This window comes from Tenrec ecaudatus, chromosome 1, assembly GCF_050624435.1.
Source record: "Tenrec ecaudatus isolate mTenEca1 chromosome 1, mTenEca1.hap1, whole genome shotgun sequence".
Classification (NCBI taxonomy): domain Eukaryota; kingdom Metazoa; phylum Chordata; class Mammalia; order Afrosoricida; family Tenrecidae; genus Tenrec; species Tenrec ecaudatus.
The window spans coordinates 24,673,534-24,802,244 of NC_134530.1; the positions used below are offsets into that span (position 1 = coordinate 24,673,534).

A 128,711-nucleotide genomic window follows, 5' to 3' on the forward strand; every position below is an offset into this window, starting at 1 on the left:
CAGGAGGACAGTTGGCACGCTCCTTAGGAAGAGAGCGGCCAGGCGAGCCTGCCTCACACACTTGGCGACAGTCCCCTAGGGAAGAGGAAGGCCTTGAACAAGACCGACTGACACAGTGGCTGCAACCACATGCTCCATCACAGCAACGATGGCGAGGCTGGCCCGGGGCTGGGAGTGCTTCCTTCTGCTGTAGGTCTCACCGAGTTACAACGGCCTCAACCGCCAGATGGCAGCACACACTAAAGTGGGACACCAGCTGCCCACTAGCCCCAGGGGCAGAAAACAAGAGGTGGGCACTATCTGTCCCAGGAGCCACAAAAACACTAAAATTCACGTGGGGGGGGACAGGGTGAGCGGACAGTAGGGGCTCTGCTATGGAGGATACTCACACCAGGTGGCAGGGACTCATGGTAACACGGGACTGCTAACAGGGTACAGAAAGGGCATGGGGATCTGTGATATGAAACTTCAGCTGCGATGGGTGCTAGGACATGGGTGAGTGTTAAAAAGATACACAGCGGGGGACCGTCACAGTGGAGTCCTGCACTCCCGGCAGGGGTTTTACGTCGGAAGATGGAGGGAGAGGGGTGCCCCACTCTGTGCGGGGCTTTGGGAGCTCACCACCCTGGCAACACATCAAATCAAAGTCAGTCAAACTTTAATGGGACAAGTGTGACAGAGGCCTAGAGCAAACAATTCACTGTCTTACTAGAAAGTTGGTATTTTAGAAAAATGAACAAAATTGGGCAAGGAAACCAGCTTCACGTAGCTGACAGGACAGAGGGCAGGCTGGCACTCTGGGCTGAGGCGGGCCGGCGGCCGGCCCTTAACAGCAGCCGGGGCTTGAGGCAATCAGTGGCACCTGGAGTGGGGACAGTGCCAGGAGGGGCTGCAACAGACGGCACGGGTGCTCTCCTTCTGTCCCCCAAACTTAACTGGACGCATCAGAGTGGGCACTTCCCAGGTCCCCAGCGGGTGACGTGATGGACAGTGGGGGGGTGGCTCCACGCCAGCTGCCCCTGAGCTGGAAAGAAATAATGGCAGTGACTTCAGACCTGCCCAGCCTTGTCCCCCTGTCCAGGCAGGACCTCTAGGAGGGAAGGGGACCAGGGCACTCAAGGCCTGGGCTCTCATCTACGTCTCAGTCTCTCCCAGCCAGCAGAGGGGCCTCCAACCACGGTCCTGTGGGGGCTATGCAGGGACCCAGGGGCAGCACTGTGGCTCCTGGGAGGGGCAGGTGTTAGGTCTGTGGCCTGCAGGGCTGAGGAGGGTCTGCTGGAGAAGGGCTCTGTGTGTCATGCTGTCCCCCAGGTCTGCAGGGACAGTGTGACTTAGGAAGTTTGTCCAGCACATCCAGGCTAGACCCGGTGCCAAAGGAGCAGACACCACTAGCCCACCCTACCCTACCCACCACGGTGGTTCTGAGGTTTGCAGCGCCCACTGGTGAGGTCCCACACCAGCACCATGTGGTGCCCAGAACCTAACAAGCCGGAAGCCCCAGGCCCAGCCCGATTCTGCATTGGTGAGGTGGCTGCGTGTCGCCGACACAGTCCTGCTGTGACCTCTGCATGGCAGGGTTGCAGGCATTGTCCCGGGGGTGGGCCACTGAGGAGATGGAAGGATGCTGAGCTTGGCTGGGTGTGGTTCTGGCCAGGGATGGGATGGGCCCTGGGGTGAGTAAGGCAGGGGAACGAGCCCTCCTACGGGGCCTGCGTCAGGGGTCCTGGTGCTGCCTGCTCTGAGGCTGCCGGAGGAAAGCTACTCTCATGCGCTCTGCCCCCGGCTTATCATGGGCAGTGGGGATTCTGCAGCAGCTGGACAGCGGGGGAAGCTGCCCTGGGCCAGTGGGGACATGCCACACCTGTGGCTTTGCCCATCTTCCAGAAAGCTCAAAAGGGGTCTCACCTGACTTCCCAATCATCACCTGAATCCCGCTCTCAGCCTTCCCTGCAGCCATGGCCAGGTTCCTGTGGCCTCTGCAGGGGACTCAAGAGCCCAGAGGACTGCAGGGGACATGGCTCCGTATCTGCCACAGCCTGCCGGGCCTGCTTGTTTGGCCCACCACTTCCTGAGGCCGAGTCATGAAAACAAGAGGCTCCCAGGGCTTCTCCCAGGAGCAGCAGGCGCGCCCTTCAGCCCTCCGAACTGGCTGGGCGGGGCTGGGGTGAGGGCCTTCCGGCTCAGAAGTGGCAGGCAGACCCTCACCTGGGAAGCTGGTGCCAAAATATGGCTTTTCCCTCCTGACCCCAACATGGCCCCAGAGGGCAGCGGTTCTCAACCTTCCTCACGCCTTTCATACAGTTCCTCATGCTGTGCCGACTCTCCGACCAGAACATTGTTTTTGTTGCTACTTCATCGCTGTCAATTTGCTACTGTGATGAATCGGGCGACCCCTGTGAAAGGTTCGTTCGACCCCCCCAAAGGGTCGCAACCTTGGAGGAAGAACAGCCTGTGCTCAACTAGCAGGGGGCCCTGTCCCAGCAGGAGGGAGAAGCAGCGTCTTCACCCCACAGACCTGCCCCGGGGGCAGTGGGCTGGTGTTTTGACTCACCTGAGACTGGGAGCCGGGCCCCATTTGGAAGGGCTGGTCAGAGGCCAGCGCCTGCAGGCTCACAGAGGCATCTTCAGGACAGGTCAGCGAGAAGGTGCTGGAGGAGCCTGCAGCAGTGCGGGGCGTCAGGATAGGGAAGGGGCAGGGCTGGGTTCCAGGCCCACCCCCCAATGCCGCCACTTCACTCCATGGGCCTTCCCTTCTCCCTCAGGGCAGACGCCCCCGTCCCCACATCTATGTGCTACCTCGGATTTGTCTCCACACCGAGGGGCAGAGCTGCTGTGGGGAGCGCAGGGGCTGTGCCAGTGTGGCCAGGGCTCCTCACTCACCAGAGCTGGGCGTCAGGGGGCAACTGGCTTGGTGGCCAGGGCCCCCAACTTTGGTGACGTCCACTGCCGTTTTAGACACGTAAACGCTAGCCTCCTCTTGAAACTTCCCCATGTTCTTTTTATACCGGATTCTTTTGTTGCCGAACCAGTTGGAGACCTGAGGGCACACGTAAGGGACTGGAAGCGCTGCGGTGGCTGGAGGCGCACGCATCACGGGCGCCCCACGTACCCGAGCGACGGGCTTTCACGGGTCATTGCGGACGCCCTGGGCTGGTGGGTCTGCTCTGTCCTGTCTCCAAGAGGAACCTGCTGGAACCTGGGTGGGGGTGGGGGGTTCAAAGCATCTGGGAGCATGACCGCCATCTGTGATCCGTCCGAGGAAATGACCGTCCCCTCCCTGCAGGGGGCCGGCAGCCAATGGGATTCTGGACCTGCTCCTAGGAGCCCCCTCGGAAACCCAGCGGAAGGAAGTGATAGGCCAATGCCGACGGAGCAGGTGTGACAAGAGGGCCTGCTGGAGGGTGGTTGGAAGGTGCTGGTCTTCCCTGGCCGTGGGTACCACCAGCTGTGGCTTCCCAGGTGATGGTCTGCAGCCTCGTCCTGGAAATCATGGACGCCCCACCCTGCAAATGTGTGTTCTTTCCCCTCTGGACCATCTCCTGTGGTAACCTCACAACCCAGACGGCCTCTGCACCCCAAATGGCAACTACTTGGGGTGTTCCAGCACCCTGGCGGTACATGGGAAAGGTTTGGCTGTTAACAGCAGAGGACCCTGCAGTCAGTGTCCCTAAGGAGAAGTGTGGGGGAATCCCCCTGGCACTCCTTCGCTCGCCCTCTAGGAGAGGGTGCACTGAACCAGGGGCTCCCGAGACGAATTCTACACAGGAGCGGGCAGCCCGCCATTCTCCCAGAAACCCTGCCGGGCAGCCCTATTCTGCCCTGTACGGCTGAGCAGAGTCAGAGTGGACGTGGTGGCTCGCCTTCCATGAAGAGAAGGTGGCGGTGGACACACGATCACCCATGCATCCCCTCCAGGGGTCTTCACACTCCCTGCACACACACACACACACACACACACACACACTGCCCCCTGGGGATGCACCCACCCTCACACGCACCCCCTTGGGGGGTCTCCCAAGCTCCACACCTGGAACACACATCACGTGGAGGCCCCTGCTCCATGCCTGCACTCCAGACGGGGGAGGAGAGCAGCCTAGTGGAGCCTGCAGAGCTTCAGCGCAGCGTGAGGGGTGTCTGAGCCCAGGCTGCTGTGACAGCAGGAGCGGGGCCCTCGGTTCCTGCCCCGTCAGTTCACACCCTGAGTGAGTCCCTATGGGGCCCCCCTTCCAGGGGGAGCCAGGGCAGGGCGGAATGTTCACCTGGGAGACGGTGATGCCGCCCTTCCTGGCCAGCTCTTCCTTGGCTTCTTCGCTGGGGTAAGGGTTGCTCAAGTGAGAATAGAAATACTCATTCAGCACTTCCGTGGCCTGCTTGCTGAAATTCCGCCGCTTACGCCTGCAAAGATGGGGCCCCCCACCAGGGTTAGTCCGCTGGCACCCTCCAACAGTGCCCCCGCCGCCCCCCACAGCACCCCGAGCAGCAAGCAACCCTTCCTTCCGGACGCCTCCCCAAGACATGGCGGGTCACCAGCCCAAAGAGTCTACCCCAGGCTGCGGCCAGAGCCCTGGCTGGCCTCCCGCGCTACCCCTCCACGTGGCAGGGTCTGACCTGGCGTCCAGGAAGCGGGAGCGCAGGGTCATCACGGCCTCGCAGGTGCTCTGCTTCAGCTGCATCTGAATGGCCCTGAACTTGCCCTGGATGACGCCGACCATGTGCTCCATCTCCTTGGGGGAGACGGGCCGCACCCTGCTCTGCTCCCGGAGGAGGTTGGTGACGTGTGTCGTGAACTCACGACAGGCCTGCGGCGGGGACACAGACAGCCCGCCCGTGACCACCACGCAGGGTGGCATGGGGCAGCAGCTCCACGCCAGAGCAGCCAGCTGCTGGCCCCCTGGGGGCTCACACACGGGCTGGGCGGGACATGGAGAGAGAGGGCTTGCCGGCAGCTGGGCCGCCTTTGGGGTGAGCCCCACTGCGAGGGCTCCTTGCTCTGTGCCACAAGAGAAGGCGGTTAGCCGGCCCACGGTGTGCTCGGACAGACGCGCATTCAATGATAGAAACTCTTCCATGCAGAAAGATCACCTGTTCATATTTCTCTAGCTCAGAGTGGTAAATCTGTCGGATCTGGGACAGCTTGGCCCTGTAGTCAGAGTGCTCAATGCTATTGTCATTTGGACAGCCACCTGGTGTCGCTGTGCCGGCCACCGCCGGTCCTCTTCTTCCCCTCCTCTCGGGCCGGGCGACGCCCTCAGCCAGCAGCATGTTATCTAGCCTCATGAGCTGAGCATCCGGCGGGTCCTCTTCCTGAACGCCACGGCTGCTTAAAGCTGGGGAAGAAAGAGGGCCACATCAGTCTGTGCCTGCCGGGGAGAAAACCCAACCCAGCCCAGCACTGGCCCTGGTGTCACATCTGACTACTTCCCAGGGCGAGGTTGACTTTCACTTATGACTGAATAACCCACTGCCACACTGGCCCAGGTGCTAGAGTCCAGAGCGACAGAGAGGCAAGGTCACAACTCAGGACAGCCGTGTGGGAGCCCCCCACCAGTGAAGGTGGGAAACCACCGTTGCAGGAACGGCAAGCATCATCAGGCAGGTCACGGAAAGGCAAGAAGCAGTCCAGGCGGGCTTGGTAGGGTAGATTATGGGTTGGGCCGCTAACCACAAGGTCAGCAGTTCAAAATCACCAGCCACACCTCAGAAGAGAGATGAGACTTCTACTCTGGTAAGGAGTCCCAGCTTCAGAAACCCACAGAGGCAGCGCTACTCCGTCCTCAAGGGTGGCTAGGAGTCCAAGTGGACTCGATGGCAGTGTTTTGGGGCAGCTGTCCGGAGAGCACCGTGAGCAGCTGCAGGGCTGGGTGGAGGAAAGCTGCCGAGGAAGCTCCCAGGGAAAGTGTCTGATGAGGGACAGGTGAACACTATGGAGGCTGGGAAGAAGGTGATGGTGCAGACAGGTGGTTTGCTCTCTCAATGCTTCAACTAGGCCCCCTGGTGGCGTCGTGGCTACGTGCCGCAATCTGCATGGTTGGCAGTTCAAAACCACCAGCAGCTCCGTGGAGGAAAGACTGGGGTGTTTACTCCTGTAAACAGTTACAGTCTCAGAAACCCACGGGGGTGGGGTGTCACTATGAGCCAGCATTGACTGGACAGTAGGGAATGTGAGTTTTTGAGAATGCTGCCCTATTTTTATGCAAATCGTGCATGGGTTATATGTTTTTCTTGTAATTTCCCGTGTGAATTCTATGTGTACTTTATTTGGGACAAAGACTGGACAGAACAGAATTACAGTCTAGGAAACTCACAGGGGCAGTGCTAGCCTGTCCTCTACAGTATCCGAGTCAGCACCGACTTGCTGGCAGTGAGTTTGCACATTATTTATGTGGGTGACCTCAAGGCCTAACTGTGGGAGTTACATAATCTGTCCTCAATCTGACACTTCAGAGGGAAGGGGTGGGGTTCAGCCTGTCAATCTGGTCGCAGTCTGATGACCTCATATGGAGGCGCTAAGGAGATACATAGCTTGCTGGGGGTGGGACACATGGTCAGTCCCTGGGAGACACTGCGGCTGACAAGACACATGGAGACTCCAGGCTGATGCAGCCAGAGCTTCGGAACTGGAGAAGCCACATTGAGGCCCCTGCCAGTGCTGAGATGCTTACATGGCCACCACCCACGGGCGTTCAGCATCATTGCATGGCTGAGGAGTCTAAGGCGGTATTGATGGACTAGTGTTGGACAGATGGGCTACTATCAGACTGATGGACTTGCTCTGGACTGGGCTGTTCTCAATTTACAGCTGCTCTTGTATAGAAAGCTCTTTCTCCTACACCTATGAGTGTCTATGAATTTGTTTCTCTAGTCTACCCGGACTAACACACTACGATTTCGGTTTCACCATGCTGTTGCTTCTGGGAGGTGCCACCTCGTCAGTTCAGATTCACAGTGACCCCTGGGGGCAACAAAATGAAACGCAGTCCTGCAGCATCCTCACAACTGGTGGGTTTGAGCCCATTTCTGTAGCCACTGTGTCTGTCAGTCCATCTCCTTGAGTCTTGTACTTTTGTCCCGGACCCTCGACTTTCCAGGGACGGGTCTCTCCCGATCACATGCCCAGAGGACATGAGACGCCATTTCTCCACTCTCCATTCTGTGGGGCGGTTTGTCTGTGCGTCTTCCACGGCGAGTTGTTTGTTCTGGTACTTCATGGCACGTTCCAGCAGCTCTGCCAACATCGCTATTCAAAGGCATGCATTCTACAGCTTTTTTTTATTTGTTATCCAACTTTCGCATGCACATGAGGTGATTAAAAATGCCACGGCATGTGATCCAAGGATCGCTAAATAATATCATCCAAACCTGGAGGAGGAAACGGGACCAGGGCTTAATTGTTTACAGAAGGCTATGGATGAGAGTGGAAGCCAAAAATCCATTTGCAGGTCCACACACAGATTAAGCCTCCAGTGAATTCCCTCTGACCGTAGTAGAGGAGCATGACTAGCCTTGTTATCAGACACACAGCATTGCAGAGACAAGGACAGTCGATACAGTCAGGTTAAAATGTCATATCTTATTCAATCTCCCTTTTGACCCATTTAGCAGTTGTTTCCATCTCAGAAGAAAAGGTGAAAGAGAAATGCATAGGGACGAAGCCTCTGGTGAACCCCCTCTGAACAAGACCAGGAATGTGACCAGCCTCGCTATTGCACAAAGTGCATTGAAAAGTGGATTATGGCAGATGTAGTTAGGTTAAAGTTTAACACATTATTTGCTCTCCCTTTGGACTCACTGTAAAGTTGTTCTGGTTTTTAATATTTTATGCTTTTTCAATTGAGTTTTTCCCTCTATTTTATTTTGTTGTTAGTTCTTTTGTTTTCTTAAAAAATTTTTTCTCGTATGCTTTTTGGTATATAAAATCCAGGAGGAGTGAATCTACACAGATAGTAACATGGTTTCTTAGGGGAGCGCCAGGCAGGTTGGGGGAATGGGGAGCTAATGGTGAGTCCATGAAAGAAGAGGATGTTTCAACATGGATTGTGGTAATGACTGTACAACTCTTCTTCATATTACCGAACTGTATGATATATGGATAATGAGCCAACAAAGCTATTTAAAATAATAAAATTATCATTCTATCTTAAAAAACAAAATACCATGGCTTGGGTCAGGCACGCCTTAGTGTTCAAAGTGAAATCCTTGCTCCTTAGCACTTTACAGAGTGGGGCAGCAGATGTGGCCAGTGCAATGAGTGCTTTCCTTCTTGTCTGCTGCTTCCGTGTGCACTGACGACCTGTCTTTTCTCGTGTCCCCGGTGTGCCCCTGCGGGCCAGTTGTGGGAGGATCTGGGTCATCTTTACCTGGCGTTGGAATCCATCCTGAGGGCTGCACCCAAGGGTTCTCATCAGCAAGTGTTTCACCCCTTTCAAGAGCTAGTTTACCACATCACAAATATATTTACAGGTGTTACTCACTTGCCCCCTCCACAGAAATGCATCTTTTCTGCCCCAAATCCCTTAGTCTAAAGCAGTGGTTCTCAACCTTCCTCACGCCGCGACCCTTTCACACAGTTCCTCATGTGGTGGTGACTCCCAACCATGACATTATTTTCGTGGCTACTTCATCACTGTCATTTTGCTATTAGGAATCGGGCAACCCCTGTGAAAGGATCATTTGAGCCCCAAAGGGGTCGCGCCCCACAGGTTGAGAAGCGCTGGTCGAAAGGGAAGGCACTGGGGAGACCTCCTTGTAGGAACGTCCACCTATAGAACAGACAGCCCTTCCAATGGGTGACCTGGCCCCAAGCTGACACCTGACACAACAGACAGCTCCCTGACTTCCCCGTGATTTCACATGACACCAGCGAAGCTGGAAAAACCAATACCAACAACAGCGGGACACCACAGGGAGACCCTGCACACGTGTTCCCGCCTTCTGCAGAATGAGCTGGAAGGTCAGAGTAGACTCGGGCTGGGGGCTCGGGGCCCAGAGAGTAGGCAGAGCAATGGCAGCCACCCACCCCACCAACAGATGAAGTATGACAAGGAAGCTCCTTACAAGGCAAGGACGTCGAGACTTCGTCTCCGTGACTCTGGACCCCTTGGTAAAGTAGAGGGACAGCGAAAGAGAGGAAGGCCCTTGGCCTGCTACACGGATTCAATGGCTGCAAACGTGGACTCGAACCTAACCACGTCTGGGAGGAGGACGCAGTATCGGGCGGTGAGTCATTCTGTTGTAGGCAGGGACCCTCTGAGTCAGAGCGACTCAGCAGTCCCCAACAACACACAATCAACAACTACCAGAGGAATCACAGTACAGCCATGAATGACGCTATCAAACCACCAACCGTCATCCTCTGGGACTTTGAAAGGCATTCCCCGTAGGTGTTTCCATGACTTATGTCTACGCTAACCAATGACCACAGCTGATGGTTTAAAATAACCCATTTATTCTTTTAAAAAATATTTTATCACAATCCATCCATCCATTCATTCATTGTGTCAAGTACATTTGTACATTCGTTGCCATCATCACTCTCAAAACATTTGCTCTCCACTTAAGCCTCTGGCATCAGCTCATTTTCCCCCTCCCTGCCTGCTCCCCACTATAACCCACTTATTCTCTGACCCTTCCCGAGACAGGGGTCTTTCTAAGCTAACATCCACACGTCTGCGGGGGAACCTTTTCTTGGCCTTTTCCAGCTTCTAGAAGCTGCCTGCCTTCCTTGGTGTGCAGCTGTCTGTGATCTTCAGAGCCAGCAAGGGCAGGCCGAGCCCTCCTTCCATCACACCACCGACCTCCTGTCTCCCTCTTTCACGTGGAAGGATCCCCGGTGGCTACGTTGGCCCCTAGGTGATCCAGGGTAAACTCATTTGAAGGTGAGCTGATCAGCAACCTCATCCCCCTGCATGTAAGGCACCCAGTCACACCACCTAAGGGTTAGGGTGTGGCATCATGGGAAAAAACACACAAAAATAATCTCACAGCCCTGGAATCAATTGCTATTTGTTGGGCTGCTAACCTCAAGGTCAACAGGTTGAAACTACCAGTTGTTCCACAGGAGAGAGGAGGCCTCAGACAGATCCAGTCTCAAAACCCCACAGGGGCAGTCGACTCTGTCCTACAGGGTGGAGATTAGTGGGTTTCTTTGGGAGCATTTTGCTGATCATGATACAACACAAGGTGAATAAAGCCCATGAAAGAACTGTCTGTCAGCTCGGTCTACTGTTCCGTGAGCACACGTGGTGTGTATGTGTGCATGGAGGGTGCACGGGGGAGGGCGAGAAGCAGGAGAGGAACAGAAACCAGACAGACATTTGCCTAGAAAACAGACTGGAAAGAAACACAGGGAAACATATGCACCAAGTTCTTCCCTGGAAGGACCCACGAGAATGTTCCTGGGTACTTCCTGCATTTTCTAGATCCTGTACGGATGTGGACTGGCGACCTCTGGGCATACCTCTGTGAGAGGCCGAACTTCGCAGAGCACTCTCACCCATCATCCATTCATCATCGGCCCTTACTCTTCCTCAAACCAGGTCTGTCTGGCACAGTCCAGGGCACATATGCAACTGCTGGCTACTCTTGGGGTCAGCCTGTGTGGCCCCGGGATCACTTGGCCCTTGACCTCGGGGCTTCAGGAACCCTGGCCCAGCGCCCCAACACCTCAAGCCAGGGAGAGCTAGGGCTTCAGGTTCTCCTCTGCCCCTCATTGGTGGGTGGGATGGAGGAGTGCCCTTGATCAGGGAGCCGCTGGGGGCTGGTGTGGACCCCCCCCATTCCTTGGCTATTTGACTTCACCATAGCAGAGGCTCCCAGACTTATTTGGCTTACTGTCCTCTTTCCAAGGGGGAATAAAAAAGCCCATAATCCAGATGAAGTGTAGGCATCGGCTTCTGCAGCTTTTGGGTTGTTCCAGTGCCCGCCAGGGGGCAGTATTGCCCACTTTGGGAACACTGTTGCGCAGGAAGGACCAGCTGGAAATTGCAGCTTGCAACCACTGGTCACAGTGAGCCCGCACAAGGATGCTCCCTGCCTCTGAGCCCGGCAAAGGGCACCTGGGGCTACCCTGCCTTTGTTCCTGGTCAAGCCCCCCTTCTATCCTCAGGCTCCCAGACTTCCCTAGTGCAGTACGCAGTTCTTCCTTGTCCTGCCTCTACCCACTGAGGCAGCCTCCCTCCCACTCATCCCCCACTCCTCACGATCCCGCGAGAGGAAAACGCCGCTCTCCCCAATCTGTCTCGAGCTGGCCCTGGACTCAGAGCCCAGTCTTCCCTTCGAAGGCCTTTGCCTGTGCCAGCAGAGCTCTGCTCAGGGTTTCTGCTGTTTGAGCAGCACCTCCCTCCTGAGGGCCCCCAATCCCAGCGAGGCCAGCAGAGGGCCCGCAGGATGCCCAGGGTGCTGTCCTTTCCCAGGGGCCAGTCTGGAGACACCGCCGGAGAAACCCCCTCCGACCTTCTTCATGGGGTGAGCAGAATTGAAGGAGTGACTGAGAGTTTGACTGGTGGTTTTACAAAAGTATCTGTATCCACAAGTGTCTGAGTGACAACGTGTGCACGTCCGTGTGCAAGCACAGGCCTGTGTCTACAGGGTAGGTACGTGCGTGTGCCAGCAACCCCCCGAGCACATGGGGAGTCTTAGAGGACTCCTCGCAGGGCTGTGGCTGGTGACAAGAGTTCTGGTAGGTGGGTCTGGAAAGCCGCCTAACCTTGGGAAGGCCTAGCCTTGCCTGGCCACATCCTGCAGGAATTCTGACTTGGCCCAGAGCTGTGTTTGCTCTGGGTGCAGGCAGCAGGCAGGGCCAGCAGGCTCTCTACAGAGGCAAGGACCAAGGGCCTGCCCAGGCTGTTTCTCCAAGGTGGTCAGTGTTGACAATATGTGTGTGTCTGAGTAAACTAGCAGGACAAAAGTCACACAGGAAAAGCCCATTGTCACAGGCCACATGGAGGCTGCAAGGAACACACCTCTCCTGTCTGTCTGTCCTGTCACACTGCCCGTCCTCTCTAACTCGGCCCAACCCTGTTCCCCTTGCCTGCCCCCTGCCACCCCAGGAGCCTCCTGAGAAGTCAGCTATCACCAACCACATACTGCGCATCTCAACTCCGCTCAATGCCCCAGGGCTTTCGGTGGGCGGGTGGGCGGGTTGGGGGGCCCTGCAGACAGGTGCTCGCTCAAGACAGGGCTGGTTGGTCAGTTTGGCTCTGAGGAGTTGGGATCTAGAACTGCCTACACTTTCTTCTGTTTCCAATCTACTGCAAGTGATGAGGCCTTCGCAAGCCAAACAATGAAGTAAAGGAATCTTGTGTTGTCTCATGGCATGTCCTCCGAGTCCTTCCTACAGTTCTCCAGTCGGGACATACTTTCCTCAGCTGTGCTTGCAGACAGGACTTTCTGTCTCTGCGCTGCTTGGGCAATGTTTCAAAAATCGTTGCGCTCCGTGGATGAAGGCTCAGAAGGCACTCCACGTCACCAGAGTCTCAGCTTGAGTGCAAGGGAGTTTCCAGACGAAGGCCCCCTGCTCAGTCTTGCTCTGGGTGCCGGTGCCTCTGCTGCCACCGCTTCTCTGTCACACTTCTCTGTCTCCAGAACAAGGAGGTTCGGTGCACATGGACTTTGAGGTCCAAAGGACACAACTTCTTTATTTTTAACATCATTTTATTGGAGGACACAACTTCCTAATGGTAGTGAGAATCCCCATCTCTGCTTCTGAGATGGTTCATCTTAAGCCCAGTGAATGGTGAAACGGATGCATGTGTATAATCCCATTATATAAATGTAGGACTGTATTTGTAAAATAAATTCTTTCCTATATGGGTTCATGTCCTTTATTTACTGTTATTAGAAAACTGGTCGATCTCCTTGGTGGGCCGAGATCCCAGAGGCAGAGGGGTTTGAGTAGGAAGCATTGGAGTCTAGTGAAACACCATCTTTTATGATTGTTTCCTTGGAGAAAGGGAAACGAGGTTTCTGTGGGGGAGTGGCATTTCTTAACATAGGCCTTCTGTTCATGTCTCCAGGAGGCCTGGTGGTACAGTGGTGACATGTTGGGTTGTGATCCACATGGTCAGCAGTTCAAAAGCACCAGCAAGTCCACAGTACAAAGACTGGGTCTTACTAGCACAGTCGGTGTCAGAATAGGTGGGTGGAGGATGGAGGGTGGAGGCATGTCTGAGCCCTACCTCGTGGCAGTCTGCCTTGGGCTGGGGAGGAGACAGAGTCTCCTTCTCCCCTGGGCAGCCAGAGGAGGTCAGATGTGGCCCCCTGATGTTTCTTCGGTTTCTAACACCTTAGAAATGAACCATCTACCTTCTTTACTTTTGAGGCAGGGTCCCGAGGTTCGCTCGTGGACACCAGGGGATAGGGAAGTCCTTGTTCAAGTCACTGCACTTTCTCAGTCCCACATGACTCCTACCAAACTGTCCCTGTAACTTACCTCCACAGGGGCCGCCACACACCCGCTGTGTTCATCAGATGGAGGAGCTATCCTAGCATGCAAGTGACGTTCCCATTGCGTCTAACCAGGTAATCTTTAATGAAAACATATCACAATCTCAGGTGCTAAAACCTCAGCTGGGCATGCAAATGAAATGATTTCAATAGATTTGCGTGCACATGCGTCCTGTCATGAACTGGCGCTCCCTTTGAGCCTGATTAGGCTCGGCCTCCGGAGCAGCTTTCCTCACGCAAGGCAAAGGGCGAAGGAAGAGCTAGCAAACGCTACGTTTCCAAAGGTGGGCCGGCTGACCTGGTCTCAGCCGCCCTGGAGAGACAGGTGCCCTTGTGGACCGTTTCCGAATCCAATAAACATTTTTCTTTCCTCCAAAGAAATGTTCCCATTTCAACTGACCCGTAACCCCAAGGAAAGGCCTCTAGGGGCTCCGAGCGTGGGACCCTGCTGAGGAGCAGATGTTGCCACGTGGCAGGTCAGGAGGGGGGCATTAGATGCCCAGCAACCTGGAGCGGGGATGAGCATGCGCCTGGTGGCGATGGACGAGAATGTAACCAAGAATGACCCCGAGGTTTTCAACACGTACAAGAAGCATGCATGTCTGTGTGTATCCGTGTGAGCTCGCACATGTGCACACCTACACATGCTCTTCAGCTCCTGGGTCCCTGAGAGTGCCTAGGGGCAGCAACACCCCACGGGCTGGGGTCCTTTGACTCTGCGTGGCCCCAGGCTCCGTGGAGAAGGGGCTGGAAGAGGCGGCAGCGGCGTACAGGAGAGCTCAGAAGTTAGTGCGGAGCCGTCAGAGGGACGTGAGGCAGCCGGAGGGAGGTTCTACTGACCATGGCTCTGCCAACTGCGTGGCAGAATGTGACACCGTGGGACTCGGCGGGTCCACGTGGACACACAATGAGGAAACCAACTGAGAGCGTAGCAGGAATAGGATAGACAGCCACTTTGGAACTGACTGTGGCAGCAATTGGACAATAGTGCTCCATGCGACTGAACGATGGAACGATATGGCATCTGTCTTGGCTCCCAAAAATGGTTTGGGAGGGAAAAAAGAGATATCCAGGTGGCCACCAAATCTATGAAACACTGCTCTCCAGCCCTAGCCATCCGTGAGAGAAATGCAAACAACGATGCGATGCCACCGAACACTGGCACGGAACACAAAGTTCAATGAGAGCGGAAAACATCCGAGGCCAGAGGGGATTCTGGGAACGGGGAGCCCCCTCTTGCTGATGGGACTGTCAAAATACAGGGAGCCACTATGGAAAGCGGTTTGGCGTGCCCTCAACCAGCTGGGAATAGAAATGCCAGGTGACCCAGCAATGGCGCTACTTAGTATCTGCCCTCCAGAGTAAGGAGCGTGCACGCACACACACGCACACCCATGTTTGACATGGGGCTGCTCACAAGGGTAAGGATGGAAACCACCTAAGGGCCCATCAGTGGAGACTCAAAGAGGCTCGCTGCTTTCGGGTGGGCGCACTGACTCGCAGTAATCTGCGGGAACCGCCCCTGGGGGTTTTGAGAGTGTCACTCGTTACAGGAGCAGAAAGCCCCGATTTCCTCCCGAGGAGCAGCTGAGGGTTTCGAACAGCTGCCACTGTAGATCGCAGCCCAACACGCAATCACTGCGCCACCAGGGCTCCAGGGGAAAGATGGCTAATCACACTGGGTCTGAGGCCTCGTGGAAGACCCACGGTGAAACTGTGAAACGCTTCACGACGTGGACGGGTGGGGAGGGCAAGCTGAGTGAGTTAGTCCATCTCACTGTAGGAGAATCATCATCATCATCAAAGGGCTTCATGCTGGATGAAGCAGGTGTTGATGGTTCCCAGGGGCGGGAGCAGCAAGGCGGGAAGAAGAAGTCACAGGCTGGAGTGTGGTCAGGCACTGACTTAGGTGAAGGGATGGCAGCATCCTACAGACGGAGAGAGGTCTGGGAAACGGGAAGCCTTTGAGAGGGCGGAGAAGTTATTTACGCTGTTGAATGCAAAAATGATGATCTGAGATGTAAACTTGCACCCATTCACAACGTTTGTTTGTTTGTTTGAAAGGGGGAGTGGGATAATTATATCATCTCCAAGAGTTCCCTGTAGAACCAAAACACTGCCATCGAGTCGAAGCTGACCCACAGCAACCCTACAGGACAGGGTAGAACGGCCCCTGTGGGTGTCTGAGACTGCGACTGTTTATGGGAGTAGAAAGCCCTGTCTTGTTCCTAGAAAGGCTGGTGGTTTCGAACTATAGACCTTTCGGAGAGAAGCCCAACTTGTAACCACTGTGCCACCAGGCTTCCTCCTCCCTTCAGAATGCTTGTTATGAAGGAGAAACGAGCAACGTGAAAGAGGGGTAGGCCGGCAGATAGCATCTTCCCCAGGTGACTGGGGAAGGGGGACAAATGAAGGCATCCACCACCCGGTGAACCCAGGGCAGCTTGGCCTGGGAGATGGTGATGCCTTCAGCAGAGTGGTGGCAGCTAATTCACATTTGCTTCACATTGTGACTAACCGTAGCCATGTAATCAAGGTGACACTCACTGTGGAAAGTGGCATGATGCTTCCTCAGTCATAGGGCACAAGACAGAAGGGGCCCCCAAACACTGCATGAGGAGGATGCAATGCATGTGTGAGATTCCCTCCAAGAGACACTCCTGTAGTCTAGTCATGAAGAAACACAGGGAAACCCACGCCAAGGGCCAGCTACATGACACAAGCGCATGCTGCCCGACCAGGCAGTTCTCACCAATAGCACCTGTATCAGGGAAGATCAGGAAAGACTGAAGGGCGGCTGCAGGTCACAGAGACTAAGGGTGGTTGGTGGTTAGGTGGACATGGGACCGGAGACGGGACTCTGGACAGCCAGTGACAGCCACTGGGGAGAAACTGCTAAGGTCCAGATACAGGCTGGAGTTCAGTTACATAACGTGGGGCCAATGCTAAGTTCCTAGTTTTGATCATCACACTATGGTTATCTGAGTGGTTAACACATCGGAGCAGCGGTTCTCAGCCTGTGGGTCGTGATCCTTTCACAGGGGTCGCCTACGGCCATCAGAAAACACATTATTTCCGGTGGTCTTAGGAACTGAGACCCTGCTCCTTTATCTGTCTCCAGGCGGGTCTGCCACATGCAGCTACGCCCACAGGCGAGTACCTGGTGTGAATACCCATGTTACACGGTGCTTCATGACAAAATTTAATTTATTTGTCATTAGAAATAAATATTTCACAATATAGAATTACATATTGTTCTTATGATTCATCACTTTGCTTTAATGATGTTCAATTTATAACAATGAAAACACATGCTGCATGTCAGATATTTACATTACGGTTCCTAACAGTAGCAAAATGACAGTGATGAAGTAGCAACGAAAACAATGTTATGGTTGGGGGGGGTCACCACATGAGGAACTGTATTAAAGGGTCACGGCATCAGGAAGGTTGAGAACCACTGCTTTAGAGGATGCTAGGAGAAAGGTAGAAAAGAGCTTAGTGGTCTAGTCATGATGTGTTAGGCTGCTAACAGCAAGGTCAGCAGTTTGATACTACCAGCTACTCCTGGAGAGAGAAACGAGTTAACAGTTTCAGAAACCCCCAGGGGCAGGTCTGCACTGCCCTATGGGGCCACTGTGAGTCAGAATGGACTCAAAGCTGCTTTGTTCAACTTCGCTATAAAGCCTACAATGAATTTTTAAAAATGCATCTTTAAATCCACGATGACGACACCTTGGATGCTGTGATAGTTGGGTTTATTGTGCCAACCTGGCCAACAGGAACATGTGGGATTAATTAGGTCACATTTTGATTGGAGGGCAAAGGGACAAATGACTCTGCATGGGCCGACCCTGTCTCTCTTGCTCTCTGGTGAATGGACCAGCGTGCTGCTGCTGTAGCTAGTTCTCTGCCTCAACCTGTGAGCTACACTACCTGTGGGCCAAGCCAACCTGTGCATCGGATCGTGTGGCTAGAGCTTGAGACCTGCTTTGCCCCACTGCTGGTGGGTATATGTATACAGCACTTGAGCTTGAAGCTGGTGGATCCTGTTGCCTTGCATTGTTTGCATTTGATATCCCACCCAGGCCTACTTCATTAAGCTCCCGAGCTAATGACTATTGCTGACCCGCCTGCCCTGCTGTTTGCTGTCTGTGGGCAGACTTCACTTGCCTTGCCCGAGGGAGGACTCTGCTGTCTGCTTCCTCCTTGGGTCCAGCAGCCCACATGAGTTGAAGGCCTTCCAGTATATTAACTGTTCCACGGAAGTGAGTTGAACTGAGCCCTCAGCACTGCTGTGTGGACTAACTGACTGTTACATTCCTTCTCGCTGTATAAACCTATCTATCTATCTATCTATCTATCTATCTATCTATCTATATATATATATAAATAAAATCACAAGTGTCTGGTTTTGTTTCTCTAGAGAACCCTGCCTAACACAGATGCTTAAACATACAAGTGCAGAACGGTGATACCTTTTCCGAGTCTGTGATCTGTCCCTTTTCCAGAGTCACTGAGGACCACAGAAACTCTAGGCCTTGTGTCAAGCAAGAGTGCATCTAGTTGCTACGTACTTGAAAGAGAATTTCTCCCGTTGTAAACAGTAATAAGACAGAAGTGCATGTGTGTGTGGGGGTGGTGGGGGGGGTGGCGGGAGACAGAGGTGAACTTTCCACTTCCAGACAAAGAGGGGACCGTCAAAATAAGCCCCAACCACAACCACGTGGGTGGGTTGAGTTGTGACTCGAGCCAAGGGGGCCTTTGCTGGCGGCCTACCTGTCTTTTCCTTGACCTCACAGAGCACACTGAAGAGAGCAGGCTTCATCCGATGACAGTTCAGGGCGTGCTTTCTGCAAGAGAGGCGACAGAGAGAGAGGGGTCATCTTGTCCACAAGTGAAGACTCAGTATGAGAAATAAAAACCAAACTCAGTCTGCAAGTTCCAGCACAGTGCATCTGCTGTGAGTTAGATTTGTGCAAATTTAAAAGAAAGCACGACGAAGACATTCGAACCACACCCATGTACACCTGCACTAATGCAAACAGTGCAAACGGAAATCCTGCAAATCGCTCAGCCAAGGGGCTGGAAAGTCAAGCTCACTCTGAGGTCACAAGTAGGACCTTGAGTGGCCCTTTCCCAAGCATGTCTCAACACTCTAGGGTCACAGGAGATACACGTGTCCACAGGCACACGTGACTCGTGTCCAAGTGGTGCGTGCACTGCACACACCCACACTCACACAAATACCTCTCTGTGTGGCCCTGCTTTGCAGTGTGAATTGGGGTCACATCAGCGGAAAGGCTGGAAGGCTTTGGGGAGCTTGCCTTGTCTCTCGAGGGTCATGAAAGCCCGGATTGTTCCGACACGGAGAGAGCGGACAGGAGGCGGCTTTGCGCAGAGGAGAGCAGCGCCAGCCCTCTGAGGGAGACAGGGAGGCTGCGGTGAAGGCGCGCGGCAAGGTCAAGAGGGGAGTCTGTGAGTCGGGTTTGTTCCAGGTGATAGGAACTGGGGTAGGCAGAGTAATACCCCTTCAAATGCCCATGTCCTGTGGCATGGATCCTGTGACTGTGCTCTGTTCTAAGGCAGAACCGGCTGAGGACCCCACTGAGTTGCGGGGCTATGAGACTACCATGACCCTGACCATCCGATGAACCCAATCTAATCTCAGGCGTCCTTAGAAGGGAAGAGCCTTCCCAGGCTCCAGAGACGCCAGAGCTGCAGCGCCAGGACTCCCCCGCCGCTGCCTTTGAGGATGAGGGGCCACAGCAGCCGAGAAAACCCACTGCCGCCAAGTTGATTCCCTGCGGGACAGAGCTAAATTGCTCCAGAGGATTTCTGAAGTTGTGTGATCTGTGAGAGCACACGGCCCACAGCTTCCCAAATCTATGTGGCCCACCAATCCCTTTTCAGGGAAAAAATAAATTACTCAGCGCCCCCCCCGCCCCGAAAAACTTCTGTCCTACAGGCCACAATTCAGGATACCAAACCAGAACTCACTGCCTCCAGCCAACCCTGACTCATAGCACCCTCCTCAGGCAGGGCAGAACTACCCCCGAGGGCTCTGAGATGGGAACTCTTTTTTCTTTTTAATCATTTTATTAGGGACTCATACAACTTTTATCATAATCCATATAAACATCAGTCGTATAAAGCACATTTGTACTTTATATTTTTTAAATCATTTTATTGGGGGCTCGTACAATTCTTATCACAATCCATACATCCATCGTGTCAAGAACATATGTACATTTGTTGCCATCATCATTCTCAAATCATTTGCCTTCTACTTGAGTCCTTGATATCTGCTGCTCATTTTCTTCCTCCCTCCCCACTCCCCCTACCTCATGAACCCTTCATTATTCATAAATTATGATTATTTTGTCATATATTACACTGTCCGACGTCTCCCCCCACCTTCTTCTCTGCTGTCCCTCCCCCAGGAAGGAGGCTATACGTAGATTCCTGTAATCAGTTCCCCCTTTCTACCCCACATTCCCTCCACCCTCCAGGAATCGCCACTCTCACCACTGGTTCTGGAGGAGTCATCTGTCCTGGATTCCCTGTGTTTCCAGTTGTTATCTGTACCAATGTACATCCTCTGGACTAGCCAGACTTGCAAGGTAGAATTGGGACCACGATAGTGGTGGGGAGGAAGCATTCAAGAACTAGAGGAAAGTTATATGTTTCATCGTTGCTACCCTGCACCCTGCCTGGTTCATCTCCTCCCCACAACCCTTCAGCAAGGGGTGTCTGGTTGGCTACCCTTGGGCTTTGAGTCTCCACCCTGCACTAACCTACATTTTCAATGATAGGATTTTATGTTCCTTGATGCTTGATACCTGATCCCTTCGACAGCTCATGGTCACACAGGCTGGTGTGTTTCTTCCATGTGGGGAGACAGTAAGTCTTTACGGAAGTAGAAAAGTCTAATTTTTCTTCTGCGGAGTTGCTGTTGATTTCAAACTGCCGACCTTGAGGGTAGCAGCCCAACACGTGGAATCCACTCCAGGATAAAGTGTAGGTATTTGCTTCTGCAGCCCCTCTGGATTGGCTCAGTGTCCCTTAGGAGGCAGTATTGCCCATTTTGGGAAACATTGAGATAGACTCATTCTTTACTGATCCAGAGGCTGGTAGGTTCGAACTGCTGACCTTGAAGTTAGCAGCCTAATACTGAATCCACTGTACCACTAAGACTTTTTCAGATAGCCCCTAAAACCTGGAAGAGACAAAGAGACAAATTCTCCCCAGAGCTCTCAGAAGGGACACAGCCCTACAAAACCTTGATTTTGACCCAGGGAGACACCCATGTCTCAAGAACTGTGTGAGAATAAGGGCATGTTGTTTTAAGCCACCAAGTGTATGGTAATTTGTTAGCGCATCAATAGCAAACCCAATCTGAAAGATGTTCCAAATAGTGGTAGTCACATGACATGAAAAGCATTTTTAAGTGCTCTAAAAAATTTGATACAATTCATATACTGTAAAATTCACTTTCACTCTTTAAATGTGCAGACCAATGAGATTTAGTATATTCCAAAAAATTACACAACATTGCCGCTATCTAATTCCAGAACATTCTCATCAACTCCCAAAAGAAACCTGAGCCCATTGGCTGTTACTCCCCATTCCCTTCCGCCACTCCTGGGGCAAACACAAATCTGTTCTCTGTCTGTAAGGATTTGCCAGTCAGAGATATTTCATCCAAAGGGGGGTCACAGAGTAAACGCACGTTCTGGTAACCCATTAGTCAGCGGGAAGGCACCAGGTAGGGCTATCATGAAGAATAGCTTGATGTCCAATGCTCTGTGATGGGCTGGTACGTACGGGCTCTAAGGAAGCCCAGGTAATACAACCATTATTCAGACTTATACACCAGCTACCAGAGCCGTGACTGCTGTTGTCAGGTGGCCACCGACTCTCTGTGGCCCTAAGTACAACAGAAAACTGCCTCGTCCTGTGCCATCCTTAGACCCACTAGTATGTCAGAGCCCACTGCTGCAACCTCTGTGCCAAGCCATCTCTCCTCGGGGCCTTCCTCTTTTTCGATGACCCTCTACAGCTAATGAAGTAGAAATCGAGGAAGTCTACCAACTTCTTCAGCTGAAATGGATCAAATGAAGCAATCGAAATACATTGATAATTACCAGTGATTGGAACGTAAAAGTTGGAAGCAAAGACGTAAGGACAGTAATTGGAAAATGTAGGGACAGCAGTTGGAAAATAGGGAGTGAGTGGCAGAAACAAAGCTGGAGATGGTATGACAGCATTCTGAAAGTGTGGGATATAAAAAGACTTTTCCCCAGCTTTGTCTCCCCCCAAAGACATGCCAAACATTAGAGGCTGTTTGCCAGCACATGGTGGGAGGTCAGATGCTTAGAGATATTCTCCCTGAAGGCATCTGGTCACTGTAGGTGGGGCTCACGTCCTACAGATAATGGTTATTGTCACATGTGTGCTCCCAATCCCTCCCCTTCCTATTGCCTTTATAGCCCTAGATCCTCCTCCTCTCATTACTGTATTACCTATAGCACAACCCTTTCCTGTGAAACATGTCTTTACCTGTAATTAGGGGCTTGCACATCCCCCAAAGATATATAAGCTTTGGTTAGAAATAAAGAGCTCTCTCCTTGTCCTCTCTCCCTTGGTCCCCGGTCCCTCTCTCCCAAGCACTCTTCCCCGCCCCTCCACACCATCCTCTCTCCCCTGCCCCCTCTCCCCATGTCCTCCCTCTCCTGTCCTCACTATGCGTGGACCTGGCTGTCCAAGTGAGCATGCTACCATGAAACGTGTCTGATTCCTCTATTTCAATCTCTCTTCTATCTCTACTTATTCTCTATGGCTTTATTATAATCTTATCTCAACCGTACAATTGTGCCTAACGAACCCACGATTAGTTGTGGGGGGCTGGCCTTCGCCCACATGAAAGGCCAAGGACTTCTTCATCGCAAATACCTTTCCAACATGACTGTGCCCATGGCCCTCACCGGATGGCACATACAGGCAGCAAATCACTACATCTGCAGGGAGAGGCAACAGAGAAGCTCAGTATCAGCAGCCCAAACGAGGCCTGTGCCGACTATGCAACAGCCTCAGCTGCTTGTCTGTCATGTTCAGGCTGCAGTTGAAGAAAACTAAAGCAAGCCCATAAGAGCCAAACTGTGACCTTGCTTAGTTTATCACCTGAATGTCCAGAAGAGAGCTGTGAGAAAACACCAAGATCATCACATTAAAGAGAGCAAACGGTCAGCAGAAAGACACGCGAGAAGAAAATACCGACGTGAACTTCAGGAGAGACTCTGAAACCCGCTCCTGAGCGGAGAGTAGTTAAAGCAAATGGGGGAAAAAACCACCAAGGAACAGAGCTGAACTGAGAATCTCAAAGAGCAGATGGAGAAAGCAAAGTCAAGTGCTATAATGAAATATGCAAAGACCTGGAGTTAGGAAGCGAAAAGAGAATAGGCCCAGCTATCTCCAGCCCAAAGAAAGAAAGGATTCAGAAGAAAACATCTGAGCTGTGATACTGAAGGATTCAATGGGTACGGTACTGACTGATGCAGGAAGCATCGGAAGAAGATGGAAGGCACACACAGTCAACATCCAGCCATTTCAAGAGGCAGCAGATGATCAAGAACCCAAGATATTAAAGGAAGAAGTCCAAGCTACACTGTGGACTTTAGCAAAACACAAGGCTCCAGGAATTGACAGACTACAAATTCCAAGCAGCTAATGAACTACCTAGGCAGCTGAGAGAAAACCACAATGACATGGGGAGGCCAGGCCTGACCTCTTCTGGCTACAAAGGTGCATGGGAGAGGCCAACTGTACCTGAAGGTCGTGAAGTGGTGGTTTAGACCTGGTTCCGCCTTCCAGCCTTCTTTGACCTCTTCTGAGACCAACTGCTCCTGCCAGAGCACCTCTGCTGGGTTTGACAATTCCTTGCTATGGCCACACAGAGCTCACAGACAATCCAATTAAGGAGGTTTATTAGAGAAGTTAATCTATTACCATAAGTCAGCCAGTAAGTAGCCAAGTGTCTCTCCAGCCCTCAGCCATGTGGGGCCTTGGTCTCTGCCGCCATGGGCCAGGAAGCCAGCTTCATGTTCTGCCTCCCAGTCTCGTGTGCTTAGTGCTGCTCCATCCGCCTGTCTCCTGGTCTTCTTGCTTCAGCTGCTGGTCTTGGTCTGGATCATTTGCCCTTTCCTCATGGTTTCTGTGCTGCAGCCTCCACTCTCAGTCTCTGTCACCTCAGGCAGAGGTCTTCAAAGTGGTTCCCTGGTGGCTTTTCTTCTGATGTCCTGACAGCTTTCTCTGTGCTCCAGCTTCTCAGATGGCTCTTCCACACAGAGGAATGTCTTTGATGGAAGCATGAGCTTGATTCACATCATCTACTGAGGTGCAGACTTAATCCCACTTTAATCCTGTCCATTAGCATAGCAGAGAACTCTCTCCAAAATGGGATTATAGACACAGGCATAGAGGCTAGACTTACAATACATCACCAAGGCCTGATGGTTAGAAGGGCCGGCCAGATTAAGTACTTGACTACATCTCACCAACAAACTGGAAAAGATCCATATGTGGGCCTGTTCTAAAGGAAAGTGACCAAACAGGATGTGGAAATTATTGAACAATCTCAATATCATATGCAAGTAAAATTTTGCTGACAATAATTCAACAACAATGAACAAGCAAATCAACAGGGAGTTGCCGAAAATTCAAACTGGATTCAGAGGAGGACATGGCATGAGGGGATATCACTGCCGATGCCACAGGGACCTGGGCTGAAAACGTAATGGCATTGAGTACGTAATGGCATTGGGCTGTGTGGATCATGACAGACTATGGACAATGATGAGAAGAATGGGAATGCCAGGATTGTACTCACATGGATCAGGATGTAGTTATTGCCAGAAAACAAGAGAATGTTGCCTGGTTTAAAATCAGGAGAGGTGTGCATCAGAGTTGTACATGCTCACCATATTTATTCACTCTCTGTGCTGAACAAATACCCCAGAAGCTGGACTGTAAGAACCAACCAGCATCAGAACTGAAGGAAGCCTTAACATGCAGATAAGCAAACATGCTTGCTGAGAGTGAGGAGGACGTGAAGGTCAAAGCATATAGCCTTCAGTCGGGATTACAACTGAATGTGGGGGAAAAAAAAACCAAATCCTCACAATTATCAGTCACAGGAAAGACGGAGAAAAGATTAAAGATGATCATTTTACATACTTGGATCCACAATCAATGTTCATGTGAGCAGTAATGAAGGAATCAAATGGCACACTGCCCTGGGCAAATCTGCTGCACAGGACCCCTTTTCAAATGTTGAAGAGGCAGGATGTGACCCCGAGGGCTAGGGTGCACCTGACCCAAACCATGGCATTGTTGATTGCCTGTGTGCCTACGAAAGGTGGACCATGATTCAGGAAGACTTTGAATTACGGTGTTGGAGGAGAACTTTGAAAAGACCGTGGGTTTCCAGACGAACAAACAAATCTGTCTTGGATGAACTGCAGCCAGAAGGCCCCTTGGATGTCAAGAGGGTGAGACGTCATCTCATACTCTGGACATGTTATCAGGAGAGGCCAGTTCCTACAAAAGGACATCATGCTTGGTTCAAATGGAGGGTCATCTGCAAGGTTGAAGCCCCTCGAGGAAATGGACTGGCACAGTGACCAATGGTGTCAACAGCACAAAGATTTGGAGGATGGTGCAGAACTGGGTTGTGGTTTGTATGACTGCCATAAGCTGAAACCAATGATGCATAATATTGCTGGAACATGGTCGGGAGGTGCTTCAGTATGGGTGTGTGTCTGTTTGTCTTGGGGTGGAACTGCTGGGTCATATGGTAGCTCTGTGTTTACTGCCAGCCTGTGATTCACAGCTGTGGCACCATTTCTATTTCCACCAGCAACGCACAGCCTAGCTCACACTTGTCTTTGTCTGCTTTTCTCATGGCAGCTAGCCTAGAGAGGAGCCCTGGTGGCTAGTCACAAGGTCAGCCATTCAAAACCCCCAGCTGCTTCCGAGGGAGAAAAACGAAGCTTTCTACTCCTGTAAAGAGTTTCAGTCTTGTTTTGAGAATGATGATGGCAACAAATGTACATATGTTCTTGACACAATGGATGGATGTATGGATTGTGATAAGAATTGTACGAGCCCCCAATAAAATGATTTAAAAAAGAGTTTCCGTCTTGGAAACCCACAGGGGCAGTTCTACCCTGTTCTATAGGATCACAGTGAGTCAGAAACGACTAGATGCGAATGTGTGTGGTTAAGATAGAGTGGGGATAGAGCTCGTGGTGGTTTGGATTTGTATTTCCCCAACGACCAAAGCAGATGCTCTGGTGGCGCCATGGTAAAGTGTTTAGCTAGCAGCTAACCAGAAAGTTGGCAGTTCAAACCCCACAGCCACTCTGTAAGAGAAAGATGATAAACACCCGCCCTCCTGTTACAGCGGAAACCGGGATGGATTGATCTCCAGCTCCTGAACACATGTAAAATTTGTACAAAATATCTTCTATGAAAATGATTTGTAATCTGTTGAGTGAATACCTGGGAGATAATCTTGAGATGTAAAATGCCCATCCTTTGGGTTGTAGGGTTTTTGTTTTCTCCGAATAAATCTGATCTTGAAAGTAGGAGAAACTAAACCCACTGACATCCAGACAATTCCGACTCCCAGCGGCCTCTGGGGTAGAGCAGCAGCACTGTGTCTGAGGGCTTCCGAGTCTGCGGGCCTCTGTGGGAGGAGGCCACTGTATCTTTCTTCTACAGAGTGGCTGGGGGTTGAACCACCTTCCTTACGGCTAGCTGCTTAGTCCTCAGTGACACCAGGGCTCCTTTCCAGAAAGCCCTGGAAACCCTATGGGGAGGCTCTACTCAATCCTACAGGGCCACCGAGTCAAAATCGCAAGAATGACTAAGGATATTGAACTTCCCTTATGCTCATTAGGCTTTTAAATAGCTTCGCTGGAGAATTCTCTATTCAAGTCCTTTGCCCACTTCCTAATGAGGTTACTTGGCTTATTGTTGGGCTGTAAAAGGTCTTTATATTTTTGCGATATTGAACCCCTATCAGATATGCTTTCCCCCCTCCTTTTTCTGTGGGCTGTCTTCTTTTTCTTCAAAGCACAAGCTTTTAATGACAAATAATCCCAATTTATCTATATTTCCTTTAACTTGTTGTTGTTGTTGCAGTCCTAAGAAACCACCGGTGACCTCCTAAGAGTGTTACAACTTCAGCGCTTCAATTCACCGAGAGCTCATTTTTGTCTGTGGTCTAAGGCAGGGCCCACTTGTATTTTCTTTCTTTCTTTTATTTATTTGTTTGTTTGTTTGTTTATTTTTTAATATGGAACGCTTCACGAATTTGCGTGTCATCCTTGCGCAGGGGCCATGCTAATCTTCTCTGTATCGTTCCAATTTTAGTCCACGTGCTGCCGAAGCGAGCACCCACTTGTATTCTTTTGCATGTGGTTATCCAAGTTTTTCTGCACCATTTATGGAAGGGACTTGTCTTGGCACTCGTGTTGAAAATCCACTATCCATACATGCACGGGCTTATTCTGGACTCTCCCACTCATCTGGTGCGTATCTATCTGTGATGCGCATTTTAAAAGATCACGGGAGGCTCCTCTGTGGCAACCAGAATGCAGGAATGCAAGGGTGGAACCAGAAAGACCAGTCTGGAAGCTCCTTCAGTGTGAATGGGGCAGAAATGACAGTGGTTTGGCTTAGAGTCTCAACAAACAGACACCAAAGTAGGCTGAGCTGTGCTATCAGGGACGGACGGGATCACCAAAACCTCCCGATACACTGGGATAAAGTTTAGGAACATAAAACACTCTAGGTTGACTCTTTAATCGGTATAAGACATCTAATAGTCACACTTCCTTTTCTTGCACTTTGCAGATATGGTACTTAAAAAAACTCACGACACTCAAGCTTTGCACGGAGCACGTCTATAGACACGCGCGCCGAGCGTGGCAGCTCTAGATCACACTTTGATAATTCTCACCATGTCAGGCATTTGCATAATGCTGTCCTTAGCAGGCTACTGCATAGTGCAAATGTAACTTTTACACGCACTGGGACACAAAACATGATGTGGCCCGTGCTACTGCGACATTTGCTTATTGCAGTGGTCTGGGACCACCCTCCACTATCTGCCTGTGCTGACAGCTGGGTCTCATCAACCCGGTCGATGGGGAAACTGGAGGAGGAGCGAGTTTGGGGGAGTAGGTAAGGAATTCAAGTTTTGTTTTGGTCATGTTACACTGAGAGGCCTGAGAGCCACCTAAGAATTCTCCATGTGTTTGCCGGGCACTGGCTCTACACGGACGTGCACTATAAAGAGATCGAAACATTGGCACAGAGCCGGCCGGCATTGACAAGTTACAACACGATGAAGGCACCACAAGCGGGTCTGACTAGAAAAGGCGTCGACAAATGAGACGGAGGCTGAATTTTCAGTGAGGAGGAATCAAGAAACACACTGCGCCAGGAACGAGAATCTGTAAAACGTACGTACGAGAGAGGTCACGCAGATGCGCACCCAGAAGAGGGCCTTGGAGTTAGCAACATGGAGTCGGGGTTGACTCGGCAGAGGCGAAAGACTGGGACAGAAAGGGTGGCGAGGTAGTAGAGGCGGCAACCATGAATTCGCTGAGGTTTTATCACAAGGAGCAAAAGCCTGAGGCTGAAAGAAGCAGTCAAACAAGGGCGAGTCTGCCAACCTCAGTCCCAGGATCCTGAGTTCAGAAGACTGAGGTGGTTCAGGAGATCCGCTCGGCACCCCTTCACAATAAAACCTTCAATAAAAGGAGCGAATCCGGCCACCACTCCATACTGCTCTGAAACGGCTCACATTAGAAAGTCCAGGATGAAAGGGACAAAGATGTAAAGCAAAATCCAAAAGTATGAAGATCAGGTTTCCTGGTTGGATGGGGACCCTGACTAGGGTCTTTGGTTACCCTTGGGGGCTAGAGCTGAGCTCACCCTGTGGTTCAATTCTCAGTCAAGCACTAAATAGGTCCCTAAGGGAAATGACAGTGTCACTGTTGTGTGCACATTTTAGAATGACCGACCATTCGAGATTGGGGGCGGGACACATTAACCCAAGGAAGACAGTCAGAGGGCTAGAAAAGGGGGAGGAACAGAGCCGGGAAATGAGGGAGGAGGTGGAGTGGGCAATGTCACATGGAGGAGACTGCGAGATGGGTGAAATGAACCAGAACGTCCATGAACCACTGCCTATCAAAACTCTGACCCGTTCACAAGCAAACATTGTGAGATCAAACAGGAGCAAGTCAAGGGAGTGTCTGTCCATCTGCAAAGATAAAAGACTTGCATCTTCTATGTGTACAACAAGGAGGCAGCCCGGAGGGGGATTCTGGTAAATGCCTGGAAGAGAGAGAGGGTGACAGCTAGCCCAGCCCAGTGTGTGTACCAGACCTCCTGTAGACACACCAAGGGAGAACTCTGCTAAGATGCTTCACATTTCATTCCTACAATGACTGACGTCACTGACACCTTTGTGAGTAAGAGAGGCTGTCATACCCGGAGAACCAGCTTGAAAAATCTTGAAAAATCAGTAGCTTTACCAAGGATATCAGATGTGAACATGCTCTGAGGAAAACCCAACACCTGTCACATCACCTGATGCTCTTTCTAGGTCAGCGTCCTCGTGTCCCAGTTCACCTCATGCCCGCCATGGATGCCTTAGAGGCTAAACGGGCAGAGACGGGAAGTCCCGGGCAGAGGTGGCGTGGGCAGGGTTCCACTGAGGAGACTGTGATGCATGAGATGAAACAGAATGGGTATGACTCACGACATATAAACTAAAGATCTGCTCAGGGAGTGTGCAAGACTTAGACCCACGTCTCAGTCTGTCGTGGAAGATGACAACCGACCTCCAGTCAACCTCAAACCAACTTTATTCAGCCTGATAGCGTGTGCCCCAGTAGTCACAAAGACCCTGGAATTACCCTCCACCCCACCCCCAAGCTATGTACTTAGGTTTGTTTTTTTTTTTTTTTTTTTACAAAACAACCTCATCACTTCCCAAGCACTCTTCATTACACTTAATACGTCTGTCAAATCTCTGATTCCACTCTTGGAAACATTTTTCAAACTCATCTGTTTGGATGGTTGACAGCACCTCCTCATTTTTTTCCCTTCACCTCTCCTAGGGCAGAAACAGAAAAGTCGCAAGTAGAGAGATCGGGTGTGTAGGGTTCGAGGGGACAAGACAGGCATGCTGATTTTTGCCCAAAACTGGCACACTGAGATGGCTGTGTGAGGATATGCATTGTTGTGGTTGCAAAACCAGTCCCGTCTGCCACAAATCAGGTCTTTTTGTCACACACTGTTAGGCGATCTTTTCGGAACCTCTAAATAGAAAGCTTGAGTAATAGTCTGACCTGGTGGAACAACACCAAACGCACCACAAGTCGACATTTTCATCTGTTAGGGAATTTGAAGGACGCCCAGAATGAAATCTTTCATCAACCGACATTTCACCCTTTTTGAAAAGAGAAAACCACTCCTACACTTGAGTTTTTCCGACAGCGCTGTCCTTGTAAGCTGTGTTCAACATCACAACAGCTTTCTGCGGCATGTTTCCCGAGCAGGAAACAAAAGTTCACAGCTGCACACTGTTCTCTTAAGTTGACCATCACAACAAACGAGATTCGAGCAAAACTGCTTTTATAAAACAATTCGCTGTGACCAGAGAGAACCTGCCCGGGTGACACCACTGGGTGCACCAACTCGGAGGCAGTTGTTAGACGCTCGCCTCGTGGCAAAGATGTGTTCCACAGAAGCTCTGCTCCACCCAGCGTGATTCCAGTTTTTTGGAGGTACACCCTTGCAGTCATTGACCACACGGGAAACCCAGCCTACTAGTTCAGATGTCACCCTTCCACGTGGACTCACGTGATAGCTTGTTCTGTACAGCAGACCCATCTCTAATGGCACAGCTGTTCTGCTGCTCATGGGGGACTCTAGGACTGTTTCCCACTTATCAACCATCTGACCACGCACCTTTTCCTGCTTGCAAAGTGGTTCTACAGAATGCTTCTGGGGTTTATTATGAAAAGAATCTGCCTAAGCTTTGAGTGTGTTCTCGGCCTAGAACTGAATCAGGGAAGCTGACAGGCAAGCCTGACGACCCGAGGTCCAGAATGTTGTCAGTAGATTGCCCAAGTCTTTCCCTTCCCTGCTATAATTTCCTGTCCCTTAAGTTTGGGCAGAGACTAGGACTGGCTTCTAGCCAGGTGAATATGGCAAAGGGGATTGGTCAATGTGTCCCATGATTCTGTTGCCTTATACACGACTCCACCCGGGCAGCTGGGGAGCTTCTGCTGGTCTTGAAGAAGGGCTCTGTCGGGAGGAGGCTGGGGCCAAGGAACTGCCAGCGGCTTCCAGGAGCTGAGAGTGCCTCAGCTGGCCTGCCAGGCCAGGGGGCCTCAGGCCACAGCAGCAAGCCCGTCAGCCCCTATGTGCGTTTGGGAGACAGCCTTATCTCTAGAGCAGGCCCGCAGCCCGTGACCCCTGCACGGAATCTTCCCGAGACTGAGAAGCCTGTGCCCAGATGCCCGACACATGGAAACTGCAAGATACTAACACACAGGTGGTCATCTGCCTCACAAAATAACTCAGTGAAGAGAAGATGCCAAGGACCGGGAAGCGAGTGAAGGCGGACAGATCCTCTACACTCACAATACAGTCTGGAAGGCCTTCACGTTCTGTGCGAGAGAGATGACGCCCAGGCACATTCTCCCGACTGAAACTCGTCCCCACATTACCCCACAATAGTGCTGCTTTTAAGATGCTTCTTACAAGCACCTGGCTGCTGGCTACGAGGCTGGAGGCTAGCCATCTCTAAGAGGAATCAGGTTCGACTGTCGGTCCCAGGTGCGGTGCAGCCAACTCTCTTCTGATACTGATCACAGATTGTTCTCCGGAGAGAGCTCAGGGGCATCCAAGGTTGAGCCGCCATCTTATCCTATTAACCTGTGTCCCTCTAGTAACTGCCCACCTTAATGCGTGCTCCCCAGGCTCGCTAGCCCCAAGACTATGTAAGCCTGCTGGAGAAGACACCCTCTCTTCACGGTCTGTCTCATCCTGTCCCTCAATTGCACAACCCCCCCTCAAGACCCTCCCTCTCGACTGTGCGGTTGGGCCTTACAGGGCACGGCCCACCAAATCCGAGTATCAGAAACCCAAAACTGCCCATGCTTTGTGCAGACACACAATTCCAACGGGCAAAAACTAGTCAATCTTTTTGGGTTAACGCTTTTCTTTTTGAAATCTGTTAAGATCAGTGCTAAAAATCTGGAGAAAATATTTAAGAATCACATGAAATAATGTCATAATATATTAATTGCATAGAATAATCACAAATGAAAGTCAAATGCTTCATCCTTCTCCAACCTCATTTTTACTGAGCAACTACTACAGGCTGCGGCTCCCTTTTTCAAGGGCAAGGGATCTAGAAAGCGAGAAAACATAGGCCACCTCCTGCATTTGGGTGTTTAACCATTACTTAGTACTCATGTAAAACTACTAGGGAATTTTATTTGGAGTTAAATTCAAAGACCTGGTTTCTGTAGAACTTCTCTGGGAGCAACAGAGTCACATACCACATCCTCCTCTGAATTTGGCTTCAATTTCTAGCAGCTCCCTGTCAATGTACTGCTGCAAACATTTTTTAGTTAGTCAGCAAAATTCCACTTGCCTGTGATAGTATTCATATGGGTTGATAATTTCTACACTCTATTGGCGCACCTCTCTTTGAAAAGAGCCTTAGTATGGCTCTCTTCCAGTCAGTTGGCCAGACAGTTGTCTTCCAAATTTCTTGGCTTGGGCAAGTGAGTGTTTCCAGCGCTGCATCCCAGTTTGTTGAAACATTTCAATTGGTGTTCTGTCAATTAATTCCTGGGCCCTGTTTTTTCCATCAATTCCTGGACCATTTTTAGCTGATGACTTCAGTGCTGATGACTTGGACTTCTGCCTGTAATCCCATCTGTTCTTAAGCAAATGCGACCTTTTGAGATGGTTGGTACTCTGTGTATTCCTTCTGTCATCTTTGGATGCTTTCAGCACCGTTCAGTATTTCGTCCATAGAATTCTTCAATATCACAATCAGAAGCTTGACTCTTTTCTTCAGTTCTTTCAGCTTGAGAAACACTGCGTTATGTTCTAACTTCGGGTCTCGCACATTTCATTAAAATGCACTTTGACATTTTATTTCAGCTCTTTGACGTAATTTCTTCCATTTGCTCCAGTTACTCTACGTTCAAAAGCAAGTTTCAGAGTCTTTTTCTCCTTTTTCTAAAATATGGAATGCTTCGCAAATTTGCACGTCATCCTTGCACGTCAGAGTCTTGTCTAACTTCCACTTTGGCTTTTTCTTCCTTTCCTGTCTTTCTCATGACCTTTTTCTTGCTTCGTGCATAATGTTTATGACATCATCCTACAATTACTTTGCTCTTTAGTCACCAGTGCTCAATTATGCAAATCTGTTCTTGAACGAACGGGCCTCTAAATTCAGGTGAGGGATGCTCGAGGCTTGTTTCACGTTTCTTCAACTTCAACCTCCACTGGCACACGAGCAAGTGATCATCTCTTCCCAAGATGTAGTCAATGTGAGCCCTGTGTATGCTGCCTGGTGATAGTCATCATTTATATTCATGAAAAATGTATCTGAAATGAAGTCGTTGATCTTGCAAAATTTTATGATATGAACTCCAGCTTCGTTTTTACCTCATGGCCACATTTTCCAATGATCGTTCCTTCCTCTTTGTCTCCAACTTTTGCATTCCGATTACTGGGAATTAGCAATGCAACTTGATGGCACATTTCATCAATTTCTTGAGAAGAACTCAGAATTCTTCCATTTCTTCATCAGCTTTAGTGGTAGGTGCATGAATTTGAATAACATGTCGTGACTGGTCTTCTTTGTAGGTGTGTAGCTATTATCCTATCAGATATAGAACTGTACCTCAAGATAGATTTTTAAAAAATTAACTTGTGTGCCACAAAAGAACGGAAGTCGTTTCACTTTGACTTTTCCTTCACGTACAGCCATTCAGACCAGTGTTTAGGGCTGACGGGCAAGGGATCTGCAGAGTTAAGGCTGTGATCCTTCTCTCTTAAAAAAAAAATTTAACTTTATTTTTAGGTTTTATTTATTTATAAATGATCTTTAACATTTATTTTCCCTTTTGTCTGGGGGGTGTAATATAGAGGAAACCATCTTCTGGGCAGTTGTACAGCCTGTCTCATTGAGTCAGGGACTCACTACTGTATACACTTAAGTATAAGCGGACCTGAATATCAGCCCAGGCACCTAAGTTTACCACAAAACCTGCATAAAAAAATGTGCTGGAAAACTCGGCTTATACAAGAGTATATACGGTAACTAACTCACTGCTACCAAAGCAATGCTGACTCATAGGGATTCTTTGTCGGTGTCCCAGACTGGATTTGTTTCTGGGAGTTGAAAGCCCAGTCTTTCTCCCAAGGAGCTGCTGGTGGTTTCAAACTGCTGACCATTTGGATTGGAGCCCAATGGGTAACCACCACCCCACCAGGACAGCACTCCTATACATGTACTGGTTTTTATGACCCACTACCCTCTCTTCCTCCTACCTCCTTGTCCCTTTCCTTTCCCATCGTCCCCTACTCTGCTTCATTTTAGTCTTCAAAGTCTTATCTTTTGATGTGAAAACCACTTTTGTTTCCTTTATAATAATGGTTACACGTGGAACACTAATGACAGAAGACCTGACGAGCTGTGGGAGGACATCAAGATCATCGTTGGTGAAGAAAGCTAAATGTCATTAAAAAGACAGGAAAGAAAAGATCAAAGTAGATGTCAGAAGAGCTTCTGAAACTTGCTATTAATCAAGGTAGCTAAAGCAAACGGAAGAAAGAATGAAGTCAAAGAGCTGAATAGAAAATACCAAAGGGCAGCTCAAGAAGGCAAGTATTTTAATGAAATGTGCAGACTCAGAGTTAGAAAAACAAAAGGAAGAACATAAACGGTAAGAACTCAAGAACAGTTTGACAATTATCACCACGATCCATCTTAGAACATTTTATTCATTCTTGTGCCCATCGTTATTAGCACCCATGTCCCCTCAACCTCCCCTGCCATACCCCGAAGGAACCATGAGTCCAGTTACTGTCTCTACAGATTTACCTATCCTGGATGTCATGTACCAAAATGCATTAAAAACAACCCACCACCACAAGAAAAAAAAACTAACAATAGCAAAGTAAAACCGACAACGCTTCAATTGAAAAGAAAGCAGAAAACATTAAAAACGAAGACAAGTTTATATGGATCCCAAGGGAGATCAAATGATAGGGTGCTAAATTTTAACCTAAGTGCGCCTGCAACCATCCACTTCCCAGTGCACTCTGCATGAGAGCTAGGCTATTCCCAGCCCGGGTCCACGGCCAGAGGGCGTCCACCAGGGGCTTAATCCACGCGTGCTTTCCCTCCACTTTTTTAAACAGAAACAACTTGGAAATGAGTCAAAAGGGTGATCAAATGAAAAGAAATTGCATTTTGACCTATGTCTGCCATAATCAACTTTATAATGCTGTCTGATAACAAGGCTATGTTCACACCCCTCGACTATGACCAGGGGGGACTCACCAGAGGCTTAATCCATGTGTGGATCCTGACAATGGGTTCTGTCATCCACAGCCTTCTGCAGAATGGTGTTCACAATTTAAGATCTGATACCTTCCCCTCCTTTAGATTTGTATCATATTATTCACACTCCTTGGATCACACACACTGGTGTGCTTCTTTCATGTGGATTTAGTTGGCGCCTCACTTAGCTAGCTGCTTGTTTGAAAGCAAACCTTAAGAACCCAGACACTAGGCAGGCACATCAAGTTTCTTTACCACGTTTGACTAGAGCACCATCTTCAGTGACTCTTCCTGAGAGGGAGCGTCAAACAGGGTTTGACGAAGTCTTCTGATGAACATAAATGTCATAGTTTTAGAAAGTCCCCATCCCCATTCTGCCATCTACGTTGTATTTTTTGTTACGTTTGCTAGTGTCTTTATGCTTTGTATTAGAGCCCTTAGTTTGTCCTAGTTTCATTGATGATCCTTAATATTCTAGGGTTTTTAATCCATCTGGAGTTTGTTTTAATACATGGTGTAAGGTAGGTATGAGCCCTGTTTTATATTTTTGCAGATGGAGATCCAATTTTTCCATAACCATTCACTGAAAAGGCTATCGCTTCCCAACTTAGTGTGTTTTAGTCCAACAGCAAAGAGCAGGTGTCTATAGGTATTAGGTAGCTAGATTTAGGGACGCCCCCGCACATGCTCTTGTTCTCTTGACCTCTTGATCCCCAGGATTCCCCAGTTCCACATGCGTAGGGTGTTTTATTCGACGTGTCTTTTTTTTGCCCAGTTGTGAACCCCAGCGCGGCTTGTGCGTGGCCTGGCATGCTTTCCTGAAACAGCGTGTCCCCTTTTGAGACTGTAAAACCTGAAACTCTTCCATTCCTTCATAAAAACTCACTTGGATTACAAAACATGCTGCAGCGTGAATTCTTTCAGCGTGTGAAGCAAAGAACAGAGGTACCACCCTCTCCAGGAACCTAACATAGGCGCTTGACTGTATTTCTGGGTCCTCAATTCTAATCCATCGGTCTACATATCTATCATTGTATCAGTACCAAACTGTTGTGACTTACTGTGGTTATATAATAGGTTTTAAAATCTGAGAAGGATTCTATTCCCCACCCCCCGTTAAACTATCCTTTTGTTTGTTTATTTATAAATCGTTTTATTGGGGGATCATGCAACTCTTATCACAATCCATACATACATCAATTGTGTAAACCACATTTGTACATTCGTTGCCCTCCTACTTTTTGTTTTTAATAGTGTTTTGTTTACCCTGGGTTTCCTTCCTTTCCCTATAAAGTTGTTGACTAGTTTTTCCATGTCTTTGAAGAACTGTGCTGGGATTTGGATGAGAATTGTATAGAATTTATAAGCACTTTTGTGGCTGGCCCCTCTATGAGAAATTATGCCAATCAGTGACTAAGGGCGATACAGGGGACAGCACCGGAGACACAGTGTGGGAATTACACCTGACCTGATCCCACCACACCGAGGCAAATCAATGGGTGCAGAGGAACAGCAAGGGAATGGAGTGGCAAGGTCTCCAGGGAATGCTGAAAGTGGACTTTGGGGCCAGGGCGTGGTGCCCCAACAGACTGGACTGGAAAACACTCCTAAGGGCCAGCAAACGGTCCCTGAACTAACTACAAGCTTTTCCCTTGTGAAAAAAACTTTTGATAATATTGACATTTTCACTAGAGTAAATCTTCCTATCCAGAAGCAGGAACCATTAATCCATATGTGTAAGTCTCTTCTGGTTTTTGTAGTAGACGTATTTTATCATTTTCTTTGCATAATTCTTTTGTTTTTCTGGTAAGTTTATTCCAAGATGTTTTATCTTTTGGGTAGTCCAAAGCACTCTTTACAAATGGAAGATATGGTGTTATGGTCCTAATTTGCATGTAAAGTAAGATTAAAAAATGGATAATGTCTAAAAGATATTAGACTTGGGCAAGCGGAATGTAGAATGAAGGAGAGAATTGCGTGGGCTCAACTGCCAAGAGAGAGAGCTAATAAAGCTGATAGAGGAGCGTCTCAAGATATTTGAGGAAAGTCGATGACAACTGAGCTTTCTTTTAAGACAAATACCTTAGAAAAGCTGGAGAAATTTATGAAATTTCCATAGAAGGTACAAAAGCAACTGCATGCTCACTCCTTATTTGGCAAGGAATTCAAGGCCATGCTCCCTCCATCAGACAACTGAAGTGGTCACCTCTCTGCCAACGCTGTGTGCCCTCCAAGAAGTCTGGCAGAACACTGCATGCTGCCATGCTTCTGTGATGTCCCTGAACACACTGGCACTCAGCCCAGAACACGGAAAACTGCTCCTGGGGCTTTCTGAGACTGCGGCTTTTAACTCAAGTAGAAAGCCTTATCTGCCTCCCTAGGAGCTGAACTGCTGACCTTGCAGTTAGCAGGTCAACGTGGCACCCACTGCGTGACTGAATATACTAAGATACATTTGTGAGTATGAACTTCAATAAAATCTCTCCGGAGCCTTAGCCTGACCCTCTGATCTCCCAGCACTGATGGCTCTAAGCTCCTGTGGCAGGAAGTGACATCATATTCCTGGAGCTGTGTGGAAGCTCTGGGGGGAAAGAACAGAGTTCAAGAGAACATCCTCCATGGAGGTCTAGACAAAGACATGTACATGCAAATATATATAGGAGGATGGGGAAATAGATCTATGTGTCTATATTTATAGGTCAAGTATTAAGGTGGCGGAAGGACCTTGGGCCTCTACTCAAACACTCCCTCAATGCATGAATACCTTCTTTTATTAAATTGGAACTCTATGATGCTCACTCTCCCGACACAACGGCTGGAGCCAAAGTGTGTGAACAAGTAAATGTGGTGAAGAAAGCTGATGGTGCCCGGCTATCAAAAGAGATAGTGACTGGGGTCTTAAAGGCTTGAAGATAAACAAGCGGCCATCTAGCTCAGAAGCAACAAAGTCCACATGGAAGAACACACCAGCCTGAGTGAGCGAGTGGTCCCAAAGGGATCAGTTACCAGGCATCAAAGAACAAAAAATCATATCATTGACTGCACACCTCCATGATAGGATCGCTGAAGACAAATGGGTGCATAAGCAAATGTGGTGAAGAAAGCTGATGGTGCCCGGCTATCAAAAGAGATAGTGTCTGGGGTCTTAAAGGCTTGAAGGTGAACAAGCGGCCATCTAGCTCAGAAGCAAATAAGCCCACATGGAAGAAGCACACCGGCCAGTGCGATCACGAGGTGCCCAAGGGACCAGGTATAAGGCATCATGCAAAAAAAAAAAAAAAGATATGTGTGTATGTATGTGTATATATGTGTATATGTATATATGTATGTATATATATGTATATATATATCATATTAAATGAAGGGGGAAGTGCAGAGTGGAGACCCAAGGCCCAAGTGTCGACCAATGGAGATCCCCTCATAGAGGGGTTTAGGAGAGGAGATGGGTTAATTAGGGTGTGAGGTAGTATCGATGAAGAACACAGCTTTCCCCTGGATCCTGGATGCTTCCTCCCCCCAACTACCATGATCCGAATTCTACCTTGCAGGGCTGGATAGGACAGAGGCTGTACACTGGTGCATATGAGGGTTGGAGGTACAGGGAATCCAGGGTGGATGATACCTTCAGGACCAAGGGTGTGAGGGACGATGCTGGGAGAGTGGAGGGTGAGTGGGTTGGAAAGGGGGAACTGATTACAAGGATCCACATGTGACCTCTTCCCTGGGAGAGGGACAGCAGAGAAGGGGGGAAGGGAGACTCCGGATAGGGCAAGATATGACAAAACAACGATGTATAAATTACCAAGGGCATATGAGGGAGGGGGGAATGGGGAGGGAGGAGGGGAAAAAAAGAGGACCTGATGCAAGGGGCTTAAGTGGAGAGCAAATGCCTTGAGAATGATTGGGGCAGGGAATGTATGGATGTGCTTTATACAATTGATGTATGTATATGTATGGATTGTGGTAAGAGTTGTATGAGTCCCTAATAAAATGTAAAAGAAGAAAAGAGAAAAAATGATTAGGGCAAAGACTGTACAGATGTGCTTTATACAATTGATGTATGTATATATATGAACTGTGAAAAGAATTGTATGAGCCCCAATAAATTGTTAAAATTAAAAAAAAAAAAGAGAACATCCTCCAATGGCCCCCGAAGCACTTCCTAGCTATCTGACCTTGGTCAAGTTCTTATTCACTCGAGCCTCAGTTCCTCATCTAGACAATCCATTAAAAATCTCCTAGGATTATTGGGAGGTTTAAATGAGGACAATCATCCTTATCATCATCACCGACGGTTGTGCTACTGTGTCCCTCGGTAATTGTCGCGTGCGTGACGTGACGTGACGGACGGGCCTTCTCATTTGTGGGGCTCTTTTGAAGCAGTCTGTACTTTGCTTTAATAAAACCACTTCAAAAGGGATCTCGCTTTGAGCCTACATTTTAGATCGCCTCAAGAAATCATTTTTTAAACCAACAAAACTCAACTCGTAAGAAACACCCACCATGGGCAGCGAGCTTGTCCTTGACCAAGTCAAGTTAGGTATGTTGTAATGACAGAAATAAAGGCTGCAGCGAGCTCCAGACAGACTTCTGGGCTCCCAGTGTTCTTCCTAAAGGGTAATGAAAAGGACCTTCCACTTGGAAATGAACAGCCTCTCTCATGCGAACGCTAGCTGGCTGTGGAACATTCCAGGCCATAAATTCCTCCACTGAACTCTTGCTTTCTTTGAGTGGACGTGCTGAACGCTGAGTGCTTGCTGACATGCACGTACATCCCTGTCCATAAAGGTCCTCCTCCTGCTAAAATTCCAGAGACACTGTGCAGCGCCACGGGGTAAATTCTATAGACAGTCAAGATTACCTCATTTCCCTTTAATATGAAGCTTTTATGGGTTAGAATTAAATCCATGTTAAATAGCAAAGTCAACCTGCAGAATTAATAAAATCCCTTCAAATCTCTCTGGTAGAAAATACAACAGCAAGTCAAAGCTAGAAAAGTGAAATAAAAAAAATAATAAAAGTTCAGAGAAAGAAAAAAGTGACAAAGGTCCTCAATGGCAATATCCATTAGGTTGTCTGAAAGCTAACTTCTAAGCATACATCTACTTATTACCTAGAAATATGCATGTATATATATTATTTCAGGTACACCCCTCATACACTGTCGTGCTGGCTCCTAAAATGTGTACAATGTTGACCATTACACGCTGCATCATGTTATTCATGCTACGTGACGTTTCTTTGCCCTGAAAAGCTTATAATCACTCCAGCTGGTCATTTTCTTTCACACGCCGGCGTCAGAATCGAACCCAGACAGATAACACTTTTATAGCCTCTACAGAGGAAATGCTGACACTCTAGGGCCTTAAAGACCTGGGTTTTTCCTTCGCCAGAAAGTGGAAACAGATCCGGAGACAAGTCCCTGTGGCCCAAGGCAAAGCGTCTCATTTCGAGAGATAAAGATCAAAACTATTTTCTGAATTGAATATTTTTCCTTTGTAAGTTTCTTTCTATATTAAGCGGGCAAATCAGTATTAATGTGACCCTTGTGCTTAATTTAGAATCCATTATACCCACAAGCACACCTGAGGCTCAAAAACATTTCCATCTGCCAGACTAACCATCTATTAGGTAGATTGATTTATGAGAACTGAAGTAAATGGGGCATTATATTAACAACAACAACAATCATCTTCCAGTCTCTAGAGTCAGACCTGCTCAAGTGTGGTCTGGGATTAGCAGAGCTGGCACCCTTGGGTGCTCATTAGAAAGGGGGAATGCTAGTCCCATCTGACACAGTAGAAGTCCCCAGAGATGAGCAGCCCAAGCCAGTCTCAGAAGTGCCGCTGAGAACAATGCTGTCCAGTAGGCTTCTCTGTGGCGATGCCGTGTTCTGTGGCTGCTCTGTCCGGCCCAGGAGCCACTCTCTAATGGCACATGCCTCTTGAGCACTTGACGCGTAGCTGCCGTGACAGAGGAACTGAGGGCTTAACTTTCATCTCACTGAAGTCCAGTTTAATGTAAAAAGACACAGGTGGCAAGTCTGGGTGTCCGGGGCAGCTCTTCAGGGTGTTAGCTGTGCTGCTGCATGCAGCTGGTCTAGGAGTGGCCATGACAGTCAAAGCTGCCAATCCTGTGAAACTGGTAGAGTGTCTGGAGAAAGGCCAGGCTTCCGTGGCACCTTCCCCTGGGCACCAAGTATGGAGCCTGGGTCTCTGGGACAACATTACTGATCACTCCCCAGTCTGTTTCCATCCAGTTCTGTTGGCAATTTCTGGGTCTACAGTTTTCCAATGGACTCTTTAGAGAGCTCATCACTAAAGAAAATAAGTTCACTGTTTTAAGAAGTTCAGTTCTATTTTTTAGAGTGACAAAACTTTATCCTACTCAGTAACCGTGGGGGGAAAAAAGTAGGCTGAGAACAAGAAAGGGCCAATCCAGGCAAACCACTAGGCCCCCATACCAAAGCAACAACAACTCCAGGAAATGCAAGGGTGCCCTGCCTAGGAGGGGATGCAAGCGTACACTTCTGCCCCTTCCCTTGGCCTAGCTTTAGTGGTACGCAGGGCCCCAAGCACCACCCACCAGGGGAAGGTGGGTGAGAACCTCCATGGGAGTGGCTGATAGGGACCCTGCTGTCAGCTTCCGTGGGCTCAGCACTGGCATCTCATGTCTCTGTCATCTATAGTACTTTCTGCTGGATCTAGGATGTTCTCAGCACAGGGACTCTGGGTCCAAAGGATGCTTTATGCTCAGTTCTTTTTCTTGATGGTAGTGAGGTTCCCCCTTCAATCTCTGAGATTGGCTCAGGCTAAGCCTAGCAGAAGAGCAAAACTGATAAGATGCCCTTGGTGTGCTACGGGCACTTATTTCCATACCCTCACAAGAATTCTACACACTTTATTTGGATTGTCCCACCCAATCATGTTCTGGAAGGCATAAGACCATGGCCAGAATGGTTAAATGAAGAGAAACCTAGTGTCCTGTCACACACATGAAAAGTGCTGTCTGTGTGGTGAGGTGAGGCGAGTTCCCTGGGTATAAAAGATTCTTCTTGCCCCTCCCTCAGCTGCAGGGACCCTCCCAGAGAGGCCAGCTGACTGAGAGACAGAGAGAAACCCTCCCCTCCCCACTAGCTGGGGCTGGGGTGTTTGCTTTTGGGCCATGACTGCCTGCACAACACAGTCCCGTATGGCCCTTCCCTGCCTGGGGCTGGAAAGAAGGTGGGAGATGATACTGTTAGGATTCACCTGCAATTGTAAATAGGATTTCTTGGGGTGCCACCCTGATGTATAAAATGAGCCCTCTGGGAAGCGGAAGCGGGAGGAGGGATCTCGTGATCAGCAAGAGCCAGGACTGGAGCGCATCCTCTGGGCCCGCGATCCCTGCACAGTGAGCCTAGGTCCAGATGACAGCTACACCATCAGAGCAGCAGAACCAGGAGCCACAGCATGCTGTGATGCACATCCCCACCCACAGGGCAAGTTAAGATGAGTGTTTTTGTGCAGGAGGATGGCGTGCAGAGTGGGTGCCTCTGGGCACTTAATTGGGGAAGGTGGACTCACTGACTGACGGAAGTAGAGCCGAGAACTTAGCCTTCAGGATAAGGCTTACTAGACTGGGGTGTCTCTGGGCACTTCATTCAGGGAGCTGTGCCTGCTGACCAGAGCTTCAGCTGAATGCTTTCGGGTTGAGACTTACAGCGGAGTGGTATGCCCACTTTGGGTATTTATTGGCAAATCTGCAACTTTGTAACATGACCTGGTACACGACTACCACATCTTTTCTCACGGCCATTATAATGTGCTAGCCTTCTTAATGAACGCTTTAATCATGTATTTTGTCTGTGGTTTGCTATGTAGCCACTGCAATGGCTATTAGAAACTAGAAGGAAAAATCAAAGAATGTTCATTAAGTTAGTGAAAGACCTTCTAGCTCAAGGCTAAAAACAAACAAACAAAACAAACCAGAATGAGAATCCCCTTTGTGTTGAGGGAGGGTGTCCCTTGCTTTCCTGATAGAGGCTCTGACATTGTCTCAACATTCCACAAGACGCCAAGGAAAGAAAGTTTAAAGAACAAACAACGTGCTCTTTATCTGCCTTTTACATCGGCTCCTGCTGCTTTGGTAACTCCTCCTCAAGGTGCTCCTGACTGCAGAGTCTACCACCTGAGACACGCCCCCACCAGACCACCTTCACCCCACCCACCTCAACGCCAACTTCCTGCCTCTGACCCTGGCTTCCTTTCTCTTTCCTACCTGGGACATTGGGAAGTCCTATGCCCACACCAGACTGCTCCTCTCCATCTGGCTCCACAGCTCTCCCTTACCACGCCCGAGCCCTTTTCATCGCAGCACGGACCGCAATCCACAGCTACTGGGTGCTTTCCCGCCTCCAAATCATATGAGTAAAGCTTGTTAGCAGCCCGCTCAGTGCCCACCAGGTGAAAAGGCTTTGCAGTAAAATGAGAGGAACTTTAAAAATAGAAACCTTTATCCACAAAACACAAACATCACAATGTGCAGTTATTATTACTCCATTTGAAGGCAGTGTTTCCCTCTCGTGCCCCCCCCCACCTGTCAGTTTGTCACACTGTGGTGGCTGGTGTGGAAGCTATGTCACTGGTATTTCCAATACCAGCAAGGTCACCCAAAGTATCTGCAGCGCTTCCAGACTAAGGACAGCCTCCAGCTCAGAGAAATCAGCCCTGAAAACCTTAGGGGGAACACTGAAGCATGGGTCAGATACTGAATAGCAGCAGGACATTGTCAGAGATGGGGCCAGAAGGTAAGTCCCTCAGGTCAGAAGACACTCAAACCAGGACTGAGGAAGAGCTGCCTCCTCAAAGTGGAAGTAAAGCCCTCAGGACCTGCATTTGCTGATGGGGCCGGACTCAAAATGAGACACCAAAGAACTGCAAACCTCAACAACTGGAGCTTGGCAGGGACAAAATATGAATCCAGGAAAGTTGTCAAAAATGAAAGGAAAGCACACAGCTCGGGGTCCTGGGCATGAGGGAGGCGAGATGGAACGGCATGGCCGTTCTGAATCAGGCAGCCATAGGCTGGGAGGGACAAATTCCAGAGGAAGGGCGTTGCGTTCATCGTCAGGAGGACAATGCTGCCTGTGACAGGATGCTATCTCTCCTCATACACGAAAACCCAATCAATACAACTATTATTCAAATGCATACACCAACCACGACACGCTAGTGATGAAGAAATTGAAGAATTCTCCCAAGGTCTTAGGTCTGAATCGATGACGGATGCATTGTAATTATGGACAATTGGAATCCAAAAGCTGCACGCAAAAAGAGGAATAGTAGCTGGAAAATACGGTCATGGTGTAGAATAGTGTGATGAAATATGCAAAGACGCAGAGCTGGAAAAACAAAAAGAACACACTCAGCCAGCATCTCTCAAACTGAAAGGTCGCAGGGAAAAAACTCAAGTCTCGAGTTGCACTCTTGAATGAGTCTATGGGGAAAAAATGGAAAGATGCAGGAAGCACCAAGAGAAGATGGAAAGAACACAGAGACACAGTATCAGAAATAACTAGTCGACATCAACCACTTTCAGAGGGAACATATGATCAAGAATCAATGGTAGTAAAGGAAGAAGTCCAAGCTGCCCTGAAAGCTTTCGCTTAACTGATGCAGCAGCCAGTGAAATGTTTCAGCAAGCTGAAGAAGCGCTGAAAGCACTCACTTGCCGTTGCCAGAGAATTTGGGAGACAGCTACGCGGCCATCTAGACTGGAAAAGATCGTGTTTGTACCCATTCCACAGAAAGGTGACGCAACAGAATGTACAAATTACAGAACAGCATCATCAATATCACATGCAAGTACAATCTGCTGACGATCATCCAATAATGGTTGCAACGGTGCTTTGACAGGGAGCCACCAAAGGTTCAGGGCGGATTCAGAGGATGTGGAACAAAAGGTAACAGTGCTGCCATCAGATGGATCTTGTCTGAAAGTAGAGAAGACCTGGGGTCCCAAAGCCCATCTGTAGGCAACTGGACATAGCCTTATAGAAGGGTCACGGGGAGGAGACCAGCCAGTCAGGGTGCAGTATGGCAACAATGAAACATACTTTCCTCTTGTTCTTAAATGCTTCCTCCCGCCCCCACTATCATGATCCCAATTCTACCTTACAAATCTGGCTAGACCAGAGGATGTACACTGGTTCAGATAGGATCCAGAAACACAGGGAATCCAAGACAGATGATCCCTTCAGGCCCAGTGGTGTAAGTGGCAATACCAGGAGGGTGGAGGGAAGGTGGGGTGGAAAGGGGGAGCCAATTATAAGGATCTACACATAACCTCCTCCCTGTGGGACGGACAACAGAAAGTGGGTGAAGGGAGACATCGGACAGTGTAAGATATGACAAAATAATAATTTATTTTTAAAATAATAATTTATAAATAATCAAGGGTACATGAGGGAGAGGGGAGTGGGGAGGGAGGGGAAAAATGAGGAGCTGATACCAAGGGCTCAAAAAGAAAGCAAACTTTTTGAGAATGATGAGGGCCACAAATGTACAAAGGTGCTTGACATACAATGAATGTATGTATGGACTGTAATCATTACAATGTAATCATTGTAATAAAATGATTAAAAGAAAAAGCTGACAAGAATAAAGACGTAAACAACTGGCCAGAGTGCAAGGCTATCAGATTAAACACTTGAGGTTGGCACCCCTTATTGGACTGAACACCCAGGGCCACACCTCTGGCTACATCCCCTCTCTGCCCCCCACAAAATTGTACAAATATCCAGCCAAGAACCCAGAGGGGAGAGTTTCTGACCACTGCAATGGAGCAGAACTCTCACTCCCTCCCTCGCTCTTGCTGGTAAGTCTTGCCTGTTTGCTTTTTTAAAAAAATTTTTTATTGCTATTGATATGTGTGAATGCCTGTTGGAATAAATTGGTTAAAAGAATAAAGCAAGTAGGGAATACCAGAAAGATGTTTACTTGTGTCTCACTGACTACACAAAGCTATTCAACTGTGCGGGTCATAATAAACGATGGATAGCCTTCAGAAGAATGGGAATTCTAGAACACTATATTGTACTCATGTGGGCCCTGTACATGCATGAAAAGAGAGTTGTGCAAACAGAACAGGGGAATACCGCATGGTTTACAATCAGGAAAGATGTGCACCTTCTCACCTATTTATTCAATTGTACACCGAGCAAATAAACAAAGAAGCTGGATTATATGAAGAAGTGTGTGTGGCATCAGGATTGGAGGAAGGCTTATTAACCACCTGAGACATAGGTGATGCAACCTAGCTTGCTGGAAGTGAGGGGGATTTGAAGCACTTGCTGATGAAGATCAAGGCTTGCACAACAGGTAGCATCATGATAAATGGAGAAAAGATCAAAGTTGTCAAGGATTTTGTCTTGTTTAGACCCACAATCACTGGTTATGGAAGCAGCAGTCAAGAGATCAAAGGACACATTATATAGGGTAAATCTGCTCCACAGACCTCTTTAAAGTGTTGAAAAGCAAGTATGTTACTTTGAGGACTAAGGTGTGCCTGACCCAAGTCAGGGTCTTTTCAACCACCTCATGAGCATGTGAAAGCTGTACACTGACTAAGGACGACCGAAAAAGCATCGAGGTATTTGAATTATGGTGCTAGTGAAGAATATCAAAAGGACCTTGAACGGCTTAAAAGACAAACAACCAATCTGTCTTGGAAGAAGTATATCCAGAATGCTCCTTAGACACAAGGATGGCGAGACTTCACCTGACATTGGACACACTGTCAGGAGAGACCAGTCCTTGGATAAAAACATCACACTCGGTAGGTGGGCAGCAAAAAGGGGGAGGCCCTCCACAAGATGTACCGACACAGTGACTGCAACAATGGTTTCAAACGCAACAATTGTGAGGATGGTGACGGGCTGTGTTCGTAGGGTCGCTATGAGAGGGAATCAACTCACAGCACCCAAGAACTCCGCCTTTCCACGAAGAAGTCTGTGCTCTTTGGGTTACACCACATAAAACAGATGTTTGGTATCCGCCAGGTAATCATGTTCCTTTAAATTGTTGAGTTTGGGGAATAAAAGATGTCTAAAGGGACAAGATCAGAGCGTTAGGGTGGACGTGGTAAAGGTTTCTAAATGAAACTCTCATTATATGGCCCTTGCTCCCTCAGAGAAGCAGCAGCACGTACGTTGTTTTGGAAATGTCCTTGGTTCAACTTGGCTGGCCTTTTTTTCCCCACCAGGGCAGTTTCCAATATCCTTAAAATGTCTTCATAATAAGCCCTTGTGATCATCCTGTGTCCTTTTGAGACCATCTATCAAGATCACCCTAAGGAGAAAAAAAATCACCCTATAGAATCCTGGAAAAAGTCTTCGTAATCTTCTGAGCTGATCTTTCTATCTTGAATTCAATTGGTCCAGCAGATCGCCTAGGTAACAACTGTCTTGATTGGACCTTGTTCTCTGAATTGTACTGGCATATTCAAGACTTGTCCCAAGTTATAATTTGTTCCATAAAATTGTCTCCATTAGCTTTGCTTTTACTCGAAAGCCTGGTGGAAAAAGCAGTGTGTGAGCTAGCTGATCTTCACCCAAAGTTTTTCAGCACTCATTAAACTGAAAGTTTGCTAAAGCTACAGCAGCCTTTAAAACAGAACATGCCAAACCACGTGAGAGCCCAACTTCAGTCACTATTGGATCAACGGGAGTCCTACAGGCTTCTTCCATCAGCTTTTGAATTCGCTTTCTTCATTCATCGAAGTTAAAGTTCTTCCCTTTGTTGGGTCCTCTCTGAGGACTTCCTAACTCTCCATAAAATGCTTTCCTCCATCTAAAAAGTGTCCATTTTGTTGTTGTTGTTGGGGCAGAATATGAAACCCAAACACTCATTGCAAAGCCTCAATGATTTGGGGAGATGTCTACTTGAGGTTTATTAACCTGATGTTCAACCTGACCTCAGAAAGTATCCTTTCTTCTAAAGGCACCCTGGAGAGACATATACAAGTGTACCACTGAGAGGACTGTCTGCAGGCACCCACTGACTGCAGGACCAAACTCCAAGTTCACCGCTAAGGAGCCGGTGCTGATGCATAGAAACCCTATGGGGCAGATTAGAACTGGCCCCCTGGGATTCCTAAATCTTCAGGAGAATAGAAAGCCTCGCCTTTCTCTCTCAAAGTGGTTGGTGGTTTCGAACTGCTGACCTTGTAGATAGCTGGACAACTCATAATCCACTAATGTCACCCTGATGTGTATCTAAATACGAGCTTGAAACGAACATCCAGGTCCATATATGAAGTGGAACCCTCGTCGTGATACCTTTTGATTTACCCTTGTAATGGGTGTGCACTAAACACTTGTGGAATTAACTAGTCATTTCTTTATTTTCTCCAGAAAGTTCTGGTTGATTGCTACAAATTGCCACATGTCAACTCTTCCATTGGGCCATTCCCAAGTCCAATTCCCCAGGGGTATCTCTCGGACCTCCCCTTAAAACCTGGCACCCGCATTAATTCCATTATTCAAAATCTCATTCCAAAGTCGTGTTTGCTCACATCTCTCGGCCCTGACAACCCCCAACAAGTCCGTCTTCTTACCTGCTTCCATTCCATAAACCCCCAAGCTCCTTTTTCCCCATCCATAAGCGCCCCTCAAACCCATCCTTCCCTCCAGGAGTAGCCTTCAACCCTACTACAAGCCCCCTTTCCAATCTCATCTTCGCCCAAACCCCTAAAATCCTTCAGTCCATTGCTTGACCCCAAAGACTAACGCTAACCTTAGCCCTTCCACTTTAACCTAGGACCCGCTGGTCCCCCAAACCCCTGTCAGTCCTCAAGCCCCCAGCCGACGTCCAGCCTCTGACTGACTCCCCTCAAGCCTTCGCTCCAAGTTGCGCTCGGCCTGGCCCCTCACTTCCGCGGGGCCGCTGCCCTACGGGCCCGCCCCGCCCCCGAGCCCACGCAGCACCTGGCCTGCGCCTCGTCCAGGCTCTGGTCGGTGATGGCCATGATCTGCTGTAGGACGTCGCCCGTGGCGGGGCCAGGTTGGGGCCCGGGCGGCGGGGGGCGCGCGGCGGCGGGGGGCAGCAGCGCGGGGCGCGGCGGGGCGTCCATCGGCGGCGGGACCGGCGGGTGCGAAGGGAGGCGGCGCGGCCTGGAGCGCTCAGGCGGGCGCCGCAGCCAACCGCCGCCCTCCGCGCGCAGCCCGGACCCCGCCCTCGGCCGCCGCCAGCCAACCGCCGCCCTCCGCGCGCAGCCCGGACCCCGCCCTCGGCCGCCGCCAGCCAACCGCCGTCGCCTAGCCGCTGCGCCCCGCCCCGGGCCCCGCCCCCTCCGCCGTGCGGACCTCTGCATCCCGCCCCGCCAGCCAACCGTCGCCCGCGAGGCGGAGGTGCGCCGCCCAGGGTCTGCCCCCCGCCGCGGCCAGCCAACCGTCGGCGTCCAGGCCTCCGCGCGCCGCTCCTCCCCTCCCCTGCCAGTCAACCGCCGCCAGCCGGGCCTCAGCGCACCGCCGGGGACGTACCCACAGACCCTTGCCAGGGCCCAGGGCTCGGTTGCGGGTTGCTAAGGCAACCGCGATCCCCCACCCCCACCCCGCCTTGAAGAGGATGACACTGGTTTCGCTTTGCTTGAGGCCCTCAACCCCAATTTCTTCAGACCTAAGTGAGTCCTTGGTGCCTCTCCGCACCTCAGTTCCTTCTGCGGACCTTTATTCCGCTTCAAAACCCCCACATTCCTCCTCAGACCCCCCCCCACCCCAACTCCTCAGAAGCCTCCCTCCTAAGGGCCTCAACATGGACTAGTTCGGCTCCAGGGTCCGAGCCCCCAGAACCCCAGATTCAGGAGAGCTGCTGGCGTCCAGTGCCCCTGGCCCATCTTCCCTGAAGTTTCCTCGCTTCCCGAGCTGGCTGTGAGGGTACAGCTATATGTCTGTGGTGCCGACAGAGAACTGAGACCTGAGTGCTGTTCTCCACTGCAGTTATCCAGTGCTGTTCATCTCTCAAAGAATGGCCTTGTTTATTCATCCGCTCTGGACCTAGGAAACATCAGCCTGTGGTTAACTGAATGTTCAGAACGTCCACCACATCACACCCCGAAGCCAAAGCAGGTCTGTTCTTGCTGAGGGGTCACGGCATCAGAGAAAGCCTCATGTGAGAAAAGGGACCAGGCTGGACATGAGTCATGCAGTTTTCCTGGAACGGTTTGCTTTGAGGACAATGGATGGGGATTCAAAGCAAGGGTCCGTATCCTGGCTGGTAAAACCTGTTGGCCAGAGCCCATGTCTTTCCAGGGTTGCTGGACAGGAAATTCAAACACCATCTGATGGGTGAATCAGGTTGGGGCGGAAGATCCCTAAGGGGATGCCAAGGAGTGGAAATGGGTGACAAGGGCTGGGTATAAAAACTGGAAGCTCCTTCAGAAGGGAACCTTGGCCCCAGTGGAAGAGTGGGAATGTGTGGGGCAGCCACTAATGCAGCACCCCCCAGTAAACTCCTAAACAGTAACTGGTGAACAGGACAAGATTCCAAAGGAGACCCAGTGGACACAGAGTAGAACTTGGAGGATCCTGAAGCAAGCACATTCTTTGAAGGTGAGCTACACTGCAGCCTTTTGGAGGACATCAAGGTGCCCCCATCCCATAGGAAACGGCATCCAAAATTATATCTGTCCAATAGGCCAGGCTCTGTGGTGGCAGTGGCCTCATTTATCACAGGCATGTTTCTAGATCAGTACCTGAGCACATGGTAGATGGCTTGGATGTCATGCCTGGCAACTCAGGGCCCTGACCCAAGGAGCCATGTTACCCCACCTGGCACCCCAAAGAAGTCTCCAACTCTCCTATTCTTGCCTCTTCACAAAGCAAGCTTAGGGGAGGAGGGCTTTCCTCAAAGAGAAACCCAGGCTCGTTTAATGTAGACAGACCTAGATGTTTTTGGTTCTGTAGCACATTAATAATTTGAAGAACTTGGGTTCTTTTGAGAGAACTGGGTTCACAGACTGATGTTCAGCTTGTGAACTTACTGAAGGACATCTATTTGTCTCACCAGTCAAGTAAGAGAATCACATTCTGGTCCACTGGGCCATTCATGCTAGCTGTCTTTATCCACATCTGAGGTGGCTTATCACAGGGCTATCTTTCTGGAGGCTTTGTGGGGGCTATGGGACAGTACTAGAGAGAGCCAGGTTGATGAGAATCTGAAGCCCTTTCCCCACAGGTCTCTCTAGTCCCTGGAGGCATCTCTGCCCTTTCAAAGCTCTGTGACCATGGGTAAGAACTCAAGCTCTTTTACATAAAAAAAAAAAAAAAATTATCTGTGCCACAAGATGCAAGTGATGATTAAATAATGCACAGAACGTGCTTAGTGGTATGCCAGGTACTTCAGAGGACCTTAAAAAATGAATGGCAACTCTCACATTGTACATACTAACCCATAGACCCCCAACTGCCTATGGCTCCCAAGTATGTGTACAGGTGGTAGACTTTACAATCTCTGGAAGCTGATTCAAAGACAGACAAGAGATATGTCACGTAGGCCAGAGATAACCCTGAGGTCAACTTTTCTTCCAGGAGGGAGAAGACCAGACAGGGAAGCAGTGAGATGAGTATGGGAACAGGCAGAGCCACAAGACACCAGACAATGGTGGAATAACCAGAGGCCTACCTCCAAAGAACCAAAACAGGGCTTAGATATCAAGCTAAAAGATTCCTCTAGGCCCCCAGGCCACAATGGGTAATTCAGAGACACAAGAACAGGCAGACTGAGTTGAACGTTTTAGAGACCTTGGTGTGAAAGGAAGGGTTTACTCTTTATGTCATGCCCTCCTCATGGTCCCTCTCAACTCTAATGGGGACAAGCAAGTACCTCAATGCTGCAAGGGGTCACACATGTTTTCCCAGCTTGCACTCAGTAACCCCAGCCTGCACTCCTAAATAGCACCAGGCAGATGGTGTGTTCACAGTTCATGTTTGTCACCCTTTCCGATTGGTTTGCATGACCTGGGAGATCTCTCCTCTCCTCTCCCCACCCTGAACACCCAAACGATGAGTACTACATGGGGCTCACTGGGGGTGTAGCATAAAAATAGGGCAATGTCTGTTCAAAAAGAAACCAAAACCTGAGATGAGTGAAGAGCCAGACTCCTGCCTCCATCTGACTCTTCCCCCAGGTGCCCCATCACCACGCTCTGAGGTAGAGATGTTATGTCTGAGGCGGGCTGGCAAGTGGTGCTGTGTCCAGTCAGACCGTGAATCAGTCTGTCCCACTGACGGAATGGAGCCAGGTGAACCCTGTGGCTGCCCCGGTACACCGGGGCTGTGCTGGATGCATCCTGTTGAAGCCCAAAGCCACTACAGGGTGGAGTCCATCAGAGGGTGGCCATTCTCAAGAAGCATGATACGAGTGCTGGCCCCAGCCTGGGTGGAAGGTGTGTAGCGGTCGGAGTCCTGGGTGGCCCGGCAGGGAGACAGGCAGCAGAGGAGGCGGCGGAAAGTACGGCGCATCTCAGCATCGCGGCACGAGTACACCACAGCATTGACCAGCGAGTTGGCTTCGGCCAAAAGCAGGAAATACTTCTCCACAGCCAGGACATTGCAGGACTTGCAGTCCAGACCGTCTAGGAGCAGTACCACCTGGCCTGGTGTCCAGCAGACCACAAATGCCCCTGTGGGAAAGAGCCAGAGGGTTGAGGTAACCTGGTCACCACCTACAGCTCTGACCCCAGAGCTGCAAGCATCGCCAGAGCAAGGTCAGCAGCTGCTGGCCTGACAGAAAAGGCAGGCAGCTAAGTGGGAGACCTTTCTCTGATCTGTCCACCCAGCTGGTGCACACCCATTGCCTTTGAGTTGACGGGGACTTGTAGTTACCCTCTAGGACAGAAGACCCTCAGGTAGTTCGTGGCTACACATTGACCTGCTAACCGCCAGGTCAGCAGTTCAAAGCCACCAGCTGCGCTGCTGGAGAAAGAAGCTTTCTACTCCAATAAAGACTTACAGTCTTTGAAACCCACCAGAACCAGCTCTATTCTGTCCCAGAGGGTCCCTATGAGTCAGAATTCACTTGTTCACACTGAGGTGTTTTTTGCTGTTGTTTTTTTGGGGGGGAGGGGGAAGGGCAGTGTTTGAAGTCTTACAGAAGCAGAGGCCACATCTTTCTCCCATGTTGTTGCTGGTGGGTCTGAGTCACTGCCCTACAGTTCACAGCTGAGTGCTTAATCCACTGCACCACCTGAGCTTTGGAAATTTCCGGTGGGGGAGGTCTGTTCTCTGAGGGAAGAAGGCCACTGGGAACAGGCCAGTTACTCAGTGAGAGGGAAGGATGACACCCTGCTCTCGGATGTGGGCAGACCCTCATGGGAAGGAGGGGCTGGATCCCTTCAGCCTCCTCCACCCAGTCCATTCTGCACGTATCAGCCAGTGTGAGCACATTACTCCTTGCTCAAAATCTCGGAGGGGCTGCCCATGAAACTCAGCCCAAGCCTCGTCCACTGCCTTGGATACCCCGCTGCCACCCCCTGTCCCCACCCGGCCTTGACATTCTCACCCTCCACAGGGCACTTTTGGGGAGCCCTGGCCTAGTCCTGCCTTGAGACTCTCCTCTGCCTGGAACTCCCCAACCAAACCACCTGCTTTATTTATTGTGGGGGTTGGGGAAGGTGGGGGTCCCCATGAGCCCTGGGCCAGTTTGGGTGGGGGATAACTCACCCAGAATGATGACAACAGTCTTGACCAGGTTGAGTGTGGTCTCATGGTAGCGGGGGTGGCAGCTGACATGCTCGGCCATGCGCTGTACACGCCGCCGCACGTAAAAGAAAATGCGGGTGTAGACAGCCACCATGAGCAAAAAGACGAGCAGGCTGGACAGGGCCCACACGGCCAGGTAGGAGCGGCTGAGCAGGGGCGCCATTCGTGAGCAGCGGTCCAGGGCACAGAGGCAGTGCCAGAAATGGGCAGGTAGGAGCCCCAGGCCAAGCGCAGCCAGCCACACGCCCACAATGAGCAAGACGATGCGGCCTCGGGGCAGGCGGCTGTGCAGCTGCATGGCCATCACGCTGCGATGCCGCTCCACCGCAATGGCCAGCAGCGTGGCCACTGACGCTGTCAGACTTGTGTCCAGCAGGCCCTGCCGCAAGAACCAGCTCTTGAGTGAGAGATGGGCTGTGCGTGGACCGGTGTGGAACATGAGGAAGAGGTAGGCCACACCGGCGAAGAGGTCGGCGGCCGCCAGGTTACCCAGTAGGTAGTAAATGGGCTGGTGGAAGCGGCGGTTGGTGGCGATGGCAGCGATGACCAGCAGGTTGGTCAGCAGCACCAGCACGCTGACCGTCAACCCCAGCGCCACCACGACCACATCTTTGGTCCGCCAGTTGGAGCTGAGCTCCTTACCACTGTTGTTGTAGAAGAATTCGATGGTCTCGTTGTCATAGCACTGACCCATGGTGACCATCTAGGGACACAGAGGGAACAAATGGTCGCTGTGCTCGCTGGTGGGTGGGTGGGGGTTGTGCACAGCATAGGAAAGGACAGCAGCTAGAGCGGCAGATCATCAGGAAGGGCAAAGGCCTCAGGTTCTATCTAGACCTTCCCAAAACGCAGGGTGGGCAGCTGTTTCTCCTTCCACTCGAGGCTTAGGAAGGTGACGCCCAGATCCAGGGATTGGCTCCTTTATGTAGTTTTCAACCCCAGCCCACGTGCCCTCGGGAGAGGGAGGGGGAGGGGAGGGGCCAGGCAGGACAAAGGGGCGTGAGCTAGTAGGTTCGGGAGGGTCAGCTCGGTGCTGACCACGGCCGCGCGCAGAGACAAGGCAGGGTGTGTGCGAAGGGAGAGGTCAGCGCTGGGACAGCAAAGCAGTCCATGCAGGGCGTGACGGTGACCAGACAACTCCGGGGGTGGGGGGACGGGCAGCGAGACGCCTCAAGAAACTGGGCTTTGGGCACTAGTGCTTCTCGTGCGGGCAGGACGCGGGGCGGATGGGGGTGGGCCGGAGAGCCCTGGTGGCCGCGGGGACAAAGAAGGAGGCCCAGGGGCGCCGGCTGGTCAAACCAACTGACGCCCCCAGGCTGGGGGAGGAGGCGGAAAGAGGGCGGCGCCCGCGCCCCGCAGGCACATGCCCGCCCCGACTGAGCAGAGCCGCCCCGAGAGGCCGCGGGCCGGGCGCCTCCTCCCTGGTACCCGAGCCCCTCCCGTTCCAATGCCGGCCTCACCTGGGCCGTCCGTCACTCAGCGGACAGGACGGACTCGTGGGAAGTTAGGGCGGGCCAGAAGCCCCCCATGGCCCGCTGGCGGCGGCGGTGGCAGCCGGAGCCGGAGCCGGAGCGGCGAAAGTCTGGGTGCACCGGGCACTGGCGGCGCGAGCGGGCAGGAGGAGGGACCCGGCCCGGGCGCCCCGCCCACAGGCCCTCCCCGCCCCGCCACCTGGTGGGCCCGCCCCGCCCCCGCCAGCCCGGCCGCTCCGCCCCACCACCTGGGGGAGCTCCTCCACTGCCACCTGGAGACCCGCCTTTGCGAAGGGGGCGGGGTCGCCCGGAACCGCAGCTAGTTCTTCCCGCTGTGCAGGCCCCCCCCCCCCCCCCCCCGGGTCAGGTCAGCACTCGCCGTTTCCGGTGCGGGACCTGCACCCTGGTCTCACCCATAAGTACCTCATTGGGACCCCTCCGGGAACTTCCGTCCAAACCAGCACCGCCTAGGGCGCTGCGCCTGGTGGTTTGGGGTCCATGTCCCCGCCCGCTCGCTGGCGTCCAATCCGTTGCCTTGCTGCAAGCCACGCCCTGATCCGACCCGGGCGCCCACCACGGAGACCCCCCTCGGAGAACGGCGGAGTGCCAGCTGCCTTTGGGGCTGCAGGCCTCTCAGACTCCCGCGGGCCGTCTGTCCATTTGCAGCCAAGTTCTTTGTGACCACCCCTCCGCACCCCCTTTCCCTGGCTGGCCTGGCCAAGCAGCTTCCTCCCCCAGCCTAGCCGGCCGGCCGCCCTGGCCTCCCACAGCCTAGAGCACACAGCAGCATTGTCCGGTTTATCTGCACTTTGTTATGAGTGTTTGATTTTGTGGGAGCGGATTGAGATGAGAAACTCTGGGGAGCGGCAGCATGCGTGACTGACTCACCCGGGGATGGGCCCTTGCCACTGCCAGTTCAAGGGCACTTGGGAACTCAAGAAAGGGGGCCTTGGTTTCCCCTGCCAGGAAAACGGAGGGCAACAGGGGCTTCTGTCCTTGAGCACACGGGATGTGATTTATTCAGGGCCCACTAAACCCTGGGCCTGTCCAGGGTGAATGGGGAGCTGGGACCTGCCTACTCCGTCCACTTGTAGTCCATAAACAGGCAGACAGGGCAAGGAGCGGGGTGTGGGGAAGAGCTATAGCCTAAGTAGCAAAAGGCTCCCTTGCTCCCCACCCCATGTGGGGGGAGTGTGAGTGTGTGTGTGCGCATGTGTGTTTTGAGGTGCACAGAGACTAAGGTGGACCCTGAGGATCCATTGACCTGTGTTGATTCTGAGCACTGATCCTAAATGGCCCAGGGGCTGGCATCGACCGGTGTCTGGCTGGGCAGAAGTCCTGGAGCCTGGTCCCACAGAGGCCTTCCTGAGGCTAGCTGGTCTCAAGAGGAGCACTCCCTAGCCTTCCCCCAGCATGATGCCTGGCTGCTGGTTGAAGGGAGCTGGAGAGGAAGGGGTGTCCATCTTCTCAGACCTGGGCCTCACTGCCAGGCTAAAGGATGGTCAGAGATGGTCCTCAATTTCCTCAGGCTGGGGGTCCACGCAGCAGGTGGTTCTGGGAGCAGCCTCCACATGCAGCTTGGAGAGGAGCCGGGCGGTCTCTTGGGTGATCTCAAAGTGCTTGGGCAGTGGAGTGCGGCGCAGGGGGCTGCTCTCAGGGGCGGCACCAGCAGGGTCAGCCCCCCGCCCCCGCAAGCTGCCACGGGGCACTGGTGTGACAGGGGTCTCTTCACACAGCTTGGAAGCTACCAGGGCCAAGCTGGACAGCTGGTGGGTGACAGGCCGGACGCCTCCCCGAGGGTACTTCACAGGCTGGCGGCTGAAGTGGCCACGGGACTGCGTTCCCAGGGGAGAATCCTCGGGAGCTCGGCTGGATGCTGCGGAGATGGCATGGCCAACACTGAGTGTCCCCCCCAAGGCCACTGAGCCAACCCCCAAGAGCCCTCTTCTAGCTCGGTCAGCCTGGGATAAGGTGCCCGTAGAACTCCTGGGCTGCTCCCCATCACACTCACCTTCGTCTCCCACATCTCTGGGGTCTGCAGCCACTTCCTCACTCTGCTCACTCTGCAGGGGTAGGCTCTGCAGCGAGAGACCCAAGGATCAGAGCCGGGAGAACCCCGGCTCCCTCGGATACTTGGAACACTGAGGGTTTACTCCTGGACTAGAGAAAAACCAGCGCCAACAAGTCAGTTCCATCCCTGAAGGCCAGGGCAGAACTGCCCCTGTCGACTTCTGAGCTGAGACTCTTTACGAGAGGAGAGAGCCTCATCTGTGTCCTTCGCAACAGCTAGTCGATTTAAACCGCTGATCTTGCATGTCAGGCGGGGCCACTACCCTACTGGGACTCCTTTGCAGGGGGTCTGGGGAGGAAGGGATGATGTCATTAAGTGTCCTGCTGGGGCCTCTCCTGGGAGAGGCAGCATTTAACTCCCTGCAGGCTTAGAGGAGACTGGCCTGCAGCCAGGCCCAGGCAGTGGAATGACTCAGTCCTTCCCACGTCAGGCCCACTGATGCCTGCGAGCGAACACGCGTTCCCTTTCGCTTCTGCTTCTGCTCCCCTCGGTTCTTGGGTTTGTGTTCTCGATGCCCTACCTGGAGCTAGCTGGTGACTGATTACCAGCCTGGGTTCCTCATGTGTGTCAGGCACTGGCATTCAGCACCAAGGAGCTGCTGTGGGAGGGGCTTCAGCTCTGCTAAAGGCTTGGGCAGCTGAGGCTCCCAGGAAGTTGATCAAGGGCCCCCTGCGTAGTAGGCAGGCGCCCTCGTGGCTCAGTGGTTAACTAAGGTGGCAGCTTGGCTGCTAACCAGAAGGTTGGTGGGTCAAGCTCCCCAGCCCCTCCCTGCGCAGGAGGAGGATGTGGCAGCCTTGGAAACCTGACCGGCCGTCCTCCAGGATCCGGGGAGTTGGAACCGGCTTGAGCACAGAAGCTTTGGTTTGGGGCTTGACGTAGGAAGTTTGCGGTCATTGGCATCCTTTCGGCCACCATCCCCCGTTCACTCATTCCTGTGCCAGGCTGTGCCCCAAACACCCCAGGCCCTAACCTCGGAGCCTCGCAGGGTCTGTTCCTCAGCTGGAACACTGTTCCTTTGTCTTCAGTGGCCCCTCACCTCCCTGCAGTGTGCTGCTGCTCACCACCTCCACGAGGCCTGGCCAAAACCACCTACCGGCTGCTCCAGGCTGCTCTCCGTTGCCCAGCCCCTGCTGCCCCGCACACTCTCTTCTCCCTGGTACCCTTCACCCCTGGCCTCAGTCAGCTGCCTTTACATCAGATTGGTGGTCTCTGGTCTTGCCCCAACAGGAGGGGGTGTGGGTGGTGCTCAGCCCACTGTGCTCTGCTGGATCACCCACAGCGAAGCTGTAGGGGTTCAAGGCTGCCCAGTGGTGCTGTAGAGCTGTGCTCCACAAGGTTTTCAAAGCTGTGCCCTTTCAGAAGCAGCTGATCCCCATGCCTGCCTTCTGAGGTGCCCAAGGGTAGACTTCAATCACCAACCTTCCCAACAAGCACTTAATCAGTGGGGCCACGCAGGGACAGAGTAAGTGCCTAATAAAACTGCTGGCCTCCAGTGGAAGGAGGGAAAGATCACCCCGTGGTGTCACCCTTGTTCATTACTCTGCGATCACCCACCACTCAGGCTTCCCCGTTCTGGCCAGAATGACACAGGTTACTTAACATAGGGCAGGAGGGACTGAGAAAACGGGAGGCAAAGGAGGAAGCCACAGGAGAGGGACCAGTAGCCTGTCCCTACCTTTGGGGGTACAGCCTCAGGTTGCTTCTCCAGGGCACTCGGGGGCTCGGGGGCTTGGCCGGAATCTGAGGCGCAAGTAGTGGATGGGGCGTCTGGGTCCAGTTGTCCAGGGATTGGCTGGGAGCTGGTGATGAGGGGCTCCGGGGCCGGGCTGGGGTTGTAGCATGGAGCCTCCGTGGCCAAGGGCAGCTCATCCATCCCAAAGATCTGCTCATAGTGCACGATGAGGAACTCCACCAGCTGGGCCTGGTGTCCTGAGTCCAGCAGGCAGGCGACCGGGCCGGCCCCAGCAGCCCCTGGGCAGCCCGGTGGCCGCAGCAGTGTTGGCCCAAACACAATGCCCAGGTTGTTGGCAGACATCTTGTTTTCCTCAAACTGTGCAGCCACCCTGGGGAGAGCGTGGGGAGAAGGTGAGGGGCGGGCACCTGGCCATGGGCCTCAGTGGTGACATGCCCAGGGCACCGAGAAGTGCGGGGTTTGGCACATGCTTTGAGTCTGGCAAGTGCATGCCTGGGGCTGAGGGTCAGTGCCTAAAGTCAGGAGTCGTGTATTTAAGGTTCAGAGCTCAGAAAACACCTGTCAAAGATCACCCCCAGAGGGAGTGGGGGAGTGGTACTGTCACAGACTATGCCTCAGGTGGGAAGTCCTATGTCAAGGGTCACCAGTGCCCACCTGAACAGATGGGCCACCAGGTGCCGCAAAGTGTTGTAGTTAGAGTAAGGTAGCTGAGCCAATAGAGTCTTGAGTGAGCGGATGACCTCGAAGCTGGGGCTGGGGGCCTCAGGACTGTCCCTAAGGTCTGCATGCAGGGTCTTGGCCAGAGAGATGAAGGCGTCGTAGAGGTGGAAGGGGACCACGGAGTCGTTGAGCTGGAGGTGCAAAGGATGGGGGTGAGCTCGGAGGCCCGCAGCCCAGCCCCTGCTCCCCGTGGCCCCTGAGCACCCACCTCCTGGAGAAACCGCTTGAGGACCCCCGAGACGTCATGAGGTGAATTCCCCGACAATTCCACCAACGCTCGACCGTTCTCAAAGGCCTGGCACAACCGCTCCACGCGCACCCGGGACCCGCTGATTCGGTAAATGCCCTGCAAGAGCAGGGGGACACCTGGCTCAGTGACTCTGGCCATTAGCAGGGCCGGTCCCTCTGAGCACTGGGTTGGCACGGGGGTGGAGGAATCAAAGTAGCACCTGCACATCCAGGGCGCGGTGCTCGATCTCAGCCGTGCACCGGGTCACCACAAAGGGCACTTCTTCCGGGAAGTCCCGGGGCACCTGAAGGAAGTCCACCCCAAAGAGCGGGGTCCGTGGCGGGAGCCGCTTGTGTCCGCAGAGGATCAGCAGTGTCTCCAGACAGCGCTTGTGACAGGTTAGGAAGCACTGCAGGGGGAGAGACGCAGGGGCCTGGGCTCAGAGAGCTCCTCGGGGGCCCAGCCAGCAGACAGGTAGGGATCCTCAGGGGTCGAAAGATCATGGGAAAACCCGTGACAGCCCTGGGGTGGGAAGGCCACAAGCGCCCGTGTCAGCGAAGGTCAGCAGGTCTCACATACACACACACACACACACCTCCTCACACTCGGTCCCGCTGACCATGAAGGCCTCGCACTCTCGGCACTTGGCCGGACCCCGCAGGCGCCGCAGCCGGTGTGTCTGTGCCGCACTGGACAGTGTCCACTTCCTGAAGGGGCTGGCCGTGCCATTCTCCAGTCCATCTCCCAGGTCTGTGGGGAGCAACAGTGAGGTTCCTGACCCCCCCGCCCCGCCCCACCCCACCCCACGTCCGGGCTCACCTATGTCTCTCTCCTCCAGGTCATCTGAAGACTCCGTGCCCATAGATGAGGCCTTCACCAGTCGCCGTGCGCCTGAGCCGCGGACCAGAGGGTCACAGGGGCCCTGGGGAGGTCACCCTTCTGGCTTCCAGAACCACCCACAAATGCCCTCAGAAGGTGACTCCAGGAGGGGGCTTGGAGAAAGGGCTAGTTGGCCTTGGGAGCTACTAAGTTGTTCAGAAGTGGGACCCAGAGACGGAGTTAGAAACTGAGGAAATGGATCAGCGTGTGGGGTGGGAGGTCAGAGGACAAAGTACAGGTTAAAGATGGTGGTGGGTAGGGTGGGGTGTCAGAGCTTGACCAGGGGCCTGGAGTTTGGTCAGAGGTCAGGAGGGGAGCAGCCCCAGGTCCTGGGCTCACCTGGGCTCGAAGTTGGAGAGTCCAGGGAGCGAGACTCGCTGCCACCACCTAAGCTTTCCACATCACTGCCTGGGGCAGGGCCGGGGGGCCCTAGGAGAGAACAGGGGGTCAGGGTGGCCACGGCCGAGCACCCCTGCCCACCTAGCCATCATAGCACTCACCCTGCCAGCGAGAGCCTGCATCCTCCCAGGGGCCTGGCTCAGCTGCACCCTCATCCAGCCGGGGAGGAAGGGGGCCTGAGAGCTTCTTCCTAGCATCCAGAGGGGAGCTGAGACAGTTTGGGGGGTTTATTCTCCAGTCTGGTGGCAGCACTCCAGTGCCCCATCCAGATGGTCCAATACCATGCCCCGATGCCCCTAAGCAATGAGGGCCCAGGAGGGCAATTACCACCCACTTCAATCCTCCCAGACCTGGGAAAGTGACCCCACCCCCCACCCCCAAGAACCAGAGTCTTGGGCACTGAATCTCAAGTCCAGGCTTTGAGTTCAATGTCCTACAACTGAAGCTGAAAACTGGTGCTTGGGTCCCAAGGGACTCACACAGCCCCGCCCCCAGCCCACCTGTATGTCAGCGACGGCACAAACTCCTGGAAGGAGAAGGCAGGCGGTGGGGGCAGCGGGCCCTCGGGCCCCAGCGCCCGCACGAACTCCTGGTAGCGCTGGCCAGGCTCGAAGGGCACACAGCACTCAGCCAGGGCCAAGAAGGCACGGGGTCCATGTTCCGCCTGCGCGCCCCGTAGGCCAAACAAGCCCAGGGTCACCTGTGGGCGGAGTCAGTATGCAGGTCAGGATGGGGCCAGATGGCCTGTGGTGGGGTCAGATGGGGCAGGACTGGGACTAGGAGGAGGTTGAGAACTCCATCTGTTGGCCTGAGGACTGGGGTGGAGTGATTTGGATGGGGCCCAGCAGACTCGGGCAGGAGGCGGCTTGGGGGTGCTGGATGGGGCTCCGCCTAGGCCAAGTGGGCCCAGAGGATGTCACCTAGGGTGGGGGTGGGGTGCTGGCCTGGGTCGGGGATATAGTGGACTGATGATCCCCGAGGAGGCAGAGACCAGTGCCAGGGAAGGGACGCACCCTCTTGAGCACCTCGTCCCCCTGAAGCACCAGTTTGCGCACATGGGACACTATCCGATGCTTGGTGGCCTCCAGGTCCTGCTGCCGCGCATTGGCCTCACGGATGCAGGCCTGGTACAGTGCCTCGGCCTCCTGTGCCTAGGGAAATTGAGGCAGGACGAGTGTGGGCCAGGGCAGTAGTGGGCCGCGTCAGAGCTGGAAGCATCAACATGCTGGTCCCCAACCTTGGCCTGGGCCTCCTCTCGTGAGCGGCGGCGACGCTCCTGCTGTTTGCTGGGTCCGGGGGAAGCCTGGGGGGCCGAGTCCTCCGGAGACCCCTGGGAGCGAGCCTGCAGGTCCTCACTGCGCTGGACGTACTGGACCTGGGCGCGCCGCAGTGCCTGCACCGCCTCATTCTGGGAAGGGGGACCGGTCAGTGCTGCCCCACTCAGAACTACCCCCCTAGCCAAGCCTCCCCGCGCCAACCTCCGGCCTCACCATCCGCTTCTGCTCCTTGGTCCACTGATCCTTGAACTCCTTCCGCCACTTCTCAATCTCAGTCCTCTTGGCTGCCAGGGGCTGGCACAGGGGTGGGAGCAGGGAATGGGACAACTGCCCGCCCCTGAGGGGCCCACACAGGCCGCCCGGGGCCTGGTACATGGCATTTCCACAGCCACATGGGTTTCCTTTGTCTAGCCCCTCCCTCCCCACCCCTGTCCAGACAGAGTGTCAGTGGTCACCGCATGTCCTCTGAACGCCCCCTCGGCAAACAGGACAGCGTCCCATCAAACAGAGCCTGATTTGAGTCTGTCGTGTGACCAAGGACAGTGGTGAAGGTGACAATGGTCCCTTCCTCTGGGCTGCTGTGGAGGAAATCCCGCAGGAGAGGAGGGCTGCCCACCCCTCCCCCGCCCCACTCCTGCACTGCGCTGCCCCCTCACCTGGTAGTAGTCCCTCCTCTGCTGGGCCACCGTCTCCTGCGCCAGGACCCCAAGCGAGAGGTCATGCTCCAAGAACAGCGTGTAGATGTACTGCAGTGGCATGTGGCTCTGGGGACAGAGGGGTGGCAGGAGGGGGCTGAGGACCTGGGTGGGGCTGGGGGAGGAGTGGGGGCTCACTTTAGGGTCTGCTTCTGGTTACCTGCTGGTGGATGGAACCCTTGCCGGCCTCTGCGATCTTCATGACGCTTTTGGCAAACTCCAGCTCTGGGGAAGAGAGGGTATAGTCTGACCCTGCTGGCCAGCAGGGGGCACTGCCGAAGGCTGGGGTGGGGGGCAGGGGCTCTCACCATAGCTGGCTCTCTTCTCCGTCCAAGCCAGCAGCTCCTTGGCATAGCGGCTCCAGGTCTTGGCATAATCTAGAGCTGCGTCCACACCCCCCTTGGTCCGAACCAGCCGCAGGTCCAGTTCCTCCCCTGGGCAGACAGGAAGGCCCCTGATTTCTGCCCTCTGCCCTCCCTGAGCCCTTAGACCAGACAAGACCCTTGTGGTTTTTCCTACTCCCCTGAGCATCGGATGTACTTCTTGCCCCTTTACGCTGGCCGGTGACCACCGGAATGCCCATCTGGGTGGAGGGTTCCTTGAGGGCAGGCCTGGATCTGATCCATCATGGGCACCACCAGGTCTCTGGCACCCAGAACAAGGCCTGACCCTGAAGAGGCATTTTCTGTCCCAAACATCCTGGTCGCCAAGCCCCTCCCCCATACCTGTGAGGGGTGCAGGGCCCTCTGAGGGGTGGCTCCAACAACTGGTCTGGCTAGTCTGGGGCAAAAGAGAGAGCCCTTATGAGCAAGCAGGGCAAGGGTCCCAGCCTATACCTTCCAGAGCCCCAGCCTCCCTGAGACCCCCTCTCTGGGAGTCCACCCCACCTCTCTCACAGCAGTTTCTGTGGGGGTCTTGTCAGGCTCAGGGTCTCCTGAGAGCACAGGGTCTCCAGCCAGCATCTCCAGGGTCCTAGAAGATGGAGGAATCAGAATGCTGTCTACCTCCACCAGCGTGCCCTCTCTGAGGGTGCTGGGAACCCCAGGCCATTTGGGTGGGTGGTGCTGGAGATCACTTTTGGCGGGGATGACATCTCTGCTGTCTGGGTGCTTGAGGGACTAGGTAATTTTTTGACCTGGCTCGGGAAAGGGAAAGTCTCAGGTAAATTTGGGGTTCGCAGATTGGAAGGATGAGTCACAAGGAGGACGTAGGGGTACTAAGGCCCGGGGGCACAGCGGTTGTGCACTGAGTCAGTGACTCAACCTTATCAGCTGCTCTGGGTAAGGAAGGCCCCGGGAACGTGCTTCCACGGAGAGGACGGTCCTACAGGAACCACTCAACGGCAGTGGACTTGGCTTGGTTCGGGAAAACAGTGGCATCCTCTGTGGATTTGCTGGGGAGGCGGGTGTTGGTTATGGAAACATGTACGTGAGCTTCCATACACAAGGAAAGCTTATCGGGTTAGTTGTGACCGGGTGTAGAAACTTCCTAGTGGGACTTCAGGGCTTTGGGGTGCAGGGATTCCAACAAGTTTTGGGGGGTGACCCAGTGCTCAGACTCACACATTCCCCAAGGAGATCTCAAGGTTGTCCAGGCTTCGGAAGATGTCACTGTACCTCTTCCTGCTCTCGGAAGCCGGGGGTAACCCTGGAGGAAGGGGGAATTGTTCCTCTAGGGCCAACAGCTGGAGCCCCCACCCACCCACCCACCCACGGCACCTCAGCTCATCGGCCTGGTTGGTTCTGTGTTCAGGCCACTGTTCCCATCCCTCCTAGCCCAGTGGGGAGGGGGCTCTGTCTCTGAAGAGGGTGGGTGTCTGTGGGATTGAGAGGGTGGCCTCAGGGCAGGGTAATGCCCCAAAGCTGCTATTGGGAGCAGACACCCACACAGCCCCAGACCACGGAGGAAGTGGACAAAGCAGATGCCCTCAATGCAGCAGGCTTGACAATGGAACCACATGGACTCTGGAGTAGACAGATGGAAACACACGTTGGGCAGATGGGGGGGGGGGGAGCCTGTGGCAGAGCAGGCACACAGGCAGGCTGAAGTCACAATGAGGCACAAAAAGACCAAGTGAAACTCGGCACACAGCGACACAAAGAGAGACGAGCCAACTCCTCCACATTTCTGCAGCCACCCCCGCCCCTTCCAGGAGCCCCAGTGGCTGCATCCATCTCAGGGCTAATCTACAGAGGAGCCCTGCCGGGCCCTCCCGCCGCGGCACCCTCTCCATCCATGGCAGTGACAGGGACACCCTGCCCCCATCGCAAAATTCAGAAGCAGAAGCGGCCACTTCCCCTTCCTGGACCCCCTCCCCCAGGCATCCGGGGTGAACGCTCGGAAGGGGGAGGGGGTCCCGCCTCGGTATCTCTCCCGGGGCCGGCTCGGCTGGAGATCCCCCCACCCCCCAGTAAAGGTTCCCCGCCTCCTCCCCATTCAGGAACTCCCCTGCTGGCTAGGGACCAGGACCAGGCAGGGCTCCCTCGAACTGGGAAGTGGAGGACGAGAGTGGACGCCCCTCTCCGGACCCCGACCCCCTACCCGGCTCGGCGGCGTCCATGGCCCGGCCCAGGGTTCCTTCGGCGGGGACGGGGATGGGGTCGCGCGCGGGACGGGCCCAGCTTGGCTTTCCTGCGGCCGGCGCCGCCCGGGTTCCGAGTCCGCTCCGCCCCCGCGGCCACGCCCCCAGAGGCCACGCCCCGTGTCCCGGAAGCGCGGACCGAGCACCTGGCGGGCGCCGGGCGGGCGGAAGAGTGGCCCAGCTCCCCGGGCCCTGATGAGGCCGCTGCGATGCCCAGGGACCAGGCCCCCACTAAGCCAGCACCCCAGACCGCAGCGCTTACATCCTGGCCAGGACCCCCACGCCCCAAATCGTCGTGCCTTTCCAAAACCCACAGCCCCCAGCCCCCTGCAGTGACCGCACCCGCGTCCCAGCGCCCCATGTCTTCGGGGGCTGCATAAAGCAGTGGGGTCCGGAACGTTCACGCTTCAAGCTGCTCTCTCCCACCATCCCGGGTGGGGCCCTCTACTGGTGGCCAGTCGTCTTGCTGTTGAAGCGGAGGCGCCCGACGCTGGGCCCCACGGACGCTCTATTACAGTGCCAGCCGCCTGCTTTCCTAGCCATACCCCCAGCGACCCCGCCAGGCACTACGGAAGGTATGGCCGGCCCAGGCCTGTCTCCCGCCGCCCCAGGAACCCCCCGCTGCAGCCCTTAAGCATCCCCTTTCCCATCCCCCCTTCTGAATCCCTGGACCTCTCAGCAAGTGGGGACCCATGCTCCACCCCTCATGACACCCTGCCAGGCGATCCGATCCTGGCCCCACGTGTTCTCATATGCTGCTCAAATCAACTGGCCCCCATCCCTTCACACTCCACCCTCCCAGTCCCCAGGGGCGCAGGGAAGGGACCGGAAGCAGGGCAGGCGTTTGCCAAAGGCCACATCCATCTGGTAACAATGCATCCACATCTCTCTCGGAGGAATTTCTGGCTGGGAACCAAACTTGAAAGTATGCACATCGTGTTGGTTCACAGCCCAGGCCAGGAGTCTCCCCTCCCTGTGCCTTTCTCTGCAAGCGGCGCCTGCACGGGCGACCACCCTCGGACCAAGCAGGAAGTGACCCAGACCTCTGCATGTTCACCTTGGGCCAGGGTTTGTGAGGGCAAGACCTGTCTCTGAACCCGAGGCCATTAAGCCAAACCCCCTGATAGTGAATCCAATCAGGACCAGAGCCCCCTGCAGTTTCAAAGGCTGTGGGTCTTTCTGAAACCAAACCAAACATTCGATGCTGACTCAGTGACCCCCTGTGCATTTCTGACACTAGCTGTTTATGGGAGTAGAGAGCAGACTCGCCCCACTCGTAACCACTACACCACCAGGGCTCCTTTGCTGGTGAGCCGCAGATGATTCTTTTTCTGCATACTTGAGACACTAAGATGTGGATAAACAGTTTGAAGCTCAAGTCCGAAGGCTTCTTCCTTCAAGCTTGGCTAAGCATCCAGTGTTGGCATTACGAACCACCTCACACTGTCCAAGGGAGGATGCTGGAGACTTCCTCTGCGGCCACCCGGCCTAAGCTCCAGACTGACCCCATGCTCACCCCTGGGCCCCCCACTAGCCAAGACAGGGAAGCAGGGGTTCTTAAAATCACATTGTTGCTTTATTGACTGAAGGTGCTGGCCTGGGGCTGGTTCTGCTGGACAGACCACTGATGGGCGCTTGATCAGGGCCCAGCTTGGCATGGTGGACGAGGTGGCTGGCCAATCCATGGGGCTGGGCTCCCTTGGAGGTTCCCGCAGGCAGGGCCGGTGGGCAGTGGTGCTGGCACCGCCGTCTCAGGAAGGCACTTTCAGCTTTGGGGCCCCCAGGAAGAACTGCAGGATGGAGTCCACCAGGAACGCCAGGCAGAAGTCCAGGAACAGGACCAGGGCGATGACCAGCTTGAACTGGCCAGGGAGGAAGGCCCGTGAGTAGGCAGTCAGGTCCAGGCCAGCCCTTGTTCCCCACCGCCGCCACCACCCTCACCTTCACAGGGAGATGCCAGGTAGTGCGGGACAGGAGTGGATGGCCAGACCCAAGCTGGCCCCCGTCCCTCACTGCCACCCTTACCTCCACCGGGATATCCACCAGGCCAAACTGGCTATTGAGGTCAGGGGAGGAGCCGAGCAGCAGGCCGCAAATGGCCAGGATGGATGCGGCCAGGCTCCACACCAGGGGCTTGTTCTCAGGCAGGCTCTCCATGAAGGGGGGGCCCTGTGGATGGGCAGAAGGAGCTTAGCTGGAGGCGGGGGTGGGGAGCATGCAGGGAGAAAAGGCAGGAGTGGCAAGCCCTCACCCTGTAGTTGATGGCAAAGGTGGCAGTCTGCATGGCCATGGCCATGATGTACACGGTGCTGTTGACCAGGCTGGGCTCGAACTCCTTGTACAGGTCCACAAACTGCTCCTGCCTGCAGGCCGCGCACGTGTGCAGTCAGGGCCTGGCCAACCCATACTCCTCCCTCCCCCCCTCCCTTACCCCCCCCCCCCGCCCAACGGCAGGAGTGGGCTGTAGGCACTCACTTTGGGGGGCTCCGGGCCTGGGCCTGGCTGTACAGGTAGACGAGGCTCAGGAAGTGCACAAGGAACTGCAGCATCACGGTGAGCACCGTGTAAAGGTTGAAGATGTTGGGCAGCGGCCGCTCACGGGACAGAGTCTTCAGGGGCTAAAGCGCAGGGGGGTTGGGGGGTGTGAGACCCCCGTCCACCCGCCTGCCTCCCTCTCAACATTCCGTCCTGCCTCTCCCCACAGTGGCCACAAAGGTTTAGAGACCATGACAGAGACAGGGAACGCTGACCTGAGCCCTCCTGCCCCACTACCTGCCCTCCCTTTCTTGTCACTGCGTGGATGGTCAAGTGCCGTCAAGGACTGGCTGCTGCTTGTCCTGAGGCTGGGAGCTCCACCTAAGGGTCTGTACTCATGGTCCACTTCTGGGTCTCCTCACCACGACCCATCCCTCCCCGGGGGCTGCCATGACCAGCCCACCTTGGAGCGGGAGATGAAGAGGAAGCAGCCGGCCAGCAGCAGGCCCTGCAGTGTGGCCTGGAAGTCGCTGAACTTGACGCCCTCCAGATAGAGGACGCTCTGGCTGTAGGCCAGGATGAGGGCGTTGAGCGCCAGGATCTTGAACATCTGCAAGGTCGTCACCAGAGTGCAGCGGCCCTGCTTGATCACATGGCAGACTGGGGGGTGGGAAGGAAGGTGAGAGGGGGCCACGGGTTGGGGGGATAGACTGGGATGGGGACGAGCGGGCCAGGAGCAGACTCACTGCACTGGATGGACGAGAGCTTGGAGGTGAAGGGAGCGGCGATGCTGGCGTCCCCCAGCTTCACGATGGGCATGCTCTCGTCCTCGATGTCCCGCAACACCTGGCTCAGGCGATCCTGCGGGTTGGGGGGTGGGAGGGGTCCATGACACTGTAGCTGGGGGTGCCATGGCCACCCCGTTCCAAGAAGACTCACCCGCTGAGAGGCAGACTGGTCCTCTGGGGGTGGGAGCCCCAACCTCTGCCTGGCCCCCCGTGAAGAGCCCCGGACACCACTGCTCATATTGGGGCCATCCCGGGGGGGCCGCCGCCGCCGTTCGACCACCCGCTCAGGGGCGTTGGCCAGGAGTGCCACACCTAAGAGGAGGGGCTGTTGTCAAGAGCCAAGAGTAGGCTTCCTCCAACTAGCGGCCCCAACCCTCCCGCCCTCAGCCAGGGCTTACCCACGTCGGCATGTTTCAGGGCACCCACGTCATTAGTGCCGTCCCCACACATGAGGGTCACATAGCCCAACTCCTTCAGGCTGGTGACAACGAACTCCTGTGGGTGGGCGGGGTAGGTCAGAAGGGCTGAGCAATGGCTGGTGCTTCAGGGCCCCTCAAGTCCCCATCCTGTCACCCACCTTCTGCTTGGGGGCCACTCGGGCGAACACCTGCACGTGGGGGATGAGACGCAGCAGCTGCTGGGGGTCCGCCGTCTGCAGGTGGGCCAGGCTGTCCCCCGTGAGGCACAGCGCGTGCTCCCGGGCCAGCAGCCTCGGGGAGCCGTTGGCCAGTGGCAGCACGATGCTGCCGTCAATGGAATGCCACTGGCACGGCTGACCTGCGGCCGGGGGTGGGCAAGGGCTAAGGTCAGCTCCATGCTCCCAGTCCCGCCTAGCCCCGGGTCCTGGGGCTCTGCTCCCCCAGCGGTCTGGGCACTGTCCCACGGGCCTGCCCTGCCCACCCAGCAGAGTACTCTGAGGCCCACGTGCTCTGGGCTGGATTATAGGGTTCAAATCCTGTTCATGGAAGCCAAGTCCCCAGGGCCCCCACTCACCCCTCTCTGTGGGAGGCTGCAGGATCAGCGTGTGCGCCTTGTCAATGAAATGAAGCTCCTGTGCCACGTGGCAGGCGGTGAGAGGGTTGTCACCTGTGATCATGACCACCTGGGATGGGGGATGGGGGGCAGCTCAGCTCAAGAGGAAGTGAGAACGCCCCCCCGCCCCCCCGGTTGTCGTCTTTGGCCCCACCCCAGGGCAGTGACGGCCGCCCCGGTGGCATACGCGGTGCGAGGCGCTCTGGATCTCGCGGATCACGGCCCTGGAGTCTGCCTTGAGCGGGCAGGACACCACGATGAAGCCGACGAACCTCAGGTCGCACTCCAGCGCCTCCCGCTTCACCTCTCGGGCCTGAGGGGTGCACACAGAAGGAGCCTTAAGACCTGGCCCAGAGTCCAGCACCCAGCCATGGGTACTTGGCACAGTCTGGGTGGTCCCAGTCCCCAATTCTAGGGCACCGCTTTCTGGTTACCAACACCTGACCCCCATGCCTGACGGTCGTTCAGGCTAAGAGGCCACAGGAGCGAGACGGGAGAGATAGAGCAGGGGAGAGGGGCCCAGGGGCCTTGGGGTCGGCACAGTAAGCCCACGCTGCTGGGCGGCGGTGTCCAGGCATGAGAGTGGCACGTGGGAAGGTCCCAAGGCAGAACTACGATTGGCAAGTTGTGACAACCAGGGAACCAGTGTAGTCAGTGAGGGACATTGGGGGGGGGGGGGTCAAAAGGGAGCGAGGAGGGCACAGGGGCTCTGAGCCCAAGGGCAAGGCTCAGTCCTGTGTTCCAGAAGCCTCGTGGGCACAGAGGTGGGAACGTGCAGACAGGCGGGCTTCCTGTGGGTGAGGTTGCTGCAGTGAGGTGGGCAGGAGACACCAAGAGTGGTTTGCTCGTGGGGCCAGGCCCCTGTGCACCCCGAGAGCAGGCTCCAAGGCCTACCTGCTGGTGAGTGAGGTGCCCCAGCTCCTTGTACCCGAGCGCCAGCACACGGGCACCTTCCCGGGAGATCTCGGTGTGGATATGGTGGTAGTCGGCTGGACACTGGGCAAACTGCGAGAAAGGCAAGCCGGTGTGAGTGCCCGCCTGCCAGCCTCGGCCCCACCCCCAGTCTACTCACCATGGAATGCAGGGTTTCGGGGGCCCCCTTCACGGCTGCGATGTAGCAGAGGTCGGTGGAGCCGAGCTTCTCGTAGGAGGCGAGCACAGACATTCGCTTTAGGGCACTGGCAAAATGAAAGCGCTGGTGAATTTTCAGCCCCTGAGTTTTTATACTTCGGGGAAATACTTTCTCATCTGGAAACAAATAAGTAGGCGTCCTGAGGGGCTTCGCTCCCCGGAGGCAGCCAAGCCCCAGCCTCTCCCGGCTGCCCTCCCTGCCCCAGTGCCTGCGAGGGGTTGGGCCGGGCAGGGCTTCCCCCAGGCACAGGGCTCGGCTGGCCCGGTCGGGGGCAGAGTGGCAGAGCCCGTGGTCAAGCTCACCCTTGGTCAGGGTCCAGTCCACAGCGGTCAGCATGGCTTTTTCCAGGGGGTCGCCAACAAGCGTCCCGTCGTCAAGCTGAACAAGGGAGTGGCATGAGGCCAGGGCCCGGTGCGTTTCTACGGGGATATTGGACACGGGGGTCACCTCCTTCCCGTCTCTGCAAGGACGGGAGACAGCAGGTTGAAGCCGAGGAGCCAGGGGGCAGCAGACCAGCTGCCCTGAGAGCCACACGAGGTCGACTCCTCCCAGGGTGGGGTGGAGTTGTTGGCAGGACGTGGATGGCCACTTCGTCATGGAGCAGAGCCCACCCCCTGGAGGCCTGGCAGGGGTTTCTCTCAACTCCTCCCTCCAATGTGGGCCAGGCGCTGCTGCCACGACTCACCGGAGGCCTGCCACGCCTCGCACCACCAGGCTGTCGCTGGTTAGGGTGCCTGTCTTGTCGAAGCAGCACACCTCGACCTTGCCAGCGAACGGGATCCGGAAGGGCTCCGTGCAGTACATGTCTGGGGGCAGAACAGGCCAGGGTCATGCTGGCCCCCCAGCTGCCGAGCCCCCCACCCCAGCCTGGCACGCACAGAGCTTGGCCAGGGCGATGAGGGAGGTGTTGACGGCTAGAGACAGCTCGATGGGCAGCTCCGGGGGCACGACGGAAGTGAGGATCAGGGTGCACTCCAGGAAGAGCTTGTAGCGGTTCCGGCTGGGGTCCTTGGTACCTGTGGGGGCAGGAGCTGCAGCCAGGGCAGAACTGGGCCTGGGCCAGGGCTGGGCTCAAGAGGGTCACGGTGCTCACCTTCAATCCACACATAGGCAGCTGCCGCAATGGCAAAGACCAGGAGGAAGAGGATGAAGATGAAGGTCTCCAGGTTGTTAGCAGTCACTCTCTTGACCCCAAAGAGGATGGTCCGTAGCAGTCTGCCCTGGGGGGGACACACAGGACCGGTCTTTTTCCTAGAGTGTGCGTGACTCTCCTCCCTGTCCGCTCAGCAACATGGGTGCCTTCCCTGGAGAATGGCCGACTCCCACCTCCTGCCCCCTTCCCACCCCCGCAGAACCAGCGACGTCCTCCCTATTTCTCCGCAGCGGCTCCCACCTGGGATGTGTTGAATCCAGTCCTCAGGACAAAAGCAACGCATCCATTGTCAACAGCTGTGGGGACAGGCAGAGCCACCATCAGAGGCAGCTGGTAGGGGGTGGGGCACGCAGCGGGGACATCTGAGACTGCAGGCACCTACGCTTTAGGCCCGTGGTGGCCTTCTGAGGGGGTATATGCTGCACCACCTTGGTGCCTCCAAAGATGACGTGCAGCCGGGAGTCAGCCTGAAGGTCCAGCACCCGCTGGGGGTCCAGTTCCTCAATCGGCTCCTGGGCAAAGGCAGGGGAGATGGCGCTGGAGGCACGAAGAGTCGGGCTAGGGCCAGGCTGCCTGATTGCCAGCAGCGGGCCGGGCCTGAAGGTTGAGGGTGAGGGCTCGGGGTGCCCATCCACCCTCCAGCCCGCCCCAAACCTTCATCTGTGGCACCGACTCCCCAGTGAGCATGGCCTCGTCCACAATGCAGCGACCTCGAAGCAGCAGCACGTCACAGGGCACCAGGTTCTCCTGGGGGGAGCGCCCTGGGAGGGGCAGGGGGGAGCAGGGCTTAACCAAGGCACCCCCACCCCCGCCCCTCAAAGAAGCTCGGGCCAGGATGCCCCCAGGCACAGCCCTCACCAATAGAGACGATGTCCCCAGGAACCACCTTATCGCTGGCCACAGGCCTCCATTTGCGGCTCCGATAGACCTGCGCAGAGGAGGGCGAGGTGAGTGAGCCCCTCTGCGCCTCTGCCCCCTGCCACCCCACCCCCAGCTGGCACCCAGGGTAGCACCTGGATCATGTGAGGCTTGTTGCCCATCTTTCGGATCTCCGACATGTTCCGGATTTGCTGCTGCACCAGCGAGGCCTCAAACGCCATCAGCATGGACAGCGTGAAGACGCTGTAGTACCAGTACTCATCCAGACACCAGAGCCCCACGCAAAGCACCTGGGGGGCAAGACCAGTCCTGTACAGTGCCCCCCCACCCCTCGACGGGACACAGGGGGCACATGGAGGGCGGGCAGACTGTCCAGTAACCCCCTACCCCTCGACGGAAGAAGGGGCACATGGCGGACAGGCGGGGGTTACCTGGAACACGAAAAAAGGGGCCGTGGCCCTCTCCTTGAAGAGCTCCGAGAAGTCGGGCACCACCATCTCGGCCCTGTGGGGAGCCACACAAGGGAGCAGAGTGGAGGGGGGTGCCTTATACCTCACTGTCCCTCATGCCCGCACTGACGGCCCTCAGCACCCCACTCTGCACAATCGGGATGGGAGCTCCTGGAGGCCCTCCCCACCCTGCGCCTGGCAGACCTAGCAAGCATGTGAGTCCTTCTGGCATCTTGTCACTGACACAGACGCCAACAGGAACCCTGAGGCCCCAGAAATGGCACTGCAGCAAATGCCCTACCTGTCCCCAGAGTTCCCTGGTTTGAGGGAGGCGGGGGGCAGCGCAAGAGCCCTGGAGGGCAGTGTCTAGAGGCAAACTTTCTACAAACTTCTTGAGCAAAAGCACCCATGTGTACAGAGGCCGGCCGGGGCAGCTTCTGGGCCCTGGCTGCATGGACGGATGACAAAAATGAGGGACCTGGGATCCCAGAGTCCCGACAGAGTCCCATCATAAACCGAGTGGGCTGGGGGGAGATGCACACTGAGACTGGTAACACCCCCAAGGCCTGAAGAGGAGCTGTGGCAGGGAACTGTGTGTTGGGTGCCGACACGCCCATCCCAGGCTGGAGGGGAAAGGCCCCCCACAGCACGTATTCTACCCAGAATGCACTGCAACAAGAATGCCCCAACCGGCTCAGCACCTTCTCCCATGGGGACTCCCAGAGTGCCCTGACACAGGGGCAGGGGCAGTGGATGGGGGTTCCAGTTACAACTCGGTAGGGAACCAACCACAGGACTGCAACAAGGGCAAGTGGGCAGTCTGGACACGCTCCAGGGAAGCCTGTCAGTGGCAGGTCCCAGGGCTGAGACGGTCGACAAAGAGAGGGATCCCTCCTTCCCGCTCTCCAAACGGTGACTGTCTGGGCAGCAGGCTCAGGTGGGCACTCACTCGTTGGTGCCATACTTCTTCTCGGCTGCCCGGATCTCTGCCTCCTCCTGGAAGCCCCTGCTGCCCTGGTAGTAGGCGAAGGTGTGCCCCACGGGAAAGGCCACTGGGAAGAACTGCTTCTTTTCCAGGCCGTCGTAGGAATATGTGATTTTCTGGAACTCGAAGCACAGCACCTCTCGCCCATCTTCATCCTGTGGCCGAGGCACGTGTGTAGCCTGGGGCTGGCGCCTGGGTAGCCCTGCCAGCCCAGCTCTCGGCTCCTGGGGGACCTACCTCATCCCGGCGCAGAGCCACGAGCTCAGTGGAGCCATTGTTGGGGGTGGGCACCACCTTCACAAGCGTTGCTTTGCTGGGGTCATATTCCTGGTGGTGGTGGGGGACTGTGGTCAGTACATCCCAACTAACAGTCCTGTGGCCTCCTGCTGTGGGCCTCATTTTACAGTGCTCAAACTCCCTGGGATGTTAGGCACCACGGGGGCAGCAGTGCTGGCACACCGTAGGCTCCCAGTCCCCCCCAATCGGCCTCTCCTCACAAGGGCCCCTTCTAGGCCCGCATGCTCCATCTGCTGGCACATGCGTCCCGCATGGCTACTCCCTGCAAAGAGTCCCAGCATCCTCTGCTTGGAAAGTTCCTCTCCCGTGGTCCAGGGTGACTTCCTCATGCCCCACTGGCTCCAGATGTGGGGTGGGGTGGGGTTGTGCGCTCACTAAGGCTTCCCCCCAGCACTTCAAACAGCTATTTACTGGCCCCACACCATGTGGGGGTTTTAGCAGTGACTGTGAGAAAAGCCCTTCCCCTGGGGGAGTCCAAAGGCCAGAGTGACAGGAACTGAAGACAGTCACAACTACAAGCTCTGGTACAAAGTGCCAGCGCCTCCCAGACATCAGCTCAATGTCATGAGTGGCACCGAGGGAGGTGTTGGGGTTCTCCTGTTACAGGCGGCGACACTGAAACCCAGGAGAAGCACCCCCGCACGAGTGGTGGCACAGTCCAGGCTGCCTCTCCTGACCCCACAGTACCCCCAACCCCAGAGAGAAGTTAACCGTCACAATTGCTAGGCACACACACACACACACACACACACACACACGGCCATCGAGTTGATGCCAACTCAGAGACCCTGTAGGACAAGACAGAACTGCCCTGTGAGGCTTACAAGACTGTTAACTCTGTCCCATGTTTCTCCCACTGGTTCTTGTCAATCGAAATGACATGCATAAAAGGCAGCTGCATTATCTGGGATAGATCCCTCTATCATCTTGTCCCCTTCTGAGGTCCTCCACTGTATGCAGTGAAAGCTGCCAAGCTCAGAAGGGTGAGACCCTCCCTGGGGATGAGACTTGTGGGCAAGAGTGGGATGGGCAGCTACACTCAGAAGAGGGAAGCTGAGGCAGGCGCATGCTCCCCCTTCCTGGTTGCCAGCACACTCACACTCACCCTGGAAAGTGTTTGCAGGAAGGAGACACAGGGCTTTGAGCAGAAGAGTGACCTCAGAGACAGTGCCCCTGGCTCCAAGCCTGCCGGCGTCACCTGAGGCGGGACCAGATGGCTGGCAGCACAGTCATCAGATGTCAGTTGCAACTCAGGACAGCTCAGTGGTGGCTGACAGTCTCCCAGAGAATCACACTGAGCAGTGACCCACCCACACATCCACCCAGTTCCTGCCGCTTTTAGATGTCGATCACCTGGGCCTGTGCACACCGGGCACTACTGGTCAGCTCTGCCCATGGGCACTGGTGCCCACCTTAAAAAGGCCTGCCTCACACTCTGATAACGGAAGGCTGAGCCGTTTCCAAGTGAACGTGGGCAGTTCCACTAACAAGTGCTACCCAAACAGGGGCGCCAGCTCAGTGCCAAACTCGTTGCAAGTGCAACGTTGGTCAGTCTGAATGGCCACACCAGAGGTAGCAACCTGCACCAGGGTGCACAGCAGGTCGCAGCAGAGGGCCAAGACGCCTGAGCCAAAGAAATAGGACCCCGCGCTCAGGGCCCCTGGCCAGCAGAGACGCCAAGCCAGCGGGGAGCAGGCGCAAAGGGCGCGCCGAGATCCGCGGTGGGCCCCGGACCGGGGTGGGGAGCGGGTTCGTGCACGCGCGCTTACCGGGGCGCAGGTGAGCGCGCACTGCGCGTGCACGGACCAGTGTCCCGAGAGGATGGTGAGCGCGTGCGCCAGGCAGATGGTGGCGAGCACGAGCAGCGCGGCCTCGGGGATCTGCGTCCAGCTGCTGCCCCAGCCCCAGCAGTCGGTGGCCGCGGCGCCCAGCCACGCCGGATAGAGCAGCCACACGAACGGCAGCACCGTGAAGCGCCGCAGCAGCGCCAGCCGCCGGTACGGCCACACGCCGGCCACCAGCTCATCGCCGTTTGCTACGAGCCCCGGCCCGGCAGCAAGGAACGCGCGCGGATGCCCGGGCCTGGGCTGCCGGCCGGGCCGGGCACCGCACGGCACCGCGTTGCCCACCGCCGCCGCCATCTTCCTCAGCGCCGCGCTCGCTTCCGGGCGGAGGCCCCGCCTCACTCCGAGGTTGCACTTCCGGTAACCCTGGGGCGCCGCCATGGTGGCTGCGACTTGGCCGGACTGGAGCCGCCGAGGTCTAGGAGCCGAGCCCGGAAGTGTCTGCTGGACCCCGCCGCGACGGGGCCTCCATGACGGAGAGGGTCTGAGAGAACTAAGGCTTCACCAGACACGGAAAAGACGAGACAATGAGGGCAGGACGCCAACCCTGACAACCGAAACCGGAAGAGGCGGGCCGATTTCTCTTGACTATGCGGCCACACCGACTTGCCCGCGTCATGAGGGGCGGGCCTTAGGAGTTCCTTCTCCGCGCGGGGCGGAGTCTGAAACGTGAGGGGGCGGAGTTAGCGCCCACGGCCCCGCCCTGGCTCAGGGGGTGGGGCCTGGGAGGGACTGACTTTTTTTTTTAAACATTTTATTAGGGGCTCATACAACTCTTATCACAATCCATACATATACATACATCAATTGTGTAAAACACGTCTGTACATTCTTTTCCCTGATCATTTTCAAAGCATTTGCTCTCCACTTAAGCCCTTTGCATCAAGTCTCTTTTTTCCCCTCCCTCCCCGCTCCCCGCTCCCTCATGAGCCCTTGATAATTTATAAATTATTATTTTGTCATATCTTGCCCTCTCCGGCATCTCCCTTCACCCCCTTTTCTGTTGTCTGTCTCCCAGGTCACATGTAGATCCTTGTAATCGGTTCCCTCTTTCCAACCCACCCTCTACCCTCCCAGTATCGCCCCTCACACCCCTGGTCCTGAAGGTATCATCCACCCTGGATTCCCTGTGCCTTCAGCTCCTATCTGCACCAGTGTACATCCTCTGCTCTACCCAGACTTGCAAGGTAGAATTCGGATCATGATAGTTGTGGGGGGTGGGGGAAGCATTTAGGAACTGGGGGAAAGCGGTATTCTTCATCGGTGCTACTTCACACCCTGACTGACTCATCTCCTCCCCGGGCTGACTAATTCTATGAGAAATATTACGCAGACCAGACCGTACAAAATTCAATGGTTTCAATGACTAGACCTCATTAAAGTTTTCGTTGTGATCTGGATGAGCAATCAGTTTCCTGTCCAACAATTCAAACGTCAGAGGAATTCAAATCGTTCAGGGGAAAATTCCATCATCTTTTCATTCCATTTGTGCACCTATTTTTTCAGCGCCCCTGGTGCATTTTGTTTCATGCCTGTGATTGCAATTCTCACAGTGAGACAGCATCCATCTCCCTCCTGCCCTGGACTTCCTGTTCCCATTGGTCCTTCTCTGCTGTCCTTCCTTGCCTTCTGAACTTTGTCCCCGGACAAGTCCTGCCCTTTCGGTCTCCGAGGGTTGGCTGTGTGAAACTGTTGCTTCCTGGTGTTACCATTTGAGGTCTGTCTCTTGTTTGGCTGAACTTTGAGCCAAAGGGTAAGTTCCTTCCAGGTTTGACAGGATTAACAGCCATTGTCTTGTAGATTCCACTCATTTCTGTGGGACCAGTAAGAGTTCTTTTTTAATGTTTTTTTGGCTTTCTTTCACATGTTTATTCCATCTACCAGGACCTTCATGAGGTAGCCCTTATGCATTGGGCAAGGCTCTCTACTTCTGTAGAGTTAGTCTCAGAAATCCACAGGGGCAGTTCTACACTGTGCTATAGGGTGACTATGAGTCGGCATTGACTCAATGGCACTGAGAGTATCCTGGACCTTCTAATGTGACCCCTTTAAGAGTGGTCGGTGGTGGTATTGGATGCCACTAGTTCTTCTGGCCTAAAGGAGGCTGAGGTTTAAATTGACTGTTTAGTCCTTGGACTCCAGGCGGCACCACCTCTTTCTTCTGCCCTTTGCATAGGGCAGATTGAGTAGGTGATTCCTACAGGCCTTTTCCTTGCCGCCCTTCTCTGTGACGTTCTGCAAAGGCAGAGCCTGCATGGGGCTAGCATATCCAGGTCTACAGACCTTCTGCTCCCAGATTAGACATCCTGTCGACCTCCAGCCCAGAGGTCAGGAGCTGACAGATTCAGATCTTGGGAGGAATCTTGACCTCCAGCCCAGAGGTCAGGAGCTGACAGATTCAGATCTTGGGAGGAATCTTGCAGCAGTCTGGCATCATAGCACCACCTACCTTCCCAACCTCCAAAGCTCTTCAGGCTAGGATGTCCTTCTCCAGGGACTGGTGTTTCCTGATAGCCTGGTCTCTCCTGTTCAAAATACATGAGACAAAGTCCCATTGTCTTAGCCTCTAAGGGCCATTCTCTTCTGGCTGTACTTCTTCCAACACAGATTTCTTTCAATAGAACAATAAACAGACTCATCTTTTCCTGTGGGCGGCTGGTGGTTTTGAACCGCTGATCTAGTGGTTAGCAGCTGATTGCATAACCCATTATGCCACTTGAGCTGCTGGTGGGTTGGGTAGCTTGCTAGTTATGTAAACAATGTGTATGGCTCTCTTTGGTGGTGAGACCATGAGAGTAAGGTGTATGGAATCCTAATGAGGGGATTGATCCGATTTAGTATCTCACTAGGCTTAAAACAGTGACCACCCCTCCTCCCCCCAAAAGAATTTATTTCAAAGGACGGCATTGAATCTGCAGCTCCGGGAGAGGGACATACCTGATCGGAGCACATGGGAGCAGATGAAGAGGGAGAGGAGAGAGTGTAGCACATCCTGGCCCACCAGGCTTTGAGGATGATGTTCCTGATTACAGCATCCAATCTACAGAGAGGACCACATGGCTGGCCCCACTATGAGACATGATGTCCCTCACTGACCCATCGCCCTACAGGGGACAACACCGGAGACATAGTGTGGGAATTGTGTCCAATCTGATCCCGCCACACCGAGGCAAAACATTAAGGGGGTGCAACAGAACAAGGGAACGGAGCGGCGAGATCCCCAGGGAATGCTGAAGGTGGACTTTGAGCCCAGGGCTTGGTGCCCCAACAGACTGGACTGGAAAACACTCCGGGAAGCCAACAAATAGTCCTAGAACGAACTACAAGCTTTTCTTTCTTGTTTCGTTTTATTTTTTGTCATTGGTTTATTGTTGATAATGTTTTGTTGTATATTGTTGCTTGGTTTTGCTCTGTCTTGTTTTTGTGCATGTTATTATCTCAGCAGGTCTGTCTAAATAAGATAGACTGGATGAACAATCTGGAGGAGAAAACAATGGGACCGACAGTTCTGGGAGGACACGGGAGAGGGGGAGGAGGGGGGAAAGGTAGTGGTGTTAACAAACCCAGGGATAAGGGAACAACAAGTGATCCAAATCAGTGGTGAGGAGGGTGTAGGAGGCCTGGTAGGGCGTGATGAAGAGAAATACAATCAAGAGGAATTACTGAAACCCAAATGAAGACTGAGCATGATAGTGGGACAAGAGGAAAGTCAAAGGAAATAGAGGAAAGAGCTAGGAGGCAAAGGGCATTTATAGAGGTCTAAATAAAGGCATGTACATATGTAAATATGAGCATGGGGAAATAGACCTATGTGCATACATTTATAGGTTTAGCAGAAGGACATTGGGCCTCCACTCAAGTACTCCCTCAATGCAAGAATACTTTCTTCTTTTAAATTGGCATTCTATGATGCTCACTTTCCTGACACAACCACTGAAGACAAAGCGGGTGAATAAGCAAATGTGGTGAAGAAAGCTGATGGTGCCTGGCTATCAAAAGATACAGTGTCTGGGGTCTTAAAGGCTTGAAGGTAAACAAGCGGCCATCTAGCCCAGAAGCAACAAAGCCCACATGGAAGAAGCACACCAACCTGTGTGACCACGAGGTGTCGAAGGTATCAGGCAACATCAGAACATAAAATCTTATCATAGTGTGTGTGGGGGAGTGCAGACCCAAAGCCCATTTGTAGGCCACTGGACATCCCCGTACAGAAGGGTCTCGGAGAGGAGACAAGCCAGTCAGGGTGCAATGTAGCAATGATGAAACATACAACTTTCTTCTAGTTCCTAAATGCTTCCTCCTCCCCCACTATCATGACCCAATTCTACATTACAAATCTGGCTAGACCAGAGGATGTACACTGGTACAGATAGGAACTGGAAATACAGGGAATCCAGGGCAGATGATCCCTTCAGAACCAGGGGTGTGAGTGGCGATACAGGGAGGGTGGAGGGAGGGCGAATTGGAAAGCGGGAATCGATTACAAGGATCAACATGTGACCTCCTCCCTGGGGGACGGACAACAGAAAAGTAGGTGAAGGGAGATGTTGGACGGGGCAAAATAATTTATAAATTATCAAGGGTTCATGAGGGAGGGGGGAATAGGGAGGGAGGGGGGGGGAAATGAGGAGCTGATGCCAGGGGCTTAGGTGGAGAGTAAATGTTTTTAGACTGATGAGGGCAATGGATGTACAAATGTGCTTTACACAATTTGATGTACATATGGATTGTGATAAAATGAGCCCCTAATAAAATGATCAAAAAATTTTTAAAAACCAAACAGAGCCCACCCTAGTATAAAGCGAGCACCTTAAGCTGTGGGGCTCAATCCCATGTAAGATTTTGTAACGAAATACAAGAGTTGTGAAAAATGTGGCAATAGCAAACGTTTCCTGAGTGCGCAATGACCCAGACGTAATTCGCAATGAAATATGCAATGGCCCTGAGAAGTTCCTGGTAGTGTTTGCCCATGTTGCCAATTTCTTGGGCAACGAGGGCCTATCCTGGAACACAGGGAGGACCTGCCTGCCACCTGGAAGCAGAGTGTGTCCTGTGAATGTGGAACCTCCTAGACGCAAAAGACTGCAAGACGTACCACCAGAGATGGCAGGACGCAGCACTAACGAAATGGGGACCGCACAACCGGGAGGCCGGCCGGCCATGGCACCGTGGGCTTCCCAGGCCCAGAGAGCAAGAGAGTTGGACACCTCTGGGCAGAAGGCTTGCTGGCTGAGCAGGGTACCTCCCAGCACGTATTGGTGAAGCTAAAGAGCTTAGTAACGCATGCCTGCTGCTTCCCTGATCAGCCCCATCCTCGGGCGGACAGCCTGGGTTCTGTGTGGCCGTTACCGCACATCCTCAGACACGGTTGGGGAGTAGAGTTAGGGAATGGTTGAGGTCAGAAGAGAAGACGGACGGTGCGTTTCGGAACTGGTAACGAGGTTGGAGAGAGGAGGCGTGCTCTGCCTTGTAAACAGAGCCGTGTGCTAATGTGAATGTTGGAGAAGCGTCCATGTCTCTGCCCGGTCATTTTTACCGAACCCATCTGGGCCAGTTGTGTGCCATCTCACAGGCTTTCTGGGTCTGCATAGACTTGAGAATGGCGAGCCCGAGTGAGTGGTGTTGTCAGGCGCTGTTGTCCTTTCTGACTCATCACGACCCTCTGTACCCCAGATGAAGCCCGCCGGGTCCTGCACCTCCGCTAACACCCATTGCGATGAGTCAGGCCACTGCTGCAGCCACGGCGTCAACCCAGATCATTGAGCCTCTTCCTCTCTTTCACTTTCTATCACAAAGTGGAGGATCGCGGCAGCATGACACCCTGCCAAACCACTGCGAATCCTGGCTGGCCAAGTTGACATGTCACCTCTGAACCATTAGGTCAAGCGCTGATGATGGCATTGAAGATACTGAACAGCCAGTGGCAGAATGGGCAATAACAGGGCCAAGAAGAGCTTGTTTGCAAGGGGCCCAGAGGAGTGGAGAGAGCTGTCGCACCCTGAGAAAGGCAGACTCTGGGCTCTGGACTCCCTGAGCCTGACTCCAGAGTCGTCCCCTGTCCCTCAGAAAATCACCGGCATGGGACTATGACCCATGAGTTTTAGCTGGGCCTTGCAACGGGTTATTGAAGCCACACGAGTTGTGGAGAGCACAGTGTCGTGGGGAGGATGGCTGGTGTCCGAGTTGGTAAAGAGGGTGGAGCATGAGGGTGAGCCTGACCTCTACTTCCTAGGCTCTAGCCTTGCGCTGATCTAGACTCGCCTCTCTCCTCCCGAAGCTCGGCGAGGTCCATCACTACCATTTCACAGATGCCAAGAGGACCAGGACAGAGCCCCCATGGGGAGGTTGACCTGGGGTCCTCTTAGGGCTTCTCAGTTCCAAACAAACCGTACATAGAAGGGAGTTGGGCCCTGGCCTAAGAGGCCAGTTTTCCTCTCATCTTAGGTACTGTTCTCTGTCCCTCCTCTGGGCCTCATTTTCCCAAACGGCCCCTGGGGGATTGCGCATGGGATGTTCCAAGTGTGCACTTAGTGAGGATGTGGGGCCATATTGAAGGGGACTGGGACTCGGTTGCCTGCCTCCCTACCACAGGAAGAGGTGGGTGGACTTTGTGTCAGTCTGGGTAGACTAGAGAAACAAATTCATAGACACGCATATGTGTATGGGAAAGAGGTTTATATAAAGAGAAGTTGTACATTAAGGAAGGCTCCCAGCCCAGTCCAGATCAAGTCCATAAATCTGATATCAGCCCATGTGTCCAATACCAATCTATAAAGTCCTCTTCAGACTCACAAAAGACATGCAATGATGCCAAATGCGGGAAGATAACAGGCCAATGGGTGGGAAGTCTTGTGGATCCAATGGCATTGTAAGCGTCTCAGCACTGGCAGGGGTCTCCACCTGACTCCTCCAGCTTAGGACAATTGTGTAGTTCCATGTGTCTTGTCAGCTGCTATGTCTCCCAGGTGTGAGTCTAGAGAGAGAGCGTCTCCCGCCTCCAAGGAGGAATTACAGGAGTTCCCAGAATCCTCAGGAGAAGGCCATGCCCACACAGAGGTCTTATTGGCTAGATCCTGATTGACAGGATCGACTTCACCCCTACTTTTTTTTTTTTACTGGCCAATGACTGTGTTTTATTCTCTGAATATATCCAACTCAAACTTCATTTTCAGTAACGTAAACTGTAACTTGAGTAGACAGCAATATACAAAGAATGACTTCATCAGACAATTTTCCACTGAGTCAGGTGTAGCTATCTCGATTGGTACGGACACATTTACATAATGGGCAGTGCTGGAGCCTTCTTTTCAAGCAGCCCTAGGTCTTGAAGGCACTTGGCAATTGTTCCCTTCTCCTGCTGCCCAGAGATGCCCTGCACCACGCTCTTCTCCACCCAGCTGATCATGTGCTCTTGTTCCTTTCGGCGGCCACATTTTGCACAGAGATACGATAGTCCAGGCGATTCTTCCCCAACTTGTATACTTCGTGCCACCGCTCCCGAAAGTAACCTCCAAGGTCATAGCAACACCATTCCTCTGAACAGCAGAAAGGTACTGGCGTTTCTGAACCAGGGCCTGCTGTGCCTTCTCCAAATCAGTCGCTTCCTGGGTGCCTTTGACAGAGGCCTGCTTGACCTCTCCTAGCGTGGCAATCTTTTTCCTCAGTGAGTTTATCAGACACAGACAAGCAGCCCTACCGTTGCTGTGGTCGAGAACGTTTCTGGGGTGACCACATAGATTTCTTTGGATAGAAAATAGAAAATAAGCCCAGTTCTGAGCCTGCAAGGTCCTGTGACCCCAGTTTTGGGATAAAGGAGCTGGAAGAATTCCTCAGGGATCAGCCCGAAGCGAACTTTCCCTCCATGTTCAGGAAGAGGTGGTACAGGGGCAAGACATGGCTGCCCTGTGTGAACGATCCTGGTGGCTTGCTGTGCCCCTGGACCTAGGAGAGCTGCGTTCTTCAGGGTGGGGGCCACTGTGGCCGCAGCAGAAAGTACCACCCGAGACAACATGGTGAGGCACCCGTGACAACAACCCCTACACTCTTAATCCTCAAATTGACACCAGCTTATCCATAGCACTGCATGGAACAGGCAGGCACTGTGTCCATGCTGGTGTGCAACGGGGCTTAGACATGGTCATCTGGGGCCCAAGATGCTTTCTGACACCAGTTCTAGGGCCCCGTGGCCCGTCGGGTCCTGGAGTCATTCCCACCACACCCACAAAGGGCTGCCATGCACCTGGCCAGGCGAGCCTGAAGAACAACTCAGGGTCTGCACTGTCCAGGCTGCCCCTGTGTCCACCACTTCCTTCTCTTGCCTCATCTCTCAGTCTCCCTGAATCCCTCCATGGCCCAGCCCCAGGCCCCAAAGTGCCCCAGAGCATGATGTGGTTATTGTCACAGCCCCCCTGAAGCTTGGGCTCTTGGCAACACCCTGCACGTCCTGGGTCAGAGAGAACAGGGTGCTGAGGGTCTGGGTGGAGTTGCTGGCAAACAAGGTGCCCGGGGCTGGGTCCTTCCTCACCGGGGTCCCCTTCTCCTCTCTGTGCCTATCCAGGCTCTCTACCTGCTCTCAGCTGTGGGAGCAAAAGTCCTTTCCTTTGAGAAGGTTTCCTTTATTCCAACCTCCTACCCCACTTCCTGTTGGGCAGGTCTCCCTATTCTTGGTGCATCAAATCCTCCCTATGTAGCGAAGCTGGAGCTAGAGGTGTGCGGTCGGGGGCAGGGGAGTCGGTTCACAGAGTCCCAGAGCGGCTCGCAGCCTTCTCTTCCGTGAGTTGATCTGGAAACGTTGGGAAGAGGCCACAATTGGTGGGGGGTGGGGGTGGGATTACATGGAGCACAAGGAAGAAGAAAATGTTCTAGGATTGAAGGTGTCCAGCCCTCCTTGACATGACTGAATATGGAATGGTGTGACATGTGGATAAAGGACTAATAAAAGAAAGAAAGAAAGATAAAAAAAAAAAAAGAAAGAAAGGAAAGCTGGGAAGCAGACCACTACTGTTCTGCAGAGAACATCCTCTCAGCCATGACCACCTGTATCCCCTCGTTCTGCACCGCTTTGGGGTCCACACATACACGTAGGCATATGCACCAAGACTCAGTCCCGGGTTGGATTCTGAGCACTAGGACAGGGGGATCCAGGGCCAAGGCTCAGGCTCTCTAGCCAACCCTATCTGGTGAGAGATGGAGAGTCTAGGGCCTTGGGCAGTGTGTAAATCCAGGTTGATTAGAGAAACAAATCCAGAGACACTCGTCTATGCAAGAGAGAGCTTTATATCAAAGAGCAATTTGCATATTGAGGAAACATCCCAGCCCAGTCCAGATCAAGTCCATGAGTTTGATATTAGCCCATCAGTCTGATATTAGTCCATGAATCCCTCTTCAGACTTACGCAGCCACACGCACTGATGCAAAGTGCAGGATGATCGCAGGCCAGTAGGTGGAAAGCCTTGTGGATCCAGTGGCAGTGGAAGCATCTCAGCGCTGGGGCAGGTCTCCACGTGGCTGCTCCAGCTCTCTGAGTATGGCTCTTCAGCAGGAAGGTAAAGCAAGCCTCCCCGTGGCTTGTCAACAGGAAGACCAAGGCAGAGAGAGAGAGAGAGAGAGGAAGTCCCCAGAATCCTCATGAAAAGGCCACGCCCGCAAGGGGACAGCATCAGGCTGTGACCTGATTGACAGGCTAGAGTACACCCCTACACTCTTAATACCCTCAAGTTGACAAGAGATTGTGTAACTACCACCGGCAGGAAGGCACTATGGGATCACTCAACTGGTGCCTGACCTTGGTGGGGCTGGCTTCCCTCACTTTTCTCTCCGGGGGCCCCCACCTGAGGGAGTGGTAGCTTCTAGTTCAGCCAGCACCTCAAGGAGCTTTACAGCCACGGCCTCTGCTGCGTGCTCAGCTGGACAACAGGGGCTGCTGGTTTATTCCAAGCTCTGTTTGCTCATCAGTAGAGAGACACGTTCAAACAAGACCATGCATCTCTCTCCGGTTCTACGCACACACACACACACACACACACACACACACACACACACACACACACGCCATCCACTTGCTCAAGCCAGACCTTCAGCATCCCCCTTCACCTCTCCCTTCCCCTCAGTCCTGACATTTAAGTCAGGAAGGGTCTTGTTGGTAAGAATGGATTCCCAGAGCAGCCCCTCTCTCTACCTCCACTTTCCATTCTGGTCCTGGTCGCCTTGTCTCACCTGAAGCATGAAGCATGGCAGTCTTTGGATTGCTCTCTCTTAGTGATTCTTTAGTAATGAGCCTCTTTGTATCAATCCCTGAACTAGTTCATCCTTCACCCTCCGCAACCCGTCTCCACACAGCTGCCAGAATAAGCCTCCAGAAATGGCAGTCAGATTGAGTTATGATCCTGCTTACTAGTCTCCAGAGTCTTCCAACTCTTCTCCAATCATTTCTACGATCTGGGGTCAACCTGCTTCCCTTCTCTGGGTCTCAGGGTCTCCTGGGCCTCAGGGGATCTGGTGTGAGGCTCAGGACTGAAGAGGCCAGGACCTTCCACCTGGTTTTCTCCGCTGCGAACACTAAGACTCCGTCTCAGACCTCATGACTTGAGCTGCGATGTTGCGCACGGGAAGAACACGGTGAGTAAATTTCATGCATGGTTTTGCCTCGTCCACCTCCCTCCTTGTCCTTGCTAGTTCCAGCCAAAGGAACCACTCCATCATGGTCACCATTCTCGCGAACAGCATGTGCACATGTCTATGTGAGTGTGTGATCAATCTGCCCAAGAGGCTTCTAAACATGTGTGAATAAAGCTAGACTTTCCCCCCTAAGAGCCTGGATTGAAAAGAGCGTGATTTTAAATACACCTTTAAAACTAGAGAAGTTTGTCGTCTTGTTCTGCATGCTGATCCATCTCATTAGCAAATATCCCAAAGCAAACATACTCTTGCCACAAGGGTTAGGAATCACGGGTGGGGATTTTTCAAAAGATAGTGTTTCTTTTATCTTTTAAAAATCATTTTATTGGGGGCTCGTACAACTCTTTTTTTAAAAAAATCATTTTATTGAGGGCTCATACAACTCTTAACACAATCCATACATCCATTGTGTCAAGCACATTTGCACATTTGTTGCCACCATCATTCTCAAAACATTTGCTTTCTACTTGAGCCCTTGGTATCAACTCCTCATTTTTCCCCTCCCTTCCCGCCCCTCTCTCTCTCATGAACCCTTGATAATTTATAAATTATTGTTATTTTGTCCGACATCTCCCTTCACCCACTTTTCTGTTGTCCATCCCCCAGGGAGAGGGTTATATATAGATCCTTGTAATCAGTTCTCCCTTTCTACCCCACCTTCCCTCCACTCTCCCTGTATCTCCACTCTCACCACTGGTCCTGAGGGGAATTATCTGTCCTGGATTCCCTGTGTTTCCAGTTCTCATCTGTACCAGGGTACATCCTCTGTCTAGCTGGATTTGTAAGGTAGAATTGGGATCATGATAGTGGGGGGGGGAGCATTTAAGAATGAGAGGAAAGTTGTATGTTTCATCGGTGTTACACTGCACACTGACTGGCTCGAAAAGAGCGTATTTTTAAAGTCTTCTCTGCAGACTGCATCTTGTGCGTTTCAACGGGGATTCCTCAGGGGGTGGTCTCATTTTTGACGTCATCATGTGTGGACCGAAGGTGTGTATGAGAGATGGAAGCGTCCACTCTGCACTGTCTTGGGCTTCACTGGAGTTGGGAGGCGTTGCATTGTTGCCACGGGTCTGGTAGGGGCAATTGTAATAAGTCAAGATCATAGTAAAGTCATATCGAGCATGAGAGATAGAAATAATGGAGTCAGACACATTTCATGGAAGCATGCTCACCTCAGCCCCACTTGGTGGTCCACGTGGAGAGAGAGATATTTAATGCTAACCAAGGTTTTTATCTTCTCTGGGGCATGCAAGCCCCCTCATTACAGATGAAGACATACGTCCCAGGAAAGGGTTGTGCTATAAGTTATACAGTAATGAGAGGGGGTGGTCTAGGGGTATCTATGCAATAGGAAGAGGAGGGATTGGGGGTATACATGTGGCAAGATGGGTGGATCCTTAGAGGCAGGATGGCAGCCTAACTTGGGATGTCACTGAGCCGGGTTTTCCTTGTTCCCTGACCCAACTGATAGAGCCCATTATCAGCAGGGTGTGAACTCCACCTACAGGAACCAAATGGATGACTGCAAACCTTTAGAAGGAAGTAGCCCATCTTCCTTAGCAGCAAGGCGGGGCCTATCATAGTCTGGTGACTGATTGCCTTCAGGGAAGTAACCTTCACCATTCGCTGCAAGCAGTGTCCTAAGTCTAACATATTTGGGAGAGATGACTTGGGAGAAATCTTTCTGCTTCCCACACATGGTCCTCCCTTGGTGGCTTCTGTTGAGACGGTTGGAGTCTAGCGTCTATTTGCTAAGATTTGTTGAGTTAGATTAGAGAGGGTTCGTTGTAAATCCACACAGTGGACTCCCTGTGAATGCCACGGTGTCTCAGAGCCCTGCTAGCAGTCTAAAGGAGGACCAGTCCTTATTCTTTTATGTGTGTGTGTGTGGGGGGGGGCTCTCCCTCCCTCCCTGGCACCACAGGTGACATGTGAGCATCGGATGTCACCCAGGGAGGACCCAAATGGAAACCTTTAAAAGTGGAAGTTCGAATAGTTCCCTCCCATACCTTAATGGACTCTTTCCTTATTTTTCAATTGAAGAAAGATTTAATTAACTTTTATACAGTTCAGTAACAAATTGAGAAGAAACTACTTTATAACTTCCCCTTTTAAAATGTAGAGACCTCTTGTTTAATTACTATGTTTAAACAAAACACTTTCCATAGTTATTATTGGGTTTTTAAAAAATTAATAAATCCTTTGATTGGGGGCTCTTACAGCTCTTATCACAAGTCATACATCCATTGTATCAAACACATTTGTACATATGTTGCCATCATCATTTCCAAAACATTTTCCTTCTGCTTGAGCCCTTGGTATCAGCTCCTCTTTTTCCCCTCCCTCCCCCACCCTCTCACCCTCATGGACCCCTGACAAAGTGTCATTATTCTCATATCTTACACCATCCACTGTTTCCCTTTACCCGTTTCTGTTCTTTATCCCCCTGAGGAGGGTTATACCTCGATCATTGCAGTCAGTTCCCCGTGTCTCCCCCCACCTTCCCCTTACCCTCATGGTATCAATACTCCCATTACTGCTCCTGAGATGTTTATCTGTCAAGAGCTCTTATCTGTACCAGTGTCCATGTTCTGGTCTAGGTGGATTTGTAAGGTAGAACTGGGGTCATGATACTGGGGGCTGGGGGCAGCATTAAAGAACTAGAGCAGCAGTTCTCAACCTGTGGGTCACAACCCCTTTGGGGGGGTGCAAACAACCCTTTCACAGGGGTTCCTTAAGACCATAGGAAAACACATATTTTTGATGGTCTTGGACCTGAGACACTGCTCCTCTATCCGTCTCCAGGTAGGTCCACTCACACGCAGATACGCCCACATATGAGTACTGGAGTGATGACATCATCGCACCAACCCCATCACATACACCCCATACAAAGACAGGTGTATGTGACAGGGTTGGTGCCATAATGTACTTATGCGGACCAGTCACACATGTGTAGAGAGCAGCTACTGTGCAGAGAGCAGCTGCTGTGTTGAAAGCAGGTACTCTGTTAAAAGCAGCTGCTGTGTTGAAAGCTGCAGTGTTAGGGGTAAAATGACACTTCATGAATTATAATTACTGGGTAAATGTAAAATCATCACCAACTGCAAAAATATATATCTGTACCATGGGAACTTAATCTGGATGCTGATCAGTCTTTTTAGATTCAGCTGTGGTTGATATGAATACTGCTCCCTTGTGATAGTAACAGGTAGGTAAAAAAACAACACAGAGAATGGTAAATCAGAGGAAATTTTAATGAACTGTATTGGTTGAACTATGCCATGTATCATCTTTTGTATTATTAAAGCTATTGTTATATATTATTTTCATGGAGAAACCATCTCATGACAATGGATTGTGTAGAGAAGAACGTTAAGAAAAGAAAACATTGGAGACTCAGTGTTGGGATTAGCCCAGTCTGACCCCACTACACCGAGGCAAAACACTAAGGGCATGCGGTAGTGGAAGCAGAACAGGGAGGTCCTGAGGGAGTGCCAAGAGTAGACTTTGGGGCCAGAGCGTGGCACCCCCTTGGACTCGACTGGAGGACACTCCTAGAGGTCAAGAAACAGACCTTGAACTGTTTACAGGTTTTTCTTTTTCATTAAAAAATATTTATTTATTATTATTTTGATCGTTGGTGTTCTTTGTTGCTGTCCTTGTATTTTTTGTGTTGCTTTGTCTTGCCATGCCTTGTTTTTGTGCATATTATTATCTCTGCAGGTCTATCTAGATAAGATGGGCTGGATGGACAGTCTGGAGGAGAAAACAACAGGATTGATGGTTCTGGGGGGACACGGGAGAGGGGGAGGTGGGGGAAGGAGGTGGTGTTGGCCAACTCAGGGACAAGGGAACAACAAGTGATCCGAAATTAGTGGCAAGGAGGGTGTGAGAGGCCTGGTAGGGATTCAACAAGGGCAATGTAACAGAGAAATTACTGAAACCCAAATGAAGGCTGAGCAAGATAGTGGGACAAGAGGAAAGCAAATGGAAATAGAGGAAAGGACTAGGAGGCAAAGGGCATTTACAGAGGTCTAAATACAGGCATGTACATATGCAAATATATTTATATAGGATTATGGGGAATATACTTATAGGCTCAGTATTAAGGCAAGAGATGGACATTGGACCTCCACTCAAGTACTCCCTCAATGCAAGAACACTTTGTTTTATTAAATTGGAATTCCATGATGCTCACTTTCCCGACACGATCGCTGAAGACAAATGGGTGTATAAGCAAATGTGGTGAAGAAAGCTGATGGTTCCCGCTATCAAACAATGTAGCGTCTGGGGTCTTAAAGGCTTAAAGGGTCAAGCAGTCATCTAGCTCAGAAGCAACAAAACCTACATGGAAGAAGCACACCAGCCTGTGTGACCACGAGATGTTGAAAGGATCAGGTATCAGGCATCAAAGAACAAAAAAATCAAATCATTGTAAATGAGGGGGAGTGCAGAGTGGAGACCCAAACCCCATCTGTAGGTAATGGGATACCCCTTACAGAAAGGTCGCAGGGAGGAGATGAACCAGTCAGGGTGCAGTGTAGCAACAATGAAACATACAACTTTCCTGTAGTTCTTAAATGCTTCCCTCCCCCCTCCAACTATCATGATCCCAACTCTACCTTACAAATCTGACTAAATCAGAGGATGCACACTGGTACAGATAGGAACTGGAAACACAGGGAATCCAGGACAGATGATCCTTCATGACCAGTGGTGAGAGTGGCGATACCAGAGGGTGGAGGGGTAGAGAGGGGGAACCGATTATAAGGATCTACATATAACCTCCTCCCTGGGGGACGGACAACAGAAAAGGGGGTGAAGGGGACGTCGGACAGTTAAGACATGACAAAATAATAATAATTTACAAATTATCAAGGGCTCATGAGGGAGGAGGAGTGGGGAGGGAGGGAGAAATGGGAGCGATACCAGGGGCTTAAGTGGAGAGCAAATGTTTTGAGAATGATGATGGCAACGAATGTACAAATGTGCTTGACACAATGGATGTATGGATGGATTGTGATAAGAGTTGTATGAGGCCCCAATAAAATTATTATTTTTAAAAGGAAAGAAAATATAGTGAAGATTTTTTTATAATATTGTTTTACCTCAATAATTACAGCAGGAATTGAGAAACCACAATGTGTTATTTGTTGTGAAGTTCTATGAGTCGAATCTATGAAGCCGAACAAACTAAAATGCCATTTTGATAGCAAGCATCCGAGCTTTGCCGGCAAGGAGACCAACTATTTTAGAAGCAGAGCTGATGGACTCAAGAAAGCCAGACTTGACTCTGGTGGCAAGTCCCACAGACAGATGTAGCAGCCGTTGGAGCTTCATATTTGGCAGCACTCAGAATTGCCAGAGCTACGAAACCTCACACCACTGCTGAGGATTTACTGCTGACAACGGCCAAAGACATTGTTCAAGTTATGATCAGAGACGAATCTGTTACAAAACTGAGTACAATTTCCTTATCTAACGACACTGTCCGCAGAAGAATAGATGACATGTCTGCTGATAATCTTGATCAGGTAATCCAGGAAATTAAATCTGCTCCACTTTCAACATTTAGCATCCAGCTTGATGAATCTACAGACGTTGCAAACTGTTCTCAGTGACTGGTTTACGTGATGGTGACCTTTGAAGATGAGTTTCTTTTTTGCAAACTTCTCGAAATGACAACTACTGCACTTGGTGTATTTGACACAGTTGGTTCATTTCTGAAAGAGCACAAGATCTCTTGGGTAAGATTTGTGGTGTTTGCACAGATGGTGCTCCAGCTATGCTAGGATGTCGATCTGGATTTCAATGCTTGGTACTGAATGCGTCACCAGAAGTCATCGGAACTCACTGTATGATTCATCGGCCAATAATAGCAACGAAGACGCTGCCACCAGAGTTACAAGAAGTAATGAAAAGCGTCATAAGTTCCGTCAATTTTGTAAAGACGAGAACTTTAAACACCTGACTGTTTTCCCTACTGTGCAGTGAGTTGGATGCGATGAATAATGTTCTGCTATTTCACACTGAAGTGAGATGACTGTCCAGAGGAAAAGTTTTAAAATGTGTTTTTGAGCTTCGTGATGAACTGAAAACGTTTTTAAATCAGAAAGCAAGACCACAGTTTGAAGCACTTTTCAGCGATAAAAGCAAACTTTTACTTAATTGACATCTTTGCCATCTTGAATGAGTTAAATTATTCACTGCAAGGACCAAATGCAACATGCCTCGATTTGTCTGAAAAGATCCCATCATTCCAAATGAAACTTCAGCTTTGGCAAAAAAAAAAAAAATGGATGAAAATAAAATTGACATGTTCCCTACCTTATCTGCTTTCTTTGAGCAACATGACATTGAACCAGACAAAAGGATTACGATGACAGTTTCAGTGAAAGAACACTTGCACATGCTTGCAGGCGAAATTTCATCGTACTTTCCAAATCTACCTGACACTACCAGAAGCCCATTCACAGTCGAAGTTGAAGATGTTCCTGAGACAGCACAAGAGGAGTTCATTGAAGTTATTAACAGTGATGCAGCAAGAACTGATTTCTCTACAATGCCAGTTACAACATTCTGGATCAAGTGTTTGCAGTCGTATCCTGTTCTGAGTCTGTGTTGTGCCGTCTTCTTCCATTTCCAACAGCATATCTTTATGAAACAGGGTTTTCCAGCTTGTTGGTTATCAAGTCTGAATACGGAAGTAGACTCGTTGTGGAAGATGATCTTCGTTGTGCTCTTGCAAAGACAGCCCCGAGAATTTCTGATCTGGTGAGAAAGGAGCTATCTCAACCTTCACACTGACGTTGGCTTTTTACACATACTGTCGCAAAATGTAGCAATGTGGTTTACTGTTGTTATATTAAGACTCTTACCCATGCTACACCATGCTTCAAGACAAAATTTCATTTATTTGTAATTAGAAATAAATATTTCACAATACATTATTACATATTGTTTTGTGATTAATCACTATGCCTTCATTATGTTCAGTTTGTAACAATGAAAATACATCCTGCATATCAGATATTTATATTATGACTCATAACAGTAGCAAAATTATAGTGTAGTGATGAAGTAGCAACGAAAATAATGTCATGGTTGGGGTCCCCACCACATGAGGAGCTGTGTGAAAGGGTCGCGGCCTGAGGAAGGTGGAGAACCTCTGCTCTAGTCTGTCCTGGTCTGGAAGCTCTGCTGAAACCTGTCCCGCTTCTAGCGTCACGGCCACACACAGGCCAGCTCGGATTGACAGACAGGCAGATAAGTATCTCAAAAACCACCACAAAACAAGCCACTGCCACCAGGTCAATTCTGACTCATAGTGACCTTACAGGGCCGTAGAAAATGCACCTTTGGGTTTCCAAAACGGTCAGTCTTGATGGCAGTTGATAGTCTCATCTTTCTCCTGAGCAGCGGCTGGTGGGTTTAAACTCCTGACCTTTTGATAACGAGTAACCAGTGTTTGTTGCTGCTGTTCGGTGCCATGGAGTCCGTTCTGACTCACAGTGACCCTACGCACACCAGAACCAAACACTGCCTGGCCCCGTGCTTGCGGCCATTGTTGCAGGCAGTGTCTAGGCCAGTGAAAATAATAATCAATAATAATTTATCAAGGGGTCACGAGGGGGAGAGGGAAGGAAAAAAAGAGGAGCTGATACCAAGGGCTCAAATAGAAAGTGAATGTTTAGAAAATAATTAGGGCAACATCTGTACAGATACGCTTGATACAATCGATGTGTGGATTGTTACAAGAGCTGTAAGAGCCACCAATGAAACGATCTTTAAAACCATCATAATAAAATAAAGGACTATGGGAAAAAGAAGAGCGGCAGTCTTGGAAACCCACAGGGGGCAGTTCTATCCTGTCCTGTAGGGGCGCTGTGAGTCGGCGTCCACTGGACGGCAGTGAGTTTGGCTTTTGGTTTGGGAGGTCGGAAGAGACGAGCACAGCCGTGTTAGTCCAGGTTGACTGGAGAGACAAATCCAGTGGCACTCATAAATGTGTAACTAGAGCTTTATATCCAGAAGTAATTATAATCCAATAAATAGTCCCGGCCCAGTCTAACTTAGTAAATCCACGACTAGTCTGTAAGTCTCCTTTCAGGCTCACACAGCCACAGGCAATGATGCCGACTGCACGGAGCTCACAGGCTGGTGGTGCAGAGTCTTGTGGATCCACGGTCAGTGGAAACATCTCAGGGAGAGGGGAAGGGGAGGGTCCCACATCCCACCCCCAAGGATGCAGTGTCAGGCTGTGACCTGATTGACATGTTTGGTTCCACTCCTAGTCAGGAGTGTCTAGCTGACACACCTCCTGCTCCTGACTCATGCACACATGCTCACGGACTCCAGGATCCGATACACAGCCGAGTGCAGCCATCTGCACAGCTCCTCATGCGGAGAGGGCTATGACTCGGGGGGCTGGGGGATTCCCTGTGTCGACCCTGGGAAGCCTGGAGCATCTGGCAAATTTGATTGTAAAACAACAGCAATAACTCACATTCACTGCAAATCTAATAGAAAGACTCAGATACACAAGAAGCAAAGCCGGATTTCCAAGAGCGACAGGTTCATCACAACCACCGTGGAAACAGGCCTGCTTGGGACCAGACTAGGTAAGTAAAAGGTAAAGTCTCCCAAAAACGTCATCCAAGAAACACCTCCGCTCAGCACAGCAGATGGCTCTGGCCCGCCCGGCAAGGAGACCCAATGCTGCCCTCTGCTGGACAGCAGACGCCTCACTCACGGGCTGTGATACTTGAGTCATGCCAGGAGCCTGATTAGGCTTTTCTTGGCTGGGTTTCAGGATCCACGGCCCATCCAGAACTCAGGGGCCCCGCTTCCTTTTCTCTGGTTCATTGATGAAGGAGCAGGATACAACTCAGGATCAGGCTCGGACAGCAGGAAGGCAAGTGGATAAAACAATTTCCCTGCCTCTTTCCGCTGCTCTGGGCCAGGCAGGCCAGCAGTCCTTCTCTTTCTGGTGCATGTCACCCTCTCTGAGCGGAACTTACCCGGCTCCTAGCCAGCCCACCCGGCTCCTAGGCAGCCCAGCAGCTTGGTTCAACTGTCTCTGAGCTCCTAACAGCCAGCATCTGCCCTCACCACCCGCTCTGCCACAGGGTCCCTCTGGGGTCTCCTGTGTTTTGAGAAAGTCCCTTCCCACCTCCTCCCCGCTCTGCTTCTTTCTCCTCCTGTCTTCCCTCTCCTGCTTGTTCTCCTTTCTGGCGCCCACCCACCCACCTGGGTGGTTGGGTGAAGAGCTAAGCAAAGACCTTGTCAATCTCAAAGCATCCCGCTCCCTGCAGGACCACAACGTGACCAATGAACTCAAGGGACCACAGTCACTTCATCGGCATGGTCTACAGTCCACTTCTGTTGCATCGTGGTTCTCAGGGGGCTGTCCAGCCAGTGCCAGCGGAGAGCAGCGCTGTGTACAGCAGGAAGAGCCACTGCCTGGTCTGGCGCCATCCTCACGTCGGAGGCCACTGTGGCCACCCAGCTAACCTTCCTCTTTTTCGCTGGCCCTTCACTTTCCCGAGCATGATGTCCATCTCCAGGGATGGAGCTCTCCTGACAACATGCCCAAAGGATGCTAGAGGAGCAATCGGCAGTACTTCTTCCAAAACGGATGGTTCGTCCTTCTGACAGTATATTTGATCTTCTCCGCCAACACCATGACTCACATGCGTCCATTCTTATGTGATCTTCTTTATTCAACTTTTCCCCTGTGCATCGGGGGCCCTGGAAAATACTATGCCTCAGTCTACAGTACATTGGCCAATCCCTGCAAGGTGTGTAAAACAGCACAGTATCAGGGCGCATGACAGCCCAGGGGCAGACAAAAAGTGGAAAGTCATCAAGTTGCTCCCCACCCTTCTATCCGCTTACCCAGGAAATGTCAACTGACCTGGACAAAAGTAACAGACCCTGTGGGGTTGGAAAACTCGGACAAAGGTAGATCCTTGGGGCTCAGGGGATAAATCTCTCGGGCTATTTCCCCAAAGAACTGAGACCAAGGGCCACATAACAGAACTCATTTCACCACACTGACCCACATGTCCCAGGCCCAAAAGTGCCTAGGCTGTGCCTCTCATGCATTGGGCCAAGAACCCTCTTTATCGAGTTTTATGGCCAGCTGACTTGGCTACGTTCGAGGGCTGTCTCTCAGTTCTCCATCAGAGACTGGGCTCAGGAGGCCCTTCTGAGCTTCTGGCCTAAGTTTTGGCAGTAAGCCGACAGGAGGGGGTACACCACTGGCCCGTGGGAACCACATCTGGCCCTGTTGAGCTGTAGTCCTGTGTGTCTGACCCTCAGTGGACATCCTTGACCTCCCTCGGACTTCCTGCGGCCAGGCTTCAGCCAGGCCCTCAGCTGTATTAGTTACCTTCATCCTCACGACAGTCTTCAAGCTGATCGATGCCGCCATTCCTAGTGCCGCCTGAAAGGCACGTCTGCTACCCTGAGGCGGGACAGCCCGTGCACTCACTGCAAGTTAGAGGAAATGAGAAGCTTTTAGTGAGAAGGATACCCGTGAGGAGACCACAGCAGTGCAAGACAGACTGTCTTTGTGGTCTCTGGTTTGAAATCAGATGGCCTAGACACTACAGACCTTTGGCTTTGGGATTTTACACTTTGAGGTGTCACATCTAGATATTTTATATAAGCTCAACTTTCAGGGTAACCATGGGAAACAACTGTGGACCACAAGCAAGCAAACAGAACGATACAGTCCGCTTAAGTTGTAGGCCAGTCTCAGGATATCCTTGTGGACTGACTAGATGGCAGGGCCCAGCTCCATCACTGACAGTCGGGTGAGGAAGGGAAGACTCTCGGCATTCTCTGGCCCTTTCTTAGATGACGTCTGCATCCAATCTGTGTGCTTCTGAGCAACAGCAAGGAAGCGAGTTATAAAATTTCCACTGGGGTGGCATTCAGTTAAGTCCCTTAGGCAAACTGCATTTGGTAAGGGGGATGTTTCTAATGGCATGAAGTGAAATGACGAGTTACACTCGTTCCTCCTCAGCTGCTCAGCCACCGAGAAGGTGACTCTCCTGCAGTCACAAGACTCCCAAACAGCGAAGCTGCAGTCGTCCTGGGCCCAACGCCACCCCTGATGACTGCATCCCCAGGGGCTACCCTCCCCAGCCTCCCTAAACTCTGCCACTCTCCCAACAGCCTCATCCGGCCTCAGGGCTTAAGATGTTAATTTTGTGCTGGTGATCCCCAAGGGTACCCTGCAGCCTGGCATCCTCCCAGAATTCAAGTCTGCTTTTAACAGACATCTTAAACGTTTGCGCTCCCCCCATCCCACCCTGCATCCTGGTACTCACCCTGGGGCCGCCCCCCAGCCTTCTATCTTGGGAATGTCTTCTGGTCAAGTCCTGGTTAGTTTTTTTCCTGTTGGGTCGCATCCCTCTCCTGCTCTTGCAATATACTGCAGAGGTTCTGCCCAGGGTCAGGTTATCCCCGAGCTAGGCAAGTAGGGGGTTACTTGTGCTTACCTACAAATGTGTAGCGAGCCATTGCACATTGCCCTCCACAGCAGCGATGGCCGGCCTCTGTCTCTCTCTGAATCCCACAGCACCTTTCTACGGAACCTAGGCCTATTTCCCCCAACAAATTTGCAGGTCCGGACAGTGCCCAGTCAGGAAGCCCAGTGCCTGGGGAAAGCCCTCGTGCGTGGTGAAGCAGAGGGGAGAGAGCAGAAAAGAGGCCCTCGCTCAGCAGGATGGATGGATGGACAGCGTGGGTGCAGCCAGGGGCTCCGGCCCAGGAGTCATTGTGAGGCCGGCGCAGCACCGGGCCGCGTCTCCTTCTGTTGTGCAGGGGGCCGCTCTGGGTCAGAACAGACCTGATGGCTCTTGACAACAACAACAACAAAAGCAAGGAAGGTTTACTTGTGCTGCTCATGCAACGGTTGTGAACCACTTCACATGCCCTCACCACCCCTCTGAGGAGAAGCACATATAACCTTTACCGCAAGATTGCTGTTGTAACCTACACGCCCACCGGCGCAGGAGCAGATCGAAGGACCTGGATTTCATAAAGACAGTGGAATATGATGCATTCATTCCTACACACATACAGTGGAATATTATATGTTCCTACGTGCATGCATGTGTGCATACGTACAACGGAACATTATATGTTCATGTGTACATGCATGTGTGCATGAGTGTGATGGAATATTATATTTCCTGTGTACATGTGTGTACATACGTACAATGGAATATTATATGTCCCCTTGTACATGCATGTGTGCATATGTACAATGGAATATTATGCATCACTAAAGAATAATGGTGAACCGGTCAGACCTCTCATGACACAGACACATTTGGAAGATAACCACACTGAGCAGTAAGTCACGCCATAAAGGAAACAAAAATGTCGTGTGAGACCCTTATTATAACAGAAAACAAAAAACACCTAAGGGTTTTCAAACAAAAAGAAACAGACTTGGTTGGTTACAGGAAAGCTGGGATAAAGGGGGAGGGGAGGAAGGAAGGGGGAGAAAATAAGTAACTAAAATGTATTTAATAGCTAAAGACACATAGGTCATATCACTGATAGATATAGAGTAGCAGAGAGTGATATGTAGATAAACAGTGAGATAGTTAAGGCTTATGGTGCCAACCTGGCCGATAAAAACATGTGGGATTAATTGAAGGGTGGAGAAATAAAATGGCTTGGTGAGCCTCACCTTTCTAGTTCTCAGGGTCTCTTGCTTTTTAATGGTTGGACCAGGGTGCAGCTGCCTTAGCCAGTTCCCTGCTTCAGCTGGCAAGGTTCACTTCTTGCAAGACATCCCTGAGGAGAAGCCACATGGACCTACCCCGATGCAGCCCTGGGTGCTGGAGCAGCTGCGTGGAGAGACCTGCCAGCACTGAGATGCTTACATGCTCACTGATTCAGCTTTCCTCCTGCAGTGGGCGTCATTGCATGTGTTTTGTGAGATTGAGGAGGACTCTGGATCAGTGTCGGACATATGAGCTAATGTTGGACTTGTGGGCTTGGGCAGCACTGGGTTGGGATGCTTTCTTAATGTACACATACCCTTTATATAAAACTCTCTCTTATATACATATGAGTTTCTGTGGATTTGTTTCCCTAGTTTATCTAGACTAACATATAATAACATAGATAGTGCGCACACACAAAGATACCAGATCGTAGGTGGTGGAGTGGTTTATCTCGGTCTTCTAACCACAAGGTCACCAGTTGGAAACCATTAGCCGCTCCTCGGGAGGAAGAAGAGGCTGTCTGCTCCCATCAAGAGTTCCAGTCTCAGAAACCACTAGCAGCAGATCCACCCTGTCCAACAGGGTTGCCGTGAGTCAGACTCGATGGCAGAGAGTAGAACAGATCCATCGAGTGTGTCAGAGATACATAGAAAAAGGTCGTTTTGATGCATGCAGATACATAGAATGCTAGAGGCCCCTGAGGCAGCCCCAGCGGGCAGAGACACTGCCCAGTCCTGTGCCAACATCTCCTTGTTGCCATGTTTGAGCCTGTGTGGAGGGTCTTCCTCATTTTCACGGACCCGCTACTGAACCAAGCAAGAAGTCCTCCTGCCGTGGGGGCTGATCCTTCCAGGTAACACGTCCAGAGTACGCGAGACCGACACCCTTTGCTCCTAACGAGCCTCCGGGCTTCTAAGGAGCAGTCTTCTTCCAAGACAGATGACGTGTTCCTTCTCCGGGCAGACCACAGATCTCTCCTCTTTGCCAATTTCATAATTCAAATGCCTCACGGTAGGTACTGTCACTACACTCACTATGTAAGTGTGAAAACCGAAGCCCAGATACTAACTGGCCAAGGTCACATGGCTAAAAGCCTCCTCCCTGGTCCCTTTGCCTCTTCAAACCTGGTTTACATGCAGTGGCCAGCAGGTCCCCAGTGTTGCCCCTTCTCTACACATCCCCCACCCTGGGTGAAGGCCTGGTACATCCCGCACCCACCCACAGACCCCCTAACTAGGCTTCTACTTGTCCTAACACCTGCGCTGTCCCCTGCTGTCCCCAGCAGTCTCCTTAGACACCAGCAGGCCAGACCTTGGCCATCAACACGGTTTCTCTGAGCATCCATGAAAGCAGTGCCCACCCAGCCCCACTTCCTCCCTGCCCAGTTCCATCTTCCACCACCCCCCCACCTCCTGTGTCTGACCTGCAGGGAGTCTTGGGAGCAGGTCTGTAGGGACCTGAGGCCTCCAGCACGCTCCTGGAACAAGGCTGCTCACGGTGGGTGCTGGGAGTGTCAGTATTTCTAGGCCTAAGAGAACTTTCGGCCTTGCCAGGATATAGGCATGATCTCAGGGAGGATGGGGCACATGGGGAAGTGCTTGTGAGAAAGACCAAGGCATCAGGGTGTGGGGGGCACAGACATGAGTGCCTTCCCTCCATCCCCGGGAGGGAGTCCAAGGGCCCCCCAGCCAGATGGAAAAGGGGGAAGTCTGTATTGTGAGGGCAGATATCACATAGCGCCAGTCAGTGCGAAAGGTCCCTGAAAGGCCAGAATGCCTGGTCTGGGTTTGAAAAGGCTTTGCCAAAGGAAACTACATTTCCCAGAGGCCTCAGCGCTGCCTCTGCATGGGTATAGACAACACAGAGGGCACGTGGCATGCTGGGATATGTAGTCAGAGAACTGCTGCCATAGGGTGGAGGGCAGTGTTCCCTGGTGCCTGTTTGTGCTCAGGTGCTTCAGAGGGTGGGCATGTCATAAACAAAACAGATGGCGACCCCTGCCTCAGCTCTCACCGTGGCACAGGCCCGAATAGATACCAAAGGGCACAGGACAGACGGAGAGCTGAACAGCCAGGGAATCACATGGATGGCAAGGTTTTGGTGGGTGGGGGGGTAGGGGGGTGCCCGGGAAAGGTGACAGTCGATTGAAGACTGGAGAGATGAGGGTCCATGAGAAGCCAAGCCTCCCGGGGTGAGGAGGCTCAGGGCGGGCATAGGGATGGGGCAGAGCGCACAGGCAAATCCGTCTTTGTAAAGGACTGGGCTCCCAGGCGGGGGAGGGTGAGTAAGCAACCCTGGGGGTGCGCTAATGAAGTGCCAGCTGCTAGCCTCCAGGGTGGCAGTTCACACCCACTTCTGGACCCTCCTGGGAGCTCACCTTTGGGGTCTCACCCTCTCTGGCAGCAGTGACAAGAGCAGGAAGAAAGGCCAGCTGAGGTCAGACCACTGTGCTCCCAAATGCGGGCAGCCCCAGCTCTCAAGGGCCCTAGAGGAGGTGAGGCACGGAGGCTCCTGTCGGAGGAAGACATGCACTTGATATGCGGTGGGAGCCCCCACGGGCCCAAGTGTACTTATGCATCAGGGCAGCCCTTCCCTAGGCCCTGGTGCCCCTTACAGCTCCCCAGCAGGCAGGCAGGGGCCTGTCCTCCATCGGCCCCGCCCCTGAGGTGGGCAGCCTGGGTAAGACTTTTCTGTCTTCCCACAGGCATCTGTCTTCCTGGGAAGGTCTGTACTGGTGCTGCGTGGCTCAGCAACACCGTGGGAGACCTGGGTGAACGCCCATGCTGCTCCCTCCTCCCAGCAGCCCTCACCAGGGGTGTGCACCGTTCACCCAGCCTCTGCCCCAATGCTCTCTGGCTGCAGGAGTGGGCACACCACACCGGGTGGGGTGGGGGTGGAGGAGGGCTGGAGTCTTTGTGCCCTTGACCCCTCCGTCCACAGGTCCCTTGTTTTTGTTAGGTGCCTTCACGACTCAAGGCAACCCTACAGGCGGATGGCAGAACGAGCCACCAGCCTCCTGATTGTCTGTCTGAGCCCCTGGTCGCAGCCGCCGTGTCCATTGTCTCACTGAGGGCCCTTCCTCTTTTCGCTGCCCCTCCACTCGACCAAGCAGGATGTCCCTCTCAGGGACTGGTCTCTCCTGACCACACGTCCAAAGTACATCTGCAGCCCAGGGGGACGGAAGGAAGCACCCCCAGACCTCCAGGTCATAGAGTGCTTCTGCCGATGCCCCTGCAATTATGAGAAGGGGTTCCCAAAGAAGGCACCCCTGAACCCCTCCCTCTGGAGTGAGCTGGGCAGGGGTCTCTCTATAAAAAGATCACTTGCCCGTACACTGGGAATCTCCCCTCTAGTCAACTGCTTGCCTTCAAGTCCCTGCGGGGATCTGAATCTGGGGACCCTTCCTGATGAGGCTCCGGTCTCAAACCTGCTCTCATTCAGAACACGCTCCTGGGGAGCAGTGGGTCGCCCCGCCAGTTCCCTTAACACCCTTCTCTCAGAAGATGGACGCTGTTGAGGCAAACATGGGCCTTCCCCCGACTCCTGTCTCCTTCCATTCTCTCCAGCCACCAGCTCCGGCCAGGCCTCACCCCCTCCACTGCCGCCACACTGCAGCTGTTCTCCAAACTCTCCTTTGCCTCGGGCATCCGTCTAGACACAGGTCAGCTCAGGCTTCTCTTCTCTGCCAAGGGCTCTTTCCAAACTTTCCCCCTGCCCCCCAAACCCCCGGCCATCAGTCATCAGCCTCTTCTGTGAGCCATCGACTCACAACGACCTACGGGACAGAGGAGAGCCGCTTGTTGGGGTGTCCCAGACTGTGAATCTTTTCCAGAGCAGACAGCTGCCCACCTCAGGGACATGGCCAACAGGGGACACTCCTGTGCCGGCTGTTGCTAGGTAGCTTTAGGGGGACAAGGGGCTGGTATGTTAGTCCAGGTAAACTAGGGAAACAAATCCACAGAAACTCATATGTATATAAGAGAGAGTTTTATATAAAGGGTACGTGTACATTAAGAAAGCCTCCCAACGCAGTGCTGCCCAAGCCCATAAATCCAATATTAGCCCATATGTCCGACACTGATCCACAAAGCTCCTACATCTCACAAAACATAAAACAGACGCAATGACGCCAACTGCAGGAAGACAGCCGAATCAGTTAGTGTGTCAGCATCTCAGCGCTGGCAGGGGTCTCCACACGGCTGCTCCAGCACCCAGGGCTGCATCGGGGTAGGTCCATGTGGCTTCTCCTCGGGGATGTCTTGCAGGAAGTGAGCCTTGCTAGTTGAAGCAGGAAACTGGCTAAGGCAGCTGCACCCTGGTCCCACCATCAGAAAGCAAGAGACCTGAGAACTAGAAAGGCGAGGCTCACTGAGCCATTTATCCCTCCGCCCTTCAATTAATCCCACATGTGTTTATCGGCCAGGTGGACACAATAAACCTTAACTCTTTCAGCTGGAGAAGGGCTGGCCTGACACAACGTGTACACTCGGGCCCATGGGGCCTGCGTCAAGTGTATGTCTTCCTCTGACAGGAGCCTCCGTGCCTCCTCTCCACTAGGGCCCTAGAGAGCTGGGGCTGCCCGCATTTGGGAGCGCGGTGGTCTGACCTCAGCTGGCCTTTCTTCCTGCTCTTGTCACTGCTGCCAGAGAGGGCGAGACCCCCAAAGAGGAGGTGTTGACGGCTTCCCCACCACCCTCTCTTCATGCACTGCCATCAGTCTCTAGGTTTGTGTGAAGAAACGATAGGGTGTCTGATGGTTCCTGAATCAGAGTAGGATGAGAAATGTACTTCTCCCAAATGAGGTCACCCGCTCCCCTCCCCAAACATAACTTCTGGCCCCAAGGCTCCTGACTCCCAGGCTTAGCTGGGGCAAGGAAGGAAACATCCACAGCCTCCAGGTCACAGAGTGCTTCTGCCAGTGCCCCTGCAGTTTTGAGAAGCGGGTCCCACAGAAAGGCATTCCTGAACCTCTCCCTCCAGAGTGAGCTGGGAAGGAGTCTCTCGATAAAATGACAGCAGGGGCCTATATGTGCTGGTGTGTGTGTGTGTCCACACCTAGGGCAAGGTCTTCAGTGGCCAGAATCCCTGTTTCTGAAGTTGGTCTTTGCAGGGGCGCAGGTGGAGGGTGTGCATGTGAGTGACCGTGTGTGAAGTGGGCAAGAGTGTTGAGGCAGCCCCAGGCCCAGCTTCCTGTCTAAAGAAGGCCAGCACGCAGGCGCAGGAGCTCCGGACCATCTCCAGGAGGCTGGGTTCCCACGTGTCCTGTGCACCCTGGACCCTGCAGCCCACAGAGCGTGCTCCTGCTTGCAGGGGCACAGGGGAGGCGGGCTGTTCTGGTGAGAGGAAACCCTTCGGCGCCTGCACTCTGTGAGCGCCTGGTGCTGACAGTACCCTCACTGTCAGGAGCCATCTTTAAAGGCCTTTGAAAGGTGACCTGGTTAGAGGAAGTGACCTGTGGGGTTGAGAGAACTCCACTGTGGACAGACCCAGGCCATGACAGGGGGTTCACGCTGGGAGTGGGGGGGACAGAGATGAAATCCCACCCACAGCCCAGGGCCCAGTCATCCTCAGTGGTCCTCACAACCCCTACTGAGGGCCTTCAAGAGTATGACGGGCTCTGGGTCAGTGAATGGTCAGATGTGGGCCTTGCTCCTGGTACAAAGGCCTGGGGGTGGGTTACCCCATAAGCCAGGTACTCATGGGGTTGCTTGCACTTGCTATTTGTCTGTAGTGAACAGTTTCACCTGGGTTTTACCACTCAATGCCATCAAGTCAATGCCAACTCACAGTGACCCGACAGCACAGGACAGCAATGCCCCCGTGAGCTCCCAAGGCTGTGACTCTTTACAGGAGTAGAAAGTCCCATTTTTCTCCCAAGGAGTGGCTCGTGGTTTAGAACTGCTGACGTTGCTGCTAGCAGGCAAATAAGTAACCACGATGCCACCAGGGCTCCTGGGTTCTCCCCAGATGTAATGAGAAACACGTGAGGCTGTTCACAACTGATGAGTAGTGGGCTCTTGTCTCCGTCAGCGACTGTATGTTTGTAAAGAGGCGGGCTGTGTAGCAAGGGGCTGAGGGCCTGGGAGAACGACTGCGCCCATCAGTCCTAGCCGCAGACGCTCTGGTGTTCAGAGAAACAAAACCCTGCCGATGGGCTCGTCTCACCCCGCAGAGGTCACCCTGCCCTGGCCCTGCTTGGCTCTGCTCCTCAGGACCCGAGTCTCCGCCTTTGCCACGCCTGCAGCACCCTGGGAAGAAGAGGAGGGGGAGGGGTGTAGGAGGAGGGCAGAAATGGAGCCAGGTGGGGGAGTACTTTCCGGATTCCTAGGTCACACAGGAGCCCCGACAGTGGCTATATGTTGGGCTGCTAACTGCAAGGTCAGCAGTTTGAAACCATCAACCGCTTCTTAGGAGAAAGATGGGCTTTCTACTCCTATGGAGTTCTAGTCTCAGAGACTCATGGGAGCAGTTGGGCCCCATAGTGTCCTACAGGGTCACTACGAGTCAGCATTGACTCCTTGGCAGGGAGTCTGTTTTGGGGGAAGGTCACACCAGCTCTGGATAAGAGACCGATCTATTGGCTCATAGGACGCCTGGGTTAGGGCGCTATCTACTCCCAACAAAAGCCAGACTGGCAGCACTCCGCCTGGACCCCGCCCAGGCCGTGTACCCTCACTGCAGGTCTCTATTTGTTCGTGGTTGCCCTTCCTTCTCCCGTACCTCCATCCCACCCTGAGGTCCCAGCCCTGCCACCGCTCAGTCTGGCTGCCTTCTGGGTCCTCTCTGAGACCTGGGCCTACAGGAAGGTCCCTCCTGCCCGGAGGGATGGCAGGAGGGGTTTGATGTCCCCAGGGTTGGGGCTGGGCAAGGAGCTCAAGAAGCGCCTTAGCTATTGCGCTGCCAATGAAGCAGGGCGCCAATGGCTCCTTAGAGCCGTGCCTGCAGAAGCCCCTCAGCCAGCAGACTAGCTGGAGAAGAGGGGAGTGCGGCGCTCGGACCCGGGGGACAGGCCAGCGAGGAGCCCCGGAGACTTGGGGTCAAGGCCAGACCCTGTTGAATGGCCTTCCTTCTGCAAAAGTATTCTGTGCCAGCCAGCAGGCGGTCTGGGGGGGCAGAGGTTCTCGTGTGTGTGTGTATGTATGTATGGTGTGTGTGTATGTGTGTATGTGTATGCATGTGGTATGGTGTGTATGTTTGTGTGGTGTGTATGTGAGTGTGTGGTGTATGTGTGTGGTATGTATGTGTGTGTGGTATGTGTGTGTGTGGTATGCGTGTGTATGTGTGTGTGGTATGCGTGTGTATGTGTGTGGTGTGTATGTGTGTGGTGTGGGCGCGCATGTGATGTGGTGTGTTTGTGTGTATGTGGAGTGTGTATGTGCATGTATGTGGTGTGGTGTGTTTGTGTAGTGTATGTGTGGAGTGTGTGGTATATGTGCGTATGGTGTGTGTATGTGTATGGTATGTGTATGTATATATATGTGGTATGATGTGTTTGTGTGGTGTGTATGTGTCTGTACGTATGTGGTGTGTGGAGAGGAGGAGGCAGTCCGGGACTCACTGACCACTGGGAGTGGACGCTGGCACTGCGGTGAAGTGGTGTGCATTGGGGTGAGGGGGTGAGGCTGGAGGAGGTGGAGGTAGCCGGAGGGCAGGAGTGCAGAGGAGACAAGGGACAGTGGGAACATGGCCTGAAAAACTGGTTCCATTTTATGGAAACTTCAAGAGGCTTTGGGTTCATGCAGACTTGGGGTGGGGTGGGGCGGGGCAGCTGTAAACCCCTCCCTGATTCCTCTCCAAGCAGGCGACCAATCCAAACCAAAGTCACTGCCATCGAGTCAATTCTGACTCATAGTGACCCTATAGGGCAGAGCTGGACACGGAAAGTCCTGCACTATTTAGGAACCTGCAGAGGACGGGCTTCCAAGGCCCCACAAGAGGGAACTCTTGGGGCTCAGGCATTTGCCGAAAGGCCCTGTCTGCTGCTGCTCCCATCACAGGCTTCGCCTGCAAGCATCTCAGCTCATCACACTTCCTCTGTGGCTGGGCGTGCAGGCTTGGGGGCGGGGGACAGGTGGGGGTGTGAGACTCCAGTGCCTCTTTATCCACTTTGGGGAGGGACCTATTCTCCCGCCTCCCCGTTTCCCACCACTGTTCCCCGAAAGCGAAGAAGAGCCACGAAGAAGGCTGGACTGCCAGGCAACAGGCTGCACAGGTGGAGGAAGGCGGCTTGGAAGCCCGGCTCTGGCACCGCAGCAGACCACACGTGGCTCTTGGCAGCTCATGGCCTCAGATGTCTCTCCTGCTCAGGATTGTGGCGGCAGACCCAACACCGAGTCTGTGAGGCCCCAGCTCACCGGGGGGCCCAGAACACTTTGAGCGGCCAACGGAGGTCCATCTGTGGTTCCTGGGACCTTCTCTGCACCCTGTCCCTTTTGCCCTGGGTGTTTGTAATGCCGTTGAGACCCCGGGTCAGTCTGCGCCCACACCACCAGGCCCCGGGCACTAAAAGGTCCTGGATGTCTGGCTTCCTCCTTGCCAGGCCAATCCCACCACCTCTGGCGCCTGTGGCCTCCCTTGGTTCCACAGTCCCAGTGGGGCTGCCCCTCACCGAGCCACCACCAGGAGGTGCTGCTTCTCCACGTCCCTGGGTGGCTGGCACCCGCTGCACCCGCTGGAAGCCAGCAGCTCCCCAGACGTGCGGAAACCAGAGCTGAGCTTCCAGGGAGCTGGAATGCGCAGCTGCGGTGCCCAGCTCCAAAGTTCTGGGTTTGCTCCAGCCCCCAAGCTTTTGGAAAGAAGTCAATGTCCTTGCCCCACATCTCCTGCTGGGGGTGAACACGGCCCCTCAGGACTGGCTGGTGGCCACTGACTGCAGCCCCACCAGGCTGGCCCCAATGCCTGCCAAGTCACTAAGGGGTGGAGTCTGGTGCTGAAGCCCCCCTGTGGGCGACCACAGGGTTCACTTGCTCATAAGTGGTCCTTAGGGAACTGGATGCAAGGACCACATCAGATGAACCTGTTCACACACATACACACACACACACACACAACAGTCACACACACACCGCTAATACACACCACTACCAACAAACACCACTGCCAACACACACATACTGCCAACACACACACATACTGCTAATACACACTAACATGCACTAACTCACACTCACACAAACTCACAGTCACTCACACACACTGCTAACACATACCACACACACATTGCCAACACTTACACTGCTAATACACTAACACACTTACACACATACTGCTAACACTCACAGTCACACACACTGATAACACGCACACACTGCTAATGGACCACACACAGTTAACAACACATACTGCTAACACAGTGTCACACACACTGCTAACACAGAGTCACACACACACTTACACACACACACTGCTAACATAGAGTCACACACACACTAACATACACGGCTAACACAGAGTCACACACAATCACTTACACACTCACACACACTGCCAACACACAGTCACACATGTGCGTGCGCATGCGTGCTCTGAGTTCCCTGTTACACTGGGAAAGCAAACAAGCAAGCCGACCACTGCCATGCTCATGAGCTCGGCTGGCCAGCACTCAGTCTCTCCAGAGAGGGCCGCTGGTCCTGGGTCCATCTCACGCTCAGAGCCCCTTACCATTTGGACTCCCTTTGTCCTTCAGCTTCACTGCCCCTGGGCTGGGGTCCCTCTGTCTAAGGTAGACTCAGCCATCCAGACACCCCTCTGGCCTCCACCCAACTATGAAGCGAACCCTCAGCCCTCATTACTTGGTCTGTCCCAGCTGAAAGAAGGGGTGGCTGATCCTGCCTCCACCTTGGTCCTCCCCTCCTGAGCCCCCTCCCAGAACGGTGCCAGGTGGCCCCTGCCTTCAGGAGGAGTCTCTGCTTGGCCTTGGCCCAGCCCCTCCAGACTCCTGGAACTTCCAGACCCCTCACTCTTGTTCGCCTCCTTCCCTGCATTCCCCATGATTCCTCACTGTCCCCATGAGTGGGCTGGACAAACAGCAGGTGTTCTCAGACAGGTCCTCAGCACCAGTACCTGGCCAGTGGCTTCCTGGAAGAGCCAGGCCCTTTCCACCAGGACGCTTCTTCTGCAGCAGGACTGTGGTCAGCCAGGAATGGAACCTCTCACCGTTGCCCCAGCACTGAAGGAGGGAAGGAGACCGGGCAGGGTGAGCGGGTCTCTGCTGAGACCCGAGGCTGCTTGCACCCATTCTAGCCTGCAAGCAGGGGGCACCCACTGGGTCTGCCTGAAGCCTTAGAGAGCACTGACTACACACCAACACAAACACAAATCCCACCTTGAGGCCCCTCGGGGTCCCTGCCCCAGGAGAGGAGAGTGAAATTAAGTCCAAGCATCGAAGGTCTGCTCCCTACCATGTTTCAAAGTCCCTCAGGTGAGCAGACACCCAGGAGGAGGGCAAAAGGGGCTCGGCCTGGTCTCTTCAAGGGTCTTGGCCAGAGGTCAGCATTGGGGTGTCCCCTATAGTAAGGGCTTATAGCTGAGACTCAATTCTCTGGACTAAGGGAGGGTCACCCTTCCCTTCACCAGAACCCTTTGTTGGGGTTGGGAACCCACCTGCGAACACCCCCTCACTGGGAGTTCACCTGAAGAAAGGCCCTCATCTGAACCCTGAGAACAGGGGGCTCTTTCCCCACAGGGTGACATCACCTCTCTGCGCAGTTTCCTTGGGGGGCCAAGAAGAACCCAGGTGAATGAGTGCCCTTGGCCCAGGTCATCAGTGAAGCGTAGACCCATTCAGTGTGGTAACAACTGGGTGAGTCCCCTGCCTTGGCTGCTCACAACTCAGGGCTCTTTAATGTCACCCTAATTCTGACTCAGAGTGACCCTATAGGACAGAGTAGAACTGTCCCATAGTTTCCAGGAAGGTAACTCTGTGAGAATAGAAAACCTTATCCCTCTCATGGTTTCAAACCACTGACCTGGAACGTAACCTGCTCATCACTCACCCACTGCTGCTGCTGGAAGGACGAGTTAGCACCTATCCTTCTGGGTCCAGAAGAAAGGGCAACTGTGAACTTTCACCTTAGCACTGGACTATATGGCAAGCCTCCTCTGTGAGAGGTCAAGCCAGTGGCCAGAGGGCAGGCCACTAATCACTCACTGCTCTTTTGTCTTAAATCTAACCCAGGGTCAGTGCTGGGGTGGTCTGTTCCAAGCTGACAACCACCGGGGGAGTGGTGAGGACCCACCCACTGTGAACACAGCTCAACTGGATCCTGCTGAGGACACCCTCAGGCCATCCCCACCCCAATCCACCTGTCACTCAAGAGGAAGGAGTGGGGGCAGGGGCCGGACAAGAGACCCAAGGACCAGATGGTAGCAGGGTTTGAGTGCCATGACCTGGCTCCCAAGGAGGTCAGCCCTGGGGTCAGGCTGGGCCTCGACAACCCCCTCTACCCCCAACTCAGAATGATCCCTCGGGGACTGTCATCAACCCTGCTCCTGGTTTGAGACCAGGATTGAACTCTGAGCCCCAAGTTTCCTGAAGACCTAGGCTGTGATAGAGGCTTTCAATGTCTTGACCCCAAATCACATACATGTAAAGCCCGCCCTGCGTGGTTGAACATTTCAGCGGAGCTGTAAACCACCTAAAACTGACAGACAACTTTCCTCGCTCAAACAATCCTTAAGCATTCCAGCAACGCCCTTGCCCTGGGCCTCATTGTGATCCGGAGTGACCAGTCCTACTTCTGTGGCAGACACCGCGAGCGTGCAGCTCTGGTCGTGAATGGACCCACGCAAGCAGTGACTCGGACGCAACATGAGCCCATCCCGCAAGACCAGAGGGCCAGGCTTTACTCAGACCCCAGGCCTTGGTGGGGCGTGGGGGGGTTTCAACAAGAGCAAGGCAGAGGCTGAGCACTGAGGCTCTGGCACCGCCAGAAGCCTGGAGCTCTTTGAACCACTGCTGGCCTCAGAAGCCCAGCCACTGACCACCTCTGGTTAGGACCAGCCACTGGTCAAGCCTTCCTCCAGATACCTCGTGTTCATTGGAGGGGAACCGCTGGGGCTGAAGACTTGGCCTAACTTGGCCCCACTCCGAAGCCCTCGGTCTACAGGAATGTCTTGGGGGTCTTACCTGTGTGCTGCAGCAGGACTGCCTTAAGTCAATGCATTTCTGAGGAATCTTGCTGACTTTAAAATAAAATCCCAACCAGACACGGGCTTTGCCAACCCCAAGGAGCTCCCACCCTCTGGGGACCCCAGAGAAAGAGGGGTGCCTTTGGAGCTCCTCCCACACCCTCTCTGTCAGTCCCCAGTGAAACCAGGTCACCCTCAGCCCTGCCACTGGTCAGCGGCTTCCCTGTTGGACCCCTTTGCTCACAGTGGGCCTGGGGACCCCGGAAGCCACCCTGAGAAAGGACAGGTAGCCTCTCAAGTCTGAGCCGGGGTCTCTCTGCAGTCTTGGTGGTTTCCTGCCCAGCAGCAGGGAGGAGGGTGTGCCCTTCACTTCCAGGACTTTAATATTCAGAAGCTGATCCAGCTATAGAAAACCGTCTTAAGAGACATGCTTGCCTCCAGCTTAGGCCTGCTGTTTCCTTGCTTGGAGTGGGAGCGCTACAAGTAAGCACCCCCTTTTCCACCTGAGGGTCCTTCTGGTAGGGCCACAGGTTCAAGTCATGCCTGGCCAGTCACCTTCCCAGACACCCAGTGGCCCTGTTCTCATCTCTACCTCTGACTTCACAGCTCCTGCTCTCTCCAGCCGTCCTATGTCCTCTGCAGGAAGGTGACTGAATTACTACATCCCTTGAGTGAGCGCCTCTAAGTCAGGAGCTGGGGTCATGGGGCTGGGGAGGGGGGTAGGGGCCTCACACACACAGGGAGAGAGACAGGTATATGGGAAAGGAGTGGGCAAGAAGGAGGGGGTTAGGGGTGATTGGGGGTGGCTGTGGCGGAGGAGGGGGGTTGCTGCAAAGTCAGGCAGGGATCACAGTCCTGGGAGAAGTGGTGGAGAGGGAGGGGGAGAAGGAGGGGGAGGGAGGAGGAGGAGAAGGAAGAGGTGGTTGGGTTCTTGGTGAGAGCCCTGCTCAGCCCCTCCTGGCCCTGATGCTGACCAGGGTCCTTTGGCCTCTGTACCCTGGGACGGCACTGGCTGCCACTCTGCCAGTTCTCTTGGTCTGCCCACAGTACAGGGCACCCGGCACGGCACAATCCTCTAACTACTCACTGCCAGCCAGTCGATTCCGACCCATAGCGACCCAGCAGGACCGGTAGAACGCTCCCCCCTCACCCCCGAAAAAACAAAACAAAAACCACACTCATTGTTATCCCGTGGGTGTTGGGGAAACAACCCCGAGGCCGGACTGGCTCCAGAGAACTGGGTGTTGGGTTGGGGCTGTTCTTGCAGGGGCTGCGCGCTCGTCCATCACCAGGCGAGTGCTGCCCCCGCGTACCAGAGCCTGGCCAGGCGGCGGGCGGGGAGGGAAGGGTTAAGCGGCCGGCGGGGGTGGGCGGGGGGAGAAGGGGGGCGCCGGAGGAGAGGGGGGCGCCGGCGGCGAGCGGCGGCGATTGGCTCGCGCGCAGGACCCGGGGGCAGCTGCGGGCGGGCGGCCGCCCAGACTTCCCGGATGCGCCTGGCGCCTCGGTTGCGCCGGCGGCGGCCTCCGGGGACGCGCGGCCCGGCTGCGGGGGACAGCTCCATCCCGCGCCAGCCCTGTCTCCCCCCGGCCGGCCGGGCGGGGCCAGCGCAGGACGTCTCGGGCTTGTCAGCCGCCGTGACAGCGCGGCTGTCAGCGCTCAGAGGGTGGCCGCCGGGGACTGGTGGGCGCCCACCAGGCACGCCAGCGCCTCCCAGCCCGTCGCGGGGGCGGAGTGGGGGGCTGGGGGGAGCCTGTTGGGCTGCTCGGTCTATCCCCCTGCGCTCACAGGCGCGACCCGCCTGCTCCCTAGGAGCGGGGATGGGAGGGATGGGGGCGCGGGACCCTTCTTTAGCTGGAGGAGGGGCTGAGCTTGTGGACCCCACCCCGGGGTGCTGGCGCCTTGGAACTTGCCTCTTACTGAAATTGGAAGCCCCCTCCTTTGCCAGTGGGGTGGGGAGGCTGACACTGGCCTCGCCTGTGCCCTCCCAGGCCCCTCCACTGCCCTTTGCGCCGCTCACAGGGGCAAACTGGACCCCTTTTCCTACCTGGACTGAAAGGTATCCGGAGCGGTGGCCTAAGACAGCAGTCGCCCCAGCAGAAAGCCAGCTCCAGCTGCCCACCTGCCCCAGGCCAGGCCGTCCATGGCCCAGGGGCTAGACACGGGAGAAAACCCCCCTGCCAACCCAGCCTGAGCACTAGAAGGGGCTCTGGAGACCCGCAGGGGTAGCCCCAGACTTCCCTGGCACGGGTCCGATGTGGGGTCCTGGTTTACACCTGCCGGCACCAGCGCCATGACAGGCTGTAGGAAACCAAAGTCTGGGGCAGGCCTAAGTTTCCACTTCAGGTGCCTGGTCACTGAGGCAACTCTGTAGGATGAGACATGCCTGTTCCAAACTGACCAATGGGCTGCGTCGCCTGAGTCCGACCTAACCAGTGAAATTCAAGCAACAACCCGCCACCGAGTGACCAATCCAGGAGGCAGGCACGAAACTACTTACCAACCACCGCTGGACATCGCTGGCTCCAGAAGCTCCTCCAATGGATTCAAGGAACAGCGACATGGGACTGCCCCGTTTCCCTCACCCTATAAAAGCTAGGCTACCAAGGCACTCAGGCCGATTCCCTTTGGGCGCTGGGTCCCCCCTGCCCCGGGCAGCAGAGGGAGGAAAGCCCTAGCTCCAGCTAGCAAATAAACTCCTTTTGCTGTGTTTTGCATCTCAACTGGTCGTGATTATTTCTGTCCGGACAGGTTTCTGGGTGGCGCCGTTAATTGGGATCAGAATACAACCAAGGCGGACGCGCCAGAGTGGTCACTGGTGGGGTTCAGAGTGGGAGACGTCCTTCTCTTCCCCTGGTAAGTTCCTGTTAGTCTGGGCCTGGCTTCGGACAGACTGGGTCTGTTTGGACGGAGAGGCGTTAGGCACCTGGGAGAGTCTGCAGACACTGTGTGGTCATCCTCTGTGTCTCGTCTGTGGCAACTTGTTTGTCTCGTCTGTGGCAACTTGTTTGTTTCGCCTTCTTGTCGCTTGTCTTGTCTTTAATCATTTATTTTTCCACAGCTATGGGAGGCTCTTCAAGCACCCCGTTGTCCCTGTTGGTGGACAATTTTAAGGAAGTCAAAACTAGAGCAAATAACCTTTCTGTGGGTGTCAGAAAGGGAAAATTATTTTCTGTCGTTCAGAGTGGCCGATGTTCGGAGTTGGATGGCCGAGTGAGGGAACCTTGTCTACCGATCATCCAGAAGGTGAAAGACGTTGTCTTCCGACCCGGACGAGAAGGCCGTCCTGACCAAATACCTTATATCCTGGTGTGGCAAGATTTGGCACAGAATCTCCCTAATTGGATAAAAGATTTTCAGACCCAGGTCTTGGTTACTAACAAAGTTCACCCAAAGTTTTGCAGGCCGAGACAGAATCACCGGCTGAGGATGCAGAAGAGACCTGGCAAGCGCCACCCGCTTATAACCCCAACCCCCTCCCACCGGAAACTTCCCCTCCTATGCCTACCCCTTCCCCCCTCGCTCCCACCTTCACCTGTCTCCCTTTCCCCTAGTTCTCCCCCTCTTCCTATTCAAACTCCTGCAGGGCCTGCCACTAGTGCCTGACCTGACTGAGGTTGGGCAGGGATTTAAAACCCTCCAGTTCCAACCCAGTGTCTTGCTCTACCCAAGTCCTGCTGCTGCGGGCAGTTGGCCCCGTGAAGGATGACGGGGAGCAAGGTCTCCAATATTGGCCTTTCTCCACCAGCGATCTGTATAACTGGGAGACTCAGAACACTAAGTTTCCTGAGAACCCTCAGGATCTTATTAACCTCTTAGACTCTGTTCTGTTCACGCATCAGCCCACCTGGGATGATTGCCAGCAGCTTCTCCACGTGCTCTTCAACACAGAAGAAAGAGAGCGAATCCAACAGGAGGCCAGGAGGCGGGCGGATACCGGGTGATGATGACCAGCCCACAAAAAACCCTAGGGCGATCGACCGGGCATTTCCCCAGGAAAGACCCGCATGGGACTTCAGTGAACCGGAAGGTAGGGAGAGGCTCCGGGTTTATCGCCAGGTTCTCATGGGTGGTCTCCGAGTGGCAGCAAGGAAGCCGACCAATTTGGCTAAGGTAGGTGATGTGAAGCAAGGTCCCCAAGGTCCCCAGCTGCGTTTTTAGAACGCATCACGGAAGCTTTCTGACTATATACACCCTTGGGCCTGTCGTCTGAGGAGAGTAGGGGTGCAGGGATGCTGGCTTTTATTAACCAGGCTGCACCAGATATTAAAAGAAAAATACAGAGGATAGAGAGACTGGGGGGAAAGACTTTGAAGGACCTGTTGGAGGTAGCAGAAAAGGTGTACAATAAAGAGACCACGGAAGAGAGGAAAGAAAAACAGCGAATGGAAGATCCAAGGTTCCAAGCAGGAGAAACAAGGTGGTCAGAGAAGTGGCTCAGGTAATGGTGGCAGCGGAAGCTGCAGGGGAAAGCAGAGCACGTGCCCCGGGACCTCAGGAAAGGCGAAGTGGACACAGGGTCAGATTGACAAGGACCAGTGTGCTTACTGTAAGGAACAGGGACACTGGGCACACAACTGCCCGGAGAAAGTGGGAGGACAAGTAAAGGGAGAGGTTTGATGTAGCTATTGCCAGCAAGGGGGGCACAGGGATAATCCGTGTCCTCGTAAGAAGAAGATACTAGAAAGTGGAAGAGAGGGCTGGGAGCTCTATGAGGAAACACTGAGAAGGAACAGGCCGATCTTTTACGCAGGAACCAAAGAAGATAGTGATTCAAGGGACTAGAGAGAGAGGTAAGCAACCTGGGCTACATTGGGAGGTGGATTTCACTGAGCTCAAGCCAGACAACTTTGGTTACTTTTTCAGGTTGGGTAGAGGCCTTCCCAACTAAGAGAGAGACAGCCCTGACAGGTGTTAGAAGAGAAAGTTCCAAGATATGGAATGCTGCAAACAATTGGATCCGATAATGGACCTGCTTTTTGTAAGCGAGGTTGTTCAAAATTTAGCCCGGGCTCTGGGGACAAATTGGAAACTGCGTTGTGCATACAACCCACAAAGCTCTGGGCAAGTAGCGAGAATGAACAGAACTTTAAAGGAGACTTTGACCAAATTGGCCCCCGAGACTGATGAAAACTGGGTGACTCTCCTGCCATTTGCTATATTCCGTGTGCGGAATTCCCCCTACATGCTTGGATTAACACGTTTTGAAATCGTGTACGGTAAACCACCCCCCATTATCCCTAGAGCGTTCAATCGGCCCTATGCAGGGCCTGCTGAGGCATTAGGGGCTATGCAAACCTTGCAGGGGGTACAGGCCGATGTCTGGCCCTCCTTTCAGGCGGTTTACCGAAATGCCATGGAGCAGGCCAATGCAGCTGAAAGTCAACATCAGTGTTTGCCTGGGGATTGGGTTTGGGTTCGAAGATTCGGTAGCAAGAATCTGGAAACCAAATGGAAGGGACCTAATCAAGTTGTTTTAACTCCTCCCACAGCCTTAAAAATAGACGGAGTGGTGACCTGGATTCACCACTCCCGTGTACGACCCGCCAGTGAGAACGAACGGAAGTAACAGCAAAACCGGTGGAAGGCATCGTCCAACCCAGAGAACCCGCTGAAGATCAAATTGACTCGCGTGACCACCTGAACACTGCCAGACCCATAATGAGAAGACCGAGAACATGGGTGTTAATAGCACCTTTGCATTTATGGCCTTTATGGGAAAGGTAATGGCGAACTCAAATCCTCACACACTATACAACCTTACCTGGGAAATCACTAGTTTAGAAACTCAGGAAGTTTATAATAGGACCTCGAGCTTGGCCCCAGTGTACACCTGGTGGCCGTACCTGTACTTTAACCTAGAAAAAATTAATCCTTTAGAAGAAATGGAAGGGGGATCATGGAGAAAGGTACAAAGACGGGTATCCATGAGTAGAAACGGGTTTTATGCATGTCCAGGGTTTAGGACCGGGAAAATGAGGCGTGAGTGTGGGGAAATTGAGTCTCTTTATTGTGCAGCTTGGAAATGTGTCACTACCAATGATGGGGAATGGAAATGGCAGGTCAAACCTCTCTTCATTGAGATGTCTTATGTCCGACTTTGTTCACGAACCAGGTATGTTCCTGACTGTAACCTGGTACGTGTAACGTTCACAGAGGAAGGAAAGAGGGACAAGCGATGGGTTTCAGGACTTTCCTGGGGAATATATCTCTATCAAAGGCCATTATTTGGCCCCATAATACAATTAAAGCTAAATGTTTCCCCTGCCGCGGGGGTCGTAGGACCAAATCCGGTACTGGGAGGGGGACAGCAAGAACAAAACACCCTCCCCTAACTGTTGCCCCGTCCTTAAACCCCAAAACCCTGGAGGTAAAAATGGAAACTCAAACAGCCCCTAAAGTGTAAAAACACGAAAAGGGGGGCTTTACATGGCATTGGGGGGAAAACGTGCTGTTTTTATGCAAACCACCCCTAGATGAGGGTAAATCTAATGTAACCTGCTAGTTTCTCGTTTCTGTGCACCTGTTTATTGCCAAATCAGGTTGGAGTATGGTTACTCCAAATAGTAACAACATAAAAAGAGGGGAATGTGGGGTCCTGGTTTACACCTGCCGGCACCAGCGCCATGACAGGCTGTAGGAAACCAAAGTCTGGGGCAGGCCTAAGTTTCCACTTCAGGTGCCTGGTCACTGAGGCAACTCTGTAGGATGAGACATGCCTATTCCAAACTGACCAATGGGCTGCGTCGCCTGAGTCCGACCTAACCAGTGAAATTCAAGCAACAACCCGCCACCGAGTGACCAATCCAGGAGGCAGGCATGAAACTACTCACCAACCACCGCTGGACATCGCTGGCTCCAGAAGCTCCTCCAATGGATTCAAGGAACAGCGACATGGGACTGCCCAGTTTCCCTCACCCTATAAAAGCTAGGCTACCAAGGCGATTCCCTTTGACCACTGGGTCCCCGCTGCACCAGGCAGCGGAGGGAGGAAAGCCCTAGCTCCAACTAGCAAATAAACTCCTTTTGCTGTGTTTTGCATCTCAACTGGTCGTGATTATTCCGTGCGCCCTAGGTGAGCTCCCCTTTCTTTCCTGAATCTAACACCAGAAAGCCTCACTTGTTATTTTGAAAAATGTAGGGAAGACCTCAACTCATGGAGGATTTTATTATAAAAAGAAAAGGTGAGGAGGGGGGGCGTGGGACTAGACGCTCCCTCTGGAAAGGGACTCTGTATAGAGGGAAGTGTGCCCTCTAGATACAGGACCCTCCCTCCCTGCCCCCTGCCTCTCAAACCCAGGAGTAGGCCTCCTGGTCTAGGCAAGCCTAGGGGCTTGCTTTTTCTCCTCAGCCCGACACCCCCCCCCCCCACTCTATACCACTCTACCTGAGGCTCCTGCCCTCTCCCCTCTCCCTCTGCCCTCCTCCACCTCCTAGGGACTGGAGAGCCCCATCTACCCTGCTCCCTCATCCATCACCCTGAGCTGTGCTTCTCGATAAAATTACTCATCCTCAGCCAGTGATAAATGAAGCCTGTCCAGAGGCAACTGGGCGGTGTGGGGACTCCCCGGCCAGCGTTTCTGGCTTAGCGAGCCGGTGGACCCAGCATGAAGTCAGCCTGTGCCAGTGCAGGGCCTGGGGAAGATGGAGGGTTTCGGTCCCAAGTGTCTGCTTGCCCGCCTGTTGGCAGGGGGCTGGGGCTGGGTCCCTGCGGGTGGTTGCGGGACAGGCTGGCACCCCGCTGCATTGTGGGGAAAGGATCCGGGAGCTGCTGGGGAAGCGGAGTGGGCCACAGAGTGGGGTGCAGGGGGGAGGACAGAAAGAGAGTTCCAGGCTGGTGTGGAAGAGTGTGGATGGATGGGAGGAGGCCCCTCATGGGTGGGGGCACAGAGGCAGGTGGCTTCCATGCGGGTGTCAGGAGCAGCTGGGAGCCTCAGGTGCCCAGAGGCCAGGCTACCCCAGCGCTAGCGGACTCTTCTGCACTTGCCTGGGGTGTTTCTCTCCCAGGCTGAGAGGCCCTGGGAATCCTTAGCTGATCACTGGGCAGCAGATAACCATCAGGAGCCAGTGCTCAGTGCTCAGCCTTGGCCGAGAGCAGCCGTAGACACTGGCTGAGTGACGTGTGGAGTCCAGCCAGCACCAGCCCACCTGCTCTGTCACCTACCGGCTGCTGCCTGCCACCTTACAGCGTCTGGGTCTTAGCCCCTCCTCTTCTGTAAAAGGGGCTTGCCAAGGGATGTCTGCCTCACAGGTTGAAGGGTGGGTCTTATATAGCACTGTGCTGGTGGGAAGGGGAGGGTGCAGGCAGATGTGCTCCTGACTAGGACCAGGAAGGCTTCCAAGTGGAGGTGGTTCATGAAAGCATGTCAAAGTGTGGCTAGAATGGGGGTGGGGTGAGTGACGGGACAGTGGGTGTCCCAAGAGAAGGCCACACTGCTGTCACCCAGGCGGGGAGAGCAGCCTAACAAGGCCACTTCAGTGGGACAATGGAGCCCTAGACACCACAGAGGGGCAGCCATGGGACAAGGACAGCATTCACTGGGGATGTACACCTGGTGCCTGACCCTGGCAAGGAGGGAGCTGTCCCCCAGGGGTGACCCTGAATGTCAGTGAGCTCTACTGGGAGGTGGCAGGAAGCCTGCCTATGTGTCCCTGGTTTGGGTTCCTTGGTGTTGGTGGCACTGAGGACAAGGCATTTTGAACCCTACCCTGGTCACATCTGCTATCAAATGGAAGCAGCAAAGTCAGCCAGCTCAAGACCAAGACCCGGGTGGGTGGCCCCCAACCTCTCACAGAGCACCCCCTCCCTGTGCAGCCCAACCATGGGTCCACCTGCCCATCCACCTGCAGAGTTGGAGCCTTTGGGGGACCTGGAAGCAAAGGCAGGTCAGAGGTCGGTCCATCCCATACCAGTCCCATACTGCTCCTCCAGTCCAAAGCCAGCCACAGAGTCCCTCCCCCTTGTCAGCAACACCTGTCCCAAACTCCAGCAGATGTGTACCCAGGTGGACAACACATATGCCCACAGGGGCTTTGAAGGGCAAGGTGGTGTCAGCCCAGCCAGAGGTTCACTCCCAAGCTGGAAAACAAGCCTTGCTCATCTGGGGCCTTCCCAGGTTAGAAATCACCTCTTCCAGAGGTGGCCCCCATGGGGACAAGCCCCCCCGCCAAGTCCCCCAAGGAGGTTTGCCTCCTCTCCCAGATCTTGACTGCTGCTCCCAGCATGGAACACTTATCACTAACATCCTGTGGTGGGCACCCTCCCTCCCTGCCCTCCTGGTCCCCACAGAAAAACCACAGGCAGCCTGCACACTCGCTGGGAGTGGACAGCAGGGGCCAGACTGACCCAGGGGGCCCATGGCCCACTAAGAAAACACAATGCCGGGTCTGCCCCCTGTTGGGGCCAAGGAAGGGCTCCAGTGGCCCAGGGGGCTCTGAACTGCAAGGCCTGAATTTCAAACCTACCAGTGGCTCCTGGGGAGGAAGAGGAGATTTATAGCCTTGGTACCCCCAGGGGGAGCCCCACTCTGTTCTGTAGGGTTGCAGTGTGTTTGGGTTGACAGGATGGCTTAGTTCGGTTTGGGTTTGAGGAGGCAGGCCAGAGCAGTGCTTCATCCAGGCCAGCTTGGTCCCACCCTGCAGCAGGCCCCTCTGTGGGTGCTGTTTCCAGCGCACTAAGTTTTCCACCCTGGCTTTAGGAGCAAACCCTGTTCATAGCCCCGCCTGCTCTCTGCCACTGTCCCCTCTGATCCTGTGGGCGCTCTGTCCTAGGCCCAGGAAGTGTCCCTTCAAGCCTGCAAGCTCCCATGTTCCAGTCTGTCGCTCCATGATGACATTAAAAACAAACACAAACTCACTGCCATCGAGTTGATGCCGACTCATAGTCACCCTATAGCACGGGGCACAACTGCCCCTATAGGTTTCTGAGACTCTAACTATTTACTGGCGTAGACAGCCTCATCTTTCTCCTAAGGAGTGGCTGGTGGTTTTGAACTGCTCACCTTGTGGTTATAAAGCCCACTTGGGCTTCTCCTGGTGGCAGTTGTTAGTAGTGCAACAGCCTGAAACCCCACCCAGCCTGCACCAGCCTCACGATTGTTCTTAGGGTGAAGCCCTGGGTGGGTCCCTCTCATCGAGGGCCTGCCTCCTTTTCACTGTCCCTTTCTTTTACTAAGCAGGATGTACTTCTCTGGGGACTGGTCTCTCCTGATAATATGTCCAAAGGACCAGGAGTGGGGGTAAACATCCAAACTGGTCATTGAGTGGATTCTGGCTAATAGCGACCCTGTAGATCAGGGAAGACTTTCCCATGCTTGAAGCTAAGTGGCACATCTGTCTCCCCTGCAGAGACCTACCCACTGGCCCCAGGCCTGGGGCCTGCCCCCTATGTCCAGCCCTCTGTAAGTATTCCTTGTTGTCTTGGTTTTCACTCCCATTTTACAGATTGAGGCATAAAGTTTTCATGAGGTCATACGAGCAGGGCTCACCCACTCCCTTGCAGAGCTGAGATGGGGGTGAGTCTGAGAGAAGTCTGGTCCTGAGAGAGACTGTGCTTCCCTCCTCCTCCTCTGGACAGCTGTCATCTGGAGTCCCCACTCTAGGGTCCTCTGCTTTTGGGGAGGGGCAGGGAGCTGCAGGAGGCAGGCTGGGAGCCTGGCAGGAGGCCCTCACCCCTGTAATTACTGCAATTGCCATAATCACTCCAGCTGGAGCACCCTGGGGTCTGCGGCCTTGGCGTTTGGCCCCCTCCTGTCACCTCAGAGGCTGAGGGGGGTGGGTGTGGACACAGCCCCAGGTCCAGCCCTTGGCCGGTGGGTGGGATCTCACAACACTCACACACCATCTTCCCAGCAGCCCCAGGCATCAGGCAACTGTGTGAAGACTGTTTAATACTTGATGCTTCTACCCACTCCCCCACCCCACCCCCCAACAACTGGAGCCAGGACCTAGGCGCCAGCCCCGGCTGAGGACAGGTGTGTGTTCAGTTCACACCTGCAGGAAGACATGAACAAAAGGCTCCATCTCTGCTGGTGTGCACACTCAGGTATAGATGCTCTGAGCCAAGCCAGAGGACCACAGGTGCACAGAGCTGGGCAACCTGATGGTAATTCTGCTTAGCACAGCCTGGGCCCATGCTGCCTCACTTCCCCAATCTCCTGGGGGTTTGGCTTCAACCACAGGTAGAGGGGCTCTGGGAGGAAGGCTCTGGTCTGGCTGCAGAACCTAGCACCCTCTGCCCCTCACCACCACCAGGGCAGCCCCCTGTCCGAGAGGGGGGGGGGGCTCAGGCTTTACTAGCCAACAGAGGCGGAGTCAGGCAGGCGGGGGCTCCCACCAATGCCGCCGCCGGCTCCTGCCAGACCCTGGCAGCATGAGCGATGGCGGGCAGAGCGATAAGAAACTAATAATTTATGTTTCCAGCTCCCGCGGCCGGCGCCGGGGAAGGCTGGCCCCGCCCCCCGTGCGGAGCAGCGATCCTTTATTGCAGGAATTATTAACGACTGGAGGATGAATGAGTCTGTGGTCAGAGCCGGCCCAGCCCCTTCATTTCGGTGAGATGTATAAATTCCGAGGCAGAGGCCCCAGCTGCACACTGAGGAGTTCCTGCCTCACCCCTCACCCCTCACCCCCCAAGGACCTTCTCAGAGCAGGGGAGGGGGCGTTGACAGGGGTTGGGAGGCTTGAGCGGCAGGGTGCAGAGGGAAGGAGTGGGTGTGGAGGCTGGAGGCCAGCGGTCCTGAGTTCGTCTCTACCCAAAGTGACCCCACTGATGACAGTCCCTGGTTTGGGGGTCCAGGCTCCTTCGCCAGTCAGCCTGTCTCAGGTGGTCCCGCTCTGTCCTTAAAGGAAGCATTTGGCCCTGTCACCCTCTTCCCCTACAGTACTGCCTCATCCCCAAGACCAAGATTTGTGGAAGACTCCTGGGCCCCAGGAGGCCCTCTGCCCAAGCCAATGCACCCCTTCTCTCCAGACCCCTCTGTACCTTCACCCTGTCCTCCCCCTTCCCCACCTGTCCTTAGTCTTCTCCTCCATCTTCATTCCTTCCCTTTGACTGGCCCCTCTCCCCCCTCTCCAGCTCTTCCTGGACTCTCCCCCCTTGCCCTTCCTGGACTCTCCCCCCTTGCCCAGCCTTCTCCTCTCCCCCCTTCTGCCAGAGGGGACCCCCCCAGCCTGCTGGCAGTGCGCCTGATGGCTCTCTCTTGAGCCCACTTTTAATCTCATTGACCCCTCGTTATACTACGGCGCATAAATTCAGATTTGGAGATCTTATGTTCCCTCGTAAATTGGGCTGGCAGACTTCCGATCAACAAGATAAAGCTGTCTCCCGTGAGGTGTGTGTTTTATAGGCTGCTTTGCTATGGAGGGGTGGGTGGACTGCAGCAGGGGGGTTGGGGGGGGAGGCTGGCAGTGGGACTCAGCCTGGGTCCTCCTGTAGTTCAGAGGAGCCGAGGGGCCCAAGTGTCTTAGTCTCTCCTGTGAGCAATCTGCTTGTCCTGGGTTGTGTCCACCCCCATCCCTCTGCCACAGCCCCACAGGGAGAGAGCCTGCTTCTACCAACTGCTGGGCACCCCCACAGGTCTTCTAGGGGCCAAGGTTAAGGCAGAGATGTGTGTGTATGTGTGGTGTGTGTGTGTAGTCACATGTATGCAAGCATGACACCCCCCACATCAGTGCCTGGGGGAGCAAGAGTAGCTAAGGGCTGGTGGTGGGTGGGAGCAGCTGGACTTGCCTGGGAGCCAGGGGAGGGGAGCAGGGGCCCCCAGAGGCAGGAATGTAGGGGTGATTTTCAAAAGCTGCCAGCACCCCCCTTTTCCCGAGGCCTCCTCCAAGCTCAGCTTATGTGTATGTGGACCAGCACTACCTCGGGGCGCACTCATATCAGCAATCTAGGGGCGCTCCCTCAGCCGAAACGGCCCCCACCTCACTTCCTAGCTCCTCTGAGCTCAGCACAACTGAGAGTGACCAAGTCCCTGGCTACAGGGCCTTAGGTGGCCAGCAGAGGCCACAGGGCCTGGTCCTGTACTGGTGTCCTAGGCCCCGGGGGCCCTTACAGGAGCAGGGTGCTGGGGGCCTCTAGGTGAGGGAACTCCCTGCTGAGGTTTGAGAAGCAGGTGGCAGCTGTGAGGCCCTGCTGGTGCAGCCTGTGGGGCCCAGCATCTCTGGGACCCCCTCCCAGTAAGAGTCCTGCTGCATCACGGGTTGGACTGCTTTGGGCTGCGAACTGCAAGGTCAGCAGTGCAGCCGGACCAGCCGAGCTCTGGGAGGCAGAGGAGGTCTCCTGGGTCCTTAAAGAGTGACAGTCTCTGCCGGAAACCCGCAGGGGGAGTTCTGCCCTGTCCCATGGGGTCGCTTTGAGTCAGAACCGCTCAATGACTATGAATACCAAATGTTCTCCTTTTACTTTCTTTGAAAAACACACTGATGCAGAAAAAGATACCAGCACAATAAATGTCCAATAATGAATCCATCGTGGATTATATTCCTCCATCACCAACACAGTCCTGAAAGACAAGTTTCTGTCTCTCTAAGTGGCGGGGTGTGGGGTGGGGATGTGAGGCAGAGATCCACAGGAACCAACAGCGTCCGGTGACTTCGGGGCAGTGGTGTTGGGCGTGGGCTCTGGGCGGGCCATTGGCCTCTGAGCAGAGGCAGGCCTATGTCCATCGGGATGATGACTCTCATGTGCCACCAGCAGGGGCAGAGCCTAGGGGTACCGTGGGGGCAGAGCTGTGTGAGAGCAGCCTGGGCCGGTGGGCAAGCATGTTGGGGGGCACCTGAGAGAGAGATGCTGGTGTGAGGGTGGTGTGGGAATCACAGGATGGCAGGTTGGGGGTGGCTAGGTGTTCCAGGGGCAGAGAAGTGGACAGGTCTGACAGACCATACTCGCTCAAGCCAGCGGTGTTACAGAGAAAGAAAATCACAGAAGTGTAGACAGAAGAGAAAGGGTCTAGGGTGGAGCTGACCCATCCTCTCACCCACCCACCCATCCATCCATCGATCGATGTTCACCAGCCAACGCCCACCCTCCATACATCTACCGACCCCAATATGGGGCCCTGGCCAAGGTGTCCTCTAATGTACTGTCAGCCCTGGGGTGGGAGGGGGGAGGCACAATGACATGGAGTGTGCCCTTCAGAGTGACCTGGGGTAGAGTGAAACCTACCTCAGAGCCCAAGTTCAAGGCCGAACCTAGACTACACCGGTGACAGGGCAGTGACCCCACCCCACCATTCCCAAGTTATCCAGCAAGCTTCTGGCTTGGCCCCAGGGCACAGGACGAGGGAGGCTGGTCCTCCGAGAAGTGGGGCACTGGGCAGGCACTGTGGGGGCCCTTGAGAGAGGGGAGAGGAAGAGGGAGCCAACTGGATGAAGCTGGATTGAAGGTGGTTCTAGCCTTTTCATGGAGGAGGGTGGTGTCTCCCCTTTGACGCCCTAGGCCTGTGCAGACACCAGCATGCTTTAGCAGACAGACAGACGGCTGCCTGTGGAATCGAGGTTCTGCCTCATACAAACAGTTGAACACCAGTGTCTCTGAAGATCAGGGCGTGAGGGGGCTCCTGACACTGAGGGCCTTGAGCTCTGGCAGGGTGGCTCCTAGCTGGGAAGGGCAAATCCAGGTCTCGGCCTTCAACCGTCCTGCCAGCTTCTGCTTCATGCTGACGTTCTGCCCTGTTCTGGTCTTCCTCTGACCTCAGCACTTTGGGATGATCCTTCCTGGTGATCCAGTTGATGCCTTCCTGTGTGTTAGCCTACCTGTACTTGTGGGCCTGTGCCCAGACACCCTCCTCATAGCGCCTCCTACTTACCCCCTCGGTCCTTTCCCATTGGTACCCACCCCCAAACACAGGGTGAGGATGCATTTGTGGTAGACAGAAGGGTATGTGACTGGGTGGATGGATAGGTGGGTGGGTATGGTTGAGTGAGCAGATGGTATGGGGTAGATAGATGGTTGGATAGATGGATGGGTGATGGGTGGAAGGATAAATGGGTGAGTGTTTGGGTGAACGGATGGACGGATAGGTAGGTAGATGGAAGAGTGGGTGGATTGATGAGTAGATGGATGGATGAGTGGGTGAATAGATGGTTAGACAGATGGGATGGATGGGTGGGATAGGTAGATGGGTGAGTAGATGGATGGGTGGATGGATGGATGATGGGTGGGTAGGTAGATGGGTGAATGGATTGGTGGCTACATGGCATCATGTGACACAAGACGACACTGAGGGAGGATCAGTCCATTCCAATACCAAAGTCACCCTGGCACCCATACAACATGTCGGTATGATCGAGGAGACTGATTCCACTTGCCTTCTAGGAAACAGGCCCAGGAAGCAGAACTTGGGGGCTAGCTGATGCTCTCCAACATAAACCTCCTCCCACTCATGGGCAGCCAGCTAGGACTCACACTTCGCCAGTCTGCCCAAAGGCAGGGGATGGGCAGTGGGGTCCAGGCCTTGTGGGGGACTGTGGAGGATCAGGCTGGATCTCAGCCAGTCAGGGGCCGGACTTGGAGTGGAAAGCAGAACCAGCCTGGGGCCCACCTACACTTGCTCCCTCTAAAGACCCCAACATAACAAAGAAGCCATGTGGCCTGGATGAGGCGGGCAGCGTGGGAAGGCTGGGACGACCCACCTCCTCCAAGGGTAGGCTGGGTCAGTGCTGGGCCCTGCTGGGTGTGGGCATGCCTGGCACCCACAGCACTGTGGAGATCTGCACATTTTGTGTGGATGCACGTTCTGTGGGAGAGGATCCAGGGTGACTGGGTTTACCTGGGGAATGTCTGAGTTGAAGTCAGTCTCCTGCCTGCTTGCCTACTGGTGAGGTTCCCGGAGGCTGGTCGCAGGGGGTGTCTGAGGTGGAAGAGTGCTCCCTGCTGTGTGGGGTCTCCGTGCCCTCTCTGCTGGGTCCTCTCCACCTATTGCTCAGTGCCATTCTGAGTCATGTCTCTGTGCTCCCTTTCCAGTGGCCACACTGGGACCAGGGAATGTGCATGCACAGCCAGCTGTAGGTGCCCTGGGGCCTTCCTGTGTGGTGGTGGGCGAGGGGCTCTCTGCAGAGCCTGGAGAGGGATGCCCGGCAGGTGGCCTCCAGCCCTCTTCCTGTACCTCTGAGCACCAGAGCTCCTGCCTCCCTCCCTCCAGCAGGAGCCAATGCTGTTGCCAGGCAACTCTGCTGTTTCCCTTTGTTTTGAGGCCCTGAGTCTGGTCCCAAGTCTGAGTTCTGCCCTCCGGGCCCTGA

At 53.5% G+C, this 128,711-nt stretch overlaps 4 protein-coding genes, 2 long non-coding RNA genes, 1 other non-coding gene and 1 pseudogene across 10 annotated transcripts; 1 reads left to right on the forward strand and 7 right to left on the reverse strand.

Annotated features, from left to right (window-relative positions):
- Positions 1-641: 641 nt before the first annotated feature.
- PBX4 (PBX homeobox 4) lies at positions 642-49,286 on the reverse strand. 2 transcript variants are annotated; one of them, XM_075549414.1, is made up of 8 exons: positions 49,089-49,283; positions 18,223-18,296; positions 5,083-5,327; positions 4,609-4,799; positions 4,260-4,395; positions 2,881-3,037; positions 2,552-2,658; positions 642-1,024 (listed from the first exon to the last, which is right to left on the reverse strand). In XM_075549414.1, exons 1-8 carry the CDS (start codon positions 49,232-49,234, stop codon positions 932-934), a joined length of 1,149 nt encoding a protein of 382 aa, XP_075405529.1. In that variant the 5' UTR covers positions 49,235-49,283; the 3' UTR covers positions 642-931. The 2 variants fall into 2 exon arrangements, with proteins under 2 accessions (XP_075405529.1, XP_075405520.1); XM_075549405.1 differs by lacking the exons at positions 642-1,024; positions 2,552-2,658 and having other exon boundaries at positions 2,940-4,395; positions 49,089-49,286.
- LOC142438187 (U6 spliceosomal RNA) lies at positions 26,798-26,904 on the reverse strand. The gene has a single exon (XR_012782614.1). It is a non-coding gene; the product is annotated as a U6 spliceosomal RNA (small nuclear RNA).
- A 607-nt stretch (positions 49,287-49,893) lies between the features above and the next one.
- Positions 49,894-56,164, reverse strand: LPAR2 (lysophosphatidic acid receptor 2). Of its 2 annotated transcripts, none has more exons than XM_075549447.1 (3): positions 55,757-56,164; positions 53,823-54,564; positions 49,894-52,783 (listed from the first exon to the last, which is right to left on the reverse strand). In XM_075549447.1, exons 2-3 carry the CDS (start codon positions 54,562-54,564, stop codon positions 52,470-52,472), a joined length of 1,056 nt encoding a protein of 351 aa, XP_075405562.1. In that variant the 5' UTR covers positions 55,757-56,164; the 3' UTR covers positions 49,894-52,469. The 2 variants fall into 2 exon arrangements, with proteins under 2 accessions (XP_075405562.1, XP_075405553.1); XM_075549438.1 differs by lacking the exon at positions 55,757-56,164 and adding an exon at positions 55,322-55,491 and having other exon boundaries at positions 49,895-52,783.
- Positions 56,165-56,321: 157 nt separating this feature from the next.
- Positions 56,322-65,994, reverse strand: GMIP (GEM interacting protein). The gene is made up of 21 exons (XM_075549425.1): positions 65,838-65,994; positions 64,859-64,943; positions 64,184-64,268; positions 64,022-64,076; positions 63,605-63,730; positions 63,457-63,521; positions 63,258-63,365; positions 62,815-62,895; positions 62,562-62,732; positions 62,338-62,475; positions 61,825-62,024; positions 61,426-61,532; positions 61,265-61,354; positions 60,866-60,937; positions 60,642-60,796; positions 60,267-60,455; positions 60,026-60,163; positions 59,752-59,948; positions 59,080-59,467; positions 57,345-57,411; positions 56,322-57,209 (listed from the first exon to the last, which is right to left on the reverse strand). Exons 1-21 carry the CDS (start codon positions 65,854-65,856, stop codon positions 56,836-56,838), a joined length of 2,910 nt encoding a protein of 969 aa, XP_075405540.1. The 5' UTR covers positions 65,857-65,994; the 3' UTR covers positions 56,322-56,835.
- Positions 65,995-67,431: 1,437 nt separating this feature from the next.
- ATP13A1 (ATPase 13A1) lies at positions 67,432-77,480 on the reverse strand. The gene is made up of 26 exons (XM_075549457.1): positions 76,837-77,480; positions 75,008-75,097; positions 74,735-74,925; positions 73,768-73,840; positions 73,471-73,626; positions 73,316-73,385; positions 73,112-73,218; positions 72,840-72,969; positions 72,698-72,753; positions 72,398-72,524; positions 72,183-72,320; positions 71,990-72,110; positions 71,607-71,764; positions 71,245-71,420; positions 71,067-71,177; positions 70,360-70,485; positions 70,134-70,242; positions 69,718-69,917; positions 69,539-69,635; positions 69,292-69,452; positions 69,099-69,213; positions 68,816-69,012; positions 68,353-68,495; positions 68,129-68,240; positions 67,903-68,046; positions 67,432-67,739 (listed from the first exon to the last, which is right to left on the reverse strand). The coding sequence occupies exons 1-26, from the start codon at positions 77,290-77,292 to the stop codon at positions 67,629-67,631; spliced, it is 3,675 nt and encodes a 1,224-aa protein (XP_075405572.1). The 5' UTR covers positions 77,293-77,480; the 3' UTR covers positions 67,432-67,628.
- Positions 77,481-84,187: 6,707 nt separating this feature from the next.
- On the reverse strand, positions 84,188-84,922 carry LOC142432706 (ATP synthase peripheral stalk subunit b, mitochondrial pseudogene; annotated as a pseudogene).
- Positions 84,923-93,814: 8,892 nt separating this feature from the next.
- Positions 93,815-114,909, reverse strand: LOC142448021 (uncharacterized). Its single transcript, XR_012784493.1, has 3 exons — positions 114,520-114,909; positions 97,988-98,088; positions 93,815-97,344 (listed from the first exon to the last, which is right to left on the reverse strand). It is a non-coding gene; the product is annotated as an uncharacterized LOC142448021 (long non-coding RNA).
- LOC142448012 (uncharacterized) lies at positions 114,298-119,483 on the forward strand. Of its 2 annotated transcripts, none has more exons than XR_012784492.1 (3): positions 114,298-116,502; positions 117,339-117,453; positions 117,965-119,483. It is a non-coding gene; the product is annotated as an uncharacterized LOC142448012 (long non-coding RNA). The 2 variants fall into 2 exon arrangements; XR_012784491.1 differs by having other exon boundaries at positions 114,298-115,328; positions 116,315-117,453.
- The last annotated feature ends 9,228 nt before the right edge of the window (positions 119,484-128,711 follow it).

Bases quoted from the DNA above. Each gene is read 5' to 3' on its own strand.
- PBX4 (XM_075549405.1), bottom strand. From the start codon at position 49,234: ATGGACGCCCCGCCGCGCCCCGCGCTGCTGCCCCCCGCCGCCGCGCGC. The intron at 4,800-5,082 runs GTGATCTTTCTG...TCCCCGCCGCAG, and splicing joins AGCTAGAGAAATATGAACAG to GCCTGTCGTGAGTTCACGAC. The intron at 4,396-4,608 runs GTCAGACCCTGC...CCATCTTTGCAG, and splicing joins TCCCGCTTCCTGGACGCCAG to GCGTAAGCGGCGGAATTTCA.
- LPAR2 (XM_075549447.1), bottom strand. From the start codon at position 54,564: ATGGTCACCATGGGTCAGTGCTATGACAACGAGACCATCGAATTCTTC. The intron at 52,784-53,822 runs GTGAGTTATCCC...TCTTTCCCACAG, and splicing joins GACTGTTGTCATCATTCTGG to GGGCATTTGTGGTCTGCTGG.
- GMIP (XM_075549425.1), bottom strand. The intron at 61,355-61,425 runs GTGAGTGCTATG...GTTCTCTCCTAG, and splicing joins TGCAGGCTCTCGCTGGCAGG to GGCCCCCCGGCCCTGCCCCA. The intron at 59,949-60,025 runs GTGGGTGCTCAG...TTGCACCTCCAG, and splicing joins TCAAGCGGTTTCTCCAGGAG to CTCAACGACTCCGTGGTCCC.
- ATP13A1 (XM_075549457.1), bottom strand. From the start codon at position 77,292: ATGGCGGCGCCCCAGGGTTACCGGAAGTGCAACCTCGGAGTGAGGCGG. The intron at 74,926-75,007 runs GTAGGTCCCCCA...CCTCGGCCACAG, and splicing joins TGGCTCTGCGCCGGGATGAG to GATGAAGATGGGCGAGAGGT. The intron at 70,243-70,359 runs GTATGCCACCGG...CCCCCATCCCAG, and splicing joins TCCAGAGCGCCTCGCACCGC to GTGGTCATGATCACAGGTGA.